The sequence below is a fragment of the Hordeum vulgare genome, chromosome 5H (assembly GCF_904849725.1).
Source record: "Hordeum vulgare subsp. vulgare chromosome 5H, MorexV3_pseudomolecules_assembly, whole genome shotgun sequence".
Taxonomy (NCBI): Eukaryota; Viridiplantae; Streptophyta; class Magnoliopsida; order Poales; family Poaceae; genus Hordeum; species Hordeum vulgare.
This window is the reverse complement of record NC_058522.1, coordinates 548696082-548840260: the sequence shown is the minus strand read 5'-3', so window position 1 is coordinate 548840260 and position 144179 is coordinate 548696082. Positions and strand designations below refer to the sequence as shown.

Below are 144179 nucleotides of genomic sequence, written 5' to 3'. Positions count from 1 at the left end.
CCTATATATCAATCTATACCTCCGGACCATTTTGGAGCTCCTCGTGACGTCCGGGATCTCATCCGGGACTCCGAACAACTTTTGGTAACCTCGTATAACAATTCCCTATAACCCTAGCGTCATCGAACCTTAAGTGTGTAGACCCTACGGGTTCGGGAGACAGGCAGACATGACTGAGACACCTCTTTGGCCAATAACCATCAGCGGGGTCTGGATACCCATGGTGGCTCCCACTTGCTCCACGATGATCTCATCGGATGAACCACGATGTCAAGGATTCAATCAATCTCGTATACGATTCCCTTTGTCTGTCGGTATAGAACTTGCCCGAGATTCGATCATCGGTATACCAATACCTTGTTCAATCTCGTTACCGGTAAGTCTCTTTACTCGTTCCGTAGCACGTCATCGTGTGACTAACTCCTTAGTCACATTGAGCTCATGATGATGTTCTATCGAGTGGGCCCAGAGATACCTCTCCATCACACGGAGTGACAAATCCCGATCTCGATTCGTACCAACCCAACAGACACTTTCAGAGGTACACGTATTGCACCTTTATAGTCACCCAGTTATGTTGTGACGTTTGATACACCCAAAGCACTCCTACGGTATCCGGGAGTTGCACAATCTCACGGTCGAAGGAAAAGCCACTTGACATTAGAAAATCTTTAGCATACGAACAACACGATCTAGTGCTATGCTTAGGATTGGGTCGTGTCCATCACATCATTCCCCCAATGATGTGATCCCGTTATCAATGACATCTAATGCCCATGATCAGGAAACCATGATCATCTATTGACTAACGAGCTAGCCAACTAGAGGCTTGCTAGGGACACATTGTGATCTATTTATTCACACATGTATTAATGTTTCCTGTTAATACAATTATAGCATGAACAATAGACGATTATCATGAACAAGGAAATATGATAATAACCATTTTATTATTGCCTCTAGGGCATATTTCCAACAGTCTCCCACTTGCACTAGAGTCAATAATCTAGTTACATTGTGATGTATCGAACACCCATAGCATTATGGTGTTGATCATGTTTTGCTCGTGGAAGAGGTTTAGTCAACGGGTCTGCAATATTCAGATCCGTGTGTACTTTACAAATATCTATCACTCCACTCTGGACATGGTCCTGGATGGAGTTGTAGCGGCGTTTGACGTGCTTCCTCTTCCGGTGAAACCTGGGCTCCTTGGCTATGGCAATGGCCCTAGTGTTATCACAGAAGAGTGTCATTGGACCCGACGCGCTTGGAACCACTCCAAGGTCGGTAATGAGCTCCTTCATCCAAATTCCTTCATGAGCTGCTTCTGAAGCAGCTATGTACTCCGCTTCACATGTAGATGCTGCCACGACTTCTTGCTTGCTGCTGCACCAGCTCACTGCCCCACCATTCAACACATATACGTATCCGGCCTGTGACTTAGAGTCATCCGGATCTGTGTCGGAGCTAGCGTTGACGTAACCCTTTACGACGAGCTCTTCGTCGCCTCCATAAACGAGAAACATTTCCTTAGTCCTTTTCAGGTACTTAAGGATATTCTTGACCGTTGTCCAGTGTTCCATACGGGATCACTTTGGTACCTCCCTACCAAACTTATGGCAAGGTTTATATCAAGTCTGGTACACAGCATGGCATACATTAGAGAGCCCACGGCTGAAGCGTAGGGGACATAACTCATCTTCTCTCTATCTGCTGCCGACTGTCGTGGTCGGCGACTGCGTCTTACTCAATCTCATACCTTGCAAAACTGGCAAGAACCCTTTCTTTGAGTTTTCCATATTGAACTTCTTCAATATCTTGTCAAGGTATGTACTTTGCGAAAGACCTATGAGGCGTCTTGATCTATCTCTATAGATCTTGATGCCTAATATGTATGCAGCTTCTCCAAGGTCCTTCATTGAAAACTATTGTTCAAATAGGCCTTTATGCTCTCCAACATTTCTGTATTGTTCCCCATCAATAATATGTCATCCACATACAGTATGACGAAAGCTACAGAGCTCCCACTCAGTTTCTTGTACAGACAGGCTTCTCCGTAAACCTGTATGAACCCAAACGCTTTAATCACCTCATTAAAGCGAATGTTCCAACTCCGAGATGCTTGCACCAGCCCATAGATGGAGCGCTGGAGCTTGCACACTTTGTTAGCACCCTTAGGGTCGACAAAACCTTCTGGTTGCATCATATACAACTCTTCCTTAAGGTTCCCGTTAAGGAACGCTGTTTTGACGTCCATTTGCCAAATTTCATAATCATAAAAGGCGGCAATTGCTAACATGATTCGGACTGATTTCAGCTTCGCTACGGGAGAGAAAGTCTCTTCGTAGTCAACTCCTTGAATTTGTCGAAAACCCTTTGCGACAAGTCGAGCTTTGTAAACGGTTACATTACCGTTTGCATCAGTCTTCTTCTTGAAGATCCATTTATTTTCTATGGCTCGCCGGTCATCGGGAAAGTCTACCAAAGTCCATACTTTGTTCTCATACATGGATCCTATCTCGGATTTCATAGCCTCAAGCCATTTGTTGGAATTCGGGCCCGCCATCGCTTCTTCATAGTTCGAAGGTTCACCGTTGTCTAACAACATGATTTCCATCACAGGGTTGCCGTACCATTCTGGTGCGGAGCGTGCCCTTGTGGACCTTCGCGGTTCAGTAGTAACTTGATCCGAAGCTTCATGATCATCATCATTAACTTCCTCTTCAGTTGGTGTAGGCGCCACAGGAACAACTTCCCGCGCTGCGCTACTATCCTGTCCGAGAGGGGGTGTAATCACCTCATCAAGTTCTACCTTCCTCCCACTTACTTCTTTCGAGAGAAACTCTTTCTCTAGAAAGGATCCGTTCTTGGCAACAAAGGTTTTACCTTCGGATCTATGATAGAAGGTATACCCAATAGTTTCCTTAGGGTATCCTATGAATACGCATTTCTCCGCTTTGGGTTCGAGCTTTTTTGGTTGAAGTTTCTTCACATAAGCATCGCAGCCCCAAACTTTAAGAAACGACAACTTAGGTTTCTTGCCAAACCATAGTTCATACGGTGTCGTCTCAACGGATTTAGACGGTGCCCTATTCAAAGTGAATGTTGCAGTTTCTAATGCGTATCCCCAAAATGATAGCGGTAAGTCGGTTAGAGACATCATAGATCGTACCATATCTAATAAAGTGCGATTACAACATTCAGACACTCCGTTGCGTTGCGGTGTGCCAGGCGGCGTCAGTTGTGAAACGATTCCACACTTCCTTAGGTGTGTGCCAAACTCGTGACTCAAATATTCTCCTTCACGATCAGATCGTAGACATTTAATTTTTCTGTCACGTTGATTCTCAACCTCACTCTGAAATTCCTTGAACTTTTCAAATGTCTCAGATTTGTGCTTCATCAAGTAGATATACCCATACCTACTCAAATCATCGGTGAGAGTGAGAACATAACAATAGCCACCGCGAGCTTCAACGTTCATCGGACCACACACATCAGTATGTATTATTTCCAATAAGTCGGTTGCTCTCTCCATTAGTCCTGAGAATGGAGTCTTAGTCATCTTGCCCATGAGGCACGGTTCGCATGTGTCAAATGATTCAAAATCAAGAGACTCTAATAGTCCATCAGTATGGAGCTTCTTCATGTGCTTAACACCGATATGACCAAGGCGGCAATGCCACAAGTATGTGGGACTATCATTATCAACTTTACATCTTTTGGTACTCACACTATGAATATGCGTAACATCACGATCGAGATTCATCAAGAATAAACCATTCACCAGCGGAGCATGACCATAAAACATATCACTCATATAAATAGAACAACCATTATTCTCTGACTTAAATGAGTAGCTGTCTTGCATTAAGCAAGACCCTGATACAATGTTCATGCTTAAAGCTGGTACTAAATAACAATTATTAAGGTTTAAAACTAATCTCGACGGTAGATGTAGAGGTAGCGTGCCGACGGCGATCACATCGACCTTGGAACCATTCCCGATGCGCATCGTCACCTCGTCCTTGGCCAGTCTCCGCTTATTCCGTAGTTCCTGCTTTGAGTTGCAAATGTGAGCAACAGCACCGGTATCAAATACCCAGGAGCTACTACGAGCGCTGGTAAGGTACACATCAATAACATGTATATCACATATACCTTTAACGTTGTCGGCCTTCTTGTCCGCTAAGTATTTGGGGCAGTTCCGCTTCGAGTGACCTTTTCCCTTGCAATAGAAGCACTCTGTCTCAGGCTTGGGTCCATTATTTTTCTTCTTCCTGGCATCTGGCTTACCGGGCACGGCAACAACTTTGCCGTCTTTCTTGAAGTTCTTCTTACCCTTGCCCTTCTTGAAACTAGTGGTCTTGTTGACCATCAACACTTGATGCTCTTTCTTGATTTCTACTTCTGCAGACTTGTGCATCGAGTACAACTCGGGAATGGTCTTCTCCATCCCTTGCCTGTTGTAGTTAAGCACAAAGCCTTTGTAGCTTGGTGGGATAGACTGGAGGATTCTGTCAATTATAGCATCATCCGGAAGTTCGACTCCAAGTGAAGTCAGACGACCGTGTAACCCAGACATTTTGAGTATGTGCTCACTGACAGAACTGTTCTCTTCCATCTTACAGCTAAAGAACTTGTCGGAGACTTCATATCTCTCGACACGGGCATGAGCTTGAAAAACTAGCTTCAACTCCTGGAACATCTCATATGCTCCGTGTTGCTCAAAACACCTTTGGAGCCCCGTTTCTAAACTGTATAACATGCCACACCTAACCAGAGAGTAGTCATCACTCTGCGTTTGCCAGACGTTCAGAATGTCCTGGGCTGCTGCAGGAGCGGGAGGGTCACCTAGCGGCGCATCAAGGACATAAGCCTTTTTAGCTGTTTCAAGGATGAGCTTCAAGTTGCGAACCCAGTCCGCATAGTTGCTACCATCATCTTTCAGCTTGTTTTTCTCTAGGAATGCGTTGAAATTGAGGTTGACGTTGGCCATCTACAATATTTATAAAGACAACTTTTATACTAAGTTCATGACAATTAAGTTCATTTAATCAAATTAAGTATGAACTCCCACTTAAATCGACATCCCTCTAGTCATCTGAGTGATACATGATCCATGTTGACTAACCCGTGTCCGATCATCACGTGAGACGGACTAGTCACCATGGTGAGCAACTTCATGTTGATCGTATTCAACCATACGACTCATGTTCGACCTTTCGGTCTCTTGTATTCGAGGTCATGTCTGTACATGACAAGCTCGTCGAATCAACCTAGGTGTTTCACGTGTGTAAATCTGGCTTACACCTGTTGTATGCGAACGTTAGAATCTATCACACCCGATCATCACGTGGTGCTTCGAGACAACGATCCTTCGCAACGGTGCACACTTAGGGGAATACGTTCTTGAAATTTTAAGAGGGATCATCTTATTATGCTACCGTCGTTCTAAGCAATAAGATGAAAAACATGATAAACATCACAATGCAATCATATAGTGACATGATATGGCCATTATCATCTTTGCCCTTTGGATCTCCATCTTCAGGCATCGCATGATCATCATCGTCACCGGCGTGACACCATGATCTCCATCATCGTGCCTCCGTGAAGTCGTCACGCCAACTACTACTATCACTACTACTATAGCTAACCGTTAGCAATGAAGTAAAAGTAGTAAGCACATGGCGTTGCATCTCATACAATAAATTAAGACAACTCCTATGGCTCCTGCCGGTTGTCATACTCATCGACATGCAAGTCGTGAAACCTATTACAATAACATGATCATCTCATACATCATACATGCAACATCACAACTTTGGCCATATCACATCACATGTCAAACCCTGCAAAAACAAGTTAGACGTCCTCTAATTGTTGTTGCAAGTTTTACGTGGCTGATTTGGGTTTCTAGCAAGAACGCCCTCTTACCTACGTGACAGCCACAACGATGATATGCCAAAGCTATTTACCCTTCATAAGGACCCTTTTCATCAAATCCAATCCGACTAGAGTAGGAGAGACAGACACCCGCTAGCCACCTTTATGCACGGTGTGCATGTCTGTCGGTGGAACCAGTCTCACGTAAGCGTACATGTAAAGTCGGTCCGGGCCGCTTCCTCCCACAATACCGTCCGAAAAGAATAAGACTAGTAGCGGCAATAAAATTGACAAATCATCGCCCACAACTTTTGTGTTCTACTCATGCATAGAATCTATGCATAGAAAACCTGGCTCTGATGCCACTGTTGGGTAACGTAGCATAAATTCGAAATTTTCCTACGCCATATTCAGATCTTCCTATGGAGAGACCAGCAACGAGAGAGGGGTAAGAGCATCTTCATACCTTTGAAGATCGCTAAGCGGAAGCGTTACTAGAACGCGGTTGATGGAGCCGTACTCGCAGCGATTCAGATCGCGGTGTGATTCCGATCTAGTGCCGAACTACGGCACCTCCGCGTTCAACACACGTGCAGCCCGGTGACGTCTCCCGCACCTTGATCCAGCAAGGAGGAGGTAGAGGTTGGGGAAAAACTCTAGCAGCACGACGGCGTGGTGTCGATGGAGAGACGAGGTCTCCCGGCAGGGCTTCGCCAAGCACCGGCAGAGAGGAGGAGGAAGGGCAGGGCTGCGCCGAGAGAGAGAGAGAAAACCGTGTGCAAAACAGCCCCGAAACCTCAACTATATATAGGGGGAGGGGGAGGGGGCGCAGCCCTTAGGGTTCCCACCCCAAGGGGTGCGGCAGCCCCTATCTGCGCCAGGAGGTGGCAGCCAGGAGGGGAGGAGGGGTGTGCCGCACCCCTGGTGGGCCTTAGGCCCACCTGGCTTAGGGTTTGCCCCCCCTTTCCTCTCCCCTGCGCATTGGGTTGAGTGGGGAGGCGCACCAGCCCACCTAGGGGCTGGTTCCCTCCCTCACTTGGCCCATCTTACCTCCCGGGGTCGTTGCCCCCCTTTGGTGGATCCCCGGGGCCACCTCCGGTGGTCCCGGTACGTTACCAGTGATGCCCGAAACACATCCGGTGTCCGAAACCATCCGTCCTATATATCAATCTTTACCTCCGGACCATTTCGGAGCTCCTCGTGACGTCCGGGATCTCATCCGGGACTCCGAACAACTTCCGGTAACTTCGTATAACAATTCCCTATAACCCTAGCGTCATTGAACCTTAAGTGTGTAGACCCTACGGGTTCGGGAGACAGGCAGATATGACCGAGACACCTCTCTGGCCAATAACCATCAGCGGGGTCTGGATACCCATGGTGGCTACCACTTGCTCCATGATGATCTCATCGGATGAACCACGATGTCAAGGATTCAATCAATCCCGTATACGATTCCCTTTGTCTGTAGGTATAGAACTTGCCCGAGATTCGATCATCGGTATACCAATACCTTGTTCATTCTCGTTACCGGTAAGTCTCTTTACTCGTTCCGTAGCACGTCATCGTGTGACTAACTCCTTAGTCACATTGAGCTCATGATGATGTTCTACCGAGTGGGCCGAGAGATACCTCTCCGTCACACGGAGTGACAAATCCCGATCTCGATTCGTACCAACCCAACAGACACTTTCAGAGGTACCCGTAGTGCACCTTTATAGTCACCCAGTTACGTTGTGACGTTTGATACACCCAAAGCACTCCTACGGTATCGGGGAGTTGCACAATCTCACGGTCGAAGGAAAATACACTTGACATTAGAAAAGATTTAGCATACGAACAACACGATCTAGTGCTATGCTTAGGATTGGGTCTTGTCCATCACATCATTCTCCCAATGATGTGATCCCGTTATCAATGACATCTAATGTCCATGATCAGGAAACCATGATCATCTATTGACTAACGAGCTAGCCAACTAGAGGCTTGCTAGGGACACATTGTGATCTATTTATTCACACATGTATTATTGTTTCCTGTTAATACAATTATAGCATGAACAATAGACGATTATCATGAACAAGGAAATATGATAATAACCATTTTATTATTGCCTCTAGGGCATATTTCCAACAGCCATCTCCCGGCAACCACTCCCAGGTGTAGCCACCGCGTTGTCGTCGACCTTCAAGAAAGGACCAAGGTCTGGGAGAAGTCTCTCGGCCACCACTCCCATCCGAGCCACCGCCCCATCGTCCGTCTTGAAGTGATGACCCCGACAGAGGCGCCGTTTCCCATCAAATAATCCCGGCCCCAGCCACCGCGTCGTTTACCGACCACCTCGTGTTTCCCCGCACGAACCATTTCGTGCTCGCTGGCGAGCAAGCCCCTTCGTGTCGGGCTGGCAATCGGCACCAGTGCAACCACCGTTCACGCGATGCGGAAATGCCAGAGTGATTTGGGGAATGGTTCTAGGGTTAACGTCGTTTTTTGCTGTGTGTTATTTGTTGTGTTCTAGGGTTAGAAAAACTGCTACGTCCAAGAGATCGAGCGGCTGTGTCGTGGCGAGAGCAGTAGACATGCCCATATTTTGGTAGATTCGACAATAGACTATGAATACTGATATGATCGGATGGGCCAACTAAATAATTTGACGCGATAGCCCGTTAGGTTGCTGTTTACAGTTTAAACCGATGAAATTGGCTTAAATTACTATGTACATTTTTTATGAAATTATTACGTATAAATGGGATATTTATCAGCATTTCGTACCATTTTATTATCTTTTTTATCATTGAATTAATTCTATAAAATAATGTATTGATGTAATAAGAAAACAATATGATTCACTAATGAGAGTGCTTGAATTATTTAGTGTTTTTTTATGGTAGCTCCACTCTCTTCCTAATAAAGCTTCATGGAAAATTGGTTGTAGTTTGGATTGCGGTAACATAAGACGTCTGCATCGGTAACTATATGAAAATCAATCACCCAACACATTGTTTTTGAGTGAGTTTTATAGCGATATTAACTCAGATGATAGTAACTATATGAGCTCACATGATAGCATAAAGAAGAGTTAAAATTGTACCAAAAACTAAAACTTCGATTGGCTTGTTGCTATGCACACGAAGAATATCATCTGTAGAGATATCCTTACATCATGTGTGAGAAATTTGGCACTTATACTTCCAGCAACCATACCATCTTTTTTATTATGTATAAATTTGGAATATAATTATATAATTGTATAGTTTTTAAATTATGAGAGATTTATTTTGTGCACCTCCGTCATAGGAGCCATTTGTGTTTACCTTGCAGCTTGGTATCATGTGTTATTGAGAGAAATCAAACTTGTTGTGATATCAAATAATTCTGCAATGATTTTATCATTTCTTTTAAGAATTTAAATATATATTTTTACAATTACTAGGACATTGTTTGTGCGTTGACACAATACATTATTAGAACCCTGTCGTAACATTGTAACATGCTATTTTGTTTTTTATTTTATGTTCTCGTGAAATGGTAAAGACCTGGTGAAGCTTTTTTGGACGGTGAGTATTGTCCATTATACATGTTTTAGACCTTCCACGTGAGGTATTTGTTCTAACTGCATATATTACTTTTACGAGATGCGTATGAGTTGAGGAAACAGTTTTTATTATACTTGCCCAAACATTTTTAAATAAAGTTAAAGCAACTTTTCTCATATTGTGCGAGAATTTCTTAAACACATCAAGTAGATCTTAATATTTTTTAATAGTTTTCTAGTTGGATCATTACTTTATATGTATACATTGTCATTTTTTCATTTTGTTATCATTTTACATTACAAATGAAGTGGACTTCAATTATTCTGTAATTGTCATTGTGTTATATTATCGTTGTTATATTATCGTTATCTGTAAAATTTAACATGCATTATCTTTATATGACGTCAGCAAAATATTTCAAAACAATAACCCCTATACAAATGCCTTTTGGTCTCTATTTTTTAAATAAAAAAATATAAATAAAATAAACAGCCCCAATACGATATCCTCTATGTAGTCCAAACCAAATACAATACTAATAATTAAAAAAAAAAGGTTGTAATAGTAATATTAATAATGATACATGAAGGGCATACTCGCAAAAGGGCGGTGCCAATCGGATCGGCCCGACAGCACGCGAGCCCGACACGAGATGGGTCCGGCCCGACACACGGTAATCGTGCTCGTGCCCGGCACGTAGCACACCTCGCGTTGTGCCTGGGCCTAGAGGCTGGCCATGCGGGCCGGCACGACACGACCCCGTTTATTATATATATATTTATTTATTTAGATTTTTTTAAATATATATTTCCTTCGTTCCTAAATATAAGTCTTTTTAGAGGTTTTACTAAAATATTACATACGGATGTATGTAGAAGAGCCTAGATTCACTCATTTTGCTTCGTATGTAAAGTTTTTAATGAAATTTAAAAAACTTATATTTAGAAACGAATGGAGTATATTCAAAATATACAATCTAAGAGCATCTCCAACGGCGTCCGTAAAAAACGCGCGCGCGGTAAACACCACTTTTAGCACGCGGAGGACGAATTCGCACGTTCTAGCGGACGCGGCAAAAATGCGCGCGCTCGAGAAAGTGCGCGGCCGCGTGTTAGATTTGGCGCACCGCTTTCAGCGCGCTATAAAATGCCGCGCCTGCCACGCGGCCGCCCACGCAGCCACGCGCCTATCCCTCGTGCTCTCGACTCTTCCTCTGCCACTCCCTCACCGCTCCCTCTGTCGCCATGCCGCCGCGCCGCCGTTCATCGTCCGGCTACTGCGGCGTCCGAGAGCGCCCCTCCGGCACCTGCTACGCCAAGATCTGGTCCGGCGACGTCCGCCTCGGCCTCGGCATGTTCGAGACCGCGCACGAGGCCGCCCGCGCGTACGTGCGCCCGCGCGTACGACGCGGCGGAGTGGCGACTAGGGTGGCCTCGCGCGCAGATGAACTTCCACGACGTCTACATGCGCGAGCAGACGCAGGACCTCGCCCCTCCCCCTCGTCTGATCACGGAGCAAGACCGTGCAGAGCACCGTCAGCAGCAGCAGCGCCTGCTCGTCGCCGAGGAGGACGAGCGGCGCATGGCGGAGTGGCACCGGCGCCACCCGAAGGACGTCGCCACCGAGAACGCGTATTGGGCGGAGAGAACGGCAAGGCGTCACGCGGAGGGGCAGGACAGATGTGTGCGCAAGTTACTCGATGTATCGCAGTGCGGAGCCGTCGAAGCCGATTTGCCGTCCATCTTCACCTCCGATGATGAACGTTGGGAGGACGTGTTTCTATCTACCTCCGACACCATCCACAGTGACGACTCGTAGTAGTTTTTATATCTATATATGCTAGTTTTAATATCTATGTGTTGAACTAGGTTTATTATCTTTGTGTTGAACTAGTTTTATCTATATGTACTATATGTACTATATTATTTATGTTTTATTATCTATATGTAAAATATATTATCTATATTATCTATGTGTTTTTATCTATGTGTTGGAGCGTCGCACGCGCGCTAAATTTGCAGCGGCTGCTGGAGCGCCGCACGCGCACTAATATGTTGCGACCGCTAGAGCCGACGCTCGTCGGCGCCCTAAAAAAAGCTAACCGCATGTTGTATATAAGTTTTTTGGGCACCGGTCGAGACGCGCCTGTTGAAGATGCTCTTAGAGCATGTCTAGTAGAGCCCTTATGTAACGCTCAAGATACGATCCTATCCTTATTTTGGCACGAGGGCTTCGACAAGGATAGAAACACATCTCGTTGTTTCGCAAAAAATGGACATCGTTACAAATACATGTACTGAAGAGAAGAATATATGGAATTGGCTTACACTCTCCACAAGCTACATCTGAGTCACATCAGTACAATACATAAATATCATGAAGAAGATCAGGGTCCGACTACGGATGAAAGCAAATGAGAAAAGAACGACGTCCATCCCTGCTATCCCAGGCTGCCGGCCTGGAACCCATCCTAGATCGATGAAGAAGAAGAAGAAGAAACTCCAAATGAACAATCATCGCGCTCACATCTTAATATCCTTTACATGTACCTTGATCAAGAGGAAACAAGAAGAAGAAGAAACAAGATATTTTGATCAAGAGGACACGAGGAAGCAGGCATATCACCACAGACATTTGTCGAGGGATCTTTAGGTGAAATGCATGACCTATCAGCACAATAATTTACACTATGTGTGGTGCTAGATATGCTCGTGTCCATAGAGGCTATGACATTTTCATCAACATATATTTCTTCACTCACCATGTCATTACCTTGTGAGATTGAAGATGCTGAGGTGTGCAAGCAATCGGATATGGAAGTAGTGGTGGACTTTTTAAGATTGAAAAGAGTGAAGAGCTCATGCACCAACTTCTTCATCATAATACCGTCTTCATCAAGATTGGACCCACCATATATATCTTCAAGTTTAGTCCAAACTTCATGAGCTGGCTTGCAAGTCGAGATAGACTTAAACACTTCAGGACTTATGGTTCGATGAATGGCAAGAAAAGCCTCACAATCAAGATACATCTCATTAGTAGATGAAGATGCATCATCCTTTTTGTCGGCAATCCCTACAAGAACAATTTGTAAAGTATTTGGGCCCATGGCCCGAAAGTGATGAAGCATACGAATTCTCCATAGGGTATAATTTGTGCCATCAAAGTCAAAGATGCCATTGTGCACTAATCCAATAGTCGACATCGATACTCTCTAGGTCGTGAAACCTAATTAAAGAGAGACCTAGCTCTGATACCAATTGAAAAGACCTCGATGACGCCTAGAGGGGGGGTGAATAGGCTATTTAAAAACTTCTTCGGATTTGGCTTGAAACTAATGCGGAAATAAACTAAGAGGGTACTAGTCAAGCACAAATCCTAAATGCACTAGGCACTGCAACGTGTATCAACAACACGATCTACCAAGATGGACACAATACAGTTACTAACAAGCACAAGTAAGTTACACAAACTTACTTGAGCTATATCACACGACAAGTAGGTGAACAACACAAGATACTAGATCACACTATATCACACGATATATCAAAGGCTGCAAGTATGAACGTGTGGATATAGAGGGTATGCTTGAATGATTAATCTTGTACAAGAAATAGCCAACACAATATAATGAGCACAAACAATATGCAATGTATGTATGCTCAAGTAACACAAGTAAACCACAAGTAAGGAGTTAGGGTTAAGGATAACCAAGGTCACTGAGACGAAGATGTATCCCGATGTTCACTTCCTTGGAGGGAAGCTAGTCACCGTTAGAGAGGTGGATGTTACCACGAAGGCACACCAACGCCACGAAGGCTCACCCTATTCTCCCTTTGACATAACACCACGAAGGCGTTTCTCAACCACTAGTGGTAAGCCTTTGAGGTGGCTTACAAACCCTCACAAACTTTTCCGGGGGGTAATCACACGGATTGATTCCTCTCCGAAGAACTCCTACCGCCTAGGAGTCTCCAACCTCCAAGAGTAACAAGATCACGGGGAATGCTCAAAACTTGCTCAAATCTCAAATAGCTTGGGTTGAGAGGAGGAGAGGGAGACGATCTATCTTTTGATTGGAACAACTCTCAAAGGGGCTCACAAATGCTCTTGGGATCTAAGATTTGGTGTGAGCAAATGTGTGTGAGGTAGAAGTGTGTTCTTATGAGGATAAGGCTGTGTTGGGAAACCCTGTCACGAAGTGGGAGGGGAGTATTTATAGTGGGGAGAGAAAAACAGCCGTTGGGGACACTTTAAGTCACACACGGTCCGGACATCCGACAGTTTCCGGAAGTCCGGGCGTCCGCGAGGGGTCGGACGTCCGACAGGGGTCGGTCGTCCGAGGCCTGTAGATATCACTGAAAATACTGTGAATTGAACAGCGACCGGACGTCCGTAGAAGACCGGAAATCCGAGTTATTCGACTCAACTTCTTCTAGTGGGAGGTTCCGGATTTCCAAAAGGGGACGGACGTCCGGGCCTCGGACGTCCGGAGGGAGCCGGAAATCCGAGTTATAGAGCTTATGTTCTTCTGGTGCAGGGCTCCAGATTTCCGAAGCTGGTCGGACGTCCGGCGCTCGGATGTCCGGAGGGAGCCGGAAATCTGAGTTATAGAACTCAAGTTTCTCTGGTGCATAGTTCCGGATTTCCGAAGCTGGTCGGACGTCCGGGCCTCAGACGTCTGGAGGAGGCCGGATGTCCGGGCCTCGGACGTCCGGAGGAGTCCGGATGTCCGGGCCTCGGACGTCCGGAGGAGGCCGGATGTCCGAGGCACTGGTCCTGTTTTCTGATAATAGCAGAGTAGTGGAGATGTGGTAAGAGCAGACAGTGGATATCTAGTTTGAGCAAGTTCATCACAAAACCTGTGATCCCCTCTTAATAGTGCGGGATCCCTAAAGACTCAAGAATTATAAAAGGGGTACCGATGATCCATACTTGAGTGTATACTTTTATTCGCTGATCATCACTCCGCACCACTAACGTCAAAGGAACTGATACCTTTGAGTTAGCCCTTTCACTTGAGCTTGATGTTGTTGTTCCTTTTTGGCTCAAGTTGAAAGCAAGACATGATGAAGTCTTCAAGCAGCTCTCCCATACACAATGTGGAAAGCCTAGCTTATGTATTCATCTTCATTTGACCACCATGTGAACATCCACAAGAATCAAGCATGTAGTGCTCAAGAATGCTTATCTTGATCTTGTCCTGGTTAGCACATGAGCTTGTCCTTATCAACACATGATCATTAACAATAGTTTCAATGATATATTCGTGCTGATCCACTTGAAGTTGCACACCACAATCTTGATGACGATCACCACTTGACGTCATCCTTCATGAGTTGTATGAGATCTTCCTTTTGACGCAAGCCCATGGAAGCACACCTAACCCCCACATAGAAGTCTCACAAAGACCATGGGTTAGTACACAAACACGTAATGGACAATGCTTACCATACCATGGGATCACTTGATCCCTCTCGGTACATCTTATACGCTTTGTGTGTTGATCATCTTGATTTACTCTTTGTCTGAGATCTTGATCAACCTAGTGTCTCTATGACCATTCTTTGGATAATACCTTGAATACCATATTGGTCATCATATAAACTCCTTGAACCCAACAGATGGACTTCAAGAAGTGCCTATGGACAAATCCTATAAATATAACTTAAGGAAACCATTAGTCCATAGGAATTGTCATCAATTACCAAAACCACATATGGAGATATATGCTCTAACAATCTCCCCCATTTTGGTAATTGAAGACAACCACTTCAAGAGAGTTTATATAAGGAAATAAGCAAACCAAGCGCACACATACAAGGTAATAATGCATGTGTGCAAGATGTAAATGCTTACGCAATAAAAGCAAAATCCTCTAAACATATCCAAAGTAAACTCTCTAAACTTCTCCCCCATTGGCATCGATTGCCAAAATAGACGAAAAGTTTAGAAAGCCAATATAGTAGGTGGTCCTCCAAAAAATGTGTACTTCTCAGCAAATGAGTGCAGAAAAATACACAAATACAATGATAAGTAGTTGGAGGAAAACAAACTATAGTGAGGACCCAAAGATTGCAAATAAAAGGATCGTATGCCACAAGGACATACAAAGATAGAGGCAAGCAATCAAAAGACTCTAGATGGAACAAACAATCATATGGTCCTTCGGACCACATGAATAGAAGATATTATGATAAAGGCAACAGAGTGTTTTATCAAAAACTAGAGAAGCTCCCCATGATTTGTGCACTAATACGAGATTTTTGTATTTGATACAGGTGCACAAAATAGGATCGTTGCTCCCCCAAAATTAATAAAATCACACAACGAGTGCAAGAAGATAGATGAGACAATAAGCATATCAATTGCACAAAACACATGGTTGAGCAACATGTAAATGAAGTAACTTAAGAATAAGCTCAACCAAAGTAATGCGTGTGAGTCATGGCAAAGCACTTGAGAAGACTAAGATAAGGATGAGCATTATTCATCACATAGTCTTGATGAAATGAGATACAAAGTGCAAGACATATCATTCCCACACACACATACTAGAAAATGGGTTCACAAGCTTACTAATAAACAAAATAAGAACCAACGCTTGTGACAACCCATTGTGAAGATAGAAAGTAAGAACCTTGTTAAGAGGAGAGATACTAATTGAAATGGCAAAACCCTCATCAAGACAAGCATGAGGAAAAATAATCTTCAAGGCCAAAGAGTGCATCAAGATGTAGGAAAATAAGATACGCACTCAAAATAAAACTTTTCACGAAGCCACCAAAAGCTGAAAAAGGAAATGCAATGATGATCGTGAAAGAAAAGAGGATATTAATTAGAGATGTAACTTCTCTCATGTGTAAAAGATTCTAAGTAGAAGACAATCATGATGATATATATCCACAAAGAAGGATGTACACACGAAATGGTTACAAGAAGGAACAAACTAGATATCCAAAAGGAAGTCATAAATATATCAATGAGATCTTTGCTTGGAAGCATAGCACATGGCCTAATATTTTCTTATTGTACAATATGAACTTCCAACATACGAACATCAAAGACATCCCAACTAGTAGTAAGATATCATCGTTCAGATGCTTTGAGAAAGCAAACAAGTACTACGAGAACAAATCAAGAGATTCATGCCATGATGCAACCTGGAAAAGAAGAGACAGGTTGGGTCCTTTGCAAGAAAAGAATGCATGAAGTGGATACTTGTTACCGAGACAACATTGGATTGATGTAGTAGATAGTTGTTCTTTGATCATCCTAACTTGGCTCCAATAATCACATGGTCTCAACATCTTCCTTATAGGTGAGCCGAGCATCCAATGCATCTCCAGTTGTTCCTGGAACAACAAAACAAACAAAATGGTGCCCAAACTCATTGGGACCAAAGAGTTAGAAAACCAGCAATACATAGGACAAACTCCACATACATATGTGCATATAGATATGAATTTGAATTTCATGCACACTTTAGCCTATTTATGACAAGGTGGAGTGTCCCCTATATATTGGGTCAAAGAAGGAAAGCAAGCAAAAGAAGTTGTATATAGTAGCTAGATACGCATGCTCAAGGCTCTCAAGAATCAACTCAACACAAAGTTGATAAGTCATCAAAAGACCAGGTATCAAGTGATAATAAGATCCTAAAACAAAAGAACTATCACTTGAAGGGTATCAATTAAAAGATACCTCAAGGAATGAGATATCCATTGACACATGCCAAATAGAAGGCAACAAGAAACCAATTGAAGGAAAACAACCACGAGGTATCTGGTTTCCAAAAGAGAGCTAGGTTCCAACAAACCAAGCCCTCGACAAATTTTCATGATGGCACAAAGCATCATAAAGAGCAAGACTTGCCTCCCATCAACACACACTTGATGGGGATCAAAAGATTTTAAGATGGGTGAATAAAGAGAGTGTTCTAAAGAAAATAGGATAGCTCCCCCAAGGGACGTGCATTATATAGAATTTGCATTTGAATACAAAATGCACACGATGGGATCATCACTTTCTCTATATCTATAAAAACACTAGACATGTTAAAATAGATTCATAAGAGGCAAGGAAGACTAACGAAACACAAAATCCAATGTAAAGATGATTAGCAATTCCTATCACATGATGGGAATACCAATTGTCAAGGACAAGAAGTATTTTCGAAGTGATACTCATTGGTAGATCACAAATATATCCAAGATCATCTTTACCCATAAAACGCAAGCAAATGACACTTGTAGAGCTAACATGCCACCTATGAACAAGATAATTTACAATATCAACACTAAGTGGCAACACGTCAAATGTACACATTTTCGAGGTTTGTAATATGCACATAGCATATTACTCCCCCATAATGTGATAAACCAACAACATTAACAAGTGGAAAATTAAAACCAACAAGAGATACTTAATGGACCATATAGAATTTGAATTTCTCATGAGTAAGACATACCACATAGAAACTAGATAATCTTGAAGTATCAAAACTAAGTGGTATTCCCCATGTATACACATTTATAGGATTGTGAGGTGTGCAAAGCACATCACTCCCCCACAATGGGATAATCCATTAATCTCTCACAAGAGCCAACAACAACAAAATATAAACAAGATGCAAAAAGGCTCAATACAAGACTCACATGTACATGATATGCAAACCAACATACCCATACTCGATTACTCAAGATAGGCAAGTTGGAAGCACAACATATACAAACGCATGCAAGGTACAAAACCACAACATGCAAAGGGGCGAGCACCTAACAATGTAAACAGTTTAAGTATAAGTTACCGTAAGGAGGCACATTGGATATAAGATAGAAACTCGATAATCCAAATGACTTGGCTTGAGATAATATGAATGATGAAGACCCCTTAATTTTTCATTATGTATCCAAGTCTCTAATGTCCTACATAGTTACCTATTGATCAAGTTTGAGCTTGTTGGTCCCCAACTACGTTGGGTCCTAAGAGGTTAATCACAATAGGCTTGGCAACCCAAATGGTTCTTTTCTTGACACCATTTTGAGTACCAACAAACTTGGCAAACACATTGCCAACCTTATCCTTCCCAAGGGAATAGATATCATCAATAGTGATTGGGTTGGATAAGTTACCTCTCGTGCAAGACGAAGCGACGTGACCCTTCTCACGACATAAGTAGCAACATCTACCCTTTGTTTTCTTCCCAGTTGATTTCTCACCTTGGGGAGTGTTGGCTTGGGTCTTATTGGGAAGAGGCCTTCCTTCAACTTGTAGCTGAGTGTGTGATTGAGTTTGTGGCCGCTTCCCTTGTTGCTTGTGACTTTGAGACTTCGTCTTCAAAGGGCAAGATCTAACATGGTGCCCTTTAACTTTGCACTTGAAGCAAATGATTTTGGCCGAATTCTTAACTCGTTCTAGGCCACTCTTGTTCTTGTTTGAGTTTACTCCAACATCATTTTTGTCATTCGGAGATGTTTGCTCACACAGGACGTTGTTGAGTGTGGACATCCCTTCATGACACTGTTCCAAGTCTTTCTTCAAAGAAGTGACTTGGGCCTTGAGCTCTTCGATTTCCTCTGCACGGTTAGTATCAATGCAAGTACTAGAGGAAGTGTAAGCTTCAATGTTAGAGCAACAAGGTAAGGAAAGTAATTCATCACACGAGGTAGCAATATTATGAGTAGACGAATTACGAGGACTAGCACATGGAAATACAGTACTTTGACTAAAAGTAGTGCCATTGTCCACATGAGGCTCACTTGATGTTACCTTGGTGATGATAGCCTCATGAGCTAACCTTTGCACATTATAGGATGTTAGAAGATCGGCATGATAGATTGTGAGCATTACATGGTTTTCTTCCAACTTCCCATAATTGCTAGTTAGTAAATCAAGTTGAGCACGTAGCTCAATATTCTCCCTCAATGTTGATACTTCAAATGAGGTAGAGTTAGATGTACAAGTATCATCAACAATATGAGAGGAGTAAGTAGCAAATAGAGACTTCTCATGAGTAGATTGAAGCTCCTCATAGATCTTAGAGGTTTTGATGAGGTCTCCCTTGACATTGTTGCATTCAAGGAGAAGGACCTCAAAATCCTTTTTAAGTTTATCATGAGTAACTTCAATCTCTCCTTTTGAAGATCTTAAGTCTCTACATGCTTGATGACTCTTCTCAAGTTCATGTTCAAGTTGTTCACTTTTAGCTTGTTCATGATTAAGTGAATCATTACAATTTTCAAAGTAAGCAAGAACATCTTGGAATCTTTGAAGAGCGTTATTTTTAGCTTTATGAAGAATTTTACTGATCACATAGATATTTTCAGTCAAGTCATCATAATCATCCTCATTGCAAATATCATCGTTATTGCACAGGGAAGATGATACCTCATTATTACCTCTTGCCATGAGGCACATGTGAACTGGAGGAGTTGATGATGATTCTTTTGGTGAATCAGATTCTTCATTAGTCAAAAGTACTTCATATTTCTTGATTTCCCCTAAATGATTAGTCATAGAGCAACTAGGTAGAAACAAGATATTTTGATCAAGAGGACACGAGGAAGCAGGCATATCACCACAGACATTTGTCGAGGGATCTTTAGGTGAAATGCATGACCTATCAGCACAATAATTTACACTATGTGTGGTGCTAGATATGCTCGTGTCCATAGAGGCTATGACATTTTCATCAACATATATTTCTTCACTCACCATGTCATTACCTTGTGAGATTGAAGATGCTGAGGTGTGCAAGCAATCGGATATGGAAGTAGTGGTGGACTTTTTAAGATCTAAAAGAGTGAAGAGCTCATGCACCAACTCCTTCATCATAATACCGTCTTCATCAAGATTGGACCCACCATATATATCTTCAAGTTTAGTCCAAACTTCATGAGCTGGCTTGCAAGTCGAGATAGACTTAAACACTTCAGGACTTATGGTTCGATGAATGGCAAGAAAAGCCTCACAATCAAGATACATCTCATTAGTAGATGAAGATGCATCATCCTTTTTGCCGGCAATCCCTACAAGAACAATTTGTAAAGTATTTGGGCCCATGGCCCGAAAGTGATGAAGCATACGAATTCTCCATAGGGTATAATTTGTGCCATCAAAGTCAAAGATGCCATTGTGCACTAATCCAATAGTCGACATCGATACTCTCTAGGTCGTGAAACCTAATTAAAGAGAGACCTAGCTCTGATACCAATTGAAAAGACCTCGATGACGCCTAGAGGGGGGTGAATAGGCTATTTAAAAACATCTTCGGATTTGGCTTGAAACTAATGCGGAAATAAACTAAGAGGGTACTAGTCAAGCACAAATCCTAAATGCACTAGGCACTGCAACGTGTATCAACAACACGATCTACCAAGATGGACACAATACAGTTACTAACAAGCACAAGTAAGTTACACAAACTTACTTGAGCTATATCACACGACAAGTAGGTGAACAACACAAGATACTAGATCACACTATATCACACGATATATCAAAGGCTGCAAGTATGAACGTGTGGATATAGAGGGTATGCTTGAATGATTAATCTTGTACAAGAAGTAGCCAACACAATATAATGAGCACAAACAATATGCAATGTGTGTATGCTCAAGTAACACAAGTAAACCACAAGTAAGGAGTTAGGGTTAAGGATAACCAAGGTCACTGAGACGAAGATGTATCTCGATGTTCACTTCCTTGGAGGGAAGCTAGTCACCGTTAGAGAGGTGGATGTTACCACGAAGGCACACCAACGCCACGAAGGCTCACCCTATTCTCCCTTTGAGATAACACCACGAAGGCGTTTCTCAACCACTAGTGGTAAGCCTTTGAGGTGGCTTCCAAACCCTCACAAACTTTTCCGGGGGGTAATCACACGGATTGATTCCTCTCCGAAGAACTCCTACCGCCTAGGAGTCTCCAACCTCCAAGAGTAACAAGATCACGGGGAATGCTCAAAACTTGCTCAAATCTCAAATAGCTTGGGTTGAGAGGAGGAGAGGGAGACGATCTATCTTTTGATTGGAACAACTCTCAAAGGGGCTCACAAATGCTCTTGGATCTAAGATTTGGTGTGAGCAAATGTGTGTGAGGTAGAAGTGTGTTCTTATGAGGATAAGGCTGTGTTGGGCAACCCTCTCCCGAAGTGGGAGGGGCGTATTTATAGTGGGGAGAGAAAAACAGCCGTTGGGGACACTTTAAGTCACACACGGTCCGGACGTCCGACAGTTTCCGGAAGTCCGCGAGGGGTCGGACGTCCGACAGGGGTCGGTCGTCCGAGGCCTATAGATATCACTGAAAATACTGTGAATTGAACAGCGACCAGGCGTGCGGAGAAGACCGGAAATCCGAGTTATTCGACTCAACTTCTTCTGGTGGGAGGTTCCGGATTTCCGAAAGGGGACGGACGTCCGGGCCTCGGACGTCCGGAGGGAGCCGGAAATCCGAGTTATAGAGCTTATGTTCTTCTGGTGCAGGGCTCCAGATTTCCGAAGCTGGTCGGACGTCCGGCGCTCGGATGTCCGGAGGGAGCCGAAAATCTGAGTTATAGAACTCAAGTTTCTCTGGTGCATAGTTCCGGATTTCCGAAGCTGGTCGCACGTCCGGGCCTCGGACGTCCGAAGGAGTCCGGATGTCCGGGCCTCGGACGTCCGGAGGAGTCCGGATGTCCGGGACTCGGACGTCCGGAGGAGGCCGGATGTCCGAGGCACTGGTCCTGTTTTCTGATAATAGCAGAGCAGTGGAGATGTGGTAAGAGCAGAACAGTGGATATCTAGTTTGAGCAAGTTCATCTCAAAACCTGTGATCCCCTCTTAATAGTGCGGGATCCCTAAAGACTCAAGAATTGTAAAAGGGGTACCGATGATCCATACTTGAGTGTATACTTTTATTCGCTGATCATCACTCTGCACCACTAACGTCAAAGGAACTGATACCTTTGAGTTAGCCCTTTCACTTGAGCTTGATGTTGTTGTTCCTTCTTGGCTCAAGTTGAAAGCAAGACATGATGAAGTCCTCAAGCAGCTCTCCCATACACAACGTGGAAAGCCTAGCTTATGTATTCATCTTCATTTGACCACCATGTGAACATCCACAAGAATCAAGCATGTAGTGCTCAGGAATGCTTATCTTGATCTTGTCCTGGTTAGCACATGAGCTTGTCCTTATCAACACATGATCATTAACAATAGTTTCAATGATATATTCGTGCTGATCCACTTGAACTTGCACACCACAATCTTGATGACGATCACCACTTGACGTCATCCTTCATGAGTTGTATGAGATCTTCCTTTTGACGCAAGCCCATGGAAGCACATCTAACCCCCACATAGGAGTCTCACAAAGACCATGGGTTAGTACACAAACACGTAATGGACAATGCTTACCATACCATGGGATCACTTGATCCCTCTCGGTACATCTTATACGCTTTGTGTGTTGATCATCTTGATTTACTCTTTGTCTGAGATCTTGATCAACCTAGTGTCTCTATGACCATTCTTCGGATAATACCTTGAATACCATATTGGTCATCATATAAACTCCTTGAACCCAACAGATGGACTTCAAAATGTGCCTATGGACAAATCCTATAAATATAACTTAACGAAACCATTAGTCCATAGGAATTTTCATCAATTACCAAAACCACATATGGAGATATATGCTCTAACAGCTGCAGCAAGCGACTAAGCAATATATGAGGTGGCTAACTTACGAGTACAAGAATAAGAGGGCGACGATCTGCGCATAACGGACGTGAACTACTGATGATCAAAATAATGATCATGAACACCTACTTACATCAGACATAACCCCTCCGTGTCCTCGATCGGAGAAGGAACTCGCGAAAGAGATAATCACGGTTACGCACTCAGTTGGCATATTTTAATTAAGCTTACTTCAAGTTATCTAGAACCAGTGTTAAACAAAGTTTCCACGTTGCCACATAACCGTGAGCACGGCTTTCCGAAAAGATTTAACCCTGCAGGGGTGCTCCAACTAGTCTATCACAAATTACCACAATTCGCATAGAAATCTTCGATCACGAAACTCGCGATCTCGTCAGACTCCTTAGTGGAAAACCTCAACTCTGAGATTACCCAAAGCATCACCGGAATCCCGATGCACAAGATATTTCGTAAAAGGTAAAACTAATCCGGCAAGGCCGCCCGACGTGTCGACGAACCCGATAGGAGCCGCGTATCTCATTCTCAGGACACGACCGGATGGTACTAGCTACGAGAACCAAACCTCGAGTTTCCTCGTGGTGGCCTCGCAGGTAGACCATTTGGGACCAACACCATCAACAATGGTCCCCCCTGTATTATGTTGAATTACTCCTCGGATAGCGCTAACTCCCTATGCTTTTCAGTATTAACAGAATTATTATGTTGGGCGAATATAGTACCAATGTTGGGCCTTGCTAGACCAATTTTAATCTAAGACAAATTTTCAAGGGGGGGCCCATAACAACCCCGATCGTGTTAGGAGCGCTCAATTGTGAAACATAACACCGGTAGCCGAAACTAAGGCGGCAAGGGTGGAACAAAACTGTTGGAAATATGCCCTAGAGGCAATAATAATTAGTTATTATTATATTTCTTTGTTCATGATAATCGTTTATTATCCATGCTATAATTGTATTGATTGGAAACACAATACTTGTGTGGATACATAGACAAAACACTGTCCCTAGTAAGCCTCTAGTTGACTAGCTCGTTGATCAAAGATGGTCAAGGTTTCCTGGCCATAGGCAAGTGTTGTTACTTGATAACGGGATCACATCATTAGGAGAATTGTTTGATGGACTAGACCCAAACTAATAGATGTAGCATGTTGATCGTGTCATTTTGTTGCTACTGTTTTCTGCGTGTCAACTATTTGTTCCTATGACCATGAGATCATATAACTCACTGACACCGGAGGAATGCTTTGTGTGTATCAAACGTCGCAACGTAACTGGATGACTATAAAGATGCTCTACAGGTATCTCCGAAGGTGTTCATTGAGTTAGTATGGATCGAGACTGGGATTTGTCACTCCGTGTGACGGAGAGGTATCTCGGGGCCCACTCCGTAATACAACATCACACACAAGCCTTGCAAGCAATGTGACTTAGTGTAAGTTGCGGGATCTTGTATTACGGAACGAGTAAAGAGACTTGCCGGTAAACGAGATTGAAATAGGTATGCGGATACTGACGATCGAATCTCGGGCAAGTAACATATCGAAGGACAAAGGGAATGACATACGGGATTATATGAATCCTTGGCACTGAGGTTCAAACGATAAGATCTTCGTAGAGTATGTAGGATCCAATATGGGCATCCAGGTCCTGCTATTGGATATTGACCGAGGAGTCACTCGGGTCATGTCTACATAGTTCTCGAACCCGCAGGGTCTGCACACTTAAAGTTCGACGTTGTTTTATGCGTATTTGAGTTATATGGTTGGTTACCGAATGTTGTTCGGAGTCCCGGATGAGATCACGGACGTCACGAGGGTTTCCGGAATGGTCCGGAAACGAAGATTGATATATAGGATGACCTCATTTGATTACCGGAAGGTTTTCGGAGTTACCGGGAATGTACCGGGAATGACGAATGGGTTCCGGGTGTTCACCGGGGGGGCAACCCACCCCGGGGAAGCCCATAGGCCTTGGGGGTGGCGCGCCAGCCCTTTGTGGACTGGTGGGACAGCCCAAGAAGGCCCTATGCGCCATAAGAAGAAAATCAAAGAGAAAAGAAAAAAAAGGAGGTGGGAAAGGAGAGAAGGACTCCACCTTCCAATCCTAGTTGGACTAGGATTGGAGGAGGACTCCTCCTCCCTTGGTGGCGCAGCCCTTGGGGCTCCTTGAGCCTGAAGGCAAGCCTCCCCTCCCTCCTCCTATATATATGGAGCAATTAGGGCTGATTTGAGACAACTTTTTCAAGGCAGCCCGACCACATACCTCCACGGTTTTACCTCTAGATCGCGTTTCTGCGGAGCTCGGGCGGAGCCCTGCCGAGATTAGATCATCACCAACCTCCGGAGCGCCGTCATGCTGCCGGAGAACTCATCTACCTCTCCGTCTCTCTTGCTGGATCAAGAAGGCCGAGATCATCGTCGAGCTGTACGTGTGCTGAACGCAGAGGTGCCGTTCGTTCGGCACTAGATCGTGGGACGGATCGCCGGACGGTTCGTGGGACGGTTCGCGGGCCGGATCGAGGGACGTGAGGACGTTCCACTACATCAACCGCGTTCACTAACGCTTCTGCTGTGCGATCTACAAGGGTACGTAGATCAGAAATCCCCTCTTGTAGATGGACATCACCATGATAGGTCTTCGTTCGCATAGGAAATTTTTTGTCTCCCATGCGACGATTCCCAACAGTGGCATCATGAGCTAGGTTCATGCGTAGATGTAATCTCGAGTAGAACACAAAATTTTTTGTGGGCGGTGATGTGCGTCTTGCTGCCCTCCTTAGTCTTTTCTTGATTCCGCGGTATTGTTGGATTGAAGCGGCTTGGACCGACATTACTCGTACGCTTACGAGAGACTGGTTTCATCGCTACGAGTAACTCCGTTGCTCAAAGATGACTGGCAAGTGTCGGTTTCTCCAACTTTAGTTGAATCGGATTTGACCGAGGAGGTCCTTGGATGAGGTTAACTAGCAATTCGTACATCTCCGTTGTGGTGTTTGCGTAAGTAAGATGCGATCCTACTAGATACCCATGGTCACCACGTAAAACATGCAACAACAATTAGAGGACGTCTAACTTGTTTTTGCAGGGTATGCTTGTGATGTGATATGGCCAATGATGTGATGTGATATATTGGATGTATGAGATGATCATGTTGTAATAGTTAATATCGACTTGCACGTCGATGGTACGGCAACCGGCAAGAGCCATAGGGTTGTCTTTAAACTAACATTTGTGCTTGCAGATGCGTTTACTATATTGCTAGGACGTAGCTTTAGTAGTAATAGCATGAGTAGCACGACAACCCCGATGGCGACACGTTGATGGAGATCATGATGATGGAGATCATGGTGTGACGCCGGTGACAAGAAGATCGTGCCGGTGCTTTGGTGATGGAGATCAAGAAGCACATGATGATGGCCATATCATGTCACTTATGAATTGCATGTGATGTTAATCCTTTATGCACCTTATCTTGCTTAGAACGACGGTAGCATTATGAGGTGATCTCTCACTAAAATTTCAAGACGAAATTGTGTTCTCCCCGACTGTGCACCGTTGCGACAGTTCTTCGTTTCGAGACACCACGTGATGATCGGGTGTGATAGACTCAACGTTCACATACAACGGGTGCAAAACAGTTGCACACGCGGAACACTCGGGTTAAGCTTGACGAGCCTAGCATGTGCAGACATGGCCTCGGAACACATGAGACCGAAAAGTCGAGCATGAATCGTATAGTTGATATGATTAGCATAGAGATGCTTACCACTGAAACTATTCTCGACTCACGTGATGATCGGACTTGAGATAGTGGATTTGGATCATGTACCACTCAAATGACTAGAGAGATGTACTTTTTGAGTGGGAGTTCTTAAGTAATATGATTAATTGAACTAATTGTCATGAACATAGTCTAATGGTCTTTGCGAATTACGATGTAGCTTGCGCTATAGCTCTACTGTTTTTATATGTTCCTAGAGAAAATTTAGTTGAAAGTTGATAGTAGCAAACTTTGCAGAGGATTGTCCTCGTTGCTGCGCAGAAGGCTTATGTCCTTAATGCACCACTCGGTGTGCTGCACCTCGAGCATCGTCTGTGGATGCTGTGAACATCCGACATACACGTTTCTGATGACTACACGATAGTTCAGTGCAAAATACTTAATGTCTTAGAAGCAAGGCGCCGAATACGTTTTGAAACGTCACGGAACATAAGTGATGTTCTAAAGAGATGAAATTGTGATTTCATGCTTGTGCCCTTGTTAAGAGGTACGAGACCTCCGACAAGATTCTTTGTCCACAAAGTAAAGGAGAAAATCTCAATCATTGAGCGTGTGCTCAGATTGTCTGAGTACGACAATCACTTGAATCAAGTGGGAGTTGATCTTCCAGATGAGATAGTGATGGTTCTCCAAAGTCACTGCCACCAAGCTGTGAGAGCTTCGTGATGAACTATAACATGTCAAGGATAGATACAATGATCCTTGAGCGATTCACGATGTTTGACACTGCGAAAGTAGAAATCAAGAAGGAGCATCAATAGTTGATGGTTAGTAAAACCACTAAGTTTCAAGAAAGGCAAGGGCTAGAAGGGATACTTCGTGAAACGGCAAAGCAGTTGTTGCACTAATGAAGAGACCCCAGATTAAACCCAAACCCGGGACTAAGTGCTTCTGTTATGAGGGGAACGGTCACTAAGGCGGAGCAACTCTAGATACTTGGTAGATAAGAAGGTTGGCAAAAGTCGAAAGAAGTATATTTGATATACATGATTTGATGTGTACTTTACTAGTACTCCTAGTAGCACGAGGGTATTGGATACCGGTTCGGTTGCTAAGTGATTAGTAACACAAAATGAAAGCTACGGCATAAATGGAGACTAGCTAAAGGCGAGGTGACGATACGTGTTGGAAGTGTATCCAAGGTTGATATGATCAAACGTCGCACACTCCCTTTACCATCGGGATTGGTGTTAAACCTAAATAATTGTTATTTGGTGCTTGCGTTAAGCATGAACATGATTGGATCGTGTTTATTGCAATACGATTATTCATTTAAAGAGAATAATGGTTACTCTATTTGCTTGAATAATCACCTTGAATGGTTTATTGAATCTCGATCGTAGTGTTACACATGTTCATGATATTGGTGCCAAAAATTACGAGGTAATGATGATAGTACCACTTACTTGTGGCACTGCCGCTTGAGTCATGTTGGTATAAATTGCATGAAGAGGCTCCATGCTGATGGATCTTTATACTCACTTGATTTTGAATCACTAGTGACATGCAAATCACACCACATGAGCAAGGCCTTGTTTTCATTGAGATGAAACAAGATAGTACCTTGTTGGAAGTGATACATTTTGATGTATGCAGTCCAATGGGTGCTGAGGCACGCAGTGGATATCATTATGTTCTTACTTCAATGACGATTTGAGCAGATACAAGAGTATTTACTTAATGAATCACAAGTCTGAAATATTGAAAGGTTCAATTCTGTTTCAAGAGTGAAGTTCGTCGTAACAAGAGGATAAACTGTCTACGATATGACCATAGAAATGAATATCTGAGTTACGAGTTTTGGTACGCAGTTAAGACAATGTGGAAATTGTTTCGCAGTTCATGCCACCTGGAACATCATAGTGTGATGATGTGTCTGAACGTCATAGCCACGCACTATTTGGTATGGTGCATGCTATGATGTCTCTTATGAATTACCACTATCGTTTATGGGTTATGCATTAGAGACAACCACATTCACTTTAAATAGGGCACCGCGTATTTCCGTTGAGATGACACAGTACAGATTGAGGTTTAGAGAAATCTAAACTGTCATTTCTTGAAAGTTTGGGGCTTCGACACTTGTGTGAAAAGTTTCAGTCGAATAAGCTCAAACCCAAAGCGGATAAATGCATCTTCATAGGATATCCAAAACAGTTGGGTACATCTCCTATCTCAGATCCGAAAGCAAAGTGTTTGTTTCTAGAAACGGATCCTTTCTCGAGGAAAGGTTTCTCTCGAAAGAATTGAGTGGGAGGGTGGTAGAACTTAATGAGGTTATTGAACCATCACTTCAACCAGTGTGTAGCAGGGCGCAAGAAGTTATTCCTGTGGCGCCTACACCAATTGAAGTGAAAGCTGATGATGGTGATCATCGAGCATCGGATCAAGTTACTACAAACCTCGTAGGTTGACAAGGTCGCGTACTACTGCAGAGTGGTACGGTAACCCTGTCTTGGAGGTCATGTTGTTGAGCAACAGTGAACCTACGAGTTATGGAGAAAGCAATGGTGGGCCCGGATTCCGACAAATGGCTGGAAGCCATGAAATCCGAGAGAGGATCCATGTATTAAAACAAAGTGTAGACTTTGGAAGAACTACTTGATGGTCATAGGACTGTTGAGTAAAGATGGATCTTTAAAAGGAAGACAGACGATGATGGTGATAAGTCACTATTAAGAAAAGCTCGACTTGTCGCAAAGATGTTTCCGACAAGATCAAACAGTTGACTATGATGAGACTTTCTCACTCATAGCGATGCTAAAAGTCTGTTAGAATTATGTTAGTAGTTGTTGCATTATTTATGAAATATTGCACATAGGATGTCAAAACATTGTTTCCTCGACGGTTTCCTTGAGCAAACATTGTATGTGATACAACCAGGAGGTTTTGTCGATCCTAAAGATACTAGCAAGTATGCAAGCTCCAGCGATCCTTCAATGGACTGGTGCAAGCATCTCGGAGTTGGAATATACACTTTGATGAGATGATCAAAGATTTTGGGTTTGTACAAGGTTTATGAGAAACTTGTATTTCCAAAGAAGTGAGTGGGAGCACTATAGAATTTCTGATAAGTATATGTGGTTGCCATATTGTGGATCAGAAGTAATGTAGAATTTCTGTAAAGCATACAAGGTTGTTTGAAAGGAGTTTTCAAAGGAATACCTGGATTGCGCTACTTGAACGTTGAGCATCAAAGATCTATGAAGATAGATCGAAAGCGCTTAATAGAAGTTTCAACAAGATGCATGCCTTGACAAGTTTTTGAAGGAGTTCAAAATAGATCAGCAAAGAAGGAGTTCTTGGTTGCGTTGTGAGGTGTGAATTTGAGTAAGACTCAAAACCCGACCCCGGCAGAATAAAGAGAATAGACGAAGGTCGTATTCTATGCCTTGGCCGTAGAATCTGAAGTATGCCAGCTGGGTACCGCACCTGATGTGTGCCTTGACTCAAAGTCTGTTGAGAGGTACAGAGAGTGATCCATGATTGAATCACTAGCAGCGGTCAAAATTTATCCTTAGTAACTGATGGACTAAGGAATTTTTCTCGATTATGGAGGTGGTTAAAGAGTTCGTCATAAAGGGTTACGTCGATGCAAGCTTTGACACTAATCTGAATAACTATGAGTAGTGAAACGGATTCGTATAATAGAGTAGATATTTGGAGTCTTTCCGAATAGCACATAGTAGCAACATCTATAAAATGACATAAAGATTTGTAAAGAACACACGGATCTGAAAGTTTCAGAACCGTTGACTAAAACCTCTCTCACGAGTAAAACGTGATTAGACCCCATAACTATATGGGTGTTGGATTCGTTGGAATCACATGATGATGTGAACTAGATTATTGACTCTAGTGCAAGTGGGAGACTGTTGGAAATATGCCCTAGAGGCAATTAATTAGTTATTATTATATTTCTTTGTTCATGATAATCGTTTATTATCCATGCTATAATTGTATTGATTGGAAACACAATACTTGTGTGGATACATAGACAAAACACTGTCCCTAGTAAGCCTCTAGTTGACTAGCTCGTTGATCAAAGATGGTCAAGGTTTCCTGGCCATAGGCAAGTGTTGTTACTTGATAACGGGATCACATCATTAGGAGAATCGTGTGATGGACTAGACCCAAACTAATAGATGTAGCATGTTGGTCGTGTCATTTTGTTGCTACTGTTTTCTGCGTGTCAAGTATTTGTTCCTATGACCATGAGATCATATAACTCACTGACACCGGAGGAATGCTTTGTGTGTATCAAACGTCGCAACGTAATTGGGTGACTATAAAGATGCTCTACAGGTATCTCCGAAGGTGTTCGTTGAGTTAGTATGGATCGAGACTGGGATTTGTCACTCCGTGTGACGGAGAGGTATCCCGGGGCCCACTCGGTAATACAACATCACACACAAGCCTTGCAAGCAATGTGACTTAGTGTAAGTTGCGGGATCTTGTATTACGGAATAGGTAAAGAGACTTGCCGGTAAACGAGATTGAAATAGGTATGCGGATACTGACGATCGAATCCCGGGCAAGTAACATATCGAAGGACAAAGGGAATGACATACGGGATTATATGAATCCTTGGCACTGAGGTTCAAACGATAAGATCTTCGTAGAATATGTAGGATCCAATATGGGCATCCAGGTCCTGCTATTGGATATTGACCGAGGACTCACTCGGGTCATGTCTACATAGTTCTCGAACCCGCAGGGTCTGCACACTTAAAGTTTGACGTTGTTTTATGCGTATTTGAGTTATATGGTTGTTTACAGAATGTTGTTCGGAGTCCCGGATGAGATCACGGATGTCACGAGGGTTTCCGAAATGGTCCGGAAACGAAGATTGATATATAGGTTGACCTCATTTGATTATCGGAAGGTTTTCGGAGTTACCGGGAATGTACCGGGAATGACGAATGGGTTCCGGGTGTTCACCGGGGGGGGGAACCCAATCCGGGGAAGCCCATAGGCCTTGGGGTGGCGCACCAGCCCTTTGTGGGCTGGTGGGACAGCCCAAGAAGGCCCTATGCGCTATAGGAAGAAAATCAAAGAGAAAAGAAAAGAAAAAGGAGGTGGGAAAGGAGAGAAGGACTCCACCTTCCAATCCTAGTTGGACTAGGATTGGAGGAGGACTCCTCCTCCCTTGGTGGCGCAGCCCTTGGGGCTCCTTGAGCCTCAAGGAAAGCCTCCCCTCCCTCCTCCTATATATATGGAGCAATTAGGGCTGATTTGAGACAACTTTTTCAAGGCAGCCCGACCACATACCTCCACGGTTTTACCTCTAGATCGTGTTTCTGCGGAGCTCGGGCGGAGCCCTGCCGAGATTAGATCATCACCAACCTCCGGATCGCCGTCACGCTGCCGGAGAACTCATCTACCTCTCTGTCTCTCTTGCTGGATCAAGAAGGCCGAGATCATCGTCGAGCTGTACGTGTGCTGAACGCGGAGGTGTCGTCCGTTCGGCACTAGATCGTGGGATGGATCGCGGGACGGTTCGTGGGACGGTTCGCGGGGTGGATCGAGGGACGTGAGGATGTTCCACTACATCAACCGCGTTCACTAACGCTTCTGCTGTGCGATCTACAAGGGTACGTAGATCGGAAATCCCCTCTCGTAGATGGACATCACCATGATAGGTCTTCGTGCGCGTAGGAAATTTTTTGTTTCCCATGCGACGTTTCCCAACAAAAACAACAGGCTAGAAAGGTCAAGCCTTCCACCTTTTACCATGTATATAGGTGCATTAAATTAAGTAGCAATTGATAGGGTGATATAACAAGGAACCCATGTTATCACATGGAAGCAACTGCACCTGCAACTAGCAACGCTAACACATGGTTAAGCAAGCGGTAACATAGCCAATCAGTGGTTTGCTAGGTTGTGAACAGGTTGAAGATTTTCATGGCAATGTTGGGAGGCTGATATTTAACAGGTGGTAGGTAGCGAGACATAACGATAGAAACGATAAACTAGCATGGCAATGATAGTAATGGTATCTGGGGAAATGGTCATCTTGCCTGCAATCCCGCTTGAAAGAAGAGTGACTCCGTGAAGCAGACGAACCGATGTAATCGAACGGGTCCTCACTTTCCGACACGCTTGCGGAACTCTATCGGGACGAAGCAAACCGAAAACAAGAATCAACACCGATATTCACCACGGCACATGCACGACAAGATGTAATCCACATATGATGCATGATCATTTGAATATATGCAAGACATGGCATGTCAATTCACAACAATCAAACACTACACATTAAGTGAAGTTCAATATGCAACGAGTTGCATATTGACGAAACTCCACATACGAATTATTTAGTTCTATCCCGATTAGGTACACGACAGTATTAAATGTGGTTAAACATGGCAAGAGGTGAAGCGTAATTAAACTACCTATCTATGCATTTTAAATGAGGTCGGAAATGACATATAGCATCTCCGAACTGACCCCATACGTTAATTTATAATTCTGTCCAGATCTGAAACAACATATTTTAATATTTGTTAAACAACAAAATAAATAGGTTCACGTGATTCTGCGCATCGTTCCAATCAATTTACATATAGAGAACATCTCCAACGGAGCTACGGTTCAAAAGATATGCTCATCGCAAGATATGATGGCATGAATGCAATATGTGTGCGACGACAGTCACAAGCATTTCAAAACATACAACCAGCAAGATACTATGAAGCTACACAAGATTCTAAGCAAGTTTCATATAGGACACGATCAAAACAGAGTAACGGTTCAACAACTACAAGCCAAATAAGATATCCCTATAATCTGCCCAAAACAACAACATGACATTTTCTACACCCCACAACAACAAGCTACATAAATTTAAAATGCTCAAACAAGACATGAGAAAGTAGAGGGCAAGATGCACTTCAACACACTACTAATAATATCTAGCATGGAAGCATGGATCACTAGGAAAAGAACTAACAAAATGGCATCTCACACACAGTTTCAGACTTAGTGAAAATATCAGTTTTTGACAGTGCAGTTTTCGATCTGAAGGCATATTGACAGCAGAAAAGCTATATGCTACAGGGCACCAAATGGCATGAAAATTGACAACATGCTAGAGAATCTTAAGTACTACAACTAACTCCATTGCACCAACCTCAAAAGAGCTATAGATCACCAGATAAACTCATGGAAAGACAGCAACAAAATATAACAGATTTCAGACTTAGAAATATTTCAGCATCCTCAAATCAGCACTATTTCTAGCATGTTGACAACAAGCAAACAACGCCTAAACATGGATTTTTATTGCAACCAAAATTACAGGCTAGCCTACATATCCAAGGCCATATCTTTAGTTCAAAACTAATTCATATCATGCACGGAATAAATCCCACAAAATAGACAAGAGGGCAACATAGCAAAATATCACGCGCACTAACTTGCTCAAAAGCTGAAACTAAATGCACAGTTAAATTCTATGGAACTTTCCACCCCGAAAACATATATAACATGTGGGGTTGCAAAATAAAAAAAACGTCAGACGTATATGCGAGAATATGTCCTAAACATGACATAGCAAACTAGCGACAGAATCTACATGCAAAAATGCAAACAACTACTTTAAAATACATGGCAAAGGGTCCCGAACAACACGAACATTTCATCTATGGTATTTGAGCAATCCGGACACGCACGAAAATAGCTAGGGAATAATTAGCATATTAGGACAGCATGCATATCTAGGCATACGACGTGTCCAACCACTTCAAATATGCATGCAAGTTGTAAAATCATATTCTACGTGAAATTCTACACGATTTACATATATAATTCATCGCGATCCGATGCACGGTTTAGAAACTACGGGCATTTGAAATATAACATCTTTTTCTGAAAATGAATAATTCACGGAAATTAATAAAATCCTACGTCGGCCAAAACAGAGTGAGCGCAATTAACTATATGCCGCCTAGGGCGGTAAATAGGGTTGCGGGGGAGGTTCTCACCTTGCGGTCCACTTGGGCGGGCCTGGTCGGGGTTGCTGCTAGGCCTGGGGTGCTGGCGGTTGGAGCGGGCCGCGGCTGGCGGGCACTGGAGCTGGGCCTCAGAGGCACTCGGCCCAGGCGCACTGGGAGGCGGGTCGACGCGGCTGGCCTCGTTGCGCTGGCGCGGCCCATGCGGCGGTTGGGGCAGCCAAAGGCGGCGCAGTCAACTCTAGGGCGGTGATGGATCTAGCTGATCCAGATCCCGCATCGAGGGGAGGTGGCGCTCGGTGCAACGGGGATGCGGGGCGACGCGGAGCAACTGGCTGAGGCTCGAGGAGGCGGCGTTCTGATGAGGGACCGACCGGACCGAGGCAGCCAGCGATGGATCCGGCCTCGAGGCTGCCGGATCTGGCCGAGGGACGCTGCAGGCGACGGGGCTAGGGCGACGTGGCGACGCGGCTCCGGCGCAGGACGGGATCTAGCGGCGAGGCACGGGGTGGTAGACGCAGCAGGGCAAGAGGCTCCAGGCGGTGGCGAAGCCCCCGGGAGGAGCTCGGCTCGGGGCAGGACGAGAAATGAGGTGGAGAGGGTGGTTGTCCAAAATTAGAGAGGAGAGAATGATTAAATAGGAAAGAGGGCTAGGGCTATCCGAATCCGGTTCCGTTTTCGACCATGGGATCGCGATCGGACGACCACGGACGAGGGAATGGCTAGGTGGGGCTGTGTAGAGTGGCTAGGCGGAGGTGAGAGGGAAAACGAGCACCCGACAACGTATTTGCAAACACTGAATAACGTTCGACGATAACCGAATACGGTGCCGCTACGGTCGACCCTTCGGGTACCAGACGGACTTCGATTGCGATGAAAATTGGCACGCGGCCTACTGATACGTCTCAAACGTATCTATAATTTTTGATGGTTTCATGCTATTATCTTGTCAACTTTGGATGTTTTATATACTTTTTATATCTTTTTTGGGACTAACTTATTAATTCAGTGCCAAGTGCGAGTTCTTATTTTTTCTGTGTTTTTGACTCTTTTCAGATCTGATTTTGGAACGGAGTCCAAATGGAATAAAATCCCCAAAATAAATTTTTCCAGAACAGAAGAAGATCGGGGGACTTGAGGGCCAAGGCAGGAGGCCCACAGGGAGCCCACAAGCCCTGTGGCCGCGGCCAAGGGGGCCCGCGACCACCAGGCTTGTGGCCTCCCTGGCGCTCCCGTGCCCTAGCTCTTTGGCCTATATATTCCCTAAAATTCCAGAAAAAATCAGGGCATCCACGAAACCACTTTTCCGTCGCGAGATCTCATCTGGAGACCCTTCCCGGTGCCTTGCCGGAGGGGACTTTGGAGCTGGAGGGCTTCTACATCAACATCATTGCCTCTCCAATGACTCGTGAGTAGTCCACTTCAGACCTACGGGTCTGTAGTTAGTAGCTAGATGGCTTCTTCTCTCTCTTGGATCTTAAGTTCTCCATGATCTTCATGGAGATCTATCCGATGTAATCCTCTTAGCGGTGTGTTTGTCGAGATCCGATGAATTGTGGATTTGTGATCAGATTATCTATGAACTATATTTGAGTCTTTGCTTATTTCTTATTTGCATGATTTGATATCCTTGTAAGTCTCTCCGAGTCTTGGGTTTTGTTTGGCCAACTAGATCTATGATTCTTGCAATGGGAGAAGTTCTTGGTTTTGGGTTCATACCGTGCGGTGACCTTTCCCAGTGACAGAAGGGGCAGCAAGGCACGCATCGTGTTGTTTCCATCAAGGGTAACAAGATGGGCTTTCATCATAGATTTGAGATTGTCCATCTACATCATGTCATCTTGCTTAAGGCGTTACTCTGTTCTTATGAACTCAATACACTAGATGCATGCTGGATAGCGGCCGACGTGTGGAGTAATAGTAGTAGATGTAGAAAGTATCGGTCTACTTGTTTTGGACGTGATGCCTATAGATATGATCATTGCCATAGATAACGTCATGACTTTGCGCCGTTCTATCAATTGCTCGACAGCAATTCGTTTACCCACCATCTACTTGCTTTCATGAGAGAAGCCACTAGTGAACGCTACGGCCCCCGGGTCTATTCACAACTATCATCTCCGCTTTTACTTTTACTTTGCTTTGTTTACTTTTTTGCTTTCAGTTCTCACTTTGCAAACAATCTATAAGGGATTGACAACCCCTTCATAGCGTTGGGTGCAAGCTCTTTGTGTTTGTGCAGGTACTTGTGACTTGACGCGATCCTCCTACTGGATTGATACCTTGGTTCTCAAACTGAGGGAAATACCTACTGCCGCAGTGCTACATCATCCTTTCCTCTTCAAGGGAACACCAACGCAAGGCTCCAAGGCCGCGGAGGAATCCTTTGCATATTTGCCAAGGAAATCCCTGTAGGCGTAGCCAGCAGCAGAAGGATTCCTGGCGCCGTTGCCGAGGAAGGTCTTTTGTTGCCGTAGCAGAAGGATTTCTGGCGCCGTTGCCGGGGAGAGATCAAGTCAAGATCTATCCAAGTAAGTGTCACAAACTCATCTCTTGCATTTACCTTTTTTGTGAGTTGCCTCTCGTTTTCCTCTCCCCCACTTCACATTGCCGTTTTCATTTGCCTTTCTCCTTTGCCGTTTTCATTTGCCTTTTGCTGTTTTCCTTTGCCAGTTTTATTGCTTGCTTGTGTTCTTGTTTGTTTGTTGAAGTCATCATGGCTGAAAACACCAAACTTTGCGACTTATCGAATACTAATAATAATGATTTTTTAGTACTCTGATTGCTCCCGCCACTAGTGCGGAATCATATGAAATCAATGTTGCCTTGCTGAATCTTGTTATGAAAGAGCAATTTTCTGGCCTTCCTAGTGAAGATGCCGCATCCCATCTCAATACTTTCATTGAACTTTGCGATATGCAAAAGAAGAAAGATGTGGATAATGATGTTGTTAAATTGAAGTTTTTTCCGTTATCTTTGCGAGATCGTGCGAAAACTTGGTTTTCTTCTTTGCCTAAAAATAGTATCGATTCTTGGAATAAGTGCAAAGATGCTTACATATCCAAGTATTTTCCGCCAGCTAAGATTATCTCTCTCTAACGATATCATGAATTTCAAGCAACTTGATCATGAACACGTTGCACAATCTTGGGAGAGGATGAAGTTAATGATTAGAAATTGTCCCGCTCATGGCTTGAGTTTGTGGATGATTATACAAATCTTTTACGCTGGTTTGAATTTTGCTTCTCGCAATATCTTGGACTCCGCCTCAGGTGGAACGTTCATGGAAATCACGTTAGGAGAAGCTACAAAACTCCTAGACAATATCATGACCAACTACTCTCAGTGGCACACTGAAAGGTCACCTGCTAGCAAAAAGGTACATGCTATAGAAGAAATTAACTCGCTTAGTGCTAAGATGGACGAGTTGATGAATTTGGTTGCTAGTAGAAATGCTCCTTTAGATCCTAATGACATGCCACTATCTTCCTTGATTGAGAGTAGCAACGCTAGTTTGGACGTTAATTTTGTTGGTAGGAACAATTTTGGCAACAACAATGCTTTTAGAGGAAACTATGTTCCTAGGCCTTTTCCTAGTAACTCCCCTAACAATTATGGCAATTCCTACAACAACACTTATGGAAATCACAACAAATTACCCTCTGATTTAGAGAGTAATATCAAAGAGTTCATCAACTCTCAAAAGATTTTCAATGCGTCCATAGAGGAAAAACTACTCAAAATAGACGATTTGGCTAAGAGCGTTGATAGGATGTCTTGTGATATTGATGCTTTGAAACTTAGATGTGCTCCTCCCAAGGTTAACTTGGATGAAACTTTAAAAGCTATGCGTGTCTCCATGAATGAGAGCAAAGAAAGAACCGCCCAAATTCACGCTAAGCATGAATGGTTTAAAAGGGTACGTTCTAGTGATGCAAATCACGAAGATCTTAAAGTGCTTGGTATGACTCCTCTTGAATCTTTGTTTTCGCGTGTCAAACCTATTGATGAAGGGGTTGGATATGAATCCACTTTGGTTGAAAAAGGCCCCAATGATTCGGAGTCCACCTATCTTGATGATAAAGGTGTGGAGAGTGGAGTAGAAGAAATCAAAATATTGGGTAGTAATGAAACTCCCACTTTGGATTTCAAGGAATTCAATTATGATAGTTGCTCCTTGTTTGAATGCATTTCCTTGATGCAATCCATTGCAAACTCTCCACATGCTTATAGCCAAAGCAAAGCCTTTACCGCACATATCGTAGATGCTATGATGAAATCTCTTGAAGAGAAACTCGAATTAGAAGTCTCTATACCTAGAAAACTTCATGATGAGTGGGAACCTACTATCAAAATAAAAATCAAAAACTATGAACGCAATGCTTTGTGTGATTTGGGTGCTAGTGTTTCCGCGATTCCAAAGTCTTTATGTGATATTCTTGGTTTTCATGAGATTGAAGAGTGTTCTCTTAATTTGCATCTTGCGGATTCTACTGTCAAGAAACCCATGGGAAGGATCAATGATGTTCTTATTGTTGCAAATAAGAACTATGTACCCGTGGATTTCATTGTACTTGACATAGATTGCAATCCTTCATGTCCCATTATTCTTGGTAGACCTTTCCTAAGGACTATTGGTGCTATCATCGATATGAAGGAAGGGAATATTAGATTTCAATTTCCTCTAAAGAAGGGCACGGAGCATTTTCCTAGAAAGTAAATAAGATTTCCTTATGAATCTATGATGAGGGCTACTTATGGTTTGAGCACCAAAGATGACTATACGTGATTCCATCACCTTATGCCTAGCTAAAGGCGTTAAACAATAGCGATTGTTGGGAGGCAACCCAACGAATCTATCCTTTTTCTTTCTGTTTTGTGTTTTCACACTTTCATAATTCTGTTATGATTGTGTTTTTTGTGTTTCTTTTGCGTTTGTGCCAAGTGAAACCGTTATGATTAGTCTTGGGGATGATCGTTTGATCGTGCTGGAAAAGACAGAAACTTTCTCCTCGCGAAAATAATTTTCATTTTTTTCTGTGAGAGATTTTGAGTTGATTCTTTTTTCTGCTGATTGCTACGAAAATTCTTCAAACGGTCGTAATTTTTCAGAATTGTTGAAGTATCAGAAGTATACAAAGTATACAGATTGCTACAGACTGGTCTGCTGTTAATAGATTCTGTTTTTGTTGGGTTGGTTGCTTATTTTGATGAAACTATGGATAGTATCGGGGGGTATTAGCCATGGAAGATTTAAAATACAGTAACCCAACATCAAAATAAGTAGAATTTAAGTTTGCTACAGTACCTAAGGAAGTGGTGATTTGCTTTCTTATACTATTGATATCACGAGTTTCTATTTAAGTTTCGTGTTGTGAAGTTTTCAAGTTTTGGGTGAAGTTATTATGGACAAAGAGATAAAGAGTGGCAAGAGCTCAAGCTTGGGGATGCCCAAGCCATCCCAAGTTGATTCAAGGATACCGAAAAAGCCTAAGCTTGGGGATGCCCCGGGAAGGCATCCCCTCTTTCGTCTTCAATCCATCGGTAACGTTACTTGGGGCTATATTTTTATTCACCACATGTTATGTGTTTTGCTTGGAGCGTCCTGTATCGTAGGAGTCTTTTATTTTTGTTGTGTCACAATCTTCCTTGCTGCACACCTAGAGAGAGAGAGACATGCACTCACCGTGATTTTGTCGAGCTTCACTTATATCCTTTGATTAGGCAATTCATCTCACATGTGTTTCACTTATATCTTTTGAGCTAGTTGATTTTGCTCTGTGTGTTTCACTTATATCTTTTAGAGCACGGAAGCGCGTGGCGTGGTAGTTGATCTATGCTACGAAAGTAGTCTCAAAAGGGGTAGTTATCCAAAGGGATATGAAAACTTCCACCTTCATGTGCATTGAGTAGTTAGAGAAGTTTGATTCGTCTCAATTAGTTTTGAGTTGTGGTTGTGGTAATATTGAAGTTATATTAGTAAGGTGTTGTGGATCTAGAAATACTTGTGTTGAAGTTAGTGATTCCCGTAGCATGCACGTATGGTGAACCGCTATGTGATGAAGTCTGAGCATGATTAGTTTATTGATTGTCATCCTTTATGTGGCGGTCGGGATCGCGCGATGGTTTATACCTACCAACCCTTCCCCTAGGAGTATGCGTTGAATGCTTTGTTTCGATTACTACTAAAACTTTTGCAACAAGTATATGAGTTCTTCATGACTAATGTTGAACCCATGGTTTAGATGCACTTTCACCTTCCACCATCACTATCTTCTTTAGTGTCGTGCAACTTTCTTCGGTGCATAAAACCCACCATTAGCCTCCCTCAAAACAACCACCATACCTACCTACTATGGAATTTTCAAAGCCATTCCAAGATATATTGCCATGCAACTACCACCATGACATGTGCCACCACTTCTACATTGCCATTGCATGATCATAAGATAGCTAGCATGATGTTTCCATTGATGTCTATGCCATGCTAGATCATTGTCACGGTACACTACCGAAGTCTTTCCTTATAGAGTCATCATTGCTCTAAGTTTTGAGTTGTAAGTGTGATGATCATCATTGATGGAGCATTGTCCCATGTGAGGAAATAAAAGAGGCCAAAGATGCCCACAAAATATATATATATATATAAAGAAGGCCAAAGAGCCACCAAAAAAATGAGAGAAAAAGAGAGAAGGGACAGTGCTACTATCTTTCCACACTTGTGCTTATTAAGCACCATGATCTTCATGATTGAGAGTCTCTCGTTTTGTCACCACCATATAGCTAGTGGGAAATTTTCATTATATAACTTGGCTTGTATGTTCCAATGATAGGCTTCCTCAAAATTGCCTTAGGTCTTCGTGAGCAAGCAAGTTGGATGCACACCCACTAGTTTTCTTAAGAGCTTTCACATACTCTTAGCTCTAGTGCATCATTTGTATGGCAATCCCTACTCATTCACGTTGATATCTATTGATGAGCATCTCCATAGATCGTTGATATGCCTAGTCAATGTGACCATCTTCTCCTTGTTTGCCTTGCAACCTCCACCACACTCCATTCCACTTATAGTGCTAAAACCATGGCTCACGCTCATGTATTGCGTGAGAGTTGAAAAGTTTTGAGAAAGTAAAGGTGTGAAAACAATTACTTGGCCAATACCGAGGTTGTGCATGATTCAAATTCTTTGTGCAAGGATGATAGAGCATAGCCAGACTATATGATTTTGTAGGGATAACTTTCTTTTGGCCTTGTTATTTTGAAAGTTCATGATTACCTTGCTAGTTTGCTTGAAGTATTATTGTCTCCACGTCAATAGCAAACTATTGTTTTGAATCTAATGGATCTGAACATTCACGTCACATAAGAGGAGTTACAAAGGACATCTATGCTAGGTAGCATGAAAGCATCAAAAATTCATTCTTTATCACTTCCCTACTCGAGGACGAGCAGGAGTTAAGCTTGGGGATGCTTGATACGTCTCAAACGTATCTATAATTTTTGATGGTTTCATGTTGTTATCTTGTCAACTTTGGATGTTTTATATACCTTTTATATCTTTTTTGGGACTAACTTATTAATTCAGTGCCAAGTGTCAGTTCCTGTTTTTTCTGTGTTTTTGACTCTTTTCAGATCTGATTTTTGAACGGAGTCTAAACGAAATAAAATCCCCGAAATAAATTTTTCCAGAACAGAAGAAGATCGGGGGACTTGAGGGCCAAGGCAGGAGGCCCACAGGGAGCCCACAAGCCATGTGGTCGCCGCCAGGGGGGGCGCGGCCACCAGGCTTGTGGCCTCCCTGGCGCTCCCCTGCCCTAGCTCTTTGGCCTATATATTCTCTAAAGTCCCAGAAAAAATCAGGGCGTCCATGAAACCACTTTTCCGCCGCCGCAAGCTTCAGTTTCCACGAGATCTCATCTGGAGACCCTTCCCGGTGCCCTGCCGAAGGGGACTTTGGAGATGAAGGGCTTCTACATCAACATCATTTCCTCTCCAATGACTCGTGAGTAGTCCACTTCAGACCTACGGGTCCGTAGTTAGTAGCTAGATGGCTTCTTCTCTTTCTTGGATCTTCAATACAAAGTTCTCCATGATCTTCATGGAGATCTATCCGATGTATTCCTCTTGGCGGTGTGTTTGTCAAGATCCGATGAATTGTGGATTTGTGATCAGATTATCTATGAATTATGTTTGAGTCTTTGCTGATTTCTTATTTGCATGATTTGATATCCTTGTAAGTCTCTCCGAGTCTTGGGTTTTGTTTGGCCAACTAGATCTATGATTCTTGCAATGGGAGAAGTGCTTGGTTTTGGGTTCATACCGTGCGGTGACCTTTCCCAGTGACAGAAGGGGCAGCAAGGCACACATCGTGTTGTTGCCATTAAGGGTAACAAGATGGGCTTTCATCATAGATTTGAGATTGTCCATCTACATCATGTCATCTTGATTAAGGCGTTACTCTGTTCTTATGAACTCAATACACTAGATGCATGCTGGATAGCGGTCGACGTGTGGAGTAATAGTAGTAGATGCAGAAAGTATCGGTCTACTTGTTTTGGACGTGATGCCTATAGATATGATCATTTCCATAGATAACGTCATGACTTTGCGCGGTTCTATCAATTGCTCGACAGTAATTCGTTTACCCACCGTCTACTTGCTTTCATGAGAGAAGCCACTAGTGAACGCTACGGCCCCCGGGTCTATTCACAACTATCATCTCCGCTTTTACTTTTACTTTGCTTTGTTTACTTTTTTGCTTTCAGTTCTCACTATGCAAACAATCTATAAGGGATTGGCAACCCCTTCATAGCGTTGGGTGCAAGCTCTTTGTGTTTGTGCAGGTACTTGTGACTTGACGCGATCCTCCTACTGGATTGATACCTTGGTTCTCAAACCGAGGGAAATACTTACTGCCGCAGTGCTACATCATCCTTTCCTCTTCAAGGGAACACCAACGCAAGGCTCCAATGCCGCGGGGGAATCCTTTGCATATTTGCCAAGGAAATCCCTGTAGGCGTAGCCAGCAGCAGAAGGATTCCTGGCGCCGTTGCCGGGGAAGGTATTTTGTTGCCGTAGCACCTACCTACGACTAAATAAGACCGCACGCCAAGTTTCAACCCAATTAGAGGAAGTTTTATACATACTTTTAAAAACAAGGTTTTGACGATGTCGCGGGCGCGTGCACGTGTGGTCGGGCTCAAAACGGGCAACGACGAGAACGGAGAGAACCGGCAACTAATAACGGATGCAAGTTTTAAAAACTGGCGGCAACGGGATGTCGATGCAATGCAGATGATGCACATGATTTAATGATGAGTGCGACAGACAAATAAGCCACATGCCGAAAACGGAATAAAAGGGGAATCTTCTGAGGCGTCGGTGTCGGGCTGTAACACCTTAAACCCTAAAAAAACAGAAATAACCTTTTTTTACGGGTTGGACGAAAAAAACGCGTAGACTAGAAACCCTTAACCCTTAAAAAAATGTAAGGATCGGACCTGCAAAAGCTCTCCCAACGTGTAGAAGTGAGGATTGGGGGGCAAAATCTACCCCAACCCTCACTTCGATCCGGCCACGCGCGGGAGGGAAATTTCCTGTCCCCAACCTCCTCATGTGCCTCCCCCGAGCCGCCACCGGCCGCATCTTGGGCCGCCGCCGCCATCCCGCCCCCGGGCCGACCCGAGCCACCTCCGGCCGCATCTGGGCCGCCGCCGCCGTCCCGCCCCCGAGCTCCTCCACCGCCACCGGCCGCATCTCGGGCCAGCGCCTTCGTCCCGCCCCGAGCTCCTCCACCGCCGCCCCGAGCTCCTCCACCGCCCCGAGCTCGTCCACACCGCTGGCCTCCTCCACCGCGGGCCGTCCAAGGTGAGCTCCCCTGCTCCTCCTCCCTCTGTCTCCACACCGCCGGCCTCCTCCACAACTAGCTCCGGCCGGCCCTGTTTCCTGTATTTTTGTTACACAACAACACTACATTTTTTGTTTTGTGTTGTGTAGATGGATGCATTGTCCGATGATTCCGGTTGGTCGTCATCGGACGATTCAGACCTTGAGGACTTGCTTCAAGACGATGACGTCGAGATGATGGACCTCCTCCTCGACGTGCATGTCACGCCCAAGATGCGACCCTATCCTTAATTTGGCACGAAGGCCTCGTTAGGGATAGAAGCGCATCTCGTCGTGTCGCAAGAATGGATATCGTTACAAATACATGTACTGAAAAGAAGATATATATATAGAATTGGCTTACACTCGCCACAAGCTACATCAGAGTCACATCAGTACATTACATAATCATCAAGAGTAAGAGTAGGGCCCGACTACAGACGAAAACAAATGACAAAAGAAGAACGACGTCCATCCTTGCTATCCCAGGCTGCCGGCCTGGAACCCATCCTAGATCGATGATGATGAAGAAGAAGAAGAAGAAGAAGCAACTCCAAATGAACAATCAACGCGCTCGCGTCAAGTAACCTTTACCTGTACCTGCAACTGGTGTTGTAGTAATCTGTGAGCCACAGGGGACTCAACAATCTCATTTCCAAAGGTATCAAGACTAGCAAAGCTTAATGGGTGAGGCATGGTTAAGTGGTGAGGTTGCAACAGCGGCTAAGCATATATTTGGTGGCTAAACTTACGAGTACAAGAAATAAGAGGGGGAAGATCTACGCATAACGGACGTGTCTACTGATGATCAAATGAATGATCCTGAGCACCTACCTACGTCAGACATAACCCCACCGTGTCCTCGATCGGAGAAGGAACTCACGAAAGATACAGTCACGGTTACGCACACAGTTGGTATATTTTTAATTAAGTTAACTTCAAGTTATCTAGAACCAATGTTAAACAAAGTTTCCACGTTGCCACATAACTGCGGGCACGGCTTTCCGAAAAGATTTAACCCTGCAGGGGTGCTCCAACTAGTCCATCACAAATTATCACAAGCCGCATAGAAATCCTCAATCACGAAGCTCGCGATCTCGTCGGATTCCCTAGTGGAAAACCTCAACTCTGAGATTACCCAAAGCATCACCGGAATTCCGATGCACAAGATATCTCGTCAAAGATAAAACTAATCCAGCAAGGCCGCCCGGTGTGTCGACGATCCCGATAGGAGCCGCGTATCTCGTTCTCAGGACACGATGGATAAGCTACGCGTACGAGTGCCAAACCTCGAGTTTCCTCGCGGTGGCCCCGCACAGTGCTCTGTTTTGGACCAGCACCATCAGCACTGGCCCTCCCTGTATTATGTGAAATTACTCCTCGGGTTCATGACGCCCTATGCTTTCAGTATTAACAAAGTTATTATGTTGGGCAAATGTAGTACCAATGTTGGGCCTTGCCGGACCAGCTTTAATCTAAAACGAATTATCAAGGGGGTCCCCATAACAACCTCGATCGTGTTAGGAGCGCTCGTTTATGGAACATAACACCGGTAGCCGAAACTAAGGGGGCAAAGGTGGAACAAAACACCAGGCTAGAAAGGTCGAGCCTTCCACCTTTTACCAAGTATATAGGTGAATTAAATTGAATAGCATTTAAATATGGTGATATGACAAGGGACCCATGTTATCACATGGAAGCAACTGCACCTGCAACTAGCAATGCTAACAACATGGATAAGCAAGCAGTAACATAGCCAATCAGTGGTTTGCTAGGTCGAACAGGTTGAAGGTAATCATGGCATTGTTGAGAGGCTGATATTTAACAGGTGGTAGGCAACGAGACATAATCGAAAGCATCGAAATAACTAGCATGGCAATGATAGTAATGGTATCTGGGGAAATGGTCATCTTGCCTGAGATCTCGCTTGGAAGAAGAATGCCTTCGTGAAGCAGACGAACCGACGTAGTCAAACGAGTCCTCACCTCCGACACGCTTGCGGAGCTCTATCGAGACGGGGGAAACCGGTAACAAGCATCAACACACGATATTCACCACAAGATGCACAACGCAAAATGCAACCTACATATGATGCATGAGCAGCTGAATACATGCAAGTCACGGCATGACAATTCACGACAAACAAACACTACACATTAAGTGAAGTTCAATATGCAACGAGTTGCATATTGACGAAACTCCACGTTTATTTATTCAGTTCTATCCCGGTTAGATACACGACAATATTAAATTTTGTTAGCATGGCAAGGGGTGAAGCACAAATTAAACTACCTATCTAGGCATTTTAAATGAGGTCGGAAATGACATATAGCACCTCCGAGACGACCTCACATGTTAATTCTTAATTCTGTCTAGATTTGTCCTAATCATATTTTAGGTTTGTTAAACGGAAAAACAAAGTGGTTCACGTGATTCTACTCGTCGTTCTGCACCATTTACATATATGGCACATCTCCAACGGAGCTACGGACAAATAGTTACGATCTAAACCGTTCCAACACGTCGACACGCAAACCGATGCAAACAACACACTAAACAGTTCTAATTATGCATGAGAGTTGGAAAAATATTACGTTACGCAAAATTCTAGTCAAAACCCATATATAACTCACTCCGATCCGGTGTACGGTTAAGAAACTACGAGCGTTTGAAAAACAATGGTTTTTTTAAATTAAAGAAAAAATTACGCGTGCTAAATCAACCACTACTGGGCCGAATCTATGCAAAAGGCTGCAGCCAGCGGAAGCTTTCGGCCCATGTGCTTGGGTGTGTGGATGTGCAAAACAAATACAGAACATGGCAAAATATTGGTGCTTGACTGGGATTCGAACCAGGGACCTACTGGTTGCTAGAGCTGTGGGTTAACCAGATTGCCTACTGCATGTTTGTATGATGAAGGCAGCACAATAGCAATTGAACAAATGCAACAGGAGAGCCAACCAGCTGGACTAACTAGGCTTCGTGGTAAAACGTGGGTTCTACTCTATATGACATATACCTTGCGCGAATCTGACGAAGGATCGGCTTGGGGATGAGGTCTGGAGGCGCGGGAACGGCGGGGTTCGATAGATCCGACACCGGGGGTTCCATTCCCGACGACGAGGAGGCTTGGGGCGGCGCGGACGCGGAGATCGGGCGGCCAGCTCGGTTCCTGACACACAGAGAGGAAGCAGAGATGAAGGGGATATGAGAGGAAGAGAGAGGGAGGAGGAGAACGAGCGCAAGGCACAGGGGCTGGCTCACCTCACTAGCGATGAGAGGCCGGCGGTTGCCTCCTCGAGCTGGCGGTTATGGTGGTCTGCAGAGAAGAAAGAGAGGAGTTACGGTAGAGGAAGAGAGAGGAGGAAGAGGAAGGGAGAGGGGAGCAGGGTATGGGGATGACCTGCTGCTGCTCGGGTGCAGGGGAGACGCACAACGCTGTCGATGGAGTCCGGTGGCTCGCTGGTCAACAGAGGAGCTGGCTCCTGACGGGAACAACGAGGGGAGGAGGAGCTGGATTGGATCTAGGCCGATCCCGAGGAGGGAGATGGAACAAGGGGTGGCGGCGGCTGGGTGTTTGGATGGGACATACCTCCTAAAATCTAGGTTTGCTCTATATATAGCTGGTGGTTAGATATAGGGGCATCTGGACCCTCCGATTTAGATCAGATGGTCCAGATAATTAGGTTCGGGAGACCAATGGACAAACCGATGACGGTTTGCGGTAAAACGGGGTTGATCCGGATCCAACGGTCACGACCGTGTGCTTCGGGTATCGGGACGTTTTCGAACTAGGCCGCGCGTAGGGTCTGTGCACTGTGCAGAGGGGCTAGGCGGAGATGAGAGGGAAAAAGGGCACCCGGCAACATATTTTTAAAAACACCAACAACCGTCCGACGGTAGACCGAATACGGTGCCGCTACGGTCGACCGTTCGGGTACCAGACGGACTCCGATTGCGACGAAACTTGACAGGCGGCCTACCTATAATAAAATAACACCGCACGTCAAATCTCAACCCAACCGGAGAAAGTTTTTCGCACACTTTTAAAAACAAGATTTGACGATGCCGCGGGCGCGTGCTTGTGCGGTCGGGCTCAGAACGGACAACGACGAGAACCGGCAACTACTAACGGATGCAAGTTTTGAAAACTGGCGGCAACGGAGATGCTGATGCAATGCTGATGATGCGCATGAATGCAATGATGATGTGACAAAAGAAAATAGACACACGACGAAAACGGAAAGAAGGGGGAATCTTTTGGAACGTCGGTCTCGGGCTGTCACAGTGCAAGAGTTTGAAGACCGCGTGAAGCTGATGGATCAGAGGAGAGGGTCGAAGATGGGGCGAGTCACCATCTACCGGAATCGCTGTCTCGGATACGAACATTTGATGCGAGACTACTTCGCGGAGGTACCATTATAAGGGTTGGGTTTCAGGGTCGTAGTCTTTGTCTTTGTTTTCCAACCCTTAAAAGTGTTAAAAATGATAAATTCTCAATCCTTAAAACTATTTTTAGATTTAAGGGTTTGACGACACATGCTCTTCACAAATAATACGAGGCGGCCTCACAATCGGTGACAATCTTCACAAACAAACTACGTCTCATCCGGTACCTTCTGCGAAAGAGACGAGGAGGGTATGTAGGTACCTCCGCGAAGTAGTCTCGCATCAAATGCTCGTGTCCGAGAGCGCGGTTCCGGTAGATGGTGAGTCGCCCCATCTTCGACCCTCTCCTCTGATCCAAAAGCTTCACGCGGTCTTCAAACGCTTGCACGTCGACGAGGAGGCTCATCATCTCGACGTCGTCGTCTTGCAACAACTCGTCAATGTCCGAATCGTCGGATGACGACCAATCCGACAAATCCGACAATGAGTCCATCTACATACCAAGTGGCTACAATTAGTGCCAATGAAGCAAAAATTTAAAACTAAAAAAGTAAAAAAAAATCTCACCGGGGAGCGGAGGGGCGGCGGCCGGGGCGCGGTGGGCCGGTGGGGCGGCGGCCGGGGCGCGGAGGGGCGACAGGGCGGCGGCCGGAGCGCGGGGGCGGTGGGGTGACGGCCGGAGCCGAGGGGCGGCGGCCGGGGCGGAGGGGCAACGGCGGGGCGAGATGCGGACGGCGGCGGGCGCGGAGGAGCGGCGGCCGGAGCGAGGAGGGGCGAAAGGGCGGCGGCCGGAGCGTGGGGGCGGTGGGGCGACGGCCGGAGCGGAGGGGCAGCGGCGGGGCGCGGAGGGGCGGCGGCCGGGGCACGGAGGGGCGGAGGGGCGGCGGCGGGGCGAGATGCGGCGGGGCAGCGGGTCGACGGGTCGACGGGGCCGGGGGGCGGAGGGGCGGCGGCGGGTCGACGGCCGGGGGGCGGAGGGGCGGCGGCGGGGCGAGATGCGGCGGGGCAGCGGGTCGACGGGTCGACGGCCGGGGGGCGGAGGGGCGGCGGCGGGTCGACGGCCGGGGGGCGGAGGGGCGGCGGCGGGTCGACGGCCGGGGGGCGGAGGGGCGGCGGCGGGTCGACGGCCGGGGGGCGGAGGGGCGGCGGCGGGTCGACGGCCGGGGGGCAGAGGGGCGGCGGCGGCCGAGCGATTTCCTCCTGCGCGGGGGAACCAACTGCCTCCCGCGCGAGGTGGAAAAATGAGTGCGGGTTGGGGGCAGTCCCCCCCCCCAACCCTCACTTCTACAGGCTGGGAAGGGGTTTGAGGGTTGGACCTCTAAATTTTTTACGGGTTTAAGGGTTTAGTCTACGTCGTTTTTTCGATAAAAACTGTAAAAAGTGGTTAGTTTTAAGGGTTTGAGGCTCTTAATGCGGCCACCGGCCAGCATCTTCCTCCCGACTTCACTTCCTCTCCCCCATCCTCTCCTCGTAGTCTCCGCCGGCCGCCGACGCCTGCCCCTCCCTGCGGCGAAATCCCAGGCACGGCGGCGGCGGCAGTGCGACCTGATCAGATCCGATGGGGGCGACGGAGCCGCAGTGGGTGCTGATGGCCACGGGGCGGTCGCCGACCAACATCGCGGTGATCAAGTACTGGGGGAAGCGGGACGAGGCGCTCATCCTCCCCGTCAACGACAGCATCAGCGTCACCCTCGACCCCGACCACCTCTCCGCCACCACCACCGTCGCTGCCAGCCCCTCATTCCCATCCGACCGCATGTGGCTCAACGGCAAGGCGAGCTTCCCCTCCCCCCTGCCTCGACTGTTTTTTTTTCTTTCCTTTTGCCCCACGCTCGCTTGCCCCCCATTGCCGCCGCCGCCGCTACGGTTGTCGAGACGTTTGTTCTAGGGTGGGTCCGATTGAGTCGTCCGTTAAGTGTTCCCGTGGTGATCCGCTAGATTTCAAGCTCGAACGAATTTCTGTCGGCATAGCGTGCCGATTTGGGTGTTGTCAGTGTTCGTCTGATCAAATTAGCTACCCCTGCTTAGATCTGCATCGGGGCCTGTTTGAAAGCTCGCTGCATTTGCAAAGACAGTTGGCGGAGCTCTGCTCTGAAGTAGTACTATATTGTTGCCCTGCTCATGCTGCGATATTGGGCATTAACTCTAGGCAAGTGGCCGGTGCAAGATGATACTATAGCAATGCTTTAGCCGGAATAACGGAATTGCTGTCTATTCAGATGGTAGTGTGATTCTGATTCAATCATCCTTTTGATTTGGAATTGGGCAGGAGATCGCATTGTCGGGCGGGAGATTCCAGAGCTGCCTGAGGGAGATACGGAAGCGGGCTCGTGATGTCGTGGACGAGAAAAAGGGGATCAAGATCAAGAAAGAGGACTGGGAAAATTTGCATGTCCACATTGCGTCATACAACAACTTCCCAACCGCTGCGGGTTTGGCCTCTTCGGCTGCTGGCTTTGCTTGTCTTGGTAATTCTCCTAGTTCAGATGCCACTATTGTTTTTCAGGAACAGACATATAAATAAAATTGTGAAAATTTGGTGTCAAACTTTGATTTCATTTTGTTTCGGCTGGTCTGCACGCACTCGAGTTGTTTCTAGTAGCAGAGGGGCGTATTTCTTATTCTCTTGTGAAAGAATCCTCTTGCTGGTGCAATTTGCAAACACTAATTGCTGAGAAGGGGGTTGGGGTTAGATGTATTTCTAGTTAGAAGTGGGCTGTTATCCTATCAGTTAATAATAATAGGGCTATGTTATGGATATCCAACTGTCACCTAAAACTGTCCTAACCCTGCTGTTAAGGTTGTCGTACTTATCTGCAGTTTGTTCTTTATCTTGTTTTTATAGAGGCACCGAAACATAATAAGTACCCCGCAAAAAAAAACATAGCAAGTAGAAATATATATTTCTTGGTTCTGGTCTGCTGGTTAATCTTTGCCACATTTCTGCTAGACTTGAAGAAATGGCTGGTATTAACAAGATCCATGATAGTACTGCTAATATCTGGTCCCAAGTCTTGTTTTCCCTTATTGAATTAAGACTTCGGGATGCTCGTTTTTGTACAAATATCGCTTACTTTATTTTATGTCTTGAAGTTTGATAGCGCTATCCAACAGAAAATGACTGTTTTGATCATAAACATACTAAGCATAGTCTTGCTTTTATACCAACATCACAGCACATAATTACTCATTTCAATACTGTTTGCAGTTTTCACCCTCGGAAAGCTAATGAATGTGAATGAAGATTACGGAGAACTTTCTTCAATAGCAAGGTCTGTACTGATACACTATGAGCAACACCCTTTTTGTGCTCTATCCTGTTTACTTGATGGTATAACGTAACAACTATACTTCATTTTATAAATGATAAGCTAGTAGCTTCATCTTTTTAGGGGAGTTCTAGTTGATTTCACCTTATGGGTGTTGAGCTACTTTGTAAACCAAGCATCTCCTGCTACCCTTTTTATACTGTGTACCGAACTTTTAGCTTTGAATGGAACAGCTGCTGGGCCAAGGCAAGGGATTTATATGTTCTCTTTCCTTATATGCTTCTTGTGGCTGACAAATTTCAATGCAGGCAGGGGTCTGGAAGTGCATGCCGCAGTATATATGGTGGATTTGTGAAATGGTGTATGGGAAAAGTAAGTTATTTCTTGGTTATGGCAGAGAAATTGTATTGGTTAAATGCATGCTTTTGTGTTGAAAAACAATTGAGTTTGATTTACACTTGTAGAATGATGATGGAAGGGACAGTATGGCAGTACAGCTTGTTGACGAGACACATTGGGATGATCTTGTTATAATCATAGCAGTGGTATGTCAGTGTGATCTCTGTTATATAACATGATCTGTTTCTTATATTTTTTATTAGAAATTGCTCATCGAGTTACGGTTTCATTAACACCAAATCTCAACTAGCTAGTGACACCATTTTACCGTTTTTGTCCTAATTTTTTTTCTTATTATGTTGCTTTGTGGAATTAGGTCAGTTCAAAGCAGAAGGAAACCAGTAGCACCAGTGGGATGCGAGACACTGTCGAAACAAGCCCCCTCTTGCAATACAGGGCCCAGGTGAATGCATTTTCATCTTTAACTTGAAATGTTTTGAACAGCTCACATGCTGTACATTTTTTTATGAGAATCATTGAGAAAACACAATCATGAAGCTGCAATTTGAAATCTGAACTGTAATTTTATCCCTCCTATTCTGTGGACCATCAGGTTTTGTGGTTTTGGAAAAAAAAATTGAAGTGTTTTGGCAGTAATACTGGTCTTATCTCTTTAGGTGCACCTTACCGTTTCTTGCGCTCACTGTTCACTGCACTGTTTGCTGTATTACAGACTGTAGTGCCAAGTCGGATATTGAAAATGGAAGATGCTATCAAGAATCGTGATTTTGAATCCTTCGCCAGGTTAACTTGTGCAGATAGCAACCAGTTTCATGCTGTATGCTTGGACACGAGTCCTCCCATCTTCTACATGAACGATACATCACACAGGTAGTTTTTTTGCAGTCCTGATTTCGAGAATCTGTTCCTACCGAAATCCCAGAGTTAAAAATTGCTCTCTCAACCAACTGCAGGATAATTAGCCTTGTGGAAAAGTGGAATCACTCAGAAGGAACCCCACAGGTGTTTAACATGTGCTATCTTTTCAATTCTTCTGAATTGTGTCTGTGCTGCCTAGGGATCTAAAATACTGTCCTGCTATCCGTCAAGGCTGGTTAAACTTTAATTATGGCATGGCAGTACAAGCAGTTTTTACTACACTAGACCACATATGTATCAGTAGCATTGTTTGTTGGAGTAATTTATCCTAATTTAAAAGGTGTGAACCTTGGTAATATAATTGTATGTTTCTGAAAAATAGCGAAAATATAAGTTCATGCTTATGCTTTGAAGTTGAGCCCTTAATTTTTTAGGAAACTTATAGTTCATTTTTACGAGTCCCACCAGGATACATAAACTATTACCACTGGCAATAGTTCTGGGGCTGCAGATTTTTATAATACTTCTATACTTAGTTGTGATATCCTGGAAACAGCCTCTTGCAGAAATGTAGGGAAAGGCTGCGTACAATAGACCCAAAGTGGTCGGACCTTTCCCGGACCCTGCGCAAGTGGGAGCTACATGCACCGGGCTGCCCTTTTTTATATACTTAGTTGTGATATCTATTAAATAGCATCTAAAGTTCGAATTGTGAAAAGAATGCATAAGAAACATTTGTATTGCCTCCATCAAAAGATAAAACTTCATTGCGGTCTTGGCAGCATTACCTTTTCTTCTATGTATTTGTCTGTCTGGTATGCATTTGACCTGTGCTGTAACCAACTTTTGTGTGAAGACTTCTAACTTTGGCATTTGATCTCCTGTAATTGCAGGTTGCCTACACATTTGATGCTGGGCCTAACGCTGTCCTAATAGCACGAAACCGCAAAACTGCCACCCTTCTCCTTCAGAGGCTTTTATACACTTTCCCCCCACAGGAGAATGACTTGGACAGGTATGCTTGATATTATCAAGATTAAACCTAGTGTTTATTTGTTTCCACGTTACTACAAACATGTGCACATCTGACAAACATGATCATGGCAGCTATATGCTCGGCGATAAATCGATCCTAAGCGATGCCGGATTGCAGTCCATAGCCGATGTCGAGGCCCTTCCACCGCCTCCAGAGATGAAGACCCAAAACCAAAAATTCAAGGGTGATGTTAGCTACTTCATCTGCAGTAGGCCTGGGGCCGGCCCAAAAGTTCTTGTCGATGAGAGCCACTCCTTGATTGATTCAGCCACGGGGCTTGCGAAAGGAGTGTAATTTTGGACGACGATTACTTGTCTGATACTCTAGGTTTAACACTGTCTTTGGTGTTGAGATTAATGTAGAATTGTCACGTTGTTGTACACTCAGTACTTTTATCATTTTGATCTTGTACTGTACCTTTGATCTTGTACCATTCCCATCATTTTGTCCCTGACTGTTGTAGCCGCTTAAAGAACATGTGTATTTCTTCAATAAAAGTTGTCGAATGGGTTATCACTTTATCGATTCCTTTTCTGTATAGTCCAATGCATGGATGGAATTGTTCTTGTTACTTTGGCATTGGAAAATAATAGCAGTACATAAGAGCACGAGGACTTAAACAGATTAAAATATGTCTTAACTGTCTACTACAACAAGTTTATTTCGGCTCTAATGGGGGTGGCGTGATGATGTTCAGCTTGCTCCATTTCTTCTTCGATGCATTTTTTTAAACTTTTGTTGTTCTTTATACTGCCATGACAGATGGTCGAAAATTGTAACACAAAAAAGGGCCTAAAATATATTCCTTTTCCAGTATAAGTATTTGGTTGCAACATCTTGTGATTTTTTTTTAAATATGAAGCGAAATTATGTTTGTCAAACTCGTTCGGGGGCCAATCCTAGCGAACGCCTTCCTTGCTGTTGCATGGATCTTGGTGCAAGGCCGACACCACGTAGGTAAGCCAGAGTCATTAATTGTCCAAAAAATACAAGAACCAATGTGAGTGAGGAGGGTTCAAAACGGGGTTTTGTGAAATCTTGAGTTTAAGCTGTTATATGTATATTTGAAGCTATTTTGTGTTCTAAATTCAATTTCTCATTTGAAAATTTGGCAAAAATAATAACACAAAAATCCTGTTTTTTATTTCATATTTTTGAAAGATCAAAATCCTTCTTTTAGTCATTTGCCATTTTTTACAAGTCCATGGCAATATTCTAAAAAAACACTTTATCACGAGGAGCCGACAAAAACACTTTACAAATCCTTCTCATATCTTTTTGAAAACAAAACTATAGAATCTAATACGGGGCTTATCCAGATAAAAAATTATGTAGAGGATGGCAACTTCTTAAGTTTAGAATTGCAATTTTATTTTGTAGACCACACGACCTTTTTGTATCATGCTCATTGTAGATTTAAAAATGAGAGAAGTGTAAGTTTTTATAAAGTAGCATGGCATTTTTTTTCATAATTTAGAACATGAGAATTTGGGTTCTTTTTGTTGATGACATTTTTTCGCAAAAAATAGCAATCTAGGCCTCTGTGTCAGGCAGGTGTCATGTTAGAATTCAGAAATCGTTGGAAAGTACCCTCACCAGAGCGAACGTTTGAAATGTTCGCGGGAGGGTGCCTCGACAAGTGAACAAACCATGCGCAGAAGGGCACCCCCCCCCCCCCCCCCCAACCCCCAAGGTCCAACATGAAAGCATTTGCATATCTTATGGGCGAAGGAGAGGCAGTGTCAAGGGTGGCGAAAGGATCCCCCGCTTCCAAATCCGAACGAAATTTATGGCTTACTAGCACAAATGCCCGTATTGCATATTGGCTCACGACACCTGAATCGAGAAAATAAATCATATATGCATATGCGTACAGATCATATCTCTCTCTGAATATTGAGCTTTCTTAAAGCTTTGTTTTGCCTGTATATAAATTACAGAGATAATCATGAATTCTAGTTCTGGAAGAAAGTATGATTCTGGTGCCTTCAAACGCAAGAAGAAACAGAAAATAGAAGAAGATGCTCAATCTCAGTATGGCGCTCTTGATAAATATGTTGTGAAAGGACCCCAAACTAATTCTAAAAATCAAACTCCAGATGCTAATATTGATCATTGTGATAATGCAGAAGAGGTTGAGGTTACTGCTACAGAAATTGGTGAAGGTAATGTTGTCATGAATAATTCTGTTCAACCTGATATTTTGGATGACATGAATAATTCTATTCAACCTGATATTTTGGATGACATGAATAATTCTGTTCAACCTGATATATTTGATCCTAGAAATTGGGATGGACTTGATCCTAAAAAGATTGATATCTTGCTGCAAAAGGGTCCAAAAAGAGAAGATATTGAGTATGGTCCTTATGACAAGTTCTCTAGAAGGTTTTCTGCATTACCGTTTAGTAGAATTCTTACAAATGGAGAAAAGTTTGACAGAGAGTGGCTTGTATACAGCAGCGACCTTGATAAAGCATTTTGTTTTTGTTGCAAATTATTAAAAAGGGGAAATGTGAGAGGACAACTAGCAAATGAGGGTTTAAGTGATTGGATTCATCTTGGGGCTAGACTTAAAGAGCATGAATCAAGTAGAGAGCATAACACAAATATGACTGCATGGTATGACTTTCGTGTGAGGATGCAGAAGAATCAAACAATTGATAAAGTTGCCCAGCGAGAACTTGAAAAAGAAAAGGAGCATTGGCGAAAAGTTTTGCTTAGAATTTTGTTGATCGTAAAATTTCTTGCAGAACGTAATATAGCATTTCGTGGCAGCAATAGGAAGTTGTACCAAGAGAGCAATGGGAATTTCCTAGGACTGATTGAAATGTTGGCTGAATTTGACCCAGTTATTAAAGAGCATGTTGACCGCATCACCAATGATAAGATTCGTGATCACTACCTTGGCCCTTCTATCCAGAATGAGTTGATAAATATGCTCGCTACTGCCATCAGGTCTAGAATTATTGAAAAGGTAAATGAAGCAAAATATTTCTCAGTTATTTTGGATTGTACTCCGGATGCAAGCCACCAAGAACAAATGTCTTTAATAATTAGGTATGTTGATACATCTTCTGCTTCCGTTTGCATCGAAGAATCTTTCTTAGGCTTTTTGGAGGTGAATGATACCACTGGGCAAGGTCTGTTTAATGTTCTGGAAGAGGAGTTGAATAATCTTAGCCTTGATTTGGACAATGTAAGAGGTCAGGGTTATGATAATGGGTCAAATATGAAAGGAAGCAATAAGGGGGTACAAAAGAAATTTCTGGAAAAAAATCCAAGGGCATTTTATTCAGCTTGTGGTTGTCATAGTCTAAATCTTGCGCTATGTGATATGGCAAAGTCTTGCCGTAAAGCAACAGACTTTTTTGGAGTTGTACAACGCATATATACAATATTTGCTAATTCTACTAAACAATGGCAAATTCTCAAAGATAACTTAAAGAAGTTGACTGTCAAGTCATTGTCATCTACTCGTTGGGAGAGTCATATTGAGAGTGTTAAGGCTATATGTATTCAAATGCCAGAAATAAGGGAGGCTTTACTACAAGTGGCTGAAACTGATAAGGATCCATTGGCAAGTAGTGAAGCTCAATCATTGGCAGAAAATGAACTTGGTGGTTTTGAATTTGTAGTGTCTATAATTATCTGGTATGCTATATTATCCGCTGTTAATTTGATCAGCAAGCAGCTACAATCAAAGGACATGCTCATTGATATTGCAATTGAGTCTATACAAGGTCTGCTTTCTTTTTCAGTAAGTATAGAGAAAATGGCTGTTCAAAAGCATTGGAAGCTGCAAAAGAAATTGCACTTGAGATGGATATTCATCCAGAGTTCCGCACCAAGCGTAAAATCAAAAGAAAACGACAATTTGATGAGGGCAAATATGATGGATCTATTGTTTCACAATCTGCAGAGGAGTCATTTAGGGTCAATTATTTTCTGCAAGTGGTTGATCAAGCTATAGTTTCACTTACCAGGAGGTTTGAGCAATACCAGGGGTATGAAAAAACTTTTGATTTCTTATTTACTTCAGATAGGCTGCGATCTTTGGATGATAAGAGTTTGCTTGCTGCTTGTGTTAATCTTGAGGATGTACTTAAGAGTGGAGAACACAAAGACATTGATGGAGCTGAATTGTTTCACGAGTTAATTTTCATCCAGGATTTAGTTAAGAACTCCATGGGGCCTGTTGATATTCTTGAGATTCTGATGAAGCGTCCCTTCTATCCTAATGCTATTATTGCGTATAGGATTTTGTTAACCATTCCTGTAACTGTTGCAACTGCAGAAAGGAGCTTCTCTAAACTCAAGTTGTTGAAATCCTACTTGCGTTCTACTATGACACAAGAAAGGCTCAATGGTTTGGCGACAATAGCACTTGAAAATGATGTCTTGGAGAAGATGAACTATGAAGATATAATTGAAGATTTTATTTCAAGGAACACAAGACGGATGACACTTTTCAATAGAGCATGAGGTTAGTTTATTGGTTTAAGTATTCCATATTGATACTTGAGAATTTTCTACGTATTGTATGAAATAACATAAATTTTAATTACATAATTAGGTGATCATGCTAGTGTTATATTATGTTTTTTTTAAATGTTAGGGCCCCATTTTCCTTTTCGCACCGGGGCCTCGAATTTCTGGAGACGGCCCTGCTCTCTGTTTGGTTTTGCCCCATATCGTTGAGAGAGAAATAAGCATTTCTGGGTGGACTGATCCAAATTGGTTCATTCCCGCAAACTAGTTATTAGTTTTCGTTTGATAAGATTAGTCTTAATTTTGTTAACCTTTGTATGGTAGCTTCTCTCTCTTTGAATAGACCTGGATAAGGAATAAAGTAAGCAAGAAACACACATCACAGCGCACAGAGCTACAACCTTCACTCTTGGGATCATTACAGTTGACTACTATGACACCTCTCTTGGCTTGTGCGATGCTTGATGTTTCTATCTTAGAATATACTTGCCATATTTTTTATGTGAATTTTCCATCGAACAAAGCTCCCATATACTTGCATATTTTTTATTTGGGTGGTGGCTGAAGAAACATTATCGAGTGTGTAAAGAGAATAACTTTGAGGTTGGATATCTAAGGTTTTGATTATACCCTTATAAGCTTAAAATTGACGACTTCTTCTATTTCCAAGGATAAACAAATAAAATTTGAAGTCCCAATCTGTCCACTTTTGAAAACCTGGTCCTTGATGAGATATGTGGTAACCAAAATAGTTACTGGGCAGTTTATGATCACAAAACTGAATACTGGCCCAAGGTTAATTTTTAGTGCAAACTGAAAACTGAAAACTGGTACCCAATGTTGGAAAATATTCTTGTCTCATTCATTTTTTCAACCTCGTTTTCCAGGACATTGTGAAATAGTAGAGCTGCTGCTTTCAAGAGGAATCAATGTGGATTTAGATTCTGCACAAGGGACGCCATTGCATGCAGCTGCTATCCCTAAAGACCATGACATAATTAAGATTTTGTTGGAGCACCATGCCAATGTAAGAACCAGTTTCTTGGTTCTCTTTGCGGTGAAAATAAAACTCTGGAACGGAATATCTTGTGGCCAGTGGTACTCGTGATCCATCTCTATATTCTATATTTGGGAATGCACTGGAATGGAAAATCTTGTTGCCTTTGATACCTGTGCTCCATCTGAACAAAAGATTTGCATTGTATTTGAAGCAACAAAAATTCATCATGGACGGTACTTAATTATCCTAAAGTAAAACGTGCTCACTTTCCCAGAAGCCAAGTACATGTTATGTCTAATTTCTATGTAAATGTATTTCTTTCTGTTGCCTACAGAAATACCAATATATTTAACACACCACGAGTAGACTTTATTTCTCTATTGATGCATCTCATAATTAATTTCTCTACTGGCCCCTCTTTTTCTCTGACTAGCGTAAGCGATTAATTCTTCCACTTTTTATAGCCTAACAAGATTTACGGTCTTGGTTAAACACCATTGAGTTGGGCCTTCCGGGCCATCGGGCCCATGCCTAGAGAGCCATTGGAATGTGTCAAGCTACTTGTTAAGGTCAGTACTCTTTCTTGTATGGAGCTTTGTTAAAGTTCTGTAGGCAGCACAGCTTATTTTCTTTGTGTATATAACATATCAAGCACAAATAAATGATCAAATAATTATTCATTTGGACAGGCTGGTGCTGATCTGAACTTTATTGACTTTGATGGTGGTAGTTACATGATGTTGGCAGTGAAGTTTGACTTACCTGGCATCATGAAGTTCTTACTAGATGCTGATGCTAACCCCAATATTCCTGATGAAGTGAGATTTACTTGTTTTATTTTTCTGCTATTGTTACTTGTCATCATCTACTTTTCATGCACATGTTGTAAGTTAGCAGAACATTATTGTTCCATTTTTTCTCTACGAGGTCATGTTGGGCTGTAGACTCTTGACACTTTACAGATTAGGATAATCTTCTTACCCACACTTAGTCTGACGCCAGGAATAGGCTTGCATGAGAAAAAAAACACTACTTCCCTGGGCTACAAAAAGAAGGGATACACATTTTTCGAGATTTAACTTTGACCATCAATTAGAGAAATAATACACAAGTCATGCAACTTAAAAATTATACCATTGGAAAATTCTTTATATAGTACAAATTTCATGGTATAATATTTGTGACACATAACCCACATTTTATTAGTTAAGGTCAAGGCTTAAGGCATTTGTGACGACTATATATGCAGTATGAAATGCAGCAAACAGAAGAGAAAATGCTGCTTCTGTGCATAACCGAAGTCCGTTTTTCAGTTGCGAAGAAGAAAAATGCATGAGCCAAACCTATGTGGGATTTTAAACTGGAATAGTTAGGTTGTATTTATACATATGACATTTACTCCAGTCAATTCCTGATGACACATGGTCAGGGGAATTCAGTAACTTATTTCACTTCTTATTCTGTGAGGGCACCTTCTTGCATCTTGGTTTTGGTATTATACGTACTGTAAATATTAAAAACATAAGCAAATGGATGTAAAAATAGAGAACTTATGTTAGAGAAAAGTTGCCAGTTATTATACCATAGGCTATCAATTAATTGGAGATGCTGAGCTTATTTCAATATTCCTCAATCTCTTCAATCCATCTCACATTGTCACTTAGTCATGCTTGATATCGTCGATTCACTCCATGTAAAAGTGGATCTTCAAAAAGCCATCTGAATAATTTCACTCTCAGATCAACATGATAGATTATGGTGTTTCCCTACTTGAGCTTTTGGTCACAATCAGAAGTCAGAACGTAATAACTATCTCTCAATAGATCTGCAGATGCTCTATGTCCTGCTTTACGTCCTAACCGAACAGAAATATAAAGACTCCCGTCGAAACAAAATATCTATTATAAAGGATGCAAGTATGACGAAAATACGCGTCTCTGTTTACTTTCCTTGTATCATCAGAATTTATGGTATAAAAGTTTTTGTACCCCATGTCATATATAGCGTGATGTAGGGTGTACAAACTATAAGATCGATGTAGTTATGTATGGTCATTTTTCTCACCCATGCTTTTACAAAGATTACAGAAATCTAAAAAAAATTATGCAAAGAACATTAGTACTGATGCTTTACTTCTAGTTATTTATGATAAAAGTATAGCTTTTTAAATAAATGACATTTGCATTCAATTGATATATCGAGGTGATACAAGTGCACTGAGCCAATGCCCAGCCTCTGCATAGCATGATGCACACAGGACACAGCCAACACGTCCAGCACAAAAAGGACAGACCAGTGTTAGAAGCTCCTACAACCAGGTGGGGTCTGGAGAAGGATTATACAAGGCAAGCCTTAGCCCTGCACATTATAGTGCAGATCATTATAGTGCAGATAGGCCGCGTCGAACCCAGGACCTCTTGGCACAAATGAGGAGTATTTCACCACTGCGCCAGGCCTGTCCTTCCAACACGTCCAACACAACTAAAAAAAAATAGGATATAAGATAAAAAATATAGCTATATCAGTGAATGTAAATCGCAAACCTGAAATCATGGAAGCATTTGGCACTGAAATCCATCACTACCTAGAGGTTTCTGCTTGCACATCCCAATGCCTCGATGATTTGGTGTGGGATAATGCATCAGAAGCATAGAAGAGGATCGGACCATGTGTCCCACCAAGGACCCCTTCGCCTGAACTTTGACTCTGCGGCCAAGAGGCAATGGAGGCCGACACCAGTGCAGGAGGATTACATGTGGATTCCACGTAACCTTGCTCTGACAGGGCAGCGCGGTGGTGTAGAGAGGGAGGGAGGGAGACAGAGAGCTCTGTTTATAGTAGTAGAGATGATGTCGAAACATTGTAAAATTTGAATCTTCTGTGTTGTAAATTGCAGAGTATGTCATATATATATATATATGACAGCGCGGTGGTGTAGAGAGGGAGGGAGACAAGGAGATGTGTTTATAGTAGTAGAGATGATGTAGAAACATTGTAAAATTTGAATCTTCTGTGTCGTAAATTGCAGAGTATGTCATGTATATGTTTCTTGTCTACTGAACTAGGAATTGAAAAAAAAAATCCAGCTTCTTCATAATCTGGTCAAAGAAACATAAAATGTTACTTCTGCAAAGATTTCTTTTGCCCCTTCCATGTATATTTTGGTGTTCGTATCATCTTCATATTATTCTGTTTTGAGAAGTCTATGCAATACAACATATTAGTTGAAGCTTTCAGGTATTAATGTTAGTGTACTTGACGTAACCCTTGTCTTACAAATTTTGTAAGGAAGGATGAACGAGACTGTTCTATCATTTGTCCTTGCATAGTGATTCACTTGAAGTCCGTTCAGCCATTTCGTTGAGATCTTAGGCTGTGATTCCTAACTATTAATGTGGTAACCTTTCAATTACATGTTGTATTTATATTTAGTATTTACTCTTGCAGTGTGGTAGCACACCAATTGAAGTTGCCGCCTCTAAAGGCAGTAGGGATATGGTTGAAATGCTATTCCCTTTAACTTCTCCTATTTCAACGCTGCCGGGTTGGAGTATTTATGGAATCATTTCTCATGTGAAACTCTTTGGTTTGAAGCCGAGGGTATGTGTTTTATTCTGTGCTCACTTGCAGCTCCATATGTTATTTATCATCACCCTGTAGTTATGTTCTTAATTTAGCAGTTCTGCCCATCATTTAGAGTAGAAATAGTTTTAAGTCATGATTATTGTTAATTCCATGCACAAATTTTACTTTTCCTGCATTGCATCACTATTAGCAAACTTCTAGTCTTTGGATGTGACCATATGGTGAACTATTAATGTGCGAGACTTAATAAAGTTATCTTGGGTGATATTGTATATACGTTAATTAGGATACATCCTGATCCCCGGAGAAACCGTACAACCATGCATAGTTTTAAATAGAGGGCTATGCCTCTTAGTGGAGGTCCTCTCGAAATGCTGTAGCGCTATTTAAAACTTTACTTCATGTGTTAGGACCAAAATCTCTTAACACATGACATTTCTAAACGCTATAGCGGCGTTATAGCACACTATTTAAAACAGTGAGTACAACACTTTTTCTAGTCTTATACATTAATTAGGTGACATAAGCTGAGACTTACAAATTTGTACATTTTTCATGTTTTACATTACAGGATATTTCTACATATTTATCCTAACAGCAATCTTCTGTGATCAGGATAAACAAATGTGCACAAAGAGAAAAACTGAAGTGAAACGGAAAGCTTCTGAGGCTTTTAAGAGAGGGGGCTATTTTATGGCATCAGAGATGTATAGTTGTGTAAGTCAGTGAACTCAGTCCACACTATATTTTTGTTCACACCAAAATAGGGTGCGTGTACTGCCCACCTCTTTCTGGTAAAAACATGTGCTGTTAGATACTCAGTTCCACAGTACAAGGCGTACACAGTGTTAGCCAGCCGTCCTGTCCTCTTAGTAATTACCAGATAGTTGGACAGATTGTGTTGGAAGGGCTGAGGTAACACAGTACTGTTATACAGAAGTTCCTATTTTGAAATGTATCTGTCCAATACATTGCTGGTTTCATATGTACGGAGATCAGAATAACACTATCTGCGCCATCGGGCCTATATATTGTTTTGTAGTACTCTTTTTTTAGGTATTGCTAAGAGCTGCATGTGATTGATGTGTTGTAGACAAGGGCATTCGACCCTACTCCGGATGAGAATGCAACCATATTGGCAAATATGAGTCTCTGTGCGTTACGTGTTGGAAATGGAAAAGCTGCTCTCTCTGAAGCTACCTTGTGTAGAATGGCGCGACCTCTTTGGCCAAGCCTGTTACCGACAAGGGGCAGCTCTTATGTTATTGAAGGTAAAAAGAACACAGTAGTTTTCTTCAAGCATCCGTGATCATGATCGTATAACTGATCTTCTTATGGCGTGTACTTGTAGAAGTACGAGAGAGCATGTGAGGCGTTTGCGGATGGCTTGAAGCTTGACCCTACAAATGGTGATCTTGCAAATGCTTTAAGGTAACTTGTCCATGTTTTTGTGGTGTGTAGGGTTACGTGCAATCCCCTGCTTAGTAAGTTAAGTAAAAGAATAAATGATATCCTGATAGACAATTGTATGCATGGAAGATGGTCTCTGTCTCTAGAAGAATATTACGTGGATTCAGTCGTCAAGTCGTTTTAGTTTATTTTTTCTTGAGCTGAAGCGCTTTACTAATCGCGGAAAGAACACCTAGTGTTGATCTGTTTATTATCATGATATCCTGGCAATTCTCATGTTTAAAATATTTTGGTCGCAGTGAAGCCCAAGAAGCAGCAAAGAATGCTCGTCGCCGTGAAAAGTGACCGACGTGTGAAGTCTTACGTGCAGAATCGGAGGCTTTGTTTTGTTGCTGAGCACCTTTAGTCTAGCCTGAAAACTTGTGGTCATCATATCATGTGGTTCTTAAGAGTGTCAAGACTTCCGTCGCACCCATCGTTTGTAAATATGCACGACTGGATGAACTCGGTAGCTTGATTCCAGTTCAAGTGTCGACAAGCTTTATTGTCACAGAACGTTAAGCTTATTATATCTTTTGGTTGAAGTTGCGGAATTCAGTACTGAGGTTTCCTTTTGCATTGTGACTGGCAGCCATTCTGAGGTTGGTCTAGTCCCTTGCAGACAGGTATTGACCCTTGGGGGGTCCAATGGCACGAACCTGGTGTAACTCGTTCACTTTCCTTTTGCTTTTGCGGGAAATGGTAAATGATGAGTTTTGGACTCGAACCTGGTGTATTGGGCAAAAGATCCAGGGAAATGGTTACTGTTTAGGAAATGTAGGGTATGTAGGCGTTTGCTCAGGGACGTGGCCTCCTTCCTGGAGCACCTCTGCGCCGCCAGTTTGGTCCTGGTCCTCACCTACCTACCTCGCGCTCTTCTTCGTGTACCTCGTGTGCGAAGCAGGGATCGTCCGGTGCCTCGTGAAGAACGCCTGCAAGATGTCCGGGGCGGCGTGCTCCGGCTGCTGCCGCGCTATGCGGGGCGCGTCGTGCTTCTGCTGGCGCAAGCTGCGAGACACCCAGCGTAGGATGCCCATTTGGAAAAAAAAAATCCAGTTAAATACTCCTTCCGTGTCAAAATAAGTGTCGCAAATTTGGTATTAAGTTAGTATAAATTTTATATTAAAGCGACGACATTTATCTTGAAAGGGAGGAAGTATTTATTAGGTGCCCTACTTCATGTGGAAAATTTTCTAGGGAAGATTTGCAATCCTTGCTAGACAAGATCCTGAAAAGGATTGCGGGTTGGAGGTGTAAACTCCTTTCCTGTAAAGGGAGGCTGATCCTCATTAAAACTTGTTTGGCTACCATTCCTATTTACTTTTTTTAATCTTTCTTTAAATTCCGAAAAACACGAGGATTCAAAGCTTTCAAAAGGGATATTTTAGATGAATTTCCACTCAGTGGGTAATTATTGCCTCAAATGTACAACCGCAGGGTAAAAAATGGAATTCACTCATAAAATTGTAATGATCTTAATAATAAAATTTCCATGCTAGTAATAATAAAATAGCCATGTTATTAAAACTAAAATAGTCATGCTTTCAATAATAAAATCAGACATGTGAGCTAGTAGAAAACTAGTTCCACAATTGCGATGAACAAGTGATAAATTTTCCAAAGCTTCCCATGTTAGCATTACAAAAAGACCTAAAATTGCCATGTCACGACCAATCACATGCCACAAAGAAGGCAACAATACCATCCACCGTTATTGACAACACACGGACTACAAGAATGGATCTTCGAAAGCACCGTTATCAGAGAGGATACGGCGTACGAGCGCCGTCTTTGTCGGATCTAACCACTGAAGGTCATTTCTATATAAGAGCTCGACACAACTATTGAATGGCCGCATCAGCATATCTCTGACGTGGAAGAACTCCTTTTCATGCCCTTCTTTGCCACACACAAATTCCGCCTTGCTTGGATGCAAAATATTGGATTCGTGTGGGCAAAATGCACACCCGTTGCTAAGCTGGCACATCGGCTTTTCTGTTAAGAAGAATAGAGATAGATCAAGAGAGTATTAGTGATGAAGTTGCATTATACATGTATGAGGCTGAGAGAGTTGTAAATATAAATGTAGGTAGTACCTAAGATGATGCATGTTTGAACCGCTAGTTGGCGGGAGTGTCTACTAAAATATAGTTCAGCAAAGAAGTGTTGCTTCTCGGTGCTGCCATCCCTCGGGCGAGCTGAGAAGGAGAGGTGGTACCAGAAAGTTTCCCTGAAACCGACGCAGGCAGCCTTCATCTCTGTGGTCGACTGGTCAGGATACTCAAACTCAGCGCCCTGCATCATACCATTCGGTCTCAACCATAAGTATTAAGCACGGAGGCGAATGCATATATACATGCAATACAAGGAGAATAGAATGACTGTGTGTGCATCTCATTCTCGTACCTTGTTGTTGGAGTTGTAATGTTTGATTGCACGATGTACAAGCGTACAAATACGGGCGGCGACCATCTCTCTGTCACCAATCAAATAAACCAGAGCACACCAAATAAATAAAAAAGAATGGATGGCCCTTGTAGCTGACTTAAAGTTAAATATCCTCGTAAAATCTGGATATCCAAATCAGCAAAAACGTACGTGTAAGAAAGCATGCAGTAATCGAGTAGTACTAGGAGATTACATACTCTTGTGTGTATGGGCGAAGGCCACTGTTGGATCTATCGACGTATCGTTGAATGGCAGCCAGCGCCTCCTTTGACATGGGCCGGGCGATGTGTTCTTGTGATTCCGGGAGATCGTACTCGCCGCCGCCGTGCCCGTCGGCCGTAGAGAAGAAAGATCCCATCGATCCTGGTCTGTGTGTGTTGTGTGCGTCTAGCGGCCGGACGGCGCAACTTAAATCTAAATAGCCGCCCAGATTTCTCCGTATGGTAGCCGATCGGGATTCAAGACGGAGACGGATTTCTTTTTTTTTTAGCAACAGGCGCCGCTTAGTTTTTCTTTTTCTTTTCTTTTTTAGCATCAGGCGCCGCTTAATGGACTCAGCCCACCCGGACCTCCTATGTGACGCTCCCTGCGTCCAACAGCAGCGAACCGCACAGGGCGAACGAACCCAGTCCGGCCGTTAATCTGTGTGGTATTTTCCTTCTTCGTACCCATATAAGCAAACCCTGTAGTCTCCCCTAATAATAAAGCACCTGTGGCTCTTTTGCAGAAAAGTACCTGTCTTTTCAAGTAATTAACCCGCACTTCTTTTGTAAGGCATACCGAACCTTTTTTTGCGCATATTTACAAGCAACCCCTTATAGTTTCTTGAAATCAAACCGCTCCACTCTTAATGACGCAACACGATCGAGCGAGGAGGGGGCAGAGGAGCTACCATTGCAGCTCGCGGAGCTCGGAGAAGGAATGATCGCCTCCTTGCCAGGTGATGGAGCAGCAGGACCGGTGCACAGTGGCACTCAGTTGGTCGCTAGATCTGACGTTCATCAGCCAGTTGCAACGCGACTCGCTGCGTATGGGCTCCTGGGTGAAGGTCGGCCTGCGCGCGGGAGCGCCGGCCCGCCCAGGCTCCGCACGATGGCCGCGGTCGTGTCGGCCGACACCGGCATGGACGGGATCGTCGGGAACCGCCGCCTGACCGCCTCGTGGTCGAACCCAGTCCGGCCCGTTAATCTGTGTCGTATTTTCCTTCTTCGTGCCCATATAAGCAACCCTTGTAGAATGTCTCAAACAAAAAATCGAAACAAATTTTGAGAAACGAGAACGAAAAACTGAAATACTGAACGTAAAATATGGAACTCCATTTTTCTCTACAACCAGAACGAATTTCTAATTCTGGATATATTTTTGAAACAGGAACAAAATTTGAAACGCTAAACTTTTTTGAAACCCGAACACAATTAAAATTCCAACTTTTTACTTTAAATGAGAACAATTTTGGAAATGCTAACAAATTTTCCAACTCCAAACATTTCCGATCATGATTTTATTTGGAAATTCATAATAATTCCTCACATTGCGAACAAAAATTGAAAGTTTCGAACATATTTTTAGACCGTGAACAATATTCCAAAACTTCCAAACATTTTATGATTTTTTCTTCAAAATCTAAATATTTTCTGAAATTGCGAACGGTTTTTTTAAATCTGAACAAAATTTTGGAATTTTTGAACTTTTTTACGAATTGTTAATAAAAATGTGAAAACGGGAGCAGTTTTTGAAATTGTGAACAAAATTTGGACAACACAGACATTATTTGAAAAATCACGAACAACTTATAAAATGGGGAACAATTTTGAACTTCTAAACATTTTAAGTAATCTAGACAATAATTACAAAAATAAAACATTTTTTAAAACTTGTGAACTTTTTATGAAAATCATGAACATTTTATGAAATTATGAACAAAATTAAAAAAAAACATGAACATTTTTGAACATCTGAGCCATTTTTTAAACCGAAAACAAAAGAAGGAAAAGGTAAACATTTTCCCAAATAGGAAAGCAGTTTCTGGAAATCACGAACATTTCCTAAATTTCTAAACAAAGAACATTTCTTGAAAATGTGAAGAAAATATCTAAAATGCAAATATTATTTAAAAAATCACGAACATTTTTTTGAATTTGTGAACAAAATATGAAAAATGGGGAAAAAAGTTTCAACTTCTCAACATTTTTACAAACCCAGACAAAATTTAGAAAATGAAACATTTTTCCAAACGTGCGAATGTTTTATGAAAATCACAAACATTTTATGAGATTATGATGAAAAGTAAAAAAAAACATGAACATTTTACAAACATCTGAGCAATTTATGTAATCGAGAAAAAAATTGGAAAAGGAAAATATTTTATCTAATAGGCAAACAATTTGATAAAATGTCGAACATTTTTAAATTTGTAAACAAAAACTGAAAAACAAGCAAAAAGGTAGAAAATGAAGAAAATATTAATTTGAAAAAGTAGTAAAAACAGGAAAAAAGTAAAGGAAAAAAGAAAAAAAAAATAATTGAACACAACAAATACTAAATAAAACTGCTAAACCGTATAAAGTCAAAGAAATGGCTCAGGGAAACCTTTTGGTAGGTTTCCAAAACAGGCTGCCTCACTATGGGATGTATTTGATGCATCGGGATAATTGGTGAAACCAGTGCACTGGACCACCATTACACATTTTAAGATGTTTGAAAAATTCCGAGAAACAATTATTGCATCTACAAAATACCATCACATGTTGTCATAAAAAATTAAATCAAAATTCAAAACATTGCTGAAGATATAAAAATGACAAATTCGGCATCAATGTGCTAATGTGCCAAATCTGAAGCCCAACTTGAGTTATGTACTATTCGGTTATCGAATTTATTATTTTTGTGTCTGAAGCGATGTCTTGAATATTGATTTGAAATTTTGTGATAGTATACATTGATGTTCTGTCAATGCACTAAACTTTTGTTAAATTTTTTCGAATATTTTAAAATGTGTAATGGTGGTGTCGTGCACCGGTATCACCAATTGCCCATGTGCAGCGGATACACTCCCTGCATCACGATGGGGGAGTGGGCTGGCCCAATTATCAAGCTCGGGGAGATTGCTTGTGCGAAGTTGAGGGAATTTAACGCAAAGAGCGTCAAATCGAAAATTCCCCTCACGCCATCCACATCGATTTCCACTAATAAGAAAAGCAGGTATTCTTGACCCGTCAATTTATTTTGCATAAAACCCATAAGTTTCGAGTGATCAACCCGCAATACATATTAATTTATTTTTCAAAAATCCATATCTTTTTAACCCTAAACTCCAAATTTAACATGCCATCTATGTAATTTGATAAGAAAAATACAAAGAATCTGAATATGATATTATTTGACTCGTTAACCATTTAAAAATACTATTTATGATGAAACCTTAATCAACAGTGCGTGATCAGTCTTTCTTTCCTTCATACCGATGCCGATCTGAACCAAAATTGAAACCGAGAACAAAAGATGGAAAAGGTAAACATTTTTACAAATACGAATTTTTTTTGAAAATCACGAACAATTTTAAAAAGTTGTAAACGAAGAACATTTTTTGAAAATGTCAACAAAATTTTGACAATGCAAATATTATTGAAAATTACGAACATTTTTGGAATTTGTGAACAAAATTTGAAAAACGAAGAAAAAAATTCAACTTCTCAACATATTTTAAAACCCAGACGAAATGTACAAAAAATATTTTTCCAAAGGTGCGAAGTTTTATGAAAATCGTGAACATTTTTTGAAACTATGATCAAAATGGAAAAAACATGAACATTTTTTAAACTTTTGAGCAATTTTGGAAATCGAGAACAAAAGTTGCAAAAGGCAAATATTTTCTCTAATTGTCAAACAATTTGACAAAATAACTAAAAAGGTTAAATTTGTAAAAAAACAGACAAAAAAGTTTAAAAATTGAAAAAAATGAAAATCAAGAAAATGTTGACTTGAAAAAGAAACAAAAACATAAAAAAAGAAATGAAAAAACAAACCAAAAAATAAATGAAACAGAAAAACAAAAAAGTAAATTAAAAAAATCAAAATAAACAACTAAACCATATAAAACAAAAAACAGTTCAGGAAAACCTTTTGAAAGTTTCCCAAAACTGGCTGCCTCACTATGGGGGAGTGGGCTGGCCCAATTCTCGCGCTCGGGGAGATTGGTTGTACAAAGTTGATGGAAGGAGCGCAAATAGGAAATTACCCTCATGCCATGCACTAATCTATTCGTATTAATAAAAAAACTTGTATTCTTGATCCATCAATCTATTTTGTATAAACCCCCTAAAGTTTCGGGTGATCAACCTGCAACACATACTATTTGATTTTTTAAAAACCATGTCTCTTTAACCCTAACTTCAAATTTAACATGTTATATATGTAATTTAATTAGAAAAATATGTGAAATCTAAATATAATATTATATAACCCATTAATCATTTAAAAAATCTATTTACAATGAAACCTTAATGAATAGCACATGATCAGTCTTTCCTTCATACTGGTGCCGATCCGAATTAAAAATAAACACTTCGGCAAAATCAGGATTGAAAACAAAAATAATATCTATAACCACGCATGCCCGCCTCGTCAAAAACTCAATGAAAAATAGATTTATCATCCCATGCCGAGAGGGAGACATCTTAAGATTATCAACATTCAAACGTGTTGCGGTGGTGTGAACACTCAGGCCAGCTTCGACGGGAGTGGGACGAAGGATAAATAGAAACAGATATGAGATGCCATGTGCGGAAATAAAGGAGATGGACCTATGGGCTCATGGTTATTAGATTAGTGAGTGTTTTTTCACCCGTTACAAAGCACGAGCTCATTTGCTAGCAAAAGAAAAAAGAAAAGACACACCCCGTGTATTCATCTGATTGATCTGATTGCTACACACATAGCCTGCACCCAGATTCGCCTTCAAATAGGATCCCTGATCGATTCCGTGTTGATATTGGCCTCTCTCTCTCTCCCTCTTTCTTTCGACCTACATTGTTTTTGAAAAGGGATGCTTTATTACTTAAATGGTTTTAGTATTACACCGCATAATTAAGATGCACATAGTCAAACAAACTTCACTCTATCTATCTATGTATCTATCTATGAGAGAAGATCCCATCGGTTGGGCTATCAATCTCGAGAACGCGGCCGACGACGGAGACGAGAGTAAGGTGCTGACTAAAATAGATAATTTTTTGATTAAATTAATCCATGAGTAAATCACTTGCATGAATTAATAGACACAAGAGACATGCTCATATTTGATCACACAAGCACATACTATGCTAATAGGAGATACATCTACGTGTAACACTAGTAGTGCTAAAACGGAAACAAACATAAACGGGATAAACATGCTATACCCTCCAATAGGCTAGTTGGTCGTAGCCGCGGTACTGACGGCGACAGACTCCTATGCCACCCTTCTTGTCAACTTCGAGCTTCTTAGTAGCGAGATGATCGGTTTTGGATGGCTGACACATGACAACGAAGGTGACGAGGATGTAGTGGAAGGACATGAACGAAGGCGAGCAATCGCGTAGGGTTGCTCCCCAAAAACATTGTAGTGGAAGGGCATGGAATTCAGTACTGAGGTTTCTCGTTGAACTTGCATTGTGACTAGCAGCCATTTCTCGTTGAACTCTGGTCCCTGAGGACTGGGATTGGCCCTCGATCCGTGGTTGCAATGGCATCAAGGGTGTGGTGGTTCTTGCCAGATCGAAATAAGCATGAGAAAACACTTCATTTTAAAAGGTTTTATTACTTTATACGTAAAGGCGAGTGAATTGGGCAAAAGATCCCACCAACTGTTTACTGTCTACACTTTCCGTTTTAAAATAAGTATCTTAACTTTGTACTGGTTTTAGTATAAAATTGTAATAAGCTTAAGTAACTCAATTTTATGCTAATTTTAATATAAAATTATATTAAGCTTGATACACTTATTTTAGAGGAATTAAGAAAAAAACAAGATCAACCCAGGCTAGACTAGTCTGCTGCCATTTTTTATAGAAAAAAACTCCGTAAGCATCGAGTGTTAGAACCGAGGCTCGAACACCGGCGGACTGACTGCAAACTCCAGCGCCAAGCCAACTGAGCTAAGCTCGATTCTCAAAACGAGACCAACCCGGACTAGACTAGCTTGCTCACATTTTTTTATAGAAGAAAATTCCGTTAACATCGAATGTTAGAGCTAAGGCTTGAACACCGACGGACTAACTACAAACTCCAGTGCCAAGCCAACTGAGCTAAGCTTGATTTTCATAGAAGGAATTTAGAATGGAAGGAGGACTATTTTTTTGTGTCGACCTGAGGACGCGACACGCATGTTGCCAAAAGCAACTGCCGACGGTTGTGTACAAAATGGATAAACGATCCAAGAAAGCGCCATCGATCAACCGCAGAGAGATACCCAAAAAGAAAAACACGCAGAGAGGGAGTTACTTGACGAGAGATGGGCTCCGTGGTGGGCACGGCGGCGAGCGGCGTGGGCGCGCTGGTCGGCGACGCCGTGGCCGCGCCCTTCAGGGCCCTCCTCGGGGCGTCCTGCGAGGGCGTCTGCTCCGGGACGTGGGACATGGCCTGCTTCCTGGAGCACCTCTGCGTCGCCAGCCTCGCCAGGCTCTTCATGGTCATCGTCCTCACCTACGTCGTGCTCTTCTTCGCCTACCTCGTGTGCAAGGCAGGGATCGTCCGGTGCGTGGCCAAGAACGCCTGCAAGGTCGCCGGGGCGGCGTGCTCCGGCTGCTGCCGCGTGATGCGGGGCGCGTCGTGCTTCTGCTGGCGCAGGCTGCGGGACACCAGGCGCGTCTACCACGGCCGTCGCGGCCGCGGCCGGCGGTGGCCTCCGGACGTGGAGAGCGGGGCAGGAGAGTGGGGGTACGACGAGGAGAGCGACGGCGGTGGTGATCGCGGCCATGGTACGATGGGCGTGGGCGGTGCGAGGTGGGGCAGGGCGAGAGATGGGTCGTCGTCGTCGTCGGTGAGGGAGAGGAGGAAGGACAGGCTGCGCCGGTCGCTGCGCCTCCGGAGACTCACCTCCAACAAGGAGCAGTACGCCACGGCGAGGAGCCATGGGGGCGGAAGGCACCACCGCGGCAGGGGCGGGGTGCCGTCCACGTCGCTCCGTGCTGATGCCGGGAGCAAGTTTAAGCGTGTCCGTGCATAAAATAATAAAAGCTTGACATGGCCAGCAAACTTTATCTTTGATTAAGGTTCCTCGAAAGAAATTGTGGAAAATAGTGGGAGGAGAAATGTGTTTGATGTGATGCTAGACCTGTAAAGTAAGTTCGTCGCAGAAAAGTTAGAACAATAAAGGTCAGGATAAGAGTTTTTTTATCAAGCACGTGAGGTTTTAATCAGTATCTTGCGTAGTTTTAAATAGCTCGCTATAGCCTCGTTATAGCCTTTTCAGCAGGGTGCCGTTAAATGGTATCATGTATAAATTCGTTATAGCTGATTTAAAGGCTCGTCGCTATTTGCCGTAGCCCGTTATTTAAAACACTATCTTCTTCGCATATTGATCGGTGGGTAGCATCTATCCGTGCTCCATGCATGCTTGGCGAAAAAGGCATTAACAGATCGCCATGGTCATCAAGAGGCAGCCCATATCTCTGCGTGGTCATCAAGACATCAAGTGCATCACCCTTTGCCATCAAATTGGTGGATTGTCCTCTCACCTTATGCCCTTAATTATACCACCGCCATGACCGTCAAGAGGCCGTTCATGTCTCGGCATGGATATGCCTTCTTGTCACTTTACACTGGCACAAGTCACAATGTAGCATCCACCATATCATCAAAGTCGTCGCCCTCGTGCTAGATGCCGATGGGAAATAGGCCGGCCCGACGCTGCCGCTGGCGCCATGAACCCCTTCACCGTTTTGTAATAAGGTATATGCTCGTATGACCAAATACTGATGCAATTTATTTATTTATTTATTTGAGCTGAACTTTGAAGCAATTTATTACTACAAGGCAAAATCGGTTTCCTTTTGTAATATCTTCCAACGGTTTCGTATCTCCTTTGTTTAATTCAAATGAATTGTGTATGAAGTCGGCCAATATTTATTTATTTAAATGTTGACAGAATAGCCTCCAAACTCATTGATTATTAAAAAGTACTCCCACCGTCCCAAAATAAGTGACGCAAATTTTATATTAAATTAGTATAAATTTTATATTAAAACAACGACATTTTTTTTGAGACGGAGAGAGTATTACAGTACCACCTTCAAAAGATGAATGTACCGCATAAAGGCAAATGCCAAGAAAGAGGAAATGAAAAGGCTACTTAGTTTATTGAGAAAAACTGAAAACATATACTACGCCTAGCAAGCTTAAGCCTAAAACACCACAACACATACAAAGCGCCGAGAAGCCAACATCCCCACAACACATCCGATTGGGCGCCTACGATGACATATCCATGAACATTGATGGCATCGGAGAGGAATGATACATCGTGTGCCGCCAATTTTCATGTGGCATGTCTGCATTTGGATTGTAATCACGTGATGTTGACTGGGCGCATTTCACTTGTGCAATTGCCAAGACCGAGTTGATCATATTAGAGCATCTTCAGCCACGACTTGCAAATTTGGACCCTCAAACGCCTGTGGACGCGTACGATGAGTGTCCAGGCATGTCCTCTATTTGTCCATCCTGTAACCACTCTTATTTTCTTTCTCATATGTCCGATCACTTACACATGATTAGTGAAGAGAAAGAAAAAGAATGAATAAAGAAAAGAAAAAAGATGGTCCGGGATCAGGTCGCGTCTTATGTGACGAACTGACCGGACGCGCCCGCATATCCAAAATGAGGGATCCAGACATATAAGGAGTCATTTGCCGAACGCGACGAGTCATTTGAAGTGTCCGGCTATAGATGCTCTTAGTTACCTTGCCAAAAGCAACAAGTTGGCAAGAGGATTTGCCTGATGTTGAGAAAACATTAAGCAAGGCAAGTATTTTTCGGAAGATGGGAACCTAACGTTTAACACTATGTTGATCAAACAGTAATATATACAGTACATTAGTATTGGAACTACCAGGAAGGGCATTGTTTTTCAAACAACTTCAATATCTCGGGCAAATACTAAAGAAAGTGAAATAACCCAATTTGCCAGAAAAAACAAATTGATGAACGTTACAACCACAAAATTTGGTCTCCACAAACATGACGGGTAAATTTAGGAGAAGTGTGCAATAAAACTTGCAGAAAGATCAACAAATTATTCGCTTGATCTACGGAGCCTATCATGCAAAACGATAGCAATCTACACAACAGGCAACAGAAAATGAACAGAGGGCTATAGCATAAGCTTCTTGTGTGCTTTCACTCCTGGTCCAGGTCAAAGGCAACAATTTCTTCTGTGACATCCACCAACTCCTCCGCCTCAATCTCCTTGTACTCCGCCTCTTCCTCCTTGTCGCTCTCCTCCCCGCCTCTCAGCTCCATCCTGTATGATCGCTCCTCCTCGTGCAGCTGCTTCCACTTGGCCACCCATGCTAACCACTCCTCCTGAAGCTGTGTGCGCCTCTTGCGCTCCTGCTCGCCCACCTGGTTGGACACGTCCTGATCCTCCTGTTCGTACTTCTTGCTGTACCGCTTGAGGTTCTTTGAGATGTCCTCCTCCTTCTCAGGAGTAAGTAGTGATGGTGGCCTTGGGCGCCATTGGAACTGTATGTATGCAGCAAAGGGCAAAGCATTACTACAGCAAATGCATGGAGATTCAAAGAACAAAGGATGGACCGAAGCTCTACCTGATAGAAGTGATCCTTTGAAATCTTGTAAATTAGCTTCCCATTGAAGGACCAAATTTGAAAACCATTTTCCATCTCATGAACCGAGGTAACTGCAGTTGCGAGGAATCTGAACAAGCAAGTTTCAGAACCATCTTAGTTCATCAGTGGTGAATGGAACACATTTTATTTTCGTTCGACTAAATTACAAGGAAATCAGTCCATGTAAAATGAAACACACTATTGCTTTTTGTTACTACTTTCAACCAGTAAGTACATACAATTAAACAAAAATTCCATCTACTTCAGCTGAGCCTATATGTTTCGTAGTGTTCACGGTATTTATAATAATTCCTATAACCAATTCAGTAGATGTTTATGATTGCTTTAACACTTGATTTTGTAAACTTCACCAGATGGTTACATCAGAAAAATTCGCATTAAGTGATAAGCTCACCTTCCAGTAGGGTCCCACATGATGTCAGTTGCCATAAAATGTTCTCCTGTCGCCATGGTCTCAAGATCATCAACGTTGAAGAACTCCAGCTGGCCATTGAAGCCCTTCAGCCCTGCCAGAACAATGAAACGCCCAGCAGGAGACCAGAACAATGCATTGGCCTGCTTGCCCTTGAGTGTGGTGAGCTTGGACACACGACTAACGTTATTGTTGACTGCGCGCATGGTGTAGAAACTGATATCAGGCTTGGGCCCATCACCGTGAATAACAGCAAAGCGGTGGCCTTTGGGCTCCCATGCAAAGGCAATAATCTTGTCATTCTTGTTGTCCAATTCAAAGACCTCAATTGGGATGTCTCGTTCCTTGATTCTGAACAGCTCAAACCCAGTGTAAATGCTCTTCTTTGTTTTTGTGTACCTGTCTACCTGGACAGCCAGATATTCTCCATTGTTCTGCCAGTACATTTTGCAGTCGCTAACACTGAAAAGGTTTTTCTGCCGAATCTCCTCTTTGCCCGGAATTTGCACAAGACTCACCTTTCAACACAAAGCGCATATTTTATTATTCGCTGCTAACTGAATGAACATCTTAAAGGAGGTAACAGTAGCAATTTGTACTTACCCTGGCAGGCTGATTTCCACCACCCAATTCAGGCACAAAGAGTGATATGATAGGATCAGTGGGAGACCAACTGAAGTCAACCACATTTTCTACCTTCAGGGACTTCTTCTCGATAAGAGAGAACGTCTCAGTCTCATAGACAGATATAACATTCTTTCCAAGTCTAGCAAAATACTTATCATCTCTTCCACCACCCCACCTTAAGAAACACATAAAAACCATATTAAGCATCAATTCAGGGCCAACCTAATAAGTTGTGCATTCACTTCAGAGTACAAAACTAGTGTTTTCACCTGAAGATAGGCCATGAAACACCAGAGACACCCATATTTCCACCAGTAGTGAAATCATCAGCACTTCCCTTGAAGTCCCGCATCACTTTTCCAGTGCGTACATCGAAGATATTTAGTAGGACCCTCTACAAGCATAACAATGCAAGTCAGATAAGAGACAAGACATGACAGAAAATAAGTCTTGTCACATTCACTTACATGTGTGTCCCTAGGGTTGCTGGGCTCCTGGCTGCTGTAAGTGATCAAATATTTCTCACCGGGAGAGAAATCAATGAGTTTCACCTGTCACAGGTAGCTGTCAGCTAAAAGAACATTGTGTATTGCATAGATTTACTGTTGGCAGAAACCAGTACCTGTGGATGAGCAAAGCGCATTAGACGAACAAACTTATCATCACCACCCCACACCTGAGCGCCCTGCCTATGCACGGTAGCCAAGTGTGTTCCAAGAGGGGACCATTGGATATAACTATCTGTCCAGTACTGGCAAAGAAGGAAGGATACGAAAGTTAGTTCTCCTTGTAGAATAGGCATCCATGAACTTTATTTCCCATTTTGTAATAAACTAGAAGCAAAAGCTAAGTCCACAAAAAGTTAAGTACCTGCTTTTGGTACACAAGCTCAGGCATTGCCCGTCTGGCGTCGTTCCAGTAAACTTCAGTGAACGTCCCAGCACGGATCACAAACTGATCTCTGGCCTTATCATCAGTTAGCCACTTCAGAAGATTTTCCTGCAACACACACACACACATAGCTTAAAGTTACATGAAACCTGTCATAACGTAAAGAAACAACATTGTATGTGCATGGGAGGGTAGAATACATACTCCAGGAGTGTATGGCTTGATTTCAGCCGGCGCCCATTCATCAGGAACTTTCATGTACTTCTCAAAGTCATCAAACATATTAACAGCAAATATGTGAGATTTGTCCAGTTTGTAGCCATTTGTTTTTTCCCTGGCAAGCTCAGCTTCCTGGCACATTGTCAAACAATCATCTTTGAGGGACATGAATAATTTGACAGTCACAGAACAAAAGACAATTTATGAAAGCAAAGTGGAGTTCAATTTGTACGGACATTTAATTAAATGTGGTCATAACTGCAAAACATAATAGCAATAAGCCAATAATCCAGTAAAACTAGAACTACAAATACTCTTCTTCGAGCAATCGTCTTTCTACAGAAAAATCTTAACAATTAAGCAATTGAACAACTCTACCAAAACAAAGATGTTTTTCTTGCATGTTTCCTCTACTGATTATCTTCTTCAGATCCATGTTAAGTTGTTAACTAGTAAAAGCATGAACCAGGGTAGATAGTGCAAATGGAATACGGATGGCCTTTTTCATAGAAGGAATGCACATGACTTGCAAAAAGGCAACAGAATTAAGGAATTGCCTCATTCCATCATGCAGATAAGTAAATAAATGTAACTGACAAGAAGCAACATACCTGCGGAGTGTTATACTCAATGAAGCAGTAGCCGTAGGTCTTCTTGGTCTCTGGGTGTGTAGGCATCCAAAGCCCACCTTCTTTGATCACACCAATTTGACTGTATATCTTGCGTACAACGTTCTCCAGCTTCTCATACTTTTCTGGGGGAACAACCGGCAGATTGTCCACCACAATAATGTTTGAAAAGCCCATCTCAAGCTCTGGAATGTCTTCATTCTGAAGTAAATCCTCATCATCGCTGCAAATAAAATCACAACACAGATGACAAAGTCAATAAATACTCCAAGCCAGGAAAACTTCTATACATAAATAATGTGATGAAGATGCCCCGGAATTAGGTACACTCCTGGTTAAGCAGGATTGGCGTGTTATAGTTATTCTTCTTAAACATGTTTGATCTTTGATGATTAGTGGCATTTAACAATGTATCAGCAGCACGACGGTAGTGCACAACAAAAGCAGTAATAGACCAATTGCATTACGAAAACAGCAACGTTTTTTTACAGCTCTGCACAACTGAATAACGCCAGCAAGCCAACCAAGACAGAAAATAATTAGACCATGCAGTGGTCTACTTGGAACATACAGAGTGCCCTAGGGTCGGTCAGTATATACTACTACTGAAATGAACACAGAGCGGTAGAGTCACGCAGAGCCAGCAAGCATTCTGTTCAAAGCTACCCACCACTAGAATCTGCGGCAAAGGAAAAAGAAACATAATTTCACAGATCCTAACGATCCTGGAGCGGGAGCTTGCATTCCGTCAGGATGAAACAAGAATGCTCTTAGGCAAATAGGACAGGAGACGGCATCAACCAACCAACGTGACGGATCTGGAAGGAAGTGCGGGTGGATACCTGAGGATGTCGAAGTCCTCGCCGGGCGGGAGGGTGATGGAGTCGACGTCGACGGAGTCGAGATCGATCCCGAGCTCCCGCGCGCGCGCGTCTATGGCTTCCATCGAGATTGCGAGCGCCATCTTCGCCTACACGCGACGGCGGAGGCGGAGGCGGAGGCGCTGGTGGTCTAGCTAGGGTTCTGGATGCGGCTGAGTGATGGGCTCTGTCAGCGACCTTAAGCGCGACGGCCGGGCCATTCGTGGGCCTAGTCTCGAGTGTGCCGCTGGGGCAAATGGGCTGACAGAGCAGGCAAACGCACCTGCTGATCCGAGCGTAAAAATTTGCTCAAAATATAAAAAAATGTAACTCTGAGCTCTGCGGATTTGGGCCCCTTCGCCTCCTCCCCTATACTACCACTGACGTTGCCGTTTCTCCACCCGTATGCGTCGCCGGCTGAGAAGTTGAGCTGAGTATTAGGATGTGTTTGGAAGCAGTTCTGATCCTATGCTAGTTATTTTCATTTAAGACATGTTAAGTATAAACATGTAAATGCAACTGCAGTTGTTTGATATCAGTGTATGTATTGACGCATGTTGAACTGAGATTGTGTTTGGTAGGTTGCATCAAACGAGACATGTTATGTCAAGACTGTGTTTGGTAGCATGTATCTGAGCTAGGTTGCATGAATATATTTTTTGACGCCAAGACAAAATTGACACAACATATCAACATTTTAGGGAACAATTCCGACAAAAATATTACCATGACGAGAAAATCAACAATTGACATAACACATATAATAACATAATTTGTAATAGTACACGAGTAGATTCATATTACATAATAACCATAAATTGTAGCAGTGTACGAGTAGATTCATATTACATCAGACATAATAACCATAACCAAAAGGGATAGTTTCAACAAGCATCAACTAACATCAATTCAAAGAAGATCAGGATTTGCTTTCAAAATACGCTTGAACGATGCTTGACGGACTTCCTCATCCATCTTCATAAAGTTCAGGCCTTTTGCTTATGTTCTGTGGGGTAATCTAAAACAGCCAAGCGCTCATTTTGATCAAACATAGTAAGGTCCATGACGGCCTTGTACAAGCCAGGGTGTGTTTCAGCATGGCCAGTGTTGTTGATAGCACTTGCAATCTCACGCATAGCATCAGTCATGTTGCTACATTGGAGTGAGTCCTCCTCAGTCAAACCAGATGACCTCTTTCTCTTTTTATTTGAAGTGGGTGAAGGGTCCTGAGTGGCACTAGCATTAGGAAGTGCAAAGTTAGACCCAAAAAGATCTTGCAATACCTCATCAGTTGTTCCTTGCCCCTCCCTGACATTGGGTTTATCCTTGTCTTCCACCAAAATAGGCGTTTCCAGTGGCTCACAGGTTCCCATTGAATAAATTCCGGTGGCATGCTTATTAGCAAAGCACAGTTCCATATAATTGTAATACTCAAGTGAGGAATTGATCAATTCGGCATCAGTTGGATGATCCTGCAGCATCTTCAGCTATTAAAGAGCAGCATTTTCAGCCATATAACAACAACATTTTGAGTTGTAAACAACATCATATTCAGCTATTAAACAACAACATTTTCAGCTATTAAATAGCAACATTTTCACCCATAAACAACAGCATTTTGAGCTGTAAACAACACTATTTTCAGCTATTAAACAGCAGCATTTTCAGCTGTAATACATACCTGGCCCAAATAGTGTTGTTCTTCTAGCAATACCATCTTCTTCTCATCATCCCAAAGAGCCCCACTTAAACCCTTCAAATAAACAATCCTTGTCCACCTATTCGTCCATTTGCGAATATGATTGTGCACTTGGGTAATAGACACGTCATAACCAACTAGTGAAGATATGCACTTTGCAACTTTCAATTTTGCAGCCTCTTTGAAACCTTTGTCAGTCTTGGCACCTCTAGCCGCCACCTCTGAAAGGCCTTTCAACATCATCGCCGACATAGGCGGAGTCCAGTTCATGACCTTGGGGGCCTTCTTCGGAACAACACCGACATTTGGGATCTCCTGCACCTCATCATCCATCTACAACAAAAAAATTCAGAAGTTAGAACAACATATTTCAGAGTTCAGCACATAACAAGCATATTTCACCTGATAAAACACACATTTCAGCATATAACAAGCATATTTCAGCACTCATTTAGGACAGTAAAACTGCACCTAAAGCGAGCTCTCTCACGCTCCCAACACTAAGGACCGTCAGATTTTGCTTTAAATCAATTCTGGTCGTCAGATGGTCGTTTCAGCAGCTGGTTGCTTTAAATCAATTATGGTCGTCAGATGGTCGTTTCAGCAGCTGGTTACCGCTACTAGGGCCGCATGTCCTAAGGGCCTGCTGCTCTGGCGATTTTTTCGAAGGTCTGTGGTTGTTTGGGCTTTGGATGGGCTGTTATGTAGCGGGCTGGATTGATCCAACGAGGCAACGGCGCGGTAGTCAACATCTCGGTCTCGTTCGCGGCGCGGCCGGTAGGCAGTCGATTGGAGGCGTGGTCGGTGGCGGCGCGTGCGGTACGCACCGCTCGCGTTCGATCTCATCCAGAGGAGGCAAAGAGCGGTCGGTGGCGGCGCGGGCGGTAGGCAGCGCTCGCGGTCGATCTGATCCAAGGAGCGGTCGTTGGCAGCGCGGCACGGGCGGTAGGCAGCGCTCGCGGTCGATCTGATCCAAGGAGCGGTCGGTGGCGGCGCGGGCGGTACGCAGCGCTCGATTGAGGCAATGGCGCGGGCGTTCGATGGGATCTAGTCCAGAGCGGTCGGTGGCGGCGCGGGCGGTACGCAACGCTCGATTGAGGCAATGGGGCGGGCGTTCGTTGGGTTCCAGTCCAGAGGAGGAAACGCGCGCGGGCCCTGGACATGGATTCCGCCGAGACAACATGCAGGCCGAGGTAATGGCAGATTACTACGCTAATTGAAACTGCTTCTTCCTCCTTCAAGCACACAATGATGGCATTTTTTCCCACTAGAAACTGCTTTGTCCTCCTTCAAACTCATAATCATGGCTTCTAAAGTTGATGTGCTGGTACTATATAATCCTCCCTCCGTATGTATGCCCACCCTACTGCAGCAGCAACATCCTCTGTCCAGGTATGCTACCTGCAAATTGCAATGTCCTCATATCATCCAACAAGAAAGAAACTAATACCCCCTCCCAACAAAATATGTGCAGGTGATGCTGTAGTAGCTGCGTGTGGACGGTTCATTTTGGCAGATTCTGCGGCTTCTTACTGTCAAGTTTTCTGCTCAGCCGTTCATTCATCTCAAATGGCTTTTGGACACGTAATTATTTTGTCTTTTGCAATCAATTTTACTATATCGCACTGTTGATTAAGTAATAGTTCCTCTGGTATTCATATCATGGTGTTGTATGGAACAGGTGAATTAGAAAAATAGTATTACAATGTGCAAAAAAAGAAATCATGCCGTTCTACAGGGACCTGAAGCCTCAACTTCATCTGCCTGTCCTAATAAACGAACAAAGTCCAGTTCTGGGGATAATTTCTTCCCTAAGTACCCAACGTGGCATGCGAACGAAAATCGTTTGGCACGTATTACACTCAGAAAACAAAAGAAATTAGTAGAATCAGGTCCATTGCGAGATGCAACTGGCAACATAAAATTGCCACTTGCTGAAGAGTATGCAGAAGCCCTTAAAGGTAATATAGTTACCAGGAAAAAATCATTTCCTCTTCATTTACATAATAGGTAGACAAAAAAATGGATTTCTTATTGTTGCCCTTTTGCCTATTCAGCTACATATCGTCGTCGGTCACGTATAGGACCACCTTGTTATACATGCCACCATTGTGGTGCGTTCTTCTGGTGGGATGAACATGTAGATAAAGGGTCCAGTTGGAAGAAGAGGCACATCATATATAACCGTTGTTGTAGTGGTGGGCGTATAAATTTACCACAATTTATAGCACCCCCTCCAGAACTTGCAAACCTTATGTGCTTCAATGGCGGTCGTGAGAGTCGTGAATTCATGAACCATATTAGGCAATATAATTGCTTATTTAATTTTACTTCTTTTGGGGCAAACATAGACAAAAAGATCAACGACGGTAATGGTCCATACGTTTTCCGAATAAGCGGTCAGGTTTACCATAGAATTGGTACATTACTACCTACTGATGGTAACCCAAAATTTGCTCAATTGTACATATATGGAACAGAAAATGAAATCGAAAATAGAATAAAAGCATTGTGCAAAGAAGATGATTTAGATGGTGAGTTAGATCGAAAAATTGCTGCAACATTGATGCATATGTTAGATGACATAAACCCGCTTGTTAAAAAATTCAGGCAAGCTAGAGACAGAATTAAAGAATTTCCTAATGAACGTTTAGCAATAAGGATTTTGGCTCCACAAAATTGTAGTGATGTTCAATATAATTTACCCACATACGACGACATTGCTGTGTTAATAGTTGGTGATTTTACAATTGACAGCTATAAACGTGATATTATTGTGCATGATAAAAACAAAGGACTTCAATATATTTCAAACTTGCACTATTTACTTATGTCCCTACAATACCCACTACTATTTCCACATGGTGATCCTGGATTCCATTTGGGTATTCAGTACAATGATGCTGGTAAATTACAGAAAGATGAACGGAAAACATGGACAATGCTTGATTACTATGCATATTGTCTTCACTACAAGGCAGGTCAGTACAATCCATACACATGTTGTGGCCGAGCTACCTCACAGCTTCAGGTTGATAGCTATGCTTGCGTAGAAGAGAACCGTCTTTGGTTTATAAATCGTAAACAAGATGAACTTAGGTCTAAAAATTACCAAAGAATAAGTGACGCTGTATGAAAAGGCTGTATTGATGGCGAAAAAATAGGACGAAAGACTGTTTTGCCAGGCAGTTTTACAGGTGGTCAACGATACTACGTTCAACATTAGCAAGATGGAATGGCCATTTGCCGTGTCTATGGTGGGCCTGACATATTCATTACCTTCACGTGCAATACAAAATGGGTAGAAATTAGTGAAGCACTTCGTTATGAACCTGGACAGAACCCTTCTGACCGACCTGATATTGTTAATAGGGTGTATAAAATGAAACAAGATAGGCTAATAAAGAAAATTAAAAAGGGTAAAGTTTTTGGTCCAATATCAGCTCTACTACATAGCAATGAATTCCAAAAACGAGGACTTCCACATGTGCACTGTCTTGCATGGATCAAGAACAAAAATAAGAAAGATACACTTGGCAGTATAGACTCACTCATTAGTGCCGAAATACCTGACGTCAATACAGACCCTTTAGGATATGCGCTTGTTTCTGAATTCATGATGCATGGGCCATGCGGTGATATGAATAAAAAATGCACATGCATGAAAAATAATGCCTGTTCTAAGCACTACCCTAAATCTTTCCACAATGAAACTTCAATTGACTCAGAAGGTTTTGCGGTTTATAGGCGGCGTGACAATGGTCGTTACGTTATAAAAAATGGACACCGTCTTGACAATCGATATGTGGTGCCCTATAATATGTTCCTTCTTAAAAAATACCAGGCCCATATCAATGTTGAATGGTGCAACAAAACTAGAGTGGTTAAATACCTTTTCAAATATGTCACAAAGGGCAAAGATCGACCACGTATTGTTTTTGAAACTATTAAAGGGAGGAAATCAACATGTACTGGTGACAAAGGTAAAGGAAATGAACCTGGCAGTCAAAATATAAAAGAAATTGATGAGATAAAATAATACTTAGATTGTAGGCATTTAGTTCCACATGAAAGAAATTGGCGTTTATTTGAATTTCCTTTGCACTATAAAATGCCCTGTGTAGAACGCTTGGATATCCATTTACCTGGTATGAACAATGTCACTTGCAAATCAAAAACAAATCTGAAGAGCATCACGTCAAATGCATAAATGTTTACGAAAACTATGCTCACTGAATGGTTCGTAGCAAACCAGCAAGATATGGAAGCTCATGAACTTACTTATGTAGATTTCCCAAGTAGGTGGACATGGGATAGTAAAGATGCTATATGGAAGAAAAAGAAAAAAATGGTGATAAAATTGGTCGCATATACTATGTACATCCATCAAGTGGTGAGCGTTTCTACCTTAGGATGCTACTCATGATTGTAAAAGGTGCATGTAGTTTTGGGTATTTACGAACATACAATGGTATCACATATGATACATTTAAAGAGGCATGTTCAGCCCGGGGATTGTTAGGTGATGATACAGAGTGGTATGCCACATTTGAGGAGGCTTTAATATGGGCAACGTCATCCCATCTTAGGCATTTATTCGTTACCATGATTTTGTTTTGCAATATTGAAAATGAACGATTGTTTTACAACAAATTTGCTGCCCACTTGTCTGATGATATACAACACAAATTCTGTGTTATGCTAAATAACCCATCTTTTCAATTGCCTCCTGACCAGCTGCAAGATATGCTAATAGATGAATTAAATGAAGTGTTTTTCGCGAAATGGATCATCAATTGCAAATTTCAATTTGCCACAGCCTTGTGCAAATAATGATGGAAATAAAATAAATAGATTAATTCAGGACAAACGCTCATATGATTTAGCTCAACTTAAACAAACATCTGCTAGATTATCATCAAAACTAAATTTGGATCAAAGGAAAGCATATGATGAAATTATCGGATGTGTGATGAATGAAAGGCCCAGTTTTTTCTTTCTTTCTGGGCATGGTGGCACAGGAAAAACATTTGTATGGAAGTCGATAATATCATACTTGCGCTCTATGGGAAAAATAGTTCTAGCAGTTGCTTCTTCAGGTGTAGCTTCCCTTCTATTACAAGGTGGAAGAACAGCCCACTCGCGATTCAAAATTCCAATAGATATTGATGAGACCACCTTATGTGACATAAAAAGGGGGACAAACCTTGCCGACCTAATGAAAGAATGCTCTCTTATTATCTGGGATGAAGCTCCTATGACACATAGACATTGTTTTGAAAGACTAGATAGAACGTTACGAGATATTCTAACACCAACAAGTGAAATGGCAACAACAACTCCATTTGGTGGTATTCCGGTTGTCCTAGGAGGTGACTTTAGACAGATATTACCTGTTATAGAGGGTGGATCACGTTCTGAAATTGTATCTGCAACAATAACAAACTCACCTTTGTGGAAATATATTCGCATCTTAAAGTTGCATGTTAACATGAGGCTATCCAATCCTAATTTACTTCCTTCCCAGCAGAAAGAATTGGAAGAATTTAGTAAATGGGTTTTAGCTGTTGGGGATGGTACGACTTGTGAGAAAAAAAGTAATAGTAGTACAGGTGAAGACAAAATTAAGATACCTCATGACTTACTTATAAAGGGTGGTGATGACAAAATGTCTGCCATTATCAATGTTGTGTATGGAGGTATAGAAACAAAAATTTGTGATCAACAATATTTACAAAACCGCGCTATAGTTTGTCCAAACAATGAAACAGTTGACGACATAAATCTGCTTGTACTAGAGATGGTACCAACTGAACCTTTTGAATATTTAAGCTGTGATTCTATTTCAAAAGTAAATGACAAGCTAGGTGACTTTGATGAACTCTATAATATTGAATATCTGAATGCTATTAAAATAAGCAATTTCCCACACCATAGATTGGTCCTTAAGGTTGGATGTCCTGTCATGCTGCTTAGGAACATTGACCAGACCATTGGCCTATGTAACGGAACAAGACTAATCATTACACGATTGGCAACTTGAATAGTAGAAGCTACTATAATGACAGGATCTCATATTGGCCGAACAGTTTACATTCCTAGGATTACGTTGATGTCTAAGAAATCAAAATATCCTTTTGTTCTTGAGACACGACAGTATCCTCTACGCCTCTGCTACGCAATGACAATTAACAAAAGTCAAGGACAGACTCTTGAATCGGTTGGTATTTATTTGGAAAAACTAGTTTTCACACATGGACAATTGTATGTGGCAATTTCAAGAGTCACATCAAGAAAAGGTTTAAAATACTAATTAATAGCAATAATGATGTCTCAAATGATTTTACATCAAACGCTGTATATCATGAAGTACTTTCTGCTACACAATAACAATATTGTAAAAATTATCAATGTACACTATACATAAACTTTTTTTATATAAATACAGCAAATAAAATGTTCTTTCTACAAATATGTCTTCCTACTCAGTTATATTTCATACCAAATGAAGGTCATATCATATGTACATTACAAATAAATGTTAGCACCGCACTTGCTTCTGCTCAGGTTTGGTCTCACCTTCATAATTAATGTTGTTTAATCTTTGTGCTTGACCTAACTATACATTTGATCAAATTGAAGGTCCTCCTTTTGTCTGATTTGAACACAGCACTGAGGCGTGTAACTGTACGTGCACGCGTAGCTCGTGTATGGGAATTTCACAAGGACAATCAATTAGCGCATGTTGACATCGTCTTTGTCGATGAGCAGGTATAAAAATAAATAAATGGTGTCAATTATATTCTGCATTATATATTGTACCTATGATTTATACTGATTTTTGATACAGGGAAACCAGATGTATGGTGAAATATAGGCCATGCATGCAGAGATATTCAAAGAAAAACTAAAAGAGGGTAATGTTTGTCTCATTAAGGATTTCTTTGTTAACACAACAAAGAACAAGTACAAGGTTGTCGAAGGAAATTTCATGATTAAAATAACTCCATGGTCAAAAGTTGAAGTTCAACAAGATGTTCCTGAAGATTATCCTCGCTATGTGTATTCACTGACCGATTTTAAGCTTATTCCCTCTATGGTTGGCAAAACGGACTCCTTTATAGGTAAGGAAATTATACTATTGTAAATGCATACAAATTCCTTTACCTCTTATGGATTCCTGTGTTGCTATATTTTCAGAAATTACAATACTCTACTTTTTGATGTACAGATGTAATTGGAATACTTTCAGCAATCTCAGATCTATTAAAGGTTCGCCTACCTGGTCGAGTCCAAGATTCTCATAAGAGAAACCTCCAGATAACAGATATTGAGTAAGCCTTCTCACGTAACAAAACATGGTATATATTATTCAATAACTCTTACACATACTAATTAAAAGATAAATCATGCAGTGGCAATATTATGGATGTTGCACTATGGGGGGACCATGCAACTGCCTTTCAGGCCGACGATCTGTATGACCTTGGCCAGAGGAAGCCGATTATAATGCTTTTTGTTGGTACTCTCATGAAAAGCTACCTAGGCATGCTTCCCCAAGTATATGCTTCCACGACAATACTGTCTAAACAGCTCTCATTTACGTTACTATAAATTCTGACACCATAGAATTAATATAGGGCGTCCAACAATAAGTTGCAGCGATGCCGCAAACATTTATATCAATCTTGAAATACCTGAGAAGATGGAATATTGTGACCGGTAAACTTATTTCTAACATTTTTTTTCCACAAACGAAGAAATATACATGTATTTCTACTAATAAGTACTTTCTTCATTCCTTTATATGCAGGTCTTGGTGAACAAATGCCAGCTCTAAGACTTACGTCAGGGAACGATGATCAATACAATGCAGCGTACAAGAGGGATGATCCTTAAACTATAGATGTGGCGTTCTTGAATTTCAGTGATCCTAACGAATTCTTGGTCAGTTAACTTCTAACTTACTTACTAACTTCATGACAACTATCAAAGTATCAAAGACAAATACTAATTCATTATGGTGGCTGATATTATAGGGCAAAAATATGAAAAGCACTGTCACAATCATGAGGCTAGCTTCAGAACACTGGTGGTTCCTTTCTTGCCAATTATGCCATAAGAAAGCATTTCAAGCTACAAATGCATTTGTTTGCAGCAATAAGAGATGCAACTGTACTACAGCAACACCAAGGTATGCTATATTATATAATTGAAGCACACATTCCAATTTTACTTCAGCTATTTATTACCATTTTATCTTTGAAAGGTACAAGGTGCGTGTTATTGGCGCGGACAAGACAGGTGAAGTCGAGTTTGTATTCTTTGCAACAGTAGCTGAACAAATTATTGGGAAAAGGCTGGAAGTTGTTATGCGCAATGTTCGTCCATCGATTGTGCGAGCAGAAATATCAGCCCTCATATCACAAAAACTAACTTTCAACTACACTGTGAATGAGAGGGGCCTGCAGTATGGACAGCTATCTTTCCAAGTTAATAGTGTAACAGCAACCCACAAGAAGACAAATGTTTTTGAATTCAACAAACTTAGCTCTGGATCAAGTAGCACATCAACTCAAGAATCTGGAGAAAATAGCAAGGTATGCAGTAATTTATACATTTTTGGTGACCTTGCGCCTACATTCAATACAATCAGAAAATGCAATTTAATTGACTACCTTTTTTAATGCTCGATTAACAGGACAACAATGCTACCCACATAGATGGCAGTAAAGAGAATGACATAAATGAAATGCAAACAGCAGCAATAGTTACTGAATCCCCTAAACTGGATGCGATGGTATATCAAATTCTTGCAACAATACCATGCAAAATAATTACTTTGTATATCTAAAAACAACTAATTTTCTTACGTCCTATGACAGGGAAACAATAGCAATCAGGAGGATCATATTACCAGCGAAACTGAGGAAACAACTCTAACTGTCAGTAAAGAGACACCAAATGATCAAACTGGACATCTCACAAACACTACTACTAACACGACCAAGAAAAATACAAAAAGGTATGTGCCAACATTATAAATCTCTCTTGCAGGTTCGTTTCATCCAACATACATATTAACAGCTATCTTCACATCATTTACAGGACTACATCCGACACAGCGAAGATTACTACCTCAAGGAAGAAACTGCACCTTGACTGAAGAGACCACTCTTCATCAATTTTGAAGCTACTAAATAAAGGCAGGAGTTTTGCGTGCGTCCATCCTTTCTGAATGTATTATGTTTTGTTAATAATTATGTCGTCCGCGTGTGACATTTATTTCGAATTCCAACTTAGGTGATCATAATCTTTAATATGCAACTTCTGGTTTATCCTTTCTATACTCATCTTTGCAACTGAATCAATCCGAGTCCAGTGTTATTTTTTCTGAAACCTTGAAACAATCTTAGGACACATTCATACACAGTGCTTAATTTTCTGTGAATGATAATGTCCTCATGATATATATTGTTTTCATCGTTTCTTACATTCTGTCTTCCGAGTTAGATCTATAATGCACTTGAAGCCAATGATGATAAAAACCTATATCTTCCATTCTTCTGTACTTTTTGCATTGTTAATTTTGTTCATCTTAAAATCCGTGTAAAGATTCTCAGACCATAGGAAGTGTCGTATGACACTGTAAACCAATAGCTTCAGCTGCTTCTGACATTGTAAACTTTGTGGTTTGGTCTGTTCCAAAATCTCTATTTGCAGCCGGTTTGGTTCAGGTGTGTGCGTGATTTAAAACGGGTCTCTGAGATTCTCTTGAATTATGTTAGCATTGTACATATAGTTGGTTATTCTCATGATTTTTTTTCTATTAGCTAATCGGTTGTGATAAATATGATGTGATCAATTGGTTATGCATTTATGGCAATGATGATACGTTCATCTCTTTTTCCATGTAACATACGTTGTATTATAATACTTATAATGTTGTGACTATATAAACTTCTTACTGGGAGTGTTTTTTGAAAATTATCTGTCAAGTTGCTTCAGAAACAGAATATGTTTTACAAGCAGTCACATTCTGAGCAACACTTGACTTCTTCACCTTTAGCAACTATGTACGATACGACACAGCTAAACCTACTTTTATTGTTTTTTAACAACACACCTCCAACATGTTTGCTCTTCAGCTTCAATATGACCTGTAATTATACAGACTTGTTGTTAACTGATATTCATTTGTATATAATGTATACCTATTCATTAGAGCCTTGATATTTCCGTTACGAAAATAATGGGAAGGGGGGTAGCCTGGTTGGAAAATCTATTCACCAGAATTAGCCGAGTTATATAAATGCAAACCTTTTGTGTTCTGTTTTAAAAATGAAGCTCTGCAGGGAAATTGGCCTACCTCTCACCTATTGTTGACGTAGATTGATACCCGTCTCTTGTGCAAATCCCCTGATTCAGGAACAAAAGTTTGCATCTCAGGTCTCTTTATCATTTTTTTCCAATTTTAATTGAATGTTCCAAACAGATGAGTAGTTCTCACCTTTTCTGTGCTTTTTAACAGCTTGCCTTCCTTGCACCAAATATCAGGACTCCAGGACAAAGGTGCCTTCTCATAAGGAATGACGACGGCATTGTTCTCGTCTCTCGCTGGACCCTCTTCTTCAGCGCCGCAGCTCCTCTCAAAGCTTTGTACACAATATCATCAGGGGGCACACAATTCAGTCATCTTCCGCACACCAATGATGATAATAAAAATGCATGGGATTTCAATGTGATTGATGACAGGTACGGATTTCTCACCCTTCGCCGCTGCGGCTGTGAGTGTCATCACATCACCCTGACCCGTGACACTGACCGCAGACCAGACAGCAGAGGACACAGTTTCATGACCAGCCCCTGCAAGCTCGGCTGCCTGAGCGCAGTGCGAAGCCAGCAGCTTGGTGGCGGACGCCATGGTTGCAGCTATTTTGGAGTTCTGGTTGTCCTGGCTGGTGGCCCCAGTGATGGCGGCAACTACGGCGGACACCTCGGCCACGGAGACCATGGCGTGCGCCTAGCCCAGGTCGGCACACGCCTTCTACTTTCTGCCATTTTTGGTGGTCCCCTTGTGCTGGAAATACCATCTGGTTACCGAGTTGGAGTCGCGATGGCAGCTGATGGAGCTTCTCCCTCTTGCATCCAGCTGCAGATGAGAGATGGTCAATAACTCTTTTGCACCTCAATTTGTTCTTTCCAACTTGGGTGACACATAAATGCTGCAGATAACCAACTAAGAGCAATCGGGAAAGAAAAAAAGAAAATAAGCAACAGATGGTGTGCATTGATTGGTTACATACATGTTGTCGGTGCTCGATATGCTCAACGGAAGCGGCGGGAGCAGGCACAGTGACGAGCTCGTACGAGGTGTCGATCTCCATCTCTGTGCGTGGCGGAGGACGGCTGTCGACGACGGCGAAGAAGAAGCTTCGCTTGGTATCCCCTTTGAGCAGCAGGTCCTTGCATATCTCGTAGGCGGACACGCTCCACGACCTGGACAGGTACTCCATGGGCTCCATGGGTGTCTGCGGAGGAGGCACCGTCGATGACGCACTTTAAAAAACTTTTTCTATAACTGTATATCTGGCTTTAGAATAATTTTTTCCTCCCTCAGATGTTCAATTTTGTTCTGAACAAAATGATTTCAGGTAAGCATAGTTAGCCAGGAGCCTACACTCTTTAACTGCACCATTGAAGACAACATTGCTTATGGATTGGAGGGCAAAGCCAGCTACGCCGACGTTCAGAACGCGCCTATGAGTAACTGAATTTTGGAATTATTCTTACGCATATATCTCATGACTCAGGACTGCAGGACCTGAATAACTTGCTGGTCCAGAAAATGGCAAACGCGGTTGACTGCATACCTTTGGTAAACATGAAAACTGAAAGGTTCAACATTCAGTTCTCTTTTTGCGTTCAATTATTGACTAGGTTAAAATGAGCTAATGAAAGCCAGACATTGTTCTGCTTGTCTACCATCGTATTTTCTTTTTGACACTGAGGTTCATAACTGCTTTGCTTTTCATATCTGCCTCATCAAGGGTTATTGCTTGAATAATTTATCATTAAATAAGTAAAAAAAATTCCTTCCTCGGCACTTACAACTACGTAATAAATAATGGAAACTGAAACTCAATAAAACTTAATTATTTCACACCATTAAAAATGATGTAATGATCATTAATCTGCCTCTTGGCATAACCTACAAGGCTGCAACTATAAGTACACAACATATCAAACACACAATCTGGGAACGAGAACCAGAATTTTGTACGACAAGGTACATTGCCTTCATACCATGCCCTGTTCATATCTCTTCCATTCTTCTTTTATTCGTGATGAAATAATGATTATCTTTCGTGCAGATGAAATACTATTCCACAGACCCAATTTGCAAAACTCATTGCAAAGCCGGCCTTCAATCTGTTGACGAACTAAGCAGCGACAATGAGGTACCATCAGCTACATAACCCAACATCATTCTTTTTAAACTGCGTTTGTTACTAATATATATTTTATAATGAATTATTCCTGTAGGAAAAACCATCTGGAAGTAAACAACTAGGTACAACTCATAAAAGGATACTTCCATGTCCAATTACCTTCAAAATGCCTACAACATCTTCACAACGAAAGAGAAAGGAACCCACTCCTAATGAACCAGATGAAGATCCAAAACCAGAACATATACATTTACCTAATGTAAGTATTACTAATCATACTCAATTATCACATATAACTATTCAATATTAATTTTTATAAATTTCAATTCGTTATTTAGGTGCCTCCAGTATCTTCACAAGAAAAGAGAAAGGAACCCACTCCTAACGAACTATATGAAGATACAAAACCAGAACTTATACATGCAACTGTTGTAAGTACTTCTTACCATACTAAATTATCAGATATAACTATTCCATAATAATTTTTGAAACTATCAATTCAATATTTAGGTCTCAGCAAAGGCAAAGGTTTCTAGACATCTCCTTCTAACAGAGATAACACGCACACTTGGATTATCCATATACTCCAGTGGATGTATACATGAATCCCCGCTCCAGATAATAGGTTGGATAGAATTAGAGGTACCCCAACTGAACGAAATGGTTTTGCAAACAAGGAAAAATTCTACGGGGACACTGCACATACCATACATTATGCATTGGAAAATGCATGCCCCATCACACACTTAATGACCAAATGCAGGGTTCATGTTGATGATGCAAATTACACTGAAGTTTTGGATCTACGAAGAAAACTATTTGCAGCCACAACTTTTGAAAACTTATTCAATGAAAGTACCGATGTCAAAACCAGATATATGGCTGCTCTAAAACAATCCAACGAACACTTAGTGCACACCATCCGTCAGATTTGTATTGACAATGTTGACTACCTACCAATAAAGATAACAACAATAGATACGGACAACAACAACACCATCAATGAAGTACAATATACTGGACCTCTTCCAGCAGTGTCTCCAAAAGAAAAAATGGCTAATGCACTAGCTACCTTGGCATCAACAAAACTCGTGGTTGGTCTTCACTGTAAGTACTAAACTTACTATCAATTAGCTAACATTCCTACTCTTTTTTTAACATACATTCTTAACTTTGAATTCCTAATATTTTGCAGGAAAAAAAGACACGGTCTCCTACGCTTCCATCCAATAAAAGATTCAAGCTACTTCATGGATGTTTCAAAATTTTGCAAGAAAAACAAAGAGATGGTCTACTACGCGTGCATCGAATAAAACATTAGAGCTTCTTCACATATGTGGCACTTTTTCTTTATTATGAAGTCTGCACGTGACAATAATCACCGGGTTTTATGATAATAGATTTTACTTTCACAAGTTTCTGCTATCTGTTATTTCACAACTAATGCTCCAATCTCAATATAATAATACAATACTGTTCAATATCTACATTCATCATGTCGAGGTATATATTCTAAGATACATAGGCAAAAGCTACATGTACAGGAGTAAACGAAAAAAAATTAATCTGAACCATTTGCCACAAACATAAATTTATTAAATACTAACCATATAGTAGAGCGTCATAGCCCATACAGGTCTTGCGTTTACATCATTTCTCAACAAAACAGGTTGGGACTACATGAGTTTACATCACCAACTACGTGTCCCTGAATCGAACGTTTCTAATCATCTAAGTCGAAAATAAACACGAATTACAACAACACAGATTGATTGGATTTTAACATTTATAGAGATGACACATGTTACAGTCTGGACCTGACCGATAATACTCGCATGCTTGCAATTGGAGATGCACCTCCTGCATCCCATACTCTAAAACTCTTCTTTCAGTTCACACCGGACGATGGAACCCTCACTGGTCCACCCGTAAAGCATCCGCAAAATATTAACTGTGGCCTGCACGTAGGAGTCGCAACGTCTGCTATACGTTCTGTTCGACGAAACGTTCAAGTCCTTCCTATCATGAGCTGGTGTGATTCTACATAAACAAAAAAGGGATATAACATCACCGCTCCCTATTCTATTATCAATGCCAATTTAATCCCATATTAATACTTATATAGACATATATACTATGTTTACAAAATCACTGCTAATTTGCTTGGTCCCCCAAAATCGTTCATGTTTATAATACAGAAGACGTGATTTCTACGTCATTACGGATTTTCAAAACCCTCGTAATATGATGACAAATAACGTTGCTTTGCTGATATGGTACAACAGTACGATGATATTACTTTGTTCTCATATGCTGCAAAAAAAATCCCTGCCATTCTAAAAATATGCTCTATATATCAACAACCACAAACGGCTGGACCACAAAGTAAATAAATAATTTCTCTGCGTATTTAAGCACAACACAATATTGTTTTCTATTTGTCTCGCCAATATGTATGGAATAGCACATTCTTCACAGTTCTAAATATGCTCTATATATAAACAACCACAAACGGTTGGATCACAAAGTAAATAAATAATTTCTCTACGTATTTAAGCACATCGCAATATTGTTTTCTATTTGTCTCGCCAATATGTATGGAATAGCACATTCTTCACAGTTCTAACATTACATACAATCATGTAATGTTCTTTCTTTTAATACAGGAATTATTGATTTTACAGAGCTATGCATACCCTCTTCATATTTCTAAATGTGTGCACAAATATAAACATAAATTTCCAACTTTACTATGGTCAGTACGTACCCTACTGACCGTTTTCATGTCTCCATTCAACACTTACTACTACACCCGTCAAGCATTCACAATATGATCGCGTTGTCCTATGCGTACAAAGCGCCATGTCTCCTATATTTTAGGGTGGACAAGATGGGGACGGTGGTTTTGGAATAGATCGGAACCGTTCTACAATGCCTTTGACGAACTAAATAAATATATTCTTCACGAACTAAATATTTTCATGATATTCTCTCACGTCTGAATATTTATGTAACAAATGTAAAATTTGGGAGATTTATTATACATAGAGGAATTGAAGAATTTTTCACACAGCCTGGTAGTGAGGTGTTACGCATTGGAGAAACAACTCAGTAAACACGCCCACAAAATATGAAATATTACAAATCATATTTTACATAAATAAATCATAGGTATTAATCCAATCAATGAGCACATATATAAAGATCACAACCATCAGCTTTATTTCATATAAAATAAGATTCCTTACATTGACTCGACGACAAAAAACTTAAATGATATAAAGACTCAAACAACCTAACTGAAAATAGAACGACATTTATTCTAACAAACTGCACCATCCAAACTTCAAACTCACATGACACGAACAAAAACATTCGGGTGAAGCGGCATCAACCAAAAGTCACTCAAATTAACAGACACAAACGACATGTAAACTCCTTCGGAACTCCAAGCATGGTCCTTCAGGAACTCACCTTGTTCAAACCGGAAGAACTGCAAGAAGATTGCACCATCATGACTAGCAAATATACGGAACGTCTTGCGATCAAACAACGTCAGCAGAAAATGCCCGACAACCTCCGCCCTGTTCGGACGGCTCGTGAATAACAGCACGCGAATCAACTTTATACGCTGAACCACACGTACTTCCTTGCAACGAGCAAAAAGCTTTCCCATTGCGCTCAACAGCTTTCTCACCAAAAAGTACTAAAAAGCTACGGCAACTGGTTTCTACTATGCGTAGTGTTGTAATATGAAAAGAAGCAAAAGGCATACACACCTTTATATAGAGATAGGATGCTAATTGCCATCAAGAACCGGTCTGCCAGTAGTGAATACCCATTATTCCATACTAATTAGCCGTTTCAAATACAGTCTTAATTACAATTATGAGCATAAATTAAAAAAGTTCAGTTTCATCTCAATAAATTCACGTACTACTAAAAAAACTATACCTACAATCTCTATCAATAGTAGTCAGAAAATAATGCAAGATCCTTAAAAAAATATAGTCCGCGCGGCCGCATCTCGTCCCGCCGCTCGCTCGCTGGCTTCTCAGATACACATACTAGCGCTGCACACCACGTCCATCCCTCACAGAGCACAGGACCATAAGCTGCCCAGTTATCTCACGGAGCAAGTTCCATTACCGCTGCAATTAAAAAAAAGTTTATCTCTATCTTTTCCTCACGCGTCCCCATCATCACTCAGACCGACCGATCACCCTCCGGTGCCGGCGGATCCGTCCAGCTACACAATGCGTGTGTTTCACGTCCATCCTAAACGGCCAACACGCACATTATCCCATCTATTGGATGCAATGAAGCATGGGTCGCAATCCTTTTTCTAGACGACAGCGATGCAACTGGATCGTGACACGTCGACGTCGACCTACATAATGGATTCGCTTCGACATGTGCGATTGAACGGTGTTTTTGTTCGTAATTAGTTTCACTCCTCCCTTCCGTCCGTAACTTCTGTACGTAGCTATTGTGAGAATAAGACCGACGGTACATGCATCTCTAGCTCCATCGCCAATAGGTCTTCATGTATTTCTCCACGACTCACCATTCATGAAAAGTGCTGTATGAGCACAAATTATATAACTACACTTTCATCTAAATAAAAACAAGTACTAAAAATAAAATAATTTGCACAAATAATAAACGAACATTACACTTTATTCAACATAATCAATACTAATAACATTATTAAAATATTACAAAACACTTTTATTAACTTCAACAAACAAATGACTTTAAAACCGTTACTCGGCGTCATTGTTCGTATCCACAAAATAAGACCTACTCTCACATATTTTCCCCTCCAACCAATCATCCAAATAAGACGCTGAAGAAATGAATTCAATTTCGTAAACATAACGATTCACTTCAGGTAACACAGCAAGTGCACTTCCACATATATCTTTTACAGCTTCGTGAACATATTCCGTATCATCAATAACCATACCCCAGCCTTTCTTCAACAATTTCATACCATCAGCTTGTCTCTCTTCTAGATTATTAACCACAACCAATTCTTTCTCTAAATTATCTTTGCATAACTCATTCTTCACCTTTTCCCGAAAGTTAAAATCATCAATTTCAAATTTATATGTCACCTTCAACAGATCAATCAAAGCAACTGCTGCTGACTCCTCTGCATCAACTATATTGTTTGCTAACTGGTCAATAGCTTGCTCTAATTTACCAGATGTATTTTCTTCAGTTGTCCTGATAACAGTCCTTACATTGCATTCAAACATTCTTCCACGCAACAGAATGCTATAATCTGCTTTTCTACCAGCAAGATTTTTAATAACTTCGTCCAACAAAAGCTTCTGTGAAATGCGAATTACAAAACGATTATCTACATCATACAAAAAAATGTATATATCATATTTTACATACTTTATCTACAAAATATATTACACTACAGAAATGAAACATACATAATCAAACAAATAAATTAATATTACCTGTTTCAACACCATCCATTGATGCTAACTTTATTCAAATAAAAACCTACAATACACAATAAATTTCAACAAATTTAACATACAACTATTACTCATTATTCAAAAATATAAAGAATTAAATACAACAAAGTTTAAGAAATATAATCGTACCTTCAACCAATACAACTGAAAAAGAATTAAGTCCAGCTCACAAACTAACATCTGCATACACCAACATCTAAACAAACACAAAGGCTGGTGTATATATATATAGAGCAAGTAAGCTACTAACGTCCCTATACTTATAATTGTTGTTCATAAATACAAAGGTCAACAAAGTTACAAATGCTAATGCAAAACCTACAGCCATTCCTACCCTAGATAAATACCAAATTAATGCCTCACTAAAAACGTTTAACCTAAACATCAATACACAAAATATGTTGACTAAAAATTATTACTAGCTAAACAAACCCATATCAGCCCAATTACAATATTACACACAAATTACAAAATTACTATTATGTGGCCCATAACATCAAAAAATAAAACAAAAAACATTTTGCATCAAAATAAAGATCGCAAACCACAATAAAATAATTACTGAAATACAAATATATCTTAAGCGATTACGATCCTACATAAATATACAAAATTTAACACTCACTAAAAAAGTTCAACATACACATCAATACACAAATACTGCTCATGCAAAAGTATTAATACCTTTACAAGCCCCTATTAGCCTAATTTAAATATTACACACACATAAGAAATTTACTATTTTGTGGCCCATAACACCAATTTTTTTTTAAAAAAAATCCCAAACTACAAGAAAATATTTACTGTTATAAAAATATAACAATAATAATTTAATCATAAATTCATAATAAACGGGCGCAACACGCGTCTTTCATGATCTAGTATGAATTGTTTTACAACAGCAAGTCACACATGAATTGTTTTACAACAACACGAGTCATGATACATCAAATGTTTGCTAGCCCTCTATTTTCCCACATCTGATTTGCAAATTCATCTCTCTTTTGAGCCAAAGAATTATTGTCATGGATAATATCATTGTGATCTTCATCATTGGGTTCAGGATTCCATGTTTCCTCTGGTGGAAAATATTCATCCTCACCATATCGAAGTACCCAGTTGTGAAGAATTGCACAAGCTAGCACTACTTTTACTTGGGTCTTATAACCATGGAATGGCTTATTGTAGACAAACTTCCAACGGTTTTTGTACGCGACAAAAGCCCTTTCAACCATTGTCCTCAAAGAAGAGTGTCTTAAGTTGAACAACTCTTTAGCATTTTGAGGATGGTTTCCTCGTATGGTGGAAGAAAACCCGGCCTCACAGCATACCCCGCATCAACAAGGAAGAATTTTCATATGAAATGGTAACTATTAGCTATGGGTATAAATATTAATATATTTGGGTAGCATGCTCTAATTTAATACCCGTGGGAACTTTCAACCCATCTTCCCTCTCCAATGCATTTGCAAGTATAAGGGCATCATGAGCTGACCCCTCCCACCCAGCAAGTACATATGTAAACTTTAGATCAAAGTCTACCGCTGCCATGACATTTTGGATAGTCCCCTCCTTTCTACCCCTAAAGGCAGCTGAGATGTTTTTTGGGACTCTAGCAAGCACATGAGTCCCATCAATTACTCCAACACAATCCTAATTAATAGTGTATTTTACGATGGCAATGATTGGATGGAGGCCGAATCATCTCATCTCTCAACTCCCCAACAACATAAAGCACTGCCTTAAAATACTTACTAATGACTTCGATAGATCTTCTAAAGATCGGTTGTAGTGTTCTATACCTTTGGTTATGGCCAACTATTAGAAGAAACATGACAACTTGTTCCTCGATAGAAGTATGGATGCTATCCAACAACAACTTCCTCTGTCTAAATATAGCACACAAACGGAAAAAGGAGCCTTTCTCATTCTTAATTGATTTGAACAATTTATATCACTAGAATGATAAATGTATCTCAAACTAGACTCTCTAGATATGGCACGATCGGCCATGCTGCCCACGGTTATCCGCGATGTTTGTTGTCTAGCCCTTCTAAACATGACCATCATGTAAGCATAACACCCAATTACTAGACCGACTCCTCTCACAATTAGCTGCCTTCGTTTTCTTGCCATCTCATCCATCTATTATAATACAAACAAATTCAATCTTAGTAGCAAAATATGCAAAAAAAAACGAAACTGTGCTGGGGAGGGGTGGAGGCGCCAGCGGGCCGGCAAGCCGGCGGCCTCAGCCTGGCGGAGGGGGAGGGGGAGGGGTGGATGGTGGAGGCGACGGAAGGCCAGCGAGCCGGCGGCTTCGGCCTCGCGGAGGGGAGGGGGAAGAGGAGGGTGGCTACCTGTGCTGGGGAGGCGCCGGCGGGACGGCGGGACGGCGGGGAGGGGTCGGTGGCGCGCCCTTCTGGCGGCTAGGTCGGGAGGGGGAGGGGGGCGGCTCCCTTATGGCGGCTAGGTCGGGAGGAGGAGGAGGGGGCTAGGTCGGGAGGAGGAGGACGAGGGGAAGGGGAGCGCTGCGTGGGTCGGGGGCTCGAGGCAGTGGGTCGAACAGAGCTAAGCTCAGCCCAGCTCGCCTCTACGTGGGTGCTCTCCTCAGCCTCGTTCTGGACGTTTTTTTGCATCAAGTGGACTATGCTCACGAGAGCCCATACAACCTACCAAACATCTAAAAGTGGGTTGGGGAGGGAACTTTTTAGTCTCATGCACCCTTGTGCATGCTACCAAACACATCCTTAATTACGCGTGCTAGGTGGGATAGAAGTTGAGATCCTTGCAGTCAAAGTACTTAGGCCGCGCTTGGATGGTTGTATTTCAATAGAGAGATATCTAGTTTACATTTGTATTTTACTGGTCGCTGAACGATCCTTGGCTGAAAACAAAAACAATGGCCCGAGGTCTGTATCTTTTACACGCGTATTTGAAACGAAAACGACCATCCAAGCAAAGTCTTAACTTTTCTGGATCTTACATTCTTAAGAAATTGATCCCAATTCTTTTAACATGCAAAGTGTTCACCTCAATATTTTACTAGGCAATGCATTTAAGTCTTCTCCCACACTAAGCCATGCAAAATCTGCCGCATAAGCGATCTTAGCATACAAAGTATCCATCTCAACGTCCCACTAAGCAATGCATTAAAATCTTCTCCCATACTAAGCCAGGTGATGTCAAACTGCACAATGTAGAAATGTGAGAACCTTGATAAGGCTTATATGGTAGCAATATTAGTAATAGTTAATAAATAGATGTAAGTTTAATAGGCGTTCAACGACAATACCGTGATAGTCACATGCTAGACGAGACTAGATATGCGAGCCTAGAATACTACTAGGGCCACGACGTTACAAAACTAACATCGATAGATGATATGTAGCAATTCTTGATAAGAACATATAAGCTCCAAAACATGGTACACTGAAAGTTTTCTCTTCAATTTTCCACAGATTTTTTTACCATTTTTATTCTTTTCTCAAAAACTATATTGGCTTAAGCTTTGCAGCGCGACAAGAATTCACTCAATTCAGAATTCGTATGAAGCCTAAAAAATTAGGAACCACTCTGAAAACCATTGGCAAATGGTGTTAAAAAACTCAGAAGGCCAAAAAGTCCAATTTAGAGGTCGATTTCGAGGGTCCCTTTGTATGAGACCGGTCCTTGTAGTCTAGTCGGATCCGACTTTCTTTATGCTTATTGTTATGTTTTTATCTTTTTCTTGATTTAAATTAGACAATATCCATTTTTTAGAATAAACATGATCCGGTTTGGCAAAGATGCAAGCGAACTCAAGTAGGGAGGTGACAAGGACGTGGTGGAAATTGATGGATGCCGATGATTGTCGATGAAGGGAAAGATTGAGTAGTGGTGATGTGACTTCAACTTGAAACTCTAAAGAACTAGACTCCAAGACGAGCAACTCAACACGATAATGTAGACTCAAATTCAACGACGCAACTCACTACAAAGAACAAATGTGAAGGCTCATACTGTCTTATACATGATAATTTAGCCCTAATTTATTTAGCTTTTCCATGGAATGTAAGCATGAAAAAAAATGCAATCTGAAACTAGGAAAAATAAAAAAATCTTATAGAACAACTTGAAAATTTGGTACCACTTGATAGGCATAAGGTGGCCCTATTTTTTATGAGATATTATCTGTTGTGTTAGAGACTTAGAGGAGACTTTGGAGACCCGACTACACCAAACAACTGACGATGCACCTTAACAATCTCTAAACCGACTCTAACATGGTATTCGATGATGTTGGAAACATAGACAATCTGACCACAAAGATCAATCCCTACATGCAACTGAACGACAAGCAAAAAACTTAAGATATGCAATTTTAATTGCATAACAATATGAATTACTTGATCAACATAGTGGGTTTTCGATGATGTGTATTATAAGAGGTCTCGCCGACCATTGTGTTTCTGGCAAGAGTAGCAAACTATAAGACTCAATCAAACAAAACCAAAACCCTAAAACAATGACCTAGGGGGTATTTAATGAGAATGGGGGAGGGGTTTAGAATCCATCCTTTTTTGTGTGGAAGTAAAATCCGACCTTAAATATGTCTACTTTCTAAGAGCATCTCCAAGAGCAGTCATATTTTGATGCACGAAAAGTTGGTGAAGTAAAATATGTTGGACACAAGCAAGGGTCGTCTCCAACGGCAGCCCTAAAATAGGGCATCCGCATGAACCATAATTTGCATATACATATTGCACGCAAATAATAACAAGTGCATCTCCAATGAATTCCAAACAAACTACAAATTGTTGCATAGTTCACATAACATAGCTCAACAACAAAGTTTAGCAATATATTGTTCTTGTGCATCATCCCAATCATAGCAATATATTCTTCCTCAGTCAAGAAAAATTCTTCATCCAACGCAGAATCAACATAATATGGAGTCGCACAAACTCATCTACAACATGAAACTATCTATCAAGGTAAAATTCTACAAATGCATACAAAAAGCACAAATGATTTTTTTCCTCTGTACAAATTTCGTCGAGCACGTCTGACGGGTCGTCGGTGGCTTGCGGCTGCCGGGACGGGGGTAGAGAATGACCATCAGATGTGCTCCCTCGACGTGCGCATGCAACTGTTCATATGTAATTTGACGACGTTGCGGCGACGCCACCCCAATGTCGTCGGCCCTTCGCTCGTGCGAGGTGGTTGGGCGACCTTCTATGGAGCTCCGCCGGCCGCTAGGCCACGACGTAGGGACACAATCGAGCTGGCATGGCCACTACGGGCGGCGAATCGATGGGGGGTCATCAAAATCGACACGACGGACGTGTAGCGGGTAGAGGTAGAATTGATCCGACGACGGGTGTACGGAGAGAGGCGATGAGGTTGGTATGTAGCAGAGGCGGGTGACGGAGCGACGGTAATGGGCAAAAAGCAGTTCTGTGCGGACATTTTGTGACAGCCACGTGATTTTGCGGCAACCGCCCAAGTGCCACATATTTGCTGGATGAGAAGCCTCCATTTTGGGTTGTCCAAAAACTTTTTTACACTTCTTAAAATTGGTTGTTGTTTGACGTTGTTTTTTTTGTCCTGTCGTGCTCTCATGACACCGACCCCATGCCTAAAATAGAATGAGATGTTTTAAAAACATACTAAAAGAAACACATTTTGTTTTAAAATACACTAGCATACGAGCCAGTTCGTAATTGAATGGTTAGAAAGACAATAGTATCCCATCCCATCAGAGTTTAAATCTTAGAATTAACATTAGTGCTTGCATTTTTATGAATTTTCACGGTGATGTGCAACAATGATGCGTATGACAACTTTGTTAATCTTAAGTGATATGTGAGTTCAGTCTCTCATAAATGATCATAAGAGTAGCATGGGATGGTTCTTAGGCTGTTTGTAATGAAAAGTATCATATATTAGTCTCATGCATATGATATCAGTGTATGATACTAAATGTGTAATGCATAGTATCATAAGTTAGTATCATAGGATAGTTTTTCGGAAAATCAAAATTAGTACCATAGGATAGTTTATTTATTACCATATATGATACATAGTAGATCATCATTTAATATGTTATGGTATCATGATATAATACTTAATTATCTCTTTTCAATTTAATTCTATGTCACCTAATTAAAATTATCTAGTTGACATAAATGATACTACTCCCTCCGTTCCTAAATATAAGTCTTTGTAAGATTTCACTAGTGGACTACATACGGATGTATATAGACATGCTTTAGAATATAGATTCAATCATTTTGCTCTGTATGTAGACCCTTAATAAAATTGATTAAAAGACTTATACTCCCTCCGTTTCTAAATATAAGTCTTTTAAGCAATTTTACTATGTGTCTACATACGGAGCAAAATGATTGAATGTACAATCTAAAATATGTCTATATACACCCGTATGTAGTCCACTAGTGAAATCTCTACAAAGACTTATACTTAAGAATGGAGGAAGTATTTAGGAATGGAGAGAGTATGATACTACGGACAGCCTTAGCGATAGCCATAGGGATAAACATGTGTTTTTATATAAACGACTTCGATTGTACCGTTTTAAGAAAAACACACTTACCCAAAACTAATGCAGAGCAACTCTCTAAAAATCAGTCCTAGCGTCTCGTTTGGGTAGACTCAATCCACATGAACTGCGATCGTGAAAATATTTATTTAAACTGATCCAAGCTTCCCGAGAACAGCCACTAATTCAAGCCTAAGTTAAGCCCCATTTTCATAAACAGATGCATCACAATGTCGTCATCGGCATTGCTCATCCTGCTCGCCGCCCACCTCGCCGCCGGCGAGGCCACCTCCACCACGACCCTCACCGCCACCCCGGCGACGCTGACCAACCCAGACCACGCAGTGACCCTCCAATGGTCCAACCTCCCCGACCCGGGCCCGCTCGACTACGTGGCCGTCTACTCCCCGCCGACCTCCGGCGACCTCAACTACCTCGGCTTCCTCTTCCTCAACTCCTCCGCCTCATGGGCCACGGGCGCCGGCAGCGTCACCCTCCCGCGCCTGCCCGACCTGCGCGCCCCCTACCAGTTCCGCCTCTTCCGGGGGCCGCCGGGCCAGAACCCGCGCGTTGACCAGGACGGCGGCCCGCTCCCCGACGCCAGCCGCCGCGCCGCCGTCTCGGGCGACGTGGCCCACGAGGGATCCGGCGCCCGGCCCGCCCAGCTGCACCTGGCGTTCACCGACGAGGCGGACGAGATGCGGGTGCTGTTCGTGTGCGGCGACGGCGGGAGGAGGTCCGTCCGGTACTGGCCCGCCGCCGCCGGCCGGCGCGAGGAGTGGGAGGAGGTGCCGGCGGAGGCGAGCACGTACGAGCGGCGCCACATGTGCGGCCACCCGGCGAACCACAGCGTCGGGTGGCGCCACCCCGGGTTCGTCTTCGACGGCGTCATGAAGGCGCTGCGGCCTGGGACAAGGTACTCCTACAAGGTACAGTAGTCACATAGCTTCAGATTTTTTTGAAGTCCACATAACTTTAGATTTGAACTAATAATCCAAACATCCTAGATTCAATTTGGGGCCTCAAAAGAATCATATGGGATCGTCTGAATGTTGTGCAAAATTTCATTTTAGAACACTAGCCATTTTGATATGCAGTCTAGTTTATGATGCAAGAATTGTTTCTCATAGCTCATTGTTTCAAGTTCCAACCATAATGAGCATCCAACATCATCAGCATTTGGTATAATTATGCACTCCAATCTATGCCACATTTCACCTGATCTTTTGAACTTTGAAATGTTATTCATAGGTTGGCAATGATTTAGGTGGCTGGAGTGAGACACACAGCTTCATCTCACGCGACGCCGAGGCCAGCGAGACCATCGCATTCCTCTTCGGTGACCTGGGCACCCACGTTCCTTACAACACCTACTTCCGAACACCTCAAGAAAGTCTGTCAACCGTGAAATGGATCCTCCGCGATCTCCAGGCCCTCGGCGACAAACCGGCGGTCATCTCGCACATCGGTGACATCAGCTACGCCAAAGGTTATGCATGGTTATGGGATCATTTCTTCGAGCAGATCGAGCCCATCGCCGCCAGCACGCCATACCACGTCTGCATTGGTAACCATGAGTATGACTGGCCATCCCAGCCCTGGAAACCCACCTGGGCAGCAGACACATACAACGGAAAGGACGGCGGCGGCGAGTGCGGGGTGCCATACAGCATCAAGTTCAGAATGCCCGGGAACTCATCCCTCCCAACCGGCACCGTCGCCCCCGACACCCGGAACCTCTACTACTCCTTGGATGCAGGCGTCGTCCATTTCGTCTACATGTCCACCGAAACCGACTTCACCCATGGCAGCGATCAGTACAGCTACATAAAAGCCGACCTCGAGCGCGTGAACCGGAGCCGAACGCCGTTCGTGGTGTTCCAGGGCCACCGGCCGATGTACACCTCGAGCAACGAGACCAAGGACGCGGCTCACAGGGAGCAGATGATCCGGCACCTGGAGCCCCTCTTTGTGGAGCACGGCGTGACGCTCGCCCTGTGGGGGCACATTCACAGGTACGAGAGGTTCTGCCCCATGAAGAACTACCGGTGCCTCAACACGTCGTCCAGCTTCGTGTACCCTGGTGCTCCCGCTCATGTCGTGATCGGCATGGCCGGGCAGGACTTCCAGCCGAGCTGGGAGCCGAGGCCCGACCACCCCGACGTCCCCATATTCCCTCAGCCGCAGCGGTCCATGTACCGTGGCGGTGAGTTCGGGTACGCGAAGCTTGTGGCCACGAGGGAGAAGTTGACACTGATGTACATTGGGAACCATGATGGGCAAGTCCATGACATGGTCGAAATACTGTCGCCGCAAGTCGGCGCCGATGACGGCTCGCCTGGTAAGCTGGTCGGCGCGTTGCCGGGGAAGATGAGGTACCTGGGAATTGCCGGCGGCGTGGTGCTTGCGTTGCTGCTCGGTTTCATGGCTGGCTTTGCTGTTAGAAGGAAGAAGAAGGCGGAGTCTGCAGGATGGAGTCCTGTACAAGATGAGGAGTCCTAGTTACTCCACCCTGCTTACTCGTTTGTGCTGGTAATTGATCTTCCTTTTCCACTGTAACATATGTAAACACCAATTGAATGTGTAAAGACGACAGCAACTTAATACCGGAGTCTCTCAGATTCACTGTCACCAGTGTGCCTGAATGAAGTAATACGATCTTGACGTGCGGTTGATGTATTACTGATGAGTGGTTGGTTCCCAGCGCTTACTGATGACTTGCTGATGTACTAGATGGTTGATGTATTATTGATGAATGTATCCATGGAAGATCTGTTCATCTTGTTCATTGTGGTGTGTTGATTGTCCAGTCTAGTGCTCATGTAGACTACCCGGGTACAGTTATAATAAAAAAAAGTCTAGTGCTCATGTGTCTTGAGCTGAATGAAAGCCAGTAGGTTTCTGTACCTTTCATGTCCAAGTATGTGAGACGTTCATTTGAACATTTGATTACCATGTCGATATATTTACCGCTGCCCAAAGGCGCAAAGGCTGGAGATTTTCTCCGCATTCGGAGTAGATTATGACTATTGGATCAATCTCATAATAAAAATCGGTACTACTTGTACTTTGTAGTCTCCGAAAATAATAATAACAAGAAACTCATACCAAGAGCAGGAGTCGACAAAGTGGCTACAACTGCTACACTCCACACAGCACGGTGAACAATTTAACCAGATGCTTGTTCAGCTGTAGCATTCTGTGGCAATGTATGCATCGGCTGTGATTTGCACCAACATGTCCACTTGTGTTGTCGCATGTTGCTTGTTTCCGGTATCTCTGCTGCAGTGGTCGCATAGCGGGCACAAGAGCAGCGTATCATGCTGCGACGGTCAGCTGCTCTGGTACTCAGACGCACTCAGGTACTCGCCGTTCTCCTCGAAGTACTCAACCAGGCGTTTCAGGAACCTGTCGCTGCTTACGGTCTCGGCATCGCACACTACGCAGCACTGCCGCCTTGCTCGTGTTACGGCGACGTTCATCCGCCTATGGTCGCTCAAGAACCCAACCTGGAGAAACAAATGGATATAGGTTTTAGTTTTACCAACTAGACAACAGTTCAAGCATCCAAGCTGCCCACGTAGCGGATATGAATTTCAATCATAATTAAGAACAAACAGACTTTTTGTTCATTACACATACTAACTCAGGGCCGCAGGCACCCCAATATTTGCAGATCACTTACGTCATATCTAAAATGCTCGCTCAATTTTATTAGACATTAAATCGTATGTCTCCTTTTGTTTGGATCAACCATGCAATGCAAAATCAACACCAATGTCTCCGTGTACATCAAGACACTGAAACAGAGGATAATTCTTAACCTAGAAAGATCATGCAAGGAAGCTTACCTCTTTCTTTTGGTTGGATCTGACCATCGAAATGATTATGGCCTCTTTCTCCCTACCCTGAAACCCATCAACCGTTGATATCTCCAAGTCCTTCAATTTAGCATCTTTATTTCTCATCATTTTCAGGCAGGTTACCTGTTGCACCATCCAAGGTACCAAATATAAATTCCTAACTGATAAATGAATTGCAAGCCAAAAGCTATAATGATGAAATGTTACATAATGAGAAGAACAGAGTCTTTCAAACAACGCACGACCAACCAATATGTGTGGAGACTCGAGAGCAGAGCAGCAAAAAGAACTAAACATGATAGCACTGAATACATACATATGAAGAACGCATGGCTAATAATTATCTACTCCCTCCGTCCCATAATATAAGATATTATAACCAATATATTAGTAAATTGGTCGTAATAACATCTTATATTATACTCCTTCCTTTCCTAAATATAAGACCTTTTAGAGATTATACTATGGACTACATATGGAGCGAAATGAGTGAATCTATACTCTAAAATATTTTCGAGAAAACGCAAGAGATTTTGCGTTTCATTGTATTGAAAAGAGAGAGAGTTGTTACAATCCTCCTAGGAGGCTATTACAGGTTCCGGAACATAAAATTCAGTGAACATCCCATGTTTGGGGGATGATGGCTCTAAGCCCTAGAGCACTAGCGCGTGCCCAGTGAGCGGACTCGTCTTTAATCTTCGTGAGCATGGTGTCCACCGATGGTTGTCCTCTATTGAAAACGCAGTCGTTGTGCTGTTTCCACAGCATCCATGGGACAAGGAGGGTCATGGTGCCCAGGCCTTTGCGCATGGGCAATGGGACTGATTGCCTTGCAGATTGCCACCAGTCGAGTAGTGAGGGCTCGCTATCTGGTGGGGCGCAAGGAATCCGCAGCCAGTGCAGTGCTACATGCCAGATCTGTCTGGTGAAGGGGCAGGCGAGGATGAGGTGGTGCGTGGTCTCAGGTGCCTGGTCGCAGAGGGGGCATCGTGCAGGGTGTTGCAGCCCTCGGCGGGCAAGCCGGTCTGCGGTTCAACATCGGTCGAGGTGGGCAAGCCAGTGGAAGAAGCGGACGCGTGGAATCTCTAAAATATGTCTATATACATCCGTATGTAGTTTATAGTGGAATCTCTAAAAGGTCTTATATTTAGGACCAGAGGGAGTACTATCCATAAATTTTGATGAATACTGAGAGCATATAATAAAAAACCTGGGCAGAATATGGCGTAATAATGCCAATATCAGATGCACGGACACCACTCTCAACAAGCAACTTGGCATGAGCAATGGATACTGCAGCCTCGCCCTCATTCATGGTGCTCTCCTCTTCATCTTTCACCTCTTCCATGTCACACCTGAAAAGTACTTCAGACATGTCAGGAGTACTTTACATATCATTTTAAAAACATTCATGTTGTTCATCACTTGGAATATTAAATGTTTTTGGTATCAGCCAATGGATGGTCCACATTTGAAATAATGTTGAATCTGTCTAATTATTGTATTAGCATATGAAATATCTCTCTTCAGTCAAGCCACTACCCCTAGTTTTGCACAAGAGTATCTTGAGAACTACAACACGATGCAGAGAGTGAGAAAACAAAAGAATAGCCAAGGCTTCACTGCATGCACACAATTTGCCACGTACGAATACTCCAACAAGCCACTGAGGGGGAAAAGCACCAGAGAATACAGACCCTGTAGTGTCAACGAGTATAATAGTTGGCTCTGTTGAAGAAGATTTATTCACTCCTTCAAGATCATAGAGCATATGCCCAGCAACACTAGAATGCGCTTTGATCTGAGAATACAAAGGGGGAACAACATGAGGAAAATTGTGGCGTAAAGAGAAAGAGGGATTGAAAATTTGAAACCAAGTTCCTAACAAGTAGCACAATAAGGTAAGAGAAAGCAGACCTTGTTACTGTAAAGTTCTTTTGATGACCAGTTCATGATTAGCTCGTGCATCCTATACTGGACAGTGAGCATGGATGTGATTTCATCTCCATAACCTTCTGTAAGGCGTTCAAAGAGTGTCTTTCCCATACCCTTCTTCTCAGCCTCAACACTTTGGATCGTTGGAGGAAGCTGAAGATGGTCTCCAGCAAGTACACACCTTGCCCCCTGAACATCAAAAGAATATAAAATAAAGAAAAATAGAAGCTCCATAACACAAATGCTACATTAACAAGAACACAAGAGTAACGGTGTCATCCAAATCATATTGCATGCCAATGATGTCAAACACAGAAACAACTGCAATGGTGATGGCATTGTCAACTACTACCATTTGGAAATCTCAAAACTAATCAACCACCAGAAGCGGGATGCCAAAACTATAACCCTAGGATCTGTCTGCCCGTCACACATTAAATCCCTACAAAGTTATATCATATATTCATACTGATGTGCAACAATTTACACCAATATAAGAAACCTGCTTCAAACATATAGACCTATTTAACTGTGAACCATTTATCCTCTTTTGAAAGACATGTTGCTATCTCAACTTTTATCGTAACTGTAAGTTACAACTTACCTTCAGTAAGGCTATCCAACATGCCACCTCGAGTGCCTGAGCAGCCTCATCAATAATTACCAAATCAAATGAAATGCCAGCTATCTTTTTGGAAGATGCACCTGTCAAAGTCGACAGCACAACATCTGCATTTTTTATGACATCAGCGACTGCAAGCTGCTGCCGTTTTCGCTCCTCTTTGGCAAGGGTTTTAAGCTCTTTCCTGATATCTCTTTTTGTGTTTCTATCTTTAGCTTTCAGCAATTTGCTATTAAGCACCTGACAGAAAGAACAGATCATTTCAATGAATATCAAACTAGATCAAATGAAAATACAGGTATTGGTACTATCTAAATAACAGCTTCCACACTAGACTGCTCCTTAACAGTTGTGGATAGACATTCTGTCCTAGTCTCCTAGAATTACATAAATGTTAGGAATTTCGAAATGAATGGCTACCTTCATTTCCTTGCGAATGTCTCCAGCCAAGCTGCTATTATCTGCTCGGAGTACCTGGTCCCAGAAGATTAATCAGGCTAACTATCACAAGGTTACAGGGACACATTAAGGCATCACAGATAAAACATCTGCCAAATATAGCCCACCCATTTTAAATTGCTCACAAAATTACGAACTAATCAATTAAGTTGCTTTACTTAAGAACAAAAACAAAGTATAATTTCTTATGTTATTAGGAAATAAGAAGGCATAGCCTGCAGCAAATAGGAAAAACGGCCCAACCAAAACTTTAGTTGAATCATACTCCCTCCGTTCCTACATACATCCACTACGGACTATGGCCCAAACAAATACATGCATCCATATGTAGTCCGTAGTGGAATCTCTTCTATTTAGGAATGGAGGAAGTAGGTTGCATGCATGGTAGAGTGAAACAAAACATAACATGAATTCGATAAAATCTGATATATAAAGGCAAAGGTGGATACACTTAACCATGCACCGGATAATATTGAAGTTAAATGTGACCCAAAGCATAACTTACGAACTAATAAAAAAAGGAATGTATCTTTCATATAGTTCCCCAGTACAAAAGAAAATTGAACAGCCTTAAAGTAGGGTTCTACCTGTGCATCAAGAGCACTGTCCAACACTTGCGGTAGTAAACGGGCAGGATGCCCTAACCTCACCAATTTTGTTCTGCAGAAAGAAATAAGGATATTTAAGCAACTTAGGGTTCAGATGATTAGGTCATCAGAATACACTTTATGAAGGGCTACATATATGATCATAACATTTTTCCCAGAGAAACCATTTAAAAAATGATAAACGCAAAAATCGACATGTTTCACTATTTTTAGCAACCTGTACTGCGAGAGTCGCTCAACAATGTTATCCACAGCAATATTGGAAGCAGCACAAGCAAGAATTTTTGCTCCACGCTTGACCTCCTGCAATATTATCTCAATGATGGTTGTTGTCTTTCCAGTTCCAGGAGGTCCATGAAGCAAAAAAACATCCCTGGATCTGAGCGCCTTCGAGATAGCATCTTTCTACACAAGAAATATATGTTACATTTCTCTAAACAATCTGTGCTGGTTGAAAAGCATTTCAAAGAACTATTGCCTTACATGCCTACAATTCTAAGTTTACAACAGTTTGTTTTGTTTATAATACTTGCTGACACTGATACATGAAGGCAAGTGTACAAAAATTAAAGTCATGTCATAAAAGAAGAAACAACACCTTGTAATATCTCTGATTTATTGTTAAACAAACATCATAACTACAGCTCCAAATAAGGACGTTCAAAGAATACATTTTAAATACTGGAACTAGATTGATCCAGTGCTTCAGGAGCGCATGTAAACTGGAGTACTATAGATGAGTTATCCAGTTTGCTCGTCAGGAGGCATTAGGTACTTTAGTTCTGAATTATAGCAAATGATGTATTATAGCATTTCAATACAGTAACACACAACAATCTATTCACTAAAAGCTACTCCCTCAGTCCCAAAATAAGTGTCTCACCTTTAGTACAATTTTGTACTAAAGTTAGTACAAAGTTGAGACGCTTATCTGGGACGAAGGGAGTATTTCTCTCTGGCCCTCCTACAACACAGGTACCACAAAGCCTAACACTATTCTTTGTGGGTGTTATGGTGTGGACATTACAAAACCCACCCCAGAGTTTTCACTGGAAGATTGATTACACAAAAAACAGAGTCCCTTATTTATAACTATAAGGAACCAAATCAATGCCTCATACATGATTCACTTCATGTAATGCAATTAATAATTTGATAACTGTTCTAGACTTCTTGTGAACACCAGTATTTTTTTATCTACTCAAATTGGGTGGATCAGAACTGAAATGGAACATAAGCAGCAATACAAAAGAATAAAGTAAAAGAAAAAAAGACTAACCTGTGAGTCGTCCAAATTCTTGTTAAACGGACTGAACTTCACGGCGTCCTTGGAACGCATAGGCGAGTTCTCTCCAAATAACACAGGAACAAGGTTTGCAGAAGGTCCTGCTTGGATGCCCTTGCTAAGTTGAATTAGTGCATCTTTCATCCTGCGGTAAGTAACCTAAAAGAGAGATTAACAAATGGTATGATAATGCTGGCGTGCAAGTAAAAATTAATGGATTGTGGGTTAAAAACAAAGAGGTGCCAGGTGAAAAATATGCCGTAAGCTCGTGCAATTCTACACTGAAACAATGCAGATTTTTTTGGAGTACCTCATTCGCAAGCTTCTCAAGACGGAGAGGGCTATTTAATCCATCTTCAGGAATATCATCAAAAACAACGGTAATGGAAGAATCCTGTTTGTCCAAACACAACATCACAATCAATGTATGCGTACTCCTATGCAAAGACTTGAATAACCAACAACCCTTGGATGTGAGTAAGATACCTTCAAGCGATAAACTACACCTTGCCCAAGAGCAGGGGATCCAGCATCTGCTTTATTTGGCTTGAGGGCAACCACGTCGTGCGTCCCGAACTAGAGCAGCAGAGGGGGGAGACAAAGACAAGCAAGATCAGTGCTGCCAGCAAAAGAAACAAAGTGCCTAATCCCAAAAAAGTCCCGGGATGTGATTCATAATGAAATTGACAAATGCAAGTATTTGATTATACACTACTCAAGTGGCATAATACGGGCATATAAGGGACGATTTCCACAGCACACCAACGACGATAAGTGATCCAGACCACATTTTCAGAAATAATCCATAACCTGAGTGGCAGAAATCCTACCTAGCAGGCAGCCAACCTGAGAAGAGAAGAGGGGAAATTGCAAGCAAACCTCACCTTGTGAGGCGGAAGCACGTCGCCCTTGTTGGGCTGGAACTCGAGGAGCGTCTTCCCCATCAGCCCGGTCTACTCTACCCACCAAGGGCAACACACAGCAAGCTACAGATTAGCACCAACCAAACCTGCGCATCAATGGAGGAAACCAGCAACGTACCTGGGCGTCGGTGCACTTGAGGTTGGGCATGACGGACCCTCGCCTCTCCTTCCTCTTGGAGCTGGCCTCCGACTCCGCCGATATCTCCGCCGCCTGCGCACCAAGCCGCAGCAGCTCATCATCGCAGCCCATTCCAACATCGAAACAACTGGGAGGGGAGAGGAGGGGAGGGGGAAGGGCCGGTGAGCAAACCTTCTCCAGGTCGATGAGGGGCGCCATGGAGGAGACGAACTCCTGGAGCGACATCATCTTCCCCGCCGCCCCCTTGCCGGAGCCCCGCCCCCCTCCTCTCCGCTCCTCCATGGCCGCTCCCTGGATGACTTCGCCTGGCCTAGCCGCCTCCGGTCCCACAGCAGGAGGAAAAGAATGAGAAGCGAAGGGACGTGGGCTCGGCCCATGCAGACCGCTTCGGTCCATTAGAAAAACTTACGTCCACCCGGCCCATTTGGGGCCCAGGGGAGCGGCGCACGAGCCGAGCAACAACCCTAGCTAAAACCCCCTCGCCCCTCTCCGCCGCGCCTCCGCTTCGCTTTGCTCTCCGTAATCCCCATCCGTCTCCCTCTCCTCCCCCCTCGTCGAAACCCTAGGATCCGGCGCGCCATGGCAGACGGCGCGGACGGCCTGGCCGAGAGGCTCGCGGGGGCGGAGATCGCCGCGGACGGCGGCGGCGGCGAGGAGGAGCCGAAGCTCTCGAAGAAGTGCGCCTCCTTCCTCGCTTCTTCTTATCTTCTTCCGTCTCGCGCGCGTCGCCGTCTGCACTTGCTAGTCTGTTATGCTCCGGCTTGATCGTTGGCTGTTGTTGGCTTGCAGCGCCCAGAAGAAAGAGGAGAAGAGGAAGAAGCAGGAGGAGCAGCGCCGGCTCAAGGAGGAAGAGAAGAAGAACAAGGTGCGATGCTGACCATTTCTTCTGCTGTACCACTTTCCTGATGCAGATAATATTGATGCAGTTCTGCAGCTGGGGTCAGAGAGAGAGAGAGAGAGAGAGAGAGAGAGAGAGCTCCCTTCTCTCTATCTTGTTGCTGAAACACTAATATCTCCGTGTGTCTTTCAATTGTTGTAGGCGGCGGCTGCTGCGGCTTCGGCCGGTGGAGCGCCCCAGCAGGCGGCTGCGGCCGATGACGAGGACATGGATCCTACTGTATGTCATATTGCCACCGTGTTCTTGCTGATGTGTTGTTATTAGCTTATTTACGTTCTTTCCCTGTTAGGAAATTTCTAACCAATTTGTTTCTTGCTGCAGCAATATTACGAGAACAGGCTCAAGACCCTTGACACACTCAAGGCTGCTGGTGCTAACCCCTATCCGCATAAGTTCCTAGCTAGCATCTCCGTCCCTGGATACATTGAGAAATACAAGGGCCTTAATGAGGGGGAGAAGCTTGCTGATGTTACAGAGTGTCTAGCAGGTATATTTTTTTTCCATTTCCAGGAGAGTAATGTGTGATTCAAGATGCATACAGGTTTTTGATTTATCGCTTTATTTTCAAAGGGAGGATCATGAACAAGAGAACATCATCTTCTAAGCTCTTATTTTATGATCTTTATGGTGATGGCGTGAAGGTTCAAGTAATGGCTGATGCCAGGTAAACTTTCTAGACCAATATGGTCTCTGTTTGGAGGGCTTAGTCACTTTTCAGCTTGTCTATTATACTGGCAGTACTGCTCTCATGAAATGTATTGACTTACATTCTCACATTTTTATCTGTCAATAGGACCTCGGAATTGGAAGATGCTGAATTCTCTAGTTTCCATTCTGGTGTGAAGCGAGGTGATATTGTTGGTATATGTGGAATTCCAGGTATGTTAGCTTGTCTTCCAACTTAATTGTTGATTACAGCCACATCCAAATTCTATCTTTGAAAGCAACATACCAGTTCCTGGCTTTTGAGTTTTCATGGTTGCTACTTAATTAGCTACTTCAACACATTGTTGCATCTCCAGTTCAGTCAATTGTGTTGCATTCTGGTTTTTACTGGGTTGGACAAATCTTTTTCCAACAGTCGGAGTGGTTTTAATTTATTTTTCTGTATAAAATAGTAATAAGAGCTTATATTATTTATGGTTGATTTTGGGCCTGGTATTATAGTTTTTTTTGTTGTAAATCGTATATAGCTGGTTGTACCATTGTTGAACTTCTTCTGTAACAAAAGTATGCATGTAGGTTGTTTCTTTTTGCTGTTTAAGTGTGTCTGATGACTTTGAATTCTCACTTGTTAATCATCAGGAAAAAGCAATAGAGGGGAGCTAAGTGTATTCCCACGGAAATTTGTTGTGCTCTCTCCTTGTCTTCACATGATGCCCCGGCAGGTGCAAATTGTTAATTCAGCCCATGCATTACTTTTTCAGTCTGCAGTGTTTCCTCCGATTTCTTGAAGTCTTGGGCTGTTAGCTTAATTACATAAGTATATATATTTTACAGAAGAATGAAGCAAGTGCGGTACATACACCATGGATCCCAGGAATGTGTAGGAATATCGAGAAGTATGTTTTGAGGGACCAGGTTTGTTCTCATTCGAACTCTGTTACTTTTCTCTCACTAAATTCTTTCTGCAATGTGGAGTAGCGGTCAAGAAGTAGTAACTGTTAGGAATATTGTGTAGGGTAGTATTGGTTTATTTTCTTTATTATTATGTACATGTAGGGAACTTGGCTTTTTGGGCCATGGAATGGATTAAGATCCATTTCTAACTTGGTGGCTTTCGTCTCCCCACTCCAGACCCTGGGAAGCCCACAACCAATCTTCACCATAGATTAAGGCCCATTCCCCATAGTAACATTGTCTTCTGTAGCATTTTTTAGTATATTTAGTCTTCTTTGTTGGTTTACCTCCTTTGCACAGTCTGTAATCAATTTTAGCACATTTTTCCACTTCACTTTCACATGTAACATAATCTGAAGCAGTAAAATGGTTGCCATTGAGGACCTAAATATATAAAAATCACTAGACTGGCTTTGAAGATTTTATGAATACCCTCAGGCATGTCATATATGCTAAGGAATGGATCTGACGTCCGCTTTCTTTTTGATATATCTTGTCCATTTGTTCACATTGTTGTGGGTGTGGATGGATAGTACAATGCCAGTTTCTTTACCAAGTTAATTTTTTGAGTCGCTCCTGGTATTTCTAATTTGCATGACTGAGTCATCGTGTTAATGCATGCGACTTTCAGTTATCTCTGTTTCAACGGGCTGTGAATTCTGAATAATCCAGCATGCCACCTTTGGGCACATGTTCAAATGTTGATCATTACCACTAGCGGTGCTTTGATTCTTGACCTGCTTGTTTTGTTAAATCAGGAAACTCGTTATCGTCAACGATACCTTGATCTTATGGTAAACCATGAAGTGAGACATATCTTCAAGACCCGATCAAAAATTGTCTCGTTTATTCGAAGGTTTCTTGATGGCCTTGATTTCTTGGAGGTATGATTCTTCAAATATATTTTCTTGTACTTCTGTTAATCCCTCGGATATTGAACTATCTACATGTCTCTAGGTGGAGACTCCAATGATGAACATGATTGCTGGTGGAGCCGCTGCAAGGCCTTTTGTCACACACCATAATGATCTAAACATGAAGCTTTATATGCGTATTGCACCTGAGCTTTATCTGAAGGAATTGGTTGTTGGTGGATTGGACCGTGTCTATGAAATTGGGAAGCAGTTCAGGAATGAAGGGATTGATTTAACACACAATCCTGAATTCACAACAGTTGAGTTTTATATGGCTTATGCAGATTACAATGACTTGATGGAGCTTACTGAAGCCATGATATCTGGTGAGAAACTATTTCATCCATATTTCCTTTCTCCTTTGTAACTTGTTCCTTTTACTTTTTTATTTTACGACAATGTAACAATTTTTATTTTGATGTTCACAGGTATGGTTAAGGAGCTGACAGGTGGGTATAAGATCAAATATCATGCCAATGGAGTTGATAATCCACCGATAGAGATTGATTTCACACCTCCCTTTAGGTAATATAAGTAGCATTAGTTAAGGTGTATTTGGTTAGTACTGTCATTTAAATTGCTCCAGATGTGCTTTTTAACTGACCACCCAATTTATTGCTTTAATTGCAGAAGGATAGACATGATCGAAGGATTGGAAGCTATGGCCAAACTGGAGATACCGAAAGATATTTCCAGTGATGAAACAAACAAGTATCTGATAGATGCATGTGCTAAGTATGATGTTAAATGTCCACCTCCCCAGACAACAACACGGTTGCTTGACAAGGTTTACTTTTGCTTGTGGACACTCCATCTGATGCTGTGTCTTCATTTTGTTGTTGGGTAGTTTTGGCATGTTTTGGATTATACGACAAGTATTTGATGAAGAAAGTTGCATTCCCGTAGAACCTCTTATTTTGCATTATATTTAACGACGTGCTAGTATTATGGAAACTAAAGTCACAATCTCAGTGATATTATTTGTTTATAATGATCTAAATTACTGTTAGGTTTGTGCCTTTCTGCTCAAGTTTCTTGATAATTTGTTAGCTAATTTAGAAAGGCATGTTCTTTTAACAGCTAGTGGGCCATTTCTTGGAGGAGACATGTGTGAACCCAACATTTATTATCAACCACCCAGAGATAATGAGTCCATTGGCAAAGTGGCATAGGTCCCGACCTGGTTTGACAGAAAGGTTTGAGCTCTTTGTTAACAAACATGAGGTATGCACTATTCTTCATATAGGGCCTTCGATACCTGATCTCATTTATGGTTGTCTTACACGGTGAGCTACAAATGTCTTTAGGTGTGCAATGCCTACACAGAGTTGAACGATCCTGTCGTGCAAAGGCAACGGTTTGAGGAACAACTGAAGGTAACTTTTTTAATGCACCCAAGAAATAAATATAACCTTGTTAATTGTGATTCTTGCTGTAACCAGGCCACTCTGTATGTTTTGAACTTGGCAAACACCTAAGTACCTTGTATATTTTCATGTTGATAATTAGACTATGTATGTTTAGGAACTTGAATGTCGTGCATTGGAATTATGGGATACTATGGAGCCTGCATTACTCTAATTTCACTAGTTAAATAACTTCTTGTCTTTATTGTGTTCCAGGATCGTCAATCTGGTGATGATGAAGCTATGGCTTTGGATGAAACATTCTGCACTGCCCTCGAGTATGGACTGCCACCAACAGGTGGTTGGGGTTTGGGAATTGATCGCCTTACAATGATGCTGACAGATTCCCAGAACATCAAGGTTGGGCTCTTTCCATCATTTGTGTTCATGCATGCAGTGCAACACTTTTGACTTGCATCGCCCATCTTTGGATATGCGGAACTCATCTTTGTGATGCATTTTCAGGAAGTTCTCCTGTTCCCGGCCATGAAGCCCCAAGAGTAGCTGTTTGCAAAGATGAAACCCATCAGCTGGTATGTGAGCGCACTTCTTTATCTAGTAACTTCTGTGTGCAACATACAAATGCAAACCCTCTGGGCGTTGCACAAACCCTCTGTGGATAATGGGAAATTGAACTTTTGGTTTATCTCAGGTCTTGTATGACCGAGTCTTGTGGATCATTAGATGTCTTGGGTGTTAACAAAACTAGAGAGAAATAGTGCTCTGATCTCTTGTCGCGACTGAAAATGCAGTAGTACCAGTATACATTTTGGCCTGTTATTACTGTAGCAATGTATCAGTTTGTTGACCTAACTTGCTATGTCTATGCTACTTCTGCAGAAGGTACTTGACAATACAGGGAGTTTTAATTGCACTGGACAGAACATGTGTAGCAGCACTGGAGGTACAAGTCAGCTACTTGTGCGATCGAAGGGTTGTTGAAATTTTGAGCTCTGGATAGGACGAACAGTGAGGCATATGAAGGGAACATTCATCGGAGGAGCCCAAGTGTGCTGCATGTTTGTTTGTTTTTCTGTTTGAAAATTGAAAAAGCAAAATTAGGACTTGGTATTGTTATACACTTCCTCAGATCTCGTCGTAACAGTAACAGTTGCATTGCTTTCTTATTGTATGGAGATGGACAACACCAGATGTAGAGCTGCTGCCTCTTCCTCTTATGCTTGTAGCCAGGGTATTTGTTTTTGAAAATCGGGTTTGCATTTACAATACTGCTTAGAGGACCCTAACAAATAGTAAAATTACAAACATAGATTACAACAGAACGCTGCTGTGTGCAAGTCATCTCGTTGGAGATTCTGTGGGCATGGCTCCAAGCCACCAATAGACATACCGAAAGCAATTTTCTTTATTCTGTTTATTCAATCAAATCAAATCAGCCTATCAACATGTCCACTGCAGTCACATGTGTGGCTTCGTGTGTGAATTTACCAGGAAGCGAAGACCACATGCCTTCGCTATATATATAAAAGATGAGGCAAACTAGGAAGGAGATCCTCTAACATTCTAACAGAAGTCAGAGAGAGACCATGCACGCACGAACATCTTGTTATAGTGCTTGATTTACTCTCTGGCTTTCCTCCGCTGTTGTACACAGATAACCATTGTAGCTTTCCAGTCAGAGGAGCCGGCTCTGTGTAGGTAGAGGATGCTGCACGGTGATACCCTTTTTAAGGATGAGGCACCTCGGTCTTGTAAAATGTCCCTAAAGTGACTCCCGCACCGCTGCTCCCGATGCCTCGCGTTCCCTCATGTTCGTTCTCATCATTCTTTGGGTTTTCTTCTTTTGCCTTTTCCATGCTAGGCGTATGTGATGCTTCTCCAATGTGTATGTGATGCCAGCTCAAGTTTGATTGGCATATATCAGGGAGTGCCAGCCAAATCATTATTCGCACAGGTGAGGTTTGGTGGAGAATTCATCTCGGCATGAGATGAATGCATGCCGACTTGCCAAGAGTCACAGAGTAGTGGTGCTGGTACTTATGTTTGGGGAGCATTGCTACTCACTTGTTGTCCGGTCATATTTGATCTCTATAGTCGAAACATCCAAATTTTGTCCTCAAAATAACACACATCGCGTCTCTCGAACAGTGGCAATAGATTCCACAATTAGCAACCATCAGCACAAAAGATCAAGACAAACATAAACATGTCACATCTTTTTTCATGTAATTAAGGCTGTGACAGATGTGTCCAGCTTCCGTACTGTAAACAGACCCAGCTCCTTGTAAACTGGCTAGATGGTGCTAATCCACGCACATGACGACCAGCAAGGGTAGTCAGCATGAGCACACACAAGTTCATGGATAATGGGCCATCTTTGCTTGGTTTGGAGAATGGAGAGATCAAGAAAGTCAGCACGATGACATACCAGCCGATCAAAGAAAATATATATACAAAGTGTTCGATGGCACCATGGCATAGCTTCGTGGTAGATACTGGCGGAGTTACACCTAAAACTAAGATAGCTTAAGTGATGCCCTCTAGTGGTGACAGATCACATAAGATGAGGAATTGAAAAGGCTATAGCCTCAATTACCTTAGGCCCGTCTCCGTGGTGACAGAGCACACAAGATGCGGCCTCTTTCCATGCACGAATGATAAGCACATTAAGAAGTTTAGCAACTAAGACCCCTAAAACATAGATGCTTAATTTATCTAGCTAAGCTTCCTTAATTTAATCATTTAGCAATTAAATTCTTTCATGCATTGGTGATATTTTTTCATTTAAACATTTTGCCTAGCTTCATAAGTTTGACATTTTTTTCTTTTTGAAGACCATCAAACTCATCTATCTTCTCTTAATTATTTTGTCATATCAAATGTTTTTACCTACATCTTCCGCAAAAAAAGAAAATTGTTTTTACCTACATGACATCCTTAACATATATACACAATGGAGGGCAGGGTCTCACGGCTCCAAGGCCGTTGATCCGTATTCGTACACTTGACGTACACGTGCCAGCACAACACACTGTGCTAGCTCGTGCGGACCGCCAACCCCACTCACTGATGGGCTCTCGCAGTCGCTAGCTAGGATGAAGCGACTCAGTTCCGTCCCTTGTCTCTCAAGTGACTCACCGCGCCGCGTCGCCTCTCCCGATCCCTCACGTTCCCTCGTGTTCTCAGATTTTCTATTTGAATCTTTTCCGTGGTAATGCATATGTGGGTAAGCTGGTGCTCTTTTCCTCTCGTCTCTCGAAATGGTAAGCTGGCGCCCTAAAACATGCATGCTGAAGTCAAAGTACTCCTACCTTAGCCTAGCCGGAAGGGCATCATCCTTTTGTTCAGCAAAACATGGAGGACTTTGCGCTTTTAGCTTTTTGATCGGTTGTAGTACGTGACAAGAATTATGTGCAACGGTGCAAGAGGCTAACCTAAGGCCGCCACTGTGCTGAGAGACCAAGCGTTGTGAATGTGAAGGTCTCTTGCACCGCACAACTCTTGGATATATATGTGTAGCTAGGTTTCCTAGCTAGCGTTCTGTTACGTGCGGTAATATGGAAAGGATGGAACATGTTTAATGCATCTGTACCGTCTTATAGTTGTGGTGGTTTGTTTTAGGGTCGATTACTTGAGTGCGTTCGCTAGACACGATCTCTTACGACATATAGCAGATCGAGCACCGGTAGCTAGGTGTGGTCCGGCAGGGCAGTGAAGACGTACGTGGGCATGCACGCGCCCGAGATAGCCAGAGCTGTAGTACGTGCGCGCGACCGACGTGAACGTCTACGGTAGTACGTACTGTACATGTAACTGTATGTGAGCACGTACGTATGTACGCGCGGGACTGGCTCCGTGCGTGCCTGTACGCAGTGGCTTCGAGACCATGCCCATGCAATTCGTGGCGGTGTATACATCACCATCGCGGTACTACATGTTGATGGAATCAGTCTATATATTGAGAGGAGCTCGTGTAAAGGCACAAGCGAATTGTCTTGACGAATACTCCAACGCTTCTATCGTTGATCCAGCCTGGCCACGTATCATATTTTGTCCATTTATGTTGGTGTCACCAAGACAAACGTATTGTATCCGTCATAGCTCAAGTATGGGACTGTCTGACTTCTACGCTAAGAACGACACTCGTTCGGAAGCGTGTAGATGATGTATCTGTAGACACTAGTAAGTCGGGTTCTTTGGGATCAAAGGGCTCTGCTCTTTTGAAACCTGTGTGGTTCTAACAGAGGTTGTCGATGTCGGAGTATCCCTCTTAAAAGTGTACAAGTGTAAAATTTCACCTCTGTGATCCGGAAGTTTGAGGTCATGTGTGATACCAACAATTTTATGGTGCATTTTCGTTACTTTCAGTTATGTTGTTCCTTGAGCTATTTTTGACGAAATTGGCTCCATCTATTACCACGTTACTTATCCTGCTTCGGATACAGTTATCACGTTGTTGTTGTATTCATATTCTTACATTCTTCTCTTGTTTAGTACTCCCTCCGTAAATTAATATAAGAGCATTTAGAACACTACTTTAGTAATCTAAATGCTCTTATATTGCTTTACAGAGGGAGTAGTGAAGTATCTGCTTGCTGAGTATGATTTATCGTACTCATCCTTGCTTTCTCTGTTTTTTTTTTTCAAATGCAGTCGCTGATTATCGTAAGCATGTCCGGATTACATTGTCATCCAGGAATATTCCTGACCAGCGGGTGGGAAGTGAATAGAGAAGTATTTGTTCAGCTATTTGTAAATGTAAAGATTTGCAAAGTAAATATATATGCTTGTATGATCACTGCTGGTGTATGCCTGCGTAATCACATCTTACGTGACTATAAGCCTCCTAATCTATAGGTGCGCGGTGGCTGTCTCGCCAAGGCCCGATCTCGGGGCATGACAAGTATCATGTTATGTGCAATAATAGGATACATGGATAATATGTTTAACGTGTCTGTATCTTTAATTTGGTTTATTTTACGGTATATTACTTAAGCATTCCATGGCTGCATTCACTAGCTATTCTCGCTTGAGGAGCAGAGCACTGCTTTGCTGTTAGTATAATCGTTAAAAGCTAAAGTTCTGTAGCTTGAAGGAGAGTCTCATGTAACTAAGTCTAAATTTCATGTCATAAGAACTATGTCTGGTTTTAGGTGTCGTGTTTTACTGGAATCGAGGAACCGCCACAACATTTGATGCTTTTCGACGACGATTCCATAGATGAAGAAATATGCGACTTTTAAGTATTTTCGGTGTAATTTCTGTTAGTTTTGCCTGCCTGGATCTGTTTCAACAGGTGGGAAGAGAAGTCCGCCGCCGCCGCCGGCCTCTGCCGACGGCAGCGAAGGGGGAGGGGAAGGGAGGCGACCCGAGGTGAGCAGACGGGGTGGCGGGTCGCGACAGGAGCGGGGGGGGGGGGGGGGGGGGGTAGGCAAAAAATAGTTTGACAAATACTCGCCAGCTGCGAGACGTCTGGCTATCCATATCACATTTTGTGTTCAATTTGGTTTTTCTCTTGTCGATTCTAGTATCGAAGAATAACAAGTTGTCGGGTAAATTCACGGATTTCCTTCAAAATGACGCATCGTTAAGTTTTCTTGACCTTTCTCACAACATACTCTCGTAGTTTGCCAACATGAGTAGATGAGAAAATGTCAAGTCTAGAAGTATCCATACCTTTCAATTCAAACATTCGCGCGCGGTTTGACGAATCACGTTGGAGTTGGCCTTAATAGATGGAACGTTGGAGTAGCTCGCCCAAAAACGGTAAGAAAGCAAACGGCAACAAGATGATTTCCTTTTTACGTGAGCAACAAGATGAAATTGGACAGTAAATAACGTTTCAGGCGAGGCGTCGGTTCAAAAATAAATAAAATGGTTTCAGGCTAGGCGCGCAAGGCGAGTCGTCGGATCCCGTCGCGAGTTTCGATAGCAGCCGTTTGATAACTGAAGAAATGAATACCCTTGTCTGAACTCTGAAGAATGAGACACCCAGCGTAGCCGTCTTCTTCTCCCTGTTTTCCTCTTCTTCCTTTTTAAGACTTCTTCGCATGTTCAAATTTGGCAATCCTGGACTCGAAAGTAGATAAATTTAAAGTTTAGAAAAAAGTATATCAGTTCTAGCTTTCTTAGATCAAATATTTCAGTTGAAAGCTGCGTTCCCGATCGATTTTCATCCGAATCTGGTTGATAGCTGAGACTAATTCCTGTCCTTGGAGTAGCAGCTTCCTGTTTCGGAAGTGATGTGACACCATCTGTCGACGGAGGTCGCCGATATTGACCACTTGTGTGTCGAGTTCCGTCTGCAGACTGCAGACTGCAGAGTCGACATCACCAGAGACTCGTGGCTCCGCGAACGCATCTCGAGTCAGTTGAATTCCATAGCTCTATCTACCACTCCATCCGTTTACAGTAGAGAAGATGAAGATGAAGATGAAATGGCCTGTCAAGAAGACCGATACTATCCAGTTTCATCATATCCACAAAGTCACCGCAGCTGCCATGATCTTGCTCCTGCTCGCCTCCAAACTACCATCGGCCACCTCCGCCGATGCAAAGGGCCGATCAACCTGGGGTTGCGTTGCAGGAGAAAGGGAGGCGCTCCTTTCCTTCAAGGAAAGCCTCATGGACCCTGCTGGCCGTCTCTCCTCATGGCGAGGCCGAGACTGCTGCCGATGGGAGGGGGTCCGGTGCAACGGCAGTACCGGACATGTCGTCAAACTCGATCTCCGCAACACCGCCAAAGATCTTTGGAGTGCTGACTGGATGCTATCGGGCGGTGAGATGAGCTCCTCCATCACCGGGTTGCGATATTTAAGGTACCTTGATCTGAGCTACAATGACTTCAGTGCGACAGGCATACCGATGTTCATCGGTGCTCTCGACAACTTACGGTACCTCAACCTCTCTTGTGCAAATTTTCAGAGGAGAATACCTTCACACATCGGTAATCTCACCAAGTTGCGGTATCTGGATGTTAGTGATGATACTGGTACTCTTTCAACATCCGACCTTTCATGGTTGCGCCGGCTCTTGCTTTTGAGGCATCTCGATGTGAGCGGAGTGTTTGTCAGATCAGCTAGGAATTGGATCGGCCACGCGAACATGTTGCGTAATCTTAAGGTCCTTCGGTTGTCCAGCTGTGGGCTTGACAGCACCATCTCTACTCTATCCCCTTCCAACCTCACACATCTGGAGGTGCTTGATCTGTCAGGCAATGCATTTGGCACTTCGCTCCAACACAACTGGTTCTGGGGTCTCACTAGCCTCAGGGAGCTTCAGCTCTCAGGGTGTGACTGGCAAGCAGGCCCTATTCCTGATGCTCTGGGCAACATGTCCTCCCTTGAGATCATTGATTTAGCTGCCAACTATCAACTAGTCGGGTACATCCCAGCAAACCTGGAAAAGCTGTGCAATTTGCAGGTGCTGAATTTGGACTGGGTGAATATCAACGGGGACCTGACAAAACTCATGGACAGACTACCAAAGTGTTCATGGAGTGCGTTGCGTGAGTTGCACTTGTTACGAGCGAATTTGTCTGGGAAACTGCCAAATTGGATTGGAAATCTGACCAGTCTGAGCCATCTTGACCTATACCAGAACATGCTAGTTGGCCCCGTACCTGCCGGGATTGGAGCACTTGGCAATCTGGCTTCCCTGGACTTCGGCTTGAGCATGCTCAGTGGCGTGCTATCCACAGAACATTTTGCAAGCCTGGTGAGCTTAAAATATCTTGAACTTTCACACAACTCTCTGAAATTGGACCTAAACAGCAGCTGGGTTCCACCATTTAGATTGGATAGAGGATACTTCAGATCATGTGACTTGGGTCCTCAATTCCCGAAGTGGCTAAGATGGCAAGCTGGAATAACTGACCTTGATATTTCGAACACAAGCATAAGTGATGTCTTGCCTGAATGGTTCTGGACTGTTTCTTCTCATGCTTCAAGTTTGTACTTGTCAAGGAATCAACTGAGTGGGGCTTTTCCGGCAAAGCTGGATCTAGTATCAGTTGAAGTAATGGATCTCTCTAAAAATTCCCTGTCAGGGAAGCTCCCAGCAAATCTCACAGCTCCGGTACTCAGTAAGTTGTATCTTTCCAGCAATCATATTGAAGGTACCATCCCACCATATGTGTGTCAATTGAATGGTTTGTTGGAACTGGATCTGTCCAGCAATCAACTGACAGGAGATTTTCCAAGATGCCCAGAAAATATTACATGGAGATCCATTGGTCCCGATTTCACATATTGTGTTCAATTCGGTTGTTCCTTGTCGATTCTAGACTTGAAGAATAACAAGTTGTCGGGTAAATTCCCAGATTTCCTCCAAAATTCCGCAGGGTTAAATTTTCTTGACCTTTCGCGTAACTTATTCTCTGGTAGTTTGCCAACATGGCTAGATGGAAAAACGCCAAACCTAGAGGTGTTGGATCTGCGGTCAAACATGTTTTGTGGTCACCTTCCTAAGCACTTCACAAATCTGTCCAGACTTTATTACTTGGATGTGGCACATAACAACATATCAGGAAGGATACCTTCCTCTCTTGCGAGAATGAAAGCTATGACAGGTGAATCCGAAGGAAGCAAAAATAATTACAGCGACAACAGCATAATGACCGTCACGAAAGATCAGGAGCGTGAATACACGCTTGATTTCACAAACCCGATTGTGCTGATTGACCTGTCATGTAACATTTTAACTGGACATATTCCGGAGAAACTTTCTTTTCTTAAGGGACTTCAGACGCTGAATCTCTCTGGCAACCAGCTAGATGGAACAATCGTGGATGGTATCGGCGCCTTAAGGAAATTGGAATCTCTTGACCTGTCTTACAACAGTTTGGCCGGCGAAATCCCGTCAGGTTTATCTCACCTCACATTCCTGAGCTGGCTGAACTTGTCCTACAATGGTCTATCAGGAAGAATCCCCTCGGGGAAGCAGCTACAGACACTCAACTATCCGTATATATACGTCGGCAACCATGGGCTCTGTGGGCCTCCTCTACTCAACAATTGTTCAAATGGAGCAAACCCAAGTGCCCATGGAGAACACGAATATGCATCATCATTCAGTGATGCAACGTCTTTGTTCCTTGGCATAAGCATGGGGTATGTGGTGGGCCTGTGGACAGTGTTTTGCATCCTTCTGCTCAGCAGAACTTGGAGGGCTGCGTGGTTTCGGCTTTTTGATCAGTTGTGTGACAAGAGCTATTTGCAAGTGGTCGTTATGAAGGCCGCCATGGTAAGGAACTTCAGAGACGAGGCACTGTGAAGGTTTTTTGGCACTTCACAGCCCTTTGATATATGGTAATTTATGACTTCTGAAGTGTTATGTTGTGCGTAATGTGTCTGTATCTTCAATGTGTAATCCCTTCTTAAGTATTACTCCATGGAGTAATAATATGATGAGGATCATGATAAATGCCACACATATGGCATGAAGCAATTGCGTCTTGACTTATTTTTATGGCACGTTTAGTTATCCCTTCGGTTGTGAAGGTATGACAACTTTCTGTTTGGATGATAGTTTTCTTTTGAATTTGTTTTTTTGGGCAAATTTTAGCTTAAAATCGTCGGGACGGTGTTACTTTATGCCACACGTGTGACCCTTATCATTTGGGTCTGATAAAGAGAGACCATGTTTATTGTGTTTGTATCTTCAGTGTGGTTTGTTTAATGATGGTTTCATTTTGTGAAGAAGTATGCGACTTTTAGGTACTATATCAATGTAATTTCTATTAGTTTTGCCTAAATGAATCTGTTTTTTCATGTCCGGTTTTTGCTTAAAACAAATGAAGGAACAATCATTCATCAACTTTCCCCATATCTACAGTTCTGTACGTGGAAGGAGAGTCTCATGTAACTAAGTCTAAATTTCATGTCATAAGAACTATGTCTGGTTTTATATGTCGTGTTTTATTGGAAGCGAGGAACCACCACAGCAGTTGGTGCTTTTTGACGGCGGTTCCGTGTATGAAGAAGTATGCGACTTTTATGTACTTCTGGTGTAATTTCTATTAGTTTTGCCTGCGTGAATATGTTTTTTCATGTCTGATTTTTTGCTTAAAACAAATGAAGGAACAATCATTCACCAACTTTTCCCATATCTACAGTAAACTTGCTGTGTCTATATATCTGTTCTGTCCTAGTTCTCATGTAACTAAGTTTTCCCACCTGAATATATTACCACTCAAAGAAGGTACATGTGAAGAATTACACCAACGAGACATAGAGAGGGAATGCTAGCTGACAGAAAGCTTAGCCAATGCCTAGCATAATCTCTAAGCTCCAGATTTTTAAAACGAAATATCCAAAGGGAGAAATCAGCAACAATGTTCCTCAGGGTGATTCTAGCAGGAAGATCTTCAGACCTGAATACGGTGGCATTCCTGGAGTCCCAAATTTTCCACAAGATAGTCAACGCTACAGAGGGCCAGATATTGGGGTTCAGTCCTGTAGGAGAAGCAGCTTATTGGATATCCATCAAAGAGTTTGGTGGAACGAGGCTGATGAGCTGTCAGGCTTGAATAGCATGGGAGCAGAAGCAGGAGAGGTGTGCGGCATCCTCGCACGGATCCTGACATCGTGGGCAAGCCGCGGATGGAACAATAGTCTTGTGTGCTAGGTTTGCTTTGGTGTTTAACCTATCTCGAAACAGAAACATTAATGGGCACCGATGAGGACCAAATAAAGCTATGGTGCAGGTCAAAACAATCTTCAGCAGAGATAGTATTGTAAGCGTTTCTGGCTGAAAATGGCAGTCCATGTGTGAGCAATCTCTCATCCGGCCAATCTGAGGGGCGAAAATCCTACAACAACAACAATACACACTCCAGATCTCGAGATGCAGCATTAGTAAGGCGATCCCTTAGGTTAGATAATAAGCTGGTTTGGAAAATAGTCGCCACAGAAAGCTTGTCATTTATGGAGTGTGAGAACAGGTAGGGGAAGGCTACCTTTAATGGCAAGTTGAGTAACCATTTGTCAAGCCAGAAGAACGTAGCTTGACCATTATAAGTGATCACAAAGAAGTGACTGATAAGAGTGTATATGTTTTGGTTAACCACCTTCCAGAGAAAGGATGGTCTTGCAGTGTTTGCCAGAATGTTTTCGGAGTATCTTTGTTTGTAGCAGTGCGCCTAGGGAAAATCTGGGTCCTCAAGTAGTTTCTTGTCAATTCCAGTATCGAAGAATAACAAAGTCGTCAGTTAAGTTCCCAGATTTCCTCCAAAATGCCGCAGGGTTAAAAGTTTTCTTTACCTTTCTCGCAACAAACTCTGGTAGTTTGCCCACATGGGTAGATGAGAAAATGCCAAGTCTAAATGTCGGTTCTGCCATCAATCATGTTTTGATCACCTTCCCAAACAGTACACAAATCTTTGCAGACTCCATTACTTGGATGTTGCACATAACAACAATATCAGGAGGCATGCAAAGAATGGACGTTTGGCTCCCGGGCTCCATGGAGGCCTTTTTTTGAAAATAATTCAAAATTTAAATTTTTCGGTTTTAAAAAATCTAAAAAAAATTATGCAAGTAAACAAGGATGTTATGTGTATGTGTTTAAAATTTTAGGATGAAAAATATTGAAATGCAATCTATACAAAAAAAACAAATTCATGACCTGAAAGGATGAATAATATCATGTGTTAAAAACCTTCAAATTTGTCTTCTTTGCACAGCCCTCAGTTCAACGTATTTTGCTGTTGAAATTTACACACATGTGTATTACGCCCTAATTTCTTAAAATTTTCAGATTTTTTAAAAATATAAAAAATATGAATTTTCATAAAATTTGAATTTCAAATTTAAAGGCCTCCATGCAGGCCGAGCTCCAAAAGAAATTTCCGGAGGCATGCATACCTTCCTCTCTGGCACTGGCAAGACTGAAAGCTATGACAGGCGAATCTGTTGGGATCAAAAATGATTTCAGCGTAATAAGTCTTTTTGGTCAGTTGTGTGACGAAGGGCTATGTGCAAATGGCTGTTATTAAGGCTGCCATCGGTGAGAAACTTGAGAGGCCCTGCCGGTATTGTGAAGGTTTTCATGCACTGCACATCTTTATGGGTTTACTGAAGTGTTGTTGTGTTCAGTGTAACAATATGATTGGCAGAAGGCGTTTAGTGCCGCCGTATCTTCACTTGGTTTATTTCAGAGGACGGTGAATTACTTATGCATTCCATCCATGGCAGCTGTTAGCACCAACTGTTAAAAGAGAAGTCAAGTTGTGGCGTCGCGGCCGGTTATCGTCTGTCCTGTTCGGATTCAGCAGTCAGCATAAAGCGGACCATTTGACTGGATAGCTTAAGCTACCACCGTCACCGTGGCTTAATTCCATGATAGCGTAGCGTACCTACCACTGTGGCTCCATCTCCATCGCCCACCCACTCACTCACGCCCTGCCACATACGCCCTGCCACATACACCTTCTTATCGTCTTGTCGCCAAGCTTTGGCAAGAGGGTTCGTTCGTGGCCTGGCCGGGAGCACACGCACGTATCTGTTTTGGCGCCCCACGCCAGGCGCTCGAGCACGCCAGCGCAGCCGAGCACGGACGCAGCACCGGCAGACGGTTTACAAAAGGAAAATGTTTAATTTAAACCTTGAATTTGTATTGGGCGGGCGGAATGAAACCTGAAGCCGAAATTTCGGTCGATTGCACCCTGACTACACAATCCCGGTCTAAATCGAACCCTGACATCGTGTCAATTGGGATTCGTCTGGTGGGCCGCCCCGTTTCAAAATTTGTTCAGAATTTCATATATTAAAAAAATGTTCCTGCTGCCGAAAATTGTTCAGAAATTCAGAAAATGCCCGCAATTATAATTTTTTGTTCGGAATATCAGGAAATTTTCCATGTTTAAAATGTGTTTTCAAAAATTTGACAAATGTTGTCGGTTTCAAATTTGGTTCAGAATTTCATAATTCATACATATTTAAAAAAAAATTCATGTTGCAAAAAATTATTCAGAAATTGAGAAAATGTCCGCAGATATAATTTTTTGTTTGGAATATCAGGAAATGTTCCATTTTTTAAATGTGTTTTCAAAAATTTGACAAATGTTCTCGGTTTCAAATTTTGTTCAGAATTTCATAATTCGTACATATTTAAAAAAATATTCATGTTGCAGAAAATTGTTCAGAAATTGAGAAAATGTCCGCAGTTATAATTTTTTGTTCGGAATATCAGGAAATGTTCCATTTTTCGAATATGTTCTCAAAAATACAAAATATGTTCCCGATTTCAGTTTTTTTCTTCAGAATTTCAATATTTGCACACATATTAACAAAAATGTTCCTATCGCCGAAAATTGTTCACAAGTTCAGTTAAGTTTGCACAACCGGTCCATTTGTATTTTTTTATCTTTTAAAATATATATTTTTTGTTAAAGGAAATACCTATTGGAGGCAAAGAACATCGCACATACGGGAACTCCGGAGAGCTGGCAAAGCGACCATACTCGCAAGAACTGTTAAGATTTACAATTCCTTTTCTTTAACCAAGCCAACAAGAACGCATCTCTGGGTCGTAGGAGGCCATCACCTGGCTGAAGACATGAGGAGCTAAAAAAGAAGGAAGAACGCTGGAGGCGAGCCGATCGCTGGCCGTTCGTCTGCTCCAGACCACGAGTGCGAGCTGCCAATGCGTCTCAATATATTTGTACGTTTCTAAAAATTTAGGAAAACAATCAAATGCCTAATATTGTTCTGAAAACCAATTTTTTTTCGGAATTCCTGTTTGTTTTACTACACGCAAGAAATATTGAAATCCGAAACATTTTTTAACCTGTGAACATTTTTTGAAAACAGCAATGCTTTCCAAAATTCCAAAAAAATAAAATACAAACATAATCTGAAGTAATTATGCGCTCGCCACCGAGCTGTGCCAAGGGGGGTTTGCGTCGCGACGCGGGAGCACACGCACATGCCAGCGCGGCCAGGCGCGCGGACGAGACGACCGAGCGATAATTGCGAGGGGCGGCGTCGACGTCGACGTGCGCCCTTGCCCGTGGACGCCGTGCGTACGTGCGCCGCGAGGACGACCGATGGGTGGGTGGGCTCCGCGGCGCCGGCAGCGTGGCGGCCGCGCATTGACGCGCGCGTGTGGGCGTGCCGGTTCGGCGAGCGACCGCGGGCCGGCAGCGCAGTGAAGACCCGAACTACCCAGAGCTGCGTGCGGTCGACGTGAATGTCTGTCTGCCCACCTGCGCAGTACGTGTCAACGTATGTGACTCGTTCCGTGCGTGCGTGCGTGCGTCCGTGCCCGGCGGGAGGGCCACTCAGCACGTACGTGTACGCGGGCTTGGTGCCCGTGGCCAAGGAACTCGTCGCGGTCGACGCACAGCACGGCGCGCGCTACTGCGGCTGTATGCATCACCATCGTGGTGCATGGAGAACAGTTCTGGTGTGCCGTCCCGTCCCGTCCGTACGACCCAGGAATCGACATGTTTGTGCCTCGGCGCAACACAAGTGTGTCTCTGTGTGTGTGGATGGATGCTGCTTGTTTTCATGCTACGCTTTCTTAGACCAGTGCTGGCGGTCTCCACTTGCGATCAATTTCTTCGCCACGTTTCTTTAGCATGCCACCCTTCGCTAGAGCAGTAGAGCTAAGGTACTCACCAACTAACCACCCGGATGCAAAACGAGGCTAGTTTAGAAGGCTATAAGCTTTCTGTGGTTGAACGAGCCTATCAAAATTTAAGTTCTAAACTTAACAATGATGTTTACAATTTTTCTAGTTCCTTGGTAATATATACATGAGTTCCTTCAAGTTCTTCGCTGCTAGAAGGGCGCTTTGCCGCACTGCTTGGGTTGTACATGTTTTATTTTCACATGTTTTTTTTTTTAAGTTGTGAAAATTGATAACGTGTTCTTTAGTTTGGCGTGTGGAGAATACAATGAAGTGTGTTTTTATCACATATGCTATTTTTATCAACAGATTTTGCGGAATTATGGTTACGTATGCATGTATCAATTTATGGTCAGGGATTATGGAAGAGTGGACCAAAGGTGAAAATCGAAAAAGTGATTGGTGGAAGAATGTTTGGTATGACCAATCCGTAGCAAACTTTTCATGAGTGTCGTTCTTTTATTTGTGGTGCTTGGGTGAATTTTTTTGACCATACAATTGAAGAGTGTCTTTTAATTAATATAAATAAATGAGAAATTTACTTACGTTGTTGGACGCATGTATTATGCTGGTGCTAAATGTGTCATGGGAGACACTTCCTCTTGTCAACCAAGGCCACACCACCCATTCATCTAGAAATCCCACCACGAAGCCCGGATCAACAACCCAATCAATTGTGTATCCAATCCAAATTAAAGACCTTAGTTGAATGTAGGGGCTTTAAAATGAAGGAGCTTAACGAAGTTAGAGATTTCATTGTCACAACCAAAGATTGACCGAGTGAAAATCAAGGCATTAGAATTGTATACCTCAATTGAAGGGGAAAGCTCTAAAATTATGAAGCATAGCGTATTAAAAAATGCATGAGGAAGCTCCTTGTGAAATTGTTGACTCGGTCAAAATTGGATGACCCAATTGTAAATTAAAGATCTCAAATGGTAGTGAGGCCTTACAAATTGGGGAGCTTGGCGTTTTCGAGGATAATGAGGCTTTGATGATGTCGTAAGCAACACACTCGCTTGAATAGATGAACCTTGATGCATGCTTGTTTATTACAAGTTCTCTCTCACACATGGTGGTGCGCGCACGTACAAAGTAAAATGTACCCCGCCATGTTTTATTCTGCCATGAAATAGGGGCCAGGAGTACGGAAGTATCACACTAAGACAATGGACTTTGATCTTCTTTCGCTCCTAGCTTAGTGAGCACTGAGTATAATCAGACAATTATGTTGTTGCATTTGCGAGAACCTTATTTCCTTCACCACCCGTCGCCACAGCCTTATCTCCTCCTACACCGCGCTTCGTCAACCTCGGTTGTCTCCTAAGCTTTGCCCAACTCCCGTCCGTCATCGGGGTCTTCAATTCGTCTGAGTTGGACCAGAAGTAATGAAGCATGCGCGGTGGTGGGGAGCCCCATGGCCGGAACCCCCGGCACCGGTATGACGCATACATGGACAAATCGAGACAGGGAAGGGCTGGATTTGGAGTTGCGCATGTGGCTCATGACGGCGTACTCGTAGGATGGGAGTAGAGAGCTAAATCTTCCTGGCGCAAAGAAAAAAATAGTAGAGGGCTCTTCATATTTTGCTGTCCCTGTTCCCTTCAAGGCAAGTGGACGTTTTTAGAACGACCTTTACAAATTTTAGGATAGATGTCCAATTAGAGAATCTGTTAGGCCTCGTTTGGTAGAAGTGGATCGGAGAGGTTTGGGAAGGAGGGGATTTGGTGAATCCCTTTCTTCCACCCAATCCTCTCAAATTTCCGGGGTTTTGCTTCCACCAGTGTCTCGAGGAGGATCTTAAAACACATGGATAGGAAGGGATTGAAGGGGAACGGAGGGGATTCGGCTAAGCAAACCCCTCTTACCAAATGGGCGTCTGAGGTTCCGTGGGATTTCTGACCCTTCCGGGGATTTTCCTCTCGAAACCTCCTGAATCCCTCCGTGCCAAACGAGGCCTTAGAGTGGGTAAAAACTTTAAGCCGGTGGTTTCTAAAGGATGAAGGGGTTTTAAGAAATCTGTTAGAATTAATCTTACTGGTTCTATTTATCCGGGTCATGTTTTGACCGTTGATGAGACATATAAAGGACGTCAAGGATGCAGTTGTTCGAAACTTTGAGGAGTTCAGTTAATTTTATGCTCTATAGTTATTTCATGCTCCACAACAAAAGTATGGGTAAGAAGTGAGCATGGCTCACTTCGTTAGGGAAGTGGATATGCTACCTCCTTGCAAAATGGCTCACTTCGTTAGGGAAGTGGGTGTGCTCCATCCCTTCCAAAATATGTGTCCTGGTTTTAGTTGAGAAACCACGACAAATATTTTAGAACAGAGGTGTACAAACTAGCCGTTTGGGTTTAAAAAACTGGTTGAAAGTTTAAAACTGTGGTTGAAGGTTCACACAGAGCAATTGAAACACAATTGAATGAGGGGGAAAAATACTGAAAACCCAAGCGGACTCGTGGCCTGGCCTACGCGCGCGCGTCGCGACACAGGAGCACACGCACATGCCTTGGCGCCGCGTGCGCGCTCCACGCCAGGAGCCAGAGCGGACGGGACGACCGAGCGGTAACTGCGAGGGCCCCGACGGCGGCGGCCGCTGGTGTCGCGCGACGACGCCGGACGCGGCCGGAGACCATGCAAGCGTCGACCGTACGCGATGCGGATTGATGGCGCGGCGCTTGCGGGTGCTCCGGCAACGTCGCGGCCGCGCATTCACGCGGGCATGTGGGCGTGTCTGCTAGCTGTGACCCCGTGCGGCCGCGGCCCGCCCAGACAGCGGAGTGAAGGCGGCGAACGCACGCGCGCGGGCTGTACGTGCGACATGGGTGGATGGTGACCGTGGACGGGCGGATGGCTGCGTGCGCGCGTAGTAGTTTCGTGCGGGGCGGGCAAGAGGGGAGAGGACCACGCCCGTCTCGTCTGTATGCGTACGCTGGCTCCATCTCCCGTGCCCATGGGATTCGTCGCCATCGATGGTCGATGCCACGACTGGCGCTGCGGTGTCATCGTACCTGCAGGACACTGGGTGTCTTCTTGTAGTTGGTGCTAAAAAAAGTAGTTTTTTTTTTTTTGATTCACAAGGGATTGTTTAGGGCTTCTTCGGTTAAACCTCTCTTGAAAGGATTGAAAAGATTTGAAGAGGATTTAGGCAAATTTTTACTTATAAAGAATTTAATCCTCTCCAATCCCTTTCAAACTCCTTGCAACGGAATAAGCCCTTAGGGAGGAAGGGGGAAAGAGAAACCATAAATGTAACGATGCAAGTAGTTTATCGTAGATTATTTCTTTGAAACGGAGCCATAAGGTATGTCCCATCCATTAAATAAAAAGAGATTAGAGTTTTATAAATTACCCACAATTACAAAAAATTACTCAGGTAAGATAATATGCCTAGCTTCTTTGTGCCCACGGTAACTCGTAATTTGTCCTCCTCTAAGATGATACGTAGTTGGGTAGTTTTACTCCCCTCGTTTAATAATGTGGCGCACATAGATTTGAAAAAATAAAATCAAACATCACAAACTTTGACTGAAGAAAAATATTTACATCTAAAATATCAAACATATATCATTAGATTCATCTTAAGTTGTAGTTTTATATTTTATATATTTGATATTGTAGATATAAATAGTTTTTCCTATAAACTTGGTCTAAGTACGCAAAATTTGATTTGTAAAAAATCCATACGCACTAATGAAATTATCCACATTTACGGCATGACAACCACTCACGCAAGATAATATGCCCTGACTTCTTCGCACACGTGGTAACCCATAGTTTGGCCTTCGCTAAGATGATATGTAGTAGAGTAGGCGGTATCACGCTCTTGTCATGGAAGACCGTAGCATTCCTGTCGGTCCAGATTGTCTACAGAACAAGCATGATTAAGAAGGCCATAGCATGTCTATTTGGTTCTGGTAAATTATGAATGTTGGGTCAGAACACACTTCTACAAATGCCCTAACAAACTAACACACTTCTACAAGCGCCCTAACAAATTGAACTGAACATTCCCTTGCCGTCGGTTCAGGCGTTTAGATTACAACAAAATTAGGCAACACAACATAAGTATTAGTATTGCTATATCTATTTATCCTCTATAAGACCAAGCTTCCTAATTTTGAAGGGCTCATAATTTTTAAGACCTCACATTTAATAGAGGTGCATATAGTTTTTTAGGAAGCTTAGTGTTATAGAGGATAAATTTAGAGAGTCGAGCATCCTAAACTTTGACCAAGTTTGTAAAAAACATTTACATCTAGGATGCCAAATATATCTAGTTCGATTCGATATAAGATGTAGTTTCATATTTTACAATTTCAGTAGTGTAGATATAAATAATTTTTTGTATAAACTTGGTCAAATTTGCAAAGTTTAACTTTTCAAAAAATCTGTATGCACTAATTATGTAATGGAGGGAGTACTATACACTATACTTTCTAATTTAAAGGCCTTATAATTAATCGATGTCTTCAATTTAAAATTAAGTTTCTCAATTTTGACCGGGTCAACAATTTCTCAAGGATCACTCTCGTTTAATTATTCTAATTTACTGTGTTTCCAAATTTTGAAACTCTTCAATTCGATTGATGTATTTAATTTTGGATTTGGTTTATGATTTTGAACTAGCCAATGATATTACAAATTAATTTGCAGCAACCAGCCTACAAAAACATATCAATCATGCGCACCCTCATATCACCTAGAAGAAGAAGAAAAAACGCCATCATGTGATACTATAGCACCAATATAGTACATGCATCTATCGTGATAGAAATTTCCTCACATAAATATGGATTTGTTAACGGATAAACACAAAATCACACCCAGAAGCACCCACCCAATCATCTTATTATAAAGAAATAAAACACACTCATCATCTCATCGCCCCGCCAAACTAAATACTACATCAACTCCGAAATATAATGGGCATTAATTTTTTTGAAAGTCAAATTATTTTAACTTTGATTAAGTTCAGAGCCAAAAATATCAACATCGACAACATTAAATAAAAATGGAAATACATTTTATGATGAATCTAATTATACCAAATTAATATTATGGATTTCTATACATTTCGGTACAAATTTGATCAAACTTCAAAAGGTTTGACTTTTAAAAAGGTAACGCACATTATATTTTGAAACAAAGTGGGTAATTTTTTAAGAAACCCAACAACACTAACGGCCCAACAAAGCGCGCCCAACCCTTCCACTAAATACACTATGCTCCCTAACTTTAGAGCTCTCTCATTCAATTGAGGTGTTCAATTTCGGATTTGGTCCATGATTTTGACTGCTCAACAATTTTGAACGAGATTATTTTAAATTTGGTTCATTGTTCTTATCAAATTGAGGTGTTTTATTTTTGGCTTCACAATTTCACTTGGGTCAACGATTTTAATCGAGGTGTCCAATTTTGAATTTGGTACATAGTTTTGGTCAAGTCAATGGTTATATAGCAAATTTTGGTCAATAACCAGCCTATAGGAACACATTAGTCCCGCGCCCTATCATCATATCGCAAAAAAGAATCATCAACATGTGGCATTGTAGAACAAATATATTACATGTGGTCACAAGCCCAAAAACAATTCTCATATATACATGTGGGTTGAAATTTTCTCACATACATGTGGGTTGATTAGCATATAACATATAATGACATATCAAGAAGGGACCTAACAAAATATCGCAATATGATGAAAAAATGTACACCATCATCCCCGGTACCGATGGAGCTGTAGTGTGTGGTACGGACGCGAAGGTGGCGTCGACGAGTGTCAAATTTGGACAATCCAGCATTGGCCAAAATTCCCCTTCTCTTTGCATTACCATTTCCCACCGACTATACTACCCCCACACCTTGCATATCGCTCCTACAACCTCACATCCCCAGCAATACGCGAGAGATATGATGGTAAGTGTCTCGTTCCACCCGTCCGTTCCTTGATCGTTAAGCTCTTCTAATTCCCGTTCCGAATTATCTAATCTTGAGCATTACAAGTGTGTTAGGTTGTCAATTTTAATTTAATTTCTCATTTGGTCAATGGATTGCTCACTTAAAATTACATAGGTTTATGTCACTAGTTGTATCTCCCTTTAGTTAAGCTCCACCGCTCGTTTTATGAGTTGTGTTCGCCCTCGATTTTATCTATTTGTTTTTCGTATTTTGTCAATTTGTGTTACTGTTTTTGAAATTGCTACTCCTTGGTTGGTTGCCTGATGGCTTAAAATTATATAAGGTTTGTGCTATTAATTGCTTTGTCTTAAGCTCCACGTTCATGAGGTGGCACGATGTGTGTTGTTTATCGATCCTATAGTTGATGTTTCTAGTCACAATTTTTTGTTGATATTGCTCTCTCTATATCGTTAAAGTATATAGCATTCCGTGGTGATGTATCGATTTCATCTATTCATTTGGTTTTATATCCAAAAATTGAGATTTCTCCATTTAGACGCCCACCTGAATCTAGTTCTATTCTTTTTAGCCGAAATTTTTAGGCCACAACCTATTTCGGATTTTTTTATATATATTAGAGACTTAAAAACCCTCCGAATGGATCCTTTTTTAAGTATTTCTAAGTTATGCATAATACACATGAAAAACCCATACATCCCTCATGTTTAGGTCTCCTCATTTTTTCCCATATCATCTTCATAACCACGCACAAAAAATCTTAATAAGTTAAAACAACTTTTTACAAAGTGAAGTTCGAAATTTAAAAATTGCCATAGCGTTCAACGGAGGAGCTAAGATAACTAACCTGATCAAAATATAACAACAATTTTGGAAGGAGAACATTTAATATTTGCACTAAACTTTTATATTCATGTATTACTATTTTTGATAACTTGTTTATGGTAAATAATTAGGTGATAATGTTCCTAAATATTAATAGTAGCCATGCCATATTTGTAATATTATCATTAAAAATGTTATTGTGTTGTGCTAAATTTGGTGACATTTGTAATACAATTATGTTATATTTTCCCTTTTGTACATTGTATCTTAAAATATGCTTAAACTCACCCCCTCCCAAAATGTGAGAAAAATAAAAACACAACATGCTTTTGTGGGTTAATTTGTGATACCCCCCTTAATAAAGTTTATTATCTTAGTGTGTATCCCTAAATATCTTCGTAAATATCCGTAAAGTGTATGCTCTTGGGAAAATCTAATAGTGGTTTCTGGTTTATAACTAATTATACATAAATAATTAAATTTTGGGTATACAATATGTTTATAGTAGCTTGACACTGAATCATTAGCTATATTATCCCTTTTGGGGTCATATATGTCTCACATGTTACACATTCCTTGATATATGTTCATGGAATAGCCCATCTAATCCTACGTGGAATCCACATGTCTAGTCAACATAAATCAAACATAATAAGCAAAAGTCCAAGCAAATCACCACGTCAACAAATCAAAAGAAGAGAAGGCAATAAAAGGCAAAGTCAAAGATGGATACAAGGCTTCAATAATGCAATCGGGGGAGTCATCCCTCTTTCAAAAATAAATAGATACAAGAAGCAAACAAGCCCAAGTCTAGAAAAAGCTCAAATACCCCACGCACATTAAAGAATGCATGAGAAG

The 144179-nt window shown here is 42.4% G+C and overlaps 8 protein-coding genes and 3 pseudogenes across 8 annotated transcripts; 8 read left to right on the top strand and 3 right to left on the bottom strand.

Moving 5' to 3' along the window:
- Window positions 1-50546: 50546 nt before the first annotated feature.
- LOC123452736 (diphosphomevalonate decarboxylase MVD2, peroxisomal-like) lies at window positions 50547-55183 on the top strand. Its single transcript, XM_045129445.1, has 10 exons — window positions 50547-50913; window positions 51409-51607; window positions 52348-52411; window positions 52717-52780; window positions 52873-52953; window positions 53124-53210; window positions 53481-53638; window positions 53722-53770; window positions 54520-54641; window positions 54734-55183. The coding sequence occupies exons 1-10, from the start codon at window positions 50698-50700 to the stop codon at window positions 54954-54956; spliced, it is 1263 nt and encodes a 420-aa protein (XP_044985380.1). The 5' UTR covers window positions 50547-50697; the 3' UTR covers window positions 54957-55183.
- Window positions 55184-56610: 1427 nt separating this feature from the next.
- LOC123397240 (zinc finger MYM-type protein 1-like) lies at window positions 56611-60644 on the top strand. The gene is made up of 5 exons (XM_045091868.1): window positions 56611-57107; window positions 57234-58354; window positions 58417-59031; window positions 60041-60180; window positions 60618-60644. Exons 1-5 carry the CDS (start codon window positions 56611-56613, stop codon window positions 60642-60644), a joined length of 2400 nt encoding a protein of 799 aa, XP_044947803.1.
- Window positions 60645-60680: 36 nt separating this feature from the next.
- LOC123397239 lies at window positions 60681-66215 on the top strand. Its single transcript, XM_045091867.1, has 6 exons — window positions 60681-60722; window positions 60843-60971; window positions 63601-63753; window positions 64354-64455; window positions 65090-65169; window positions 65990-66215. Exons 1-6 carry the CDS (start codon window positions 60681-60683, stop codon window positions 66213-66215), a joined length of 732 nt encoding a protein of 243 aa, XP_044947802.1.
- Window positions 66216-73958: 7743 nt separating this feature from the next.
- On the top strand, window positions 73959-75023 carry LOC123397238. Its single transcript, XM_045091866.1, has one exon. The coding sequence runs from the start codon at window positions 74126-74128 to the stop codon at window positions 74837-74839; it is 714 nt and encodes a 237-aa protein (XP_044947801.1). The 5' UTR covers window positions 73959-74125; the 3' UTR covers window positions 74840-75023.
- Window positions 75024-76793: 1770 nt separating this feature from the next.
- On the bottom strand, window positions 76794-81297 carry LOC123452734 (eukaryotic translation initiation factor 3 subunit B-like). Its single transcript, XM_045129444.1, has 11 exons — window positions 81101-81297; window positions 80241-80481; window positions 79615-79761; window positions 79390-79518; window positions 79142-79270; window positions 78987-79070; window positions 78789-78913; window positions 78496-78694; window positions 77875-78410; window positions 77439-77547; window positions 76794-77355 (listed from the first exon to the last, which is right to left on the bottom strand). The coding sequence occupies exons 1-11, from the start codon at window positions 81220-81222 to the stop codon at window positions 77011-77013; spliced, it is 2166 nt and encodes a 721-aa protein (XP_044985379.1). The 5' UTR covers window positions 81223-81297; the 3' UTR covers window positions 76794-77010.
- Window positions 81298-92420: 11123 nt separating this feature from the next.
- On the top strand, window positions 92421-92587 carry LOC123400579 (annotated as a pseudogene).
- A 224-nt stretch (window positions 92588-92811) lies between these two features.
- Window positions 92812-98945, bottom strand: LOC123397237 (annotated as a pseudogene).
- An 8403-nt stretch (window positions 98946-107348) lies between these two features.
- LOC123452733 (probable inactive purple acid phosphatase 2) lies at window positions 107349-110099 on the top strand. Its single transcript, XM_045129443.1, has 2 exons — window positions 107349-108240; window positions 108563-110099. Exons 1-2 carry the CDS (start codon window positions 107542-107544, stop codon window positions 109811-109813), a joined length of 1950 nt encoding a protein of 649 aa, XP_044985378.1. The 5' UTR covers window positions 107349-107541; the 3' UTR covers window positions 109814-110099.
- Window positions 110100-110247: 148 nt separating this feature from the next.
- On the bottom strand, window positions 110248-117463 carry LOC123452732 (DNA-binding protein SMUBP-2). The gene is made up of 15 exons (XM_045129442.1): window positions 117317-117463; window positions 117125-117217; window positions 116968-117036; window positions 116570-116659; window positions 116394-116477; window positions 116078-116242; window positions 115016-115203; window positions 114778-114850; window positions 114152-114205; window positions 113714-113971; window positions 113092-113298; window positions 112872-112975; window positions 112385-112529; window positions 111163-111297; window positions 110248-110820 (listed from the first exon to the last, which is right to left on the bottom strand). The coding sequence occupies exons 1-15, from the start codon at window positions 117425-117427 to the stop codon at window positions 110644-110646; spliced, it is 1953 nt and encodes a 650-aa protein (XP_044985377.1). The 5' UTR covers window positions 117428-117463; the 3' UTR covers window positions 110248-110643.
- A 246-nt stretch (window positions 117464-117709) lies between these two features.
- Window positions 117710-123207, top strand: LOC123452731 (lysine--tRNA ligase). Its single transcript, XM_045129441.1, has 17 exons — window positions 117710-117822; window positions 117935-118010; window positions 118185-118262; window positions 118365-118530; window positions 118614-118707; window positions 118837-118922; window positions 119349-119431; window positions 119544-119624; window positions 120422-120547; window positions 120621-120903; window positions 121006-121102; window positions 121208-121364; window positions 121658-121801; window positions 121885-121953; window positions 122200-122343; window positions 122449-122516; window positions 122824-123207. The coding sequence occupies exons 1-16, from the start codon at window positions 117725-117727 to the stop codon at window positions 122485-122487; spliced, it is 1821 nt and encodes a 606-aa protein (XP_044985376.1). The 5' UTR covers window positions 117710-117724; the 3' UTR covers window positions 122488-122516; window positions 122824-123207.
- Window positions 123208-128368: 5161 nt separating this feature from the next.
- On the top strand, window positions 128369-131148 carry LOC123452729 (annotated as a pseudogene).
- The last annotated feature ends 13031 nt before the right edge of the window (window positions 131149-144179 follow it).

Excerpts from the sequence above, each read along its gene's own strand:
- LOC123452736 (XM_045129445.1), top strand. The coding sequence starts at position 50,698 with ATGGGGGCGACGGAGCCGCAGTGGGTGCTGATGGCCACGGGGCGGTCG. Across the intron at positions 52,954-53,123 it reads TTGTTATAATCATAGCAGTG|GTCAGTTCAAAGCAGAAGGA; the intron begins GTATGTCAGTGT and ends TTGTGGAATTAG. Across the intron at positions 53,771-54,519 it reads ACTCAGAAGGAACCCCACAG|GTTGCCTACACATTTGATGC; the intron begins GTGTTTAACATG and ends CTGTAATTGCAG.
- LOC123397240 (XM_045091868.1), top strand. The coding sequence starts at position 56,611 with ATGAATTCTAGTTCTGGAAGAAAGTATGATTCTGGTGCCTTCAAACGC. Across the intron at positions 57,108-57,233 it reads GGAGAAAAGTTTGACAGAGA|ACTTAAAGAGCATGAATCAA; the intron begins GTGGCTTGTATA and ends TCTTGGGGCTAG. Across the intron at positions 59,032-60,040 it reads GACACAAGAAAGGCTCAATG|GACATTGTGAAATAGTAGAG; the intron begins GTTTGGCGACAA and ends CTCGTTTTCCAG.
- LOC123397239 (XM_045091867.1), top strand. The coding sequence starts at position 60,681 with ATGCCTAGAGAGCCATTGGAATGTGTCAAGCTACTTGTTAAG. Across the intron at positions 63,754-64,353 it reads TCTTTGGTTTGAAGCCGAGG|GATAAACAAATGTGCACAAA; the intron begins GTATGTGTTTTA and ends TTCTGTGATCAG. Across the intron at positions 64,456-65,089 it reads CATCAGAGATGTATAGTTGT|AAGTACGAGAGAGCATGTGA; the intron begins GTAAGTCAGTGA and ends GTGTACTTGTAG.
- LOC123397238 (XM_045091866.1), top strand. The coding sequence starts at position 74,126 with ATGGGCTCCGTGGTGGGCACGGCGGCGAGCGGCGTGGGCGCGCTGGTC.
- LOC123452734 (XM_045129444.1), bottom strand. The coding sequence starts at position 81,222 with ATGGCGCTCGCAATCTCGATGGAAGCCATAGACGCGCGCGCGCGGGAG. Across the intron at positions 79,071-79,141 it reads TGCGCTTTGCTCATCCACAG|GTGAAACTCATTGATTTCTC; the intron begins GTACTGGTTTCT and ends TACCTGTGACAG. Across the intron at positions 77,356-77,438 it reads CAAAGGATCACTTCTATCAG|TTCCAATGGCGCCCAAGGCC; the intron begins GTAGAGCTTCGG and ends GCATACATACAG.
- LOC123452733 (XM_045129443.1), top strand. The coding sequence starts at position 107,542 with ATGTCGTCATCGGCATTGCTCATCCTGCTCGCCGCCCACCTCGCCGCC. Across the intron at positions 108,241-108,562 it reads GGACAAGGTACTCCTACAAG|GTTGGCAATGATTTAGGTGG; the intron begins GTACAGTAGTCA and ends TGTTATTCATAG.
- LOC123452732 (XM_045129442.1), bottom strand. The coding sequence starts at position 117,427 with ATGGAGGAGCGGAGAGGAGGGGGGCGGGGCTCCGGCAAGGGGGCGGCG. Across the intron at positions 117,218-117,316 it reads CCCTCATCGACCTGGAGAAG|GCGGCGGAGATATCGGCGGA; the intron begins GTTTGCTCACCG and ends CTTGGTGCGCAG. Across the intron at positions 111,298-112,384 it reads TTACGCCATATTCTGCCCAG|GTAACCTGCCTGAAAATGAT; the intron begins GTTTTTTATTAT and ends ATGGTGCAACAG.
- LOC123452731 (XM_045129441.1), top strand. The coding sequence starts at position 117,725 with ATGGCAGACGGCGCGGACGGCCTGGCCGAGAGGCTCGCGGGGGCGGAG. Across the intron at positions 119,625-120,421 it reads AGTATGTTTTGAGGGACCAG|GAAACTCGTTATCGTCAACG; the intron begins GTTTGTTCTCAT and ends TTGTTAAATCAG. Across the intron at positions 121,103-121,207 it reads GATTTCACACCTCCCTTTAG|AAGGATAGACATGATCGAAG; the intron begins GTAATATAAGTA and ends CTTTAATTGCAG.